Raw genomic sequence first — 144,179 nt, 5'->3', positions numbered from 1 at the left:
TTGCAGGTGCTTGCAGCAGGTGGACATTTCACATTTTGTAAAAGTGCACTGTAGAGACACAAAACTATGCTAGCACCCATTTTCAACTACCCCAAATTTGACTGGACTATTTATTTTCAGCAAAAAATACTGTTTTCTATCGTTCTTCTCCACTTTTACAAATATGCTCCTAGAAAGCTTTTAACAATACTTAAGGACACAAAGTACATTTATTAGGGCTAATAGTACACATCTGTAATGATTTCCAGTGTCAGTGCATCTTATTTTGGGGTACACACTGATTCCCCCATTCTATTCACTACTTTCCGCCTGGTATGCATTCGCCTATTTGTGTTTTTACCTGTTCTGTAATTGAATAGGGCAAATCGTGGGGATGCGCATGCCGCAAATTCGTGTCTCAAACGGGCGAATGCGGCGGAAAGTACAATGGGCGACAGTTGCGCCAGTGAAACTTTTATAATTACTGTATGAGCAGCTCCTATATCCATATTTGGTGGAGCTGCTGGAAGCTGGCATCAGGCCAACAAGACGCTTCCTCCTTCCTCTAAATATACTCTCTGTGACCTGTCCTCAAAACAGATTAATCAGACACATTATGTCTTCTGCCACCTGCCAAATTGCAGCTTCCTGGACACAACCTCTTGCCAGTTCCATCTTAATGTACAGGCACACTGGGCGGGTGCCTCCAAAGCCTCTTGGGAGGCAGGTAGGAAATACTGCCTGGCTGCTCTGATTATGTGTAAGCGACAATCAGAGCAGCTGGGAGCATCTTTCTCTGCCTGCCTCTCAGCCGGCTGCCCTATGCACAGAGCGAGCACAGAGCGAGCGGCTGCGTACTACATGTAGTGTGCGGCTGCTCATTCTGTGCATTCACTGTCTGCAGCCAAACAGTGATTGGTTGTTAGCATGCCAATCAGAGTGCTGACAGTCATTCACTGTATGGAAGCTGTGGAGATATGGCGCAGGACAGCAGTAAGTAAGTTATGATTTGTATTTTATTTGAGGGTCTGTTTTTTTTTTTAATTTGTGCTGGGGGTGTGAGATTGTCAGATCTGGGGTCTGCTATTATTAGTTGGGGGGGGGGCATTTGGGCATCCGATATGGGGTCTGATTTTATCAATTGGGGACAGGGGGCAGTAGGTGTCTGCCCTGGGGTATTATTTAATCAGTGGGGGGAGGAGTATTAGTGGGTTTCCGAACTTGGGTTTGATTTTATTAATGAGGGGAGGGGGTATCTGATCGTAGAGGCCCCAGTTCATTGCTTTGCCCAGGGCTTACAATGCTGTTAAGATGACCCTGCCTCTTGCACCAACGGTACACACATCAAAAACAGACTATGGCCCACCTTTAAAATGGAATACATCATAATTTCATTCACAACTCCTCTAAATCATTCAGGAAAGTTCGGGAACCTTGGGCCTTTCATAACCTTCACATTCCCTTTCTCTGACTTATGGTCATATCACCATTGAATTCCTCATCCCCTTCCTAAGTCGCCTTGTATCCTACTCTCTAATTCCTATTTTCTCCCTTCCTTCCCCACCCTGCCTATTGTAGTATGCCGCACCGGCACCTCCCCTCCTCAGAGTCCTTTAAAACCAAGTTAATTTCAGCTTTCTGTTTCAATTGGATATCTTTTATTGTCTTTGTTAATGGTTTGCTGAATATCTGTATTGAACAGTATGAATGCCGGTTAGGGATATATGATAGGCATCGAGATACGGACACCTATCAATAATCCCGACGCCGAAATCCAGGACAACGCAGGCCCGAACGAGGTAAATCCAGGACGCCCGTCCTCTTAGCCGCGGGTGGGAGGGCTTAGTTTTATAGCACCCTGGGGGGACTTAAGGTTAGGCACCCCCCGGGGAGGATTAGGCTAGGGGAAGGGGGGGTTAGGGTTAGGCACCACCGGGGGTAGGTTAGGGTTAGACACTCCCCCCGAGAGGGTTAGGTTTAGGGTGCGGGGAGGGGGGGTTAGGTTTAGGCACCCCTCGGGGGAGGTTAGGATTAGGCACTAGGGGGGGAGCTTAGGGTTAGGCACTCCTAAGGGAGGGTTAGGGTTTGGGGGGGAGAGGGGAGGGTTAGGTTACTTACCTGCCGCTATCGGGATTTCCACCCTTCGGCGAGATGCTGTCGGGATTTGAACAGCCGGCATTTCAATCCCATTCCGTATTGAACATACCCGCTATTTTGTATTTATTTTGTTTGTATGCATCTCCAATATATATTAATAAAAAAACTGCATCCAGCAACCAAACCAGGGGATTTCTCTAGTACTGGTTCAATTGTTCAGCATTTAAAAACAAAGTGCAACAGTTTCCAAGGACTAATCTTCAAAACCTTGGACCTTACCTGGAAATCAGAATCAGTTGCCTTTTCTATATTTGTTTTCCACCCCTATGTCTGTGTGCATACGTCTGTAGAATTCTCTGTCCGGTTAAGCATGAAACCATTCTGTAATCCCGTGCAGTGCTGTAGTGTATGGGCTGGTGCAACGTGTCACTGTGAGATTCGGGATAATGGTAACTTACAGCGGATGGTAAGAAGCCTGCTACACCATAAATATAATGCAACCCCATAGTAGAAACAATGAGATTACAAATACACCTACCACCTCCAATTATTGTAAGAGCAACAATTACAAGGTTGTACTCCTACAGTCGCCCTGCCGTGAAAATGAGGAAAGTGTTCCATTAGCTTAATGAAGAGAGCGTGAGGAAGCTCAAAGTAACATTTTATCTGTATTATCCCCTATGGAGTGCAAGATAAAGGGTAACAATTAAACTTCCCCACAATTAACCCCTATGATGTTTAAACCTGATGGGGAAATGAAAGAGAGCGACATTAAAAGTTTAACACCATTACTTGCTCTTACGGGAAAAGGGAATTAAGGAGAAGCTGTAAATACAGTTCTTTGATTTTCATTACAGAACTCGCAGTTCACATACAGTATAACAACGCATTGTGACATTTAGAAATGGATAGGCTATGATTAATGCCAGCCACATGGTGATCAGTGGTGGACTGTAAGATGGTAGTTTAGTATGGTAGCCCCTAGACTGGACACATTTAAATTTAGTGCTAAACAAATGACCTAAACAAAGACTAAAACTTGTGTGACAAGCTTGGTGTGTATTCTGATGACCTTGGGGAGATGGAGAAGCTTTTCCTGTTCCTTGCTAAAACACTGAGGGCCTGATTCAGAGTCGGACGCTATTTGCGCTCGCTCGTCCAGAAAAAGGGGCTGGCTATTTAAATTGACCGTTCGCTCTTTGCGGTCTGTTGACGCCTCTATGTCTGAACGAGCGAACAAAACATGCGGACGTTTTTTTTTAAAAAACGCCCCCCTGGCCGCTCGCATCATACGTCATCTCCGCTATTTATTAGATTAATCGAGTACATCGAAAGGCGAATGAACTGCTTGCTATTCTTGTGGTTGCATTTTCCTACCGCAATCATGCGAGCAGTTCTGGCTAAAAGACACCCAACTGACGTGGTCGATGACGCTGCTTTGTTAATTATGCACACCCTTAAAACGCCCGTTTTGACCTTTTGGCACGCCTGCGTTCTGATCTCCACTCCCCGTTTTCAAGCACCTTCCCCTGTTACCACCCACAAACGCCTCATCCTGTCACTCAAATTAGCAGGCATTCACTATTTTGCGAGCACACGATTTTCGGCCACACTGACTGGTTCGCGCATGCGTACTAAAACCCATACGCATCCGCAGATGTGCGAACATCGCTCGGAGCGAACGAGCGGCTCTGAATCAGGCCCTGAGATACTAAAGGTGGGTACCCACTATAGCGATATATCTGCAGATGATGGTCGTTCATATACACTGGACGTCAATCATCTGCAAGCTGTAGCTGGTCCGGCCGGCCTGGGGGCGGTTAGGAGGCAAGTCCCGCCACCCTCTCCACGGCTGCCACTGTGTGTGTACAGGCGACCGGCTGATCACCCACTCTTGCCAATGGACAGATATGTCTGCAGCACAGCCAATGCAATATGTCTGTGAACTACGTCATTCACAGACATATTGTCTGTACACACTGGCCAACGGCCAGCAGATATATTGGCCGATCAATTGATCGGGTGTGTACCCAGCATTAGGGGTCTATTTACTACGCCAGAGGTTCCAAAACTATTTTGAATCACGGTGCCCTAGTGCATCAGAATTGTTTTCACAGCTCCCCTAAGCCAAAAGTTTATTGAGAAATTCAGAAAAAAATGTAGTGAAGTAGTAAAGTGAAGTGAATTGTGCTTAGCTGTCATCCTTAGGGTCAGTTATGTGGTGGTGGAAGGTTTGTGCTTCTGTTTGTCCACATATTTACATTACATTGGCCATAAAGAATTTGATTTGGTGCTGGACCACCAACCCTTGGGCACCCCGGCAAGTGTCCCGAGGCACACAGTTTGAGAACCACTGTACTAAGCCTTGGATTGAGATAAAGTGGACTGAGATAAAGTACCAGCCAATAAGCTCCTAACTGTCATGTTACAGGCTGTGTTTGAAAAATTAGCTGATTGGTTGATACGTTATCTCCATTCACTTTATCTCTATCCAAGGCTTAGTAAATAGACCCATTAGGCTTATGTTCAGTGCACCTTGTGGGAAAAGTGTTATCATATAGGTAAAGTTCAATGAGTGAGTGTTAACGCAAATGTAGTCCATGCAAACCAGCCTGTAAATAAAATTATACCTGTTAGGAGGTGAAGCTTGTGCACCTAGTATAGGGCAGGTGCGAGTACACACTGATAATGATCCAGGGGCATATGCTGGCAACTCAGAAGCAAACAGCTCAGGGCTCTGTAGGTGGCACCATCGCTGCCCCGCGGCCCCTGCATCTGGCTAGCAGCATGACTGTAATGGCACCCTACAGCCAATATCGTGCTGCAGTGCAGGTCGGAGCATCCGTTGGATGCGCCCTGCAGCCTGTACAGCCCCTGGAGCATCCTGAGGACGCCTCGGGCAGTGCTGTACTTGCCGGTGCTGGTAGCTCTGCCCCCTCAGCGCGACATTGTCATGTCACACATTCAGGGAGCTGACCCACTCGCTGCTGCCCTTTTATGGCACTGGGGCACATTTCAGAATGCAAACAGTTCTGCATTGGGGTGAAATCACACAGGCCTGTTTCTTTTGAGTAATGTACTGTACGCTCTGCATTAGCCCCTATGTCATAAATGCCATGTGAAGTCAAAGGGAGTTCCAGCAATGTGGAAAGGCCCTGTTATATTCACGTTGTGGCCATTATCCCAGGATCATCATGTAAAAAATGTAATAAAAATATTTATCAACTTATTTTTACATATATTTTATTGTAAGCAGACAGGAATACTTATCTGCTTTTGTAGCTGTGCACATTACTACCAGAGATACTATTGAACATACCTTTGGGGTCCTTAGAATCCCCTTTTACTGCCCAGCTAAATGCTGCAGTATTGACCTTCTACATGTAGCAACAACATTGTCAGTGTTATGCCGGGTACACACAAAGTGATGTGAACCAGTACGATATGTCGGCCCGACGGGCCACCATATCGTACTGCGGTTGCACATTAGAATGATGTAATGAATGACAGCAGAATCCCTTATTCCATCCTTCATTACCTGCAATGGGGCCGCATGCAATATCATCTGGTTGGACGTGCAGCACGGCCGTACACATATTTACGGCCGTACACAATGAGTGATGCGGTCGATATGCCATTCCGATTCGGCCGGAAACTACATATCGTGCCAACATCGTCTCAGTGTGTACCCAGATTTAAAAAGGAGATGGAGTAGCACTAAACTTAGCAGAAATATGTAACAGAAACTGGTATGTTGAGACAATATATTAAAACATTCAGAATAATGAAAAAAAAACATTAGAAATGACTGCAGTCAACAATTGTGCATGCAATGATAATTGTATTGCCGCAATGAGTTCTTATTTGCTCTTAAATAACAAAAAAATCATTAAACAGTTAACTTAACAAAATTCCTTGCACATTTCTCCATATCAAAATGGTTTCATTCTTACTGTCACAGCACCCACATATATCTTTCATACATACATACTGTAACACGGGGTATAGAAATGAGGACCTTAGACAGGCAGGTACTTGGTAAAACAGTGTCTTTTAATGGTAGCAGACACTGCACCTTAGCATACGTGAGCATAGGCCTGGATACACACAGGCACATAACAGAAAATAAGCAAATAAACATAAAAGTAAATGTCCTAGCACTCCTTGTGCTTAACAGTCACCAGTCACAATATCTGTGGACCTATCAGGTCCTGGCACCCCAATGCTAAACACCACCCCCGGCCTATCGTCTGGCCAGTTTGTCTGGCATCAGGAGCAAGGAGCATCAGGTGTGTGGGAGTTTTAAACCCTTCCTATGCTCCAGTTATTATTCCAGCTGGGTCTGTGTAAATGTGAAAACCTGGAATTCCACACCTCCACTGCTAATGCAGAATGCACAGGTTCCACTCCAGCCTCCCTTGGAGGGAGCTGATTCCACCAGAATGATTCAGGTGAGAGAGAACCCCTCTCACCACAATACATTCATACATACATACAATATAAATGTTCTTGTACCGTACCTAGTTTTTTCTTATCTTCTGTTATTTGTATTGTTTTATTGCATTTTCAACAGTTTTATTGTTTTCTTTCATTCTTATTTTTAGATAGCTATTATTCATCTTTTTTGATTGATTTTGTATTTTTGGTTGATATGCACTAGATTTATCAAAACATTTAACTTAGATTTTTGGATCTATTTTAGTGTACTTGAATTTCCAAATATTTCATAGTTATTTGGTTAGTTGATTATCTCTAACTTCAGTTCAGATTAGTTGCAGTTAGTGATATTTATTTCTTTGTGCTTTAAATTTAAAATTATATTTTGCTATATAAGACACAATGGAAAGGGAGGGCAAGGATACCGTATTTTTGCAGGTCTTCAACAAAGAGGAGCTTGAAGAATATACCAGTAAGAGTGAAAAGTTTGCACCAGCCTTTGAAGCCTTTGTCTTCCTTTATGGGGATTATGGGGGAGATGTTTCAAGCCTTGGAGAGAGATAAAGAGAAGTCACCCAAAGCAACCAATCAGCTTCTATTTAGCATTTATAAATGCTCCACGTTATCTCTCTCCAAGACTAGATACATCTCTCCCATAATCCCCCTTAATTAAGCCAAAGTAGTCAACAAAGGACATCAAGGTGCAGAAATTGAGGCAAGCCTTGATGAAGATGGACCTTGAGAAAGAAGTAGAAGGCTGAGGTTTATAGATGAGGAAAGAGGAGAACAGCTACATGGTAATGGTGTTCAGTTTAAACTTTAAAGGTGTAAGTGAGACAAGCATGGGCGTAACTACCATAGGTGCAAGGGGTGCAGAGGCTATGGGGCCCAGAGCTTAGGGAGGCTCACCTTTCTTGTCAAAGATACATGTGTTATATACATTTTCCACAATTGGGTGGTACATAGGGGCCCTTACATACTTTTGCTATGGGGCCTTTAAATGCCTAGTTACACCCCTGGAGACGAGAACACAGAAAATGAAAAACATCTGAAGAGCACAACACAGATAAAAAGGTGAGATATGAGGGTGGTGGCATAATTGCTGCTGCCTGTCAGCGTCCTTTAACTGCAACTTTGGCACAGCAGTCATGGTGGTGTTATATAACTAAAATAAATATGTTATCTATATACAAATTAATTATGATAATTATTTTATTGTACAAACTTTTTAACCTTAACAAATTCCAACTAAAAAAACTTTATTAACTATATTTAACATTAACGAACACAAAAAATTTTTTAGGAAACAGCTTCCAGGTTGTGGAACAAGAGCTATGCAGACACACCTCCCCACATTCATGCAGATCACTTACATTGTAAATAAAGCCAAATTAACACTCACATGATGCGTCAACTGTACCAGGAGAAAGATCCTGAGCCTGAGGAATGACTTCACCCAAACCAACTTCCAAGTGATTTTGCAAGGGATTTTTAGTAAATCCCTTTGATATTGGTAATATCACACTACAATCTGCATTCAGTATGCAGATTGTAGTAAATAGAGCCCTAAAGCATTTGTTAGTACACATGCATAACATACGTGTCACATAAATGCATAGGTCAGAGGTTCCCAAATGCGGTCCTCAAGGAACCCCCAACAGTTCAGGTTTTAGAGATATCCATGGTTGAGCACAGGTGGTTAAATCAATTTGACTGAGGTAGTAAGTCACCTGTTGTCAAGCATGGATATCCTCAAAACCTTTTAGGACCGAGTTTGGGATCCTCTGGCATAGGTGTAGATACAGTATACTAAGCCTTGGAGAGAGATAGAGTGGAGAGAGAGGAAGTACAGTACCACTACCGACCAATCAGCTCCTAACTGTCATTTCTCAAACACAGCCTGTAAAGTAAAGGCCCCTACACACTAGACGATATCTTGTGCGATTTGGCAGATTCCAACGCATCGGAATGACAAATGGTTCATATCATCCAGTGTGTATGCACGATCCTGATGCGCGCCCCCACGGGTCGTCCGTCGCAACCTCAGATCTTTTGTACATGCATGAAGATCCGAGGATGTAGCTAGCGATGTCATGCTGCCGAATGCAGCATGGCTCCCGCTAACCCCCACCGACGCTCTGTCTCTGCCGGCATCAGCAAGTGTGCATGCACGTGCCGATGTTTGAACTCCCGCTGGGTCTGTCGCACGCGATAAATCGGCTGGGTACACATCGTCTAATGCATACCCAGCTTTAGAAGCTGATTGGTTGACACTTTTTCTCTCTCCACTGTATCTCTCTGCAAGGCTTAGTACATCTCCCCTATAATGTGGTCTTGTCATGCTTGGGAATGGGGATAGGGAGGGACTTGATGCAATGGGATGTAGTCAGGATGCCGACGGTCTAAATGCCGACTGCCGGCTTCCCGACTGTCTAATCCCGGCAAAATACTAATGACAGCCGTCGAAATCCCGACGCCTGTCATTAGACCAACGCCCGGCATATCAAATAAAGGTAAGCAGGGCGCCGGGTGCGGACAGCCGTAGGGGGGGAGGGTTAGGTTTTAGGGCTCCCAGGGGGACTTAGGGTTAGACAGCCCCCCGGGAGGGTTAGGTTTAGGCTGCGGGGACGGGGGGGTTAGGTCTAGGCACTTAGGGTTAGTATACTTCCCTTATTAGCGATCGGGATCTTCACCTCTGCGGGGCTTCCACTGCCGAGATTTTAACCGCCGGCCATGCGGCCGGTGGTATTACCTACTACACCCAATGCAATACAGCATCTGCTCAATTTGCCAATATCAGCTACAATATCACAGCCAGTCTCAGGGCTATAATAATAAACAAACCTGCTCAGGCAACAGAATTCTCTGAAGGTGGATTTCCCCTTTAAGTGTTCTATACTTTTCATTTATATCAGAGCGACCGGCTGAGAAGGGTGGTAAAATGTATGCCTTTATATTAAGCTGTAGAGAACGTGGCTTCCATGTCTGGATTTTGTATTATCTCAGTACTTCTGTCCAACAGGGTTGTCTGGCCCAAGTCCTCCAACCAGTAATTTCTTATTTTTTCTAATTGCAATGAATTTTCAACAGTATATTTCAGTTCTATCGCCATTCCTATATAAGTTAGAACATTATTATTATTATTATTATTACTGTAAAAAGGCACTGCAATTTATTTTTTACCTTACTGGTTAAATTAACATTAATTTGTAAGGGTTGCAGGGAAGTATACATTATTTTACCCGCTGTGCGTTCAAAGTAGTCTTGTCACAGCAACAGCATATCAGCGTGAAAAAGCTTTTTCACAAATAGGTAAATACTAGTCTTTTGTGAATTAAAAGGTGTAATTATATCAGCTTCAATACATCTGAGTAAGGAGCTAAAAATAAATGAACTGGAAATGTTAGAAAATATTGAAAATTAAAAAAGTACAAAATAACGTATCATTTAATTTCTGCATACACATAGACACAAAAGAAATAGAGTTTACAGTACTTAACATTGTTTCCTTTAATTCTTAGCGGCTATTAGTTTATTTTTATGAAGGACTCATAGATGAAGGATAATAGGTAAAAAGCTGACACTACATTGTCAGAGAAAACAGCAAAAAAGACTGCGAGCTAAATGTACTAAGTGGTGCTTTTCAAAGCAGAGGCATCTTCTTCAGTTGCAGATGCTGGATTTAAAGAGGCAATAGTTTTAAATACAAATCCAGGCATGTATTTTGTTTAAATCCAGCGGACAAAACTACTAAACACGTGGCAGCTTTGAAAAGTGCCGCTTAGTAAACTTAGCTTAAATGATCACACTGAGGGCCTAATTCAGACCCGCTCGCGAGCGCTGAGCGCTCGCAAGCGGGTCGATGGTGCCCTAATGCGCATGCACACGACGGAGGTAGCTCCATCGTGCGCATGCGCGAGACCCGCATAGCGACAGCCAAGCTGTCGCTATGGGTCTCGCACCAAAGGGGGCGTGCTGTCGATGGTGAGTGACAGCACGCCCCCTTTGGTGGGCGTGCCGGGGGTGTTGCTGCCCAGACGGAGGCGTTCCCATGGGAACGCCTACCGTCTGGGTCCGGCCCCACTGACATCACTAGTGATGTCAGTGGGAGTGCTTTTGGCTCTGATAGAGCCAAAAGCACTCCTGGGCTTGCGGCAGCGAGACCCTACCGCAGGGTCTCGTCGCAAGCCCGATGGTCGCGATGGTCATGACCATCGCGACCATCTTTTTGGCCGCTCGCATAAGCTGTGGGTGGTCACCCACAGCTATGCGAGCGGCCAGGAGGCCGCTCCATTTTTAGGTAGGAGGGCCCTGATTCAGAGCGAGCGCTCTGGTCAGAGCATCTGGGTCTGAATCAGGCCCTGAGGTCTAAAACTGGGTACACATTAGACAATATATTTCGCCCGATCCAACGGATCGGCCCGACATATCTTCAAAATCGCCTACTGTGTACCCATTATGTTGGCTCACATGTCTTGTTTTGTCGTCAGTCGCATCGTCAGGTCAGCCCTACATGCAGCTAAATCTGACAATGCGACTGACGACCGCATGCAGCGGGATGCGGCTGCCATATTAGGCAGTCGGGTACAGGATCGTGTAATGTGTACCATCTGCCCTCTGTCAGCCCGTCGGCGTTTTGATTGTCCGTTGCATCGCTGGGCACACACATCGTTAAGTGTGTACCCAGCTTAATATTGTAATATATATTTTGTATTTATTTTCTTGATGACTAAAACAAATATATATATCCCCATAGCTGAACTTATTACAATGTTCATCATGATTTAACCACAATATACAGTAAATACCTCTTTCGGGCCAATGTATATCTACATATTAATTATAATTAAGAAAATGCATGCTGTTTTGGGGGAGGGTTGCAATCAGGAACTGTGCTGTGTCCCCGGCGGCTTAGTTGCGAAGAACAATCTAAGCAACAGCAGCGTTGCTCAGAGGTCTGGGTTGCTCAGACAGGGTATAGGCATCTCCAACTTGTGGTACATCACCCTGTTCCCTATCCAGACCTGTCTAGTGTGGGAGAAGGGGTAGTGTTAAGGTCACCTCCTAAAATATTATTACCTTCGGCCCAATACTACTGTAAGTTGAAAATAAAGATGAGTAAAAAAATCAGCACTGGAACTAGTGGAAGCATATAAACATTACGTTAAGGTTTGCGCTATAGGGGTGTATATAGTACCTTTAGTTGCTAAACATAGGGAAGGTATCCCAACCTATCCAACACAAGTATTTACAGAAGATGGGGTATAGTGTAAGCGCTCTAAGGTCCTATTATGTCACTCCAGGTTGTGGTTAAAGTGATGGCAGGTATTGTATGTAATGAACGTGATTGTATAATATTATTATAGTATTATTATTGTATCGGTGTAGTCTTGGTGTGAACCACCTAACAAATCTGTGGGGTGGGTGTTCTTACACAAAGTCTCAAAGATCAATCACCAGTTTACAAAAACTCTAGGCTGTTACTTTCATCTGTGTCTCAATTATGAAGCAATAGTGAATCGTGCTGAACAGTCACTGGTAAATTGTATCATAGTGTAAAAAGTCCTCCCTTCTCCACATATATATATATATATATATATATATATATACACACCAGCATATAAGGAAGCTAGTGAACATTTTTCTACATCGATCAAAAGTTTCAGGTACAAGTAACACCCTTGAATGTCGACAAGTTCCTCCGAAATCTCATAATGCACAGATTTACTGAACAGATTCCCCACCCCTCCTTGTTTAGTGATAAATACACTTCTGTACTCTTTAATTCAATTGTGCCTTTAAGTGTTAGCATCTCCTTGCATCCACTGAGATTCCTGCATGAAAACTACATAAAGGCTAAGGCGTTTAAAACGGTCTACAATTTTTTAACATATCCCTTGTTTAAAGATAATGTGAAAGAAAACTATAAGCAAAAGCATCTCAGTCTTGTCCCAGCAAACAGGACCTACCTGAGAAGGGGGATGGGAACTGAAGAGGTGGGCATAACAAAGTATTACTGTGAAACAGAAAAGTAATTATCTTAAATGACAGGTGAATGACAATCAGACATTTTTTAAACATCTTTGAAACCAGGAATACAGTCAATGGGGCTGTAGAAAATATAACATAAAGCATGTACAGCGCAAAAAACATTGCCAAAGAGGCTGTAAACACTGTAATACAGCCAACAAATAATAACATTGATAAGGCAAGAATTAAACCTTGGTATGTTAGAACCAAAAACAATAAAAAGATATGCATAAAATAATAATAGTAGTTCACAGTGATGCAATGCACTAGTGAACAGAGCAGTATAAGTAAATTATACATATAAAGGTGCAATCTGTAGTTCAGATGTCCTTGCAGTTTTGCGATTGAGAGTTGTAAGAATTTCAAAAAGGTGAATGCAAAGATGGGGAGTAGAAGCAGTAGGGTTTGCTATTGTGGATGGTACAAAGTTTGGCAGGGTACAGAAGAGCAAAATGGATTCCTTTGGTAAAAAAGTTATTTTCAAATCGGAGAAAACTCTTTTTCTCAATGAGACTTGAAAGGAGAAATCTTGAAAAAGATTGTGCACTTTGCAGGAAAGGCCACTATGTTTACAGTAAGCATCCAGGATCCTGACCTTGTCAGCTTAGTTCAGTATGCGGAGGGATATTGTTGAGAGTCTGTGTACCCACTCCACCAAGATGTAAGTAACTAAATGTCAATGCTCAATGCGAATGGAAGCCAAGAAGAGACAAGCTGCATGAGATCTTTAGGTTTCACCAGCGCTGGCAGGCCAATGGTTCTCAGGTTGTTGCACCTGTTCCTATTCTCGATTCTCCAATTTATCTTATAAGGAGGTGAGTCATCCTTGAGCATGGAGATGCGACTTTTGGCTTCTGTAAGTTGTTGAGAATGATGGGAAAGTTGGGCAACAGCTGACTTATTTGTTTCTATTAAACCTGCCAGCTTCTTGTTGAGAGGGTGGTCAGATATATGAAATATATGTGGCCCTTTGAACAGAGTATTCTAAATATGGAGGAGTCTATAAGAGCATCCAAAAGGGTTTATTTACGAATTGTTGGGTTGTTTATGCCCGATATTTAAAAGGGCAGTGCTTTTACTAGCCATGTCTTGCTAGTGTCTAGCTAGTAAAAGCACTGCCCTGTTAAATATCGGGCATAACACGAACAGGTGTCGAGTTTTACAACCCAACACTTTGTAAATAAACACCAAAGACTCATCTCCAGTTGGAGCAGGTATACAGAGCCGTAAATCAGAGATCGAAGATGTTTTATCCCTGGGGACTTGCCCACCTCTGGTACCTCTTTGAGTTTTGACCACAAACAACTCCATGGTGATATCGGAGTAGGTCATAGGTCACTGAGAAGCAGAGGGAAACAGAGGTTGAGCAAAAGGAGGAAAGTCCTAGAATTAGGATTGTCCAGAATTTTAATGACCGTGACAGGGTCAAATAAAGAGCCATTGCAGCACATCAGAAATCACTCATCAATGGCACTTGGTCAACAGGAAGCTAGGAGAAGTAGAGTAGGTCCTGAAATAGGCAGTGGTAGGACAAGGCTCCGGTTCAGGATGTTGCCAGGCTTGTTGAGAAAAATGCACACAAGCCTGCAACATGTCGTACAAAAGTGGGATATAAACCACTCGCAAGAGAATGACAACTCGCTAATCAATGAGGTCATCAAAGGGAGAAAGACTAAAGTGTGCAGTGCAGGAAAGCACATCCAGCACTGATACTGTTGGGTAGTTAGGAGCCTCTAACTGCAGAGTGTGGCAGTGTTAGTGGATGGCTCCTGTAGTCTGTCTTATATACAGGAGCATACACAGTCCTGCAGGTAGGGTATGCAGCTGCAGGAGGTATGAGGCACCTCAAAAGGAGATGGGGAATGTCTCTAGTCTGACAGGCAGTCAGGTGTTGCAGTAAGTTAAGCCAAATGTGCTTATATTGAGCCACTGGAAAAGGAAGTGGACTGCATGGTGGAGGTTGCAGAGCATGTCTATTAATAGCAGCAACTTGGGAATGGCATGCTAAAGGGATAACCAAGTGAAGCTGTGGGGTGCCCAGATGGTCAGCATCCCAGCGGTGGAGTGAAGAGAGGGGTTGTGGTGACTGCAGATCAGCACTTGAGTAAGGCAATGCCACACTAAAGGTCAAAGATGGTGGTCATAGGAAGATCCCCCCCATCTTCAGGGCTGGATTCCAGTGCAGTGAGGTTTGCAGGGAGCCTTTGCACATGCATGCACCTATCTTTTCCGTGGAAGCCTCTCTCAACATCAGGAAACCCATTAGGTGTAAGTAAATGGAGAGGGCTTAGGAGTTTGATCAATAACGTTGCCATGGTGTAGAACTGCCCACTGGAACTTTACTACCCACTTTCATGTTAACCCTGCTATTATCTGCCCTAGCTCTTTGTTCCTTATTTCTATGCATACCAATCTGCACTGACCTGTACGTTCTTTAATACTATAAAGCCCTTTAAAATGCATTTTGTACAGCCCAATATGAAGCTATTACTTTTGCTGCTTAGTCTAACATGTGATATATATGATCCACTCAGTACACCTGGAGCGGCATGCCTACTCCCCTAAGACTATCTGTGCACCTAGGACTGCAAGAGGTGGAATAATCCCAAGAGACGCACATTGAAAAAGGGATAAAGTTATATAGAAAATCCAACCTCCATCTCCACTAGAAGAACATCAGCTGCAGGCACAGAATTCACCCATTTATACTCCAGCACCCAGCATAGGATCATCCTTTTATTTGAAATCCTAACATCTGTAAAAAATCCAGGCACATACAGTACATACCCACTTACTCAAGCAGAATAAAATCCATCGCAGAGTGAGTGACAGGCTGTGAGTGTTTCGGGGTGGTGACGTGGGAGTGGTCGGAGAAACACACATGCCATTGCATGGGCGTGCATAATTTAGCCACTGAGTTGGCATATGCAGCTTGAGTATTCACTGTGTACTCACTGCGTGCAACAAGACTTGCAGTTTCTGCGGCAGGTCAATCAATACATGCTGGTATTATGGATGAGAGATAGCGGTAGTTGGCATCTCTATGCTGGCAGTGTGATGGCTTTGTGATTGCATTCATTAGCATATTTCCCAGCAGACCTCCGTGTGAATACGGAGCTGCGATCGCAATAGCAGTCCATGCTGAATCAGGCCCTGAGATTATAACAATATAGACAATACTACAACATTTGGAGGTTTAGATTGCAAGTTCTGAACAGGATGCTGTTCTCCAGTTCAGTGCTGAATGACATGCTTTAATGCTAATTGGGCCACTCATCGTTAGCCTAATGGACGGTTTAGTGTGGTAGGCAGACAACTACATACGCAATCAGACAGTAACAGTGGTAGTACACATGATGCATACAATTTCAATCAAAACACTCACGAGACTGGGTCACACACACAGCAATATTCGTACATTGCCTATGTTACAGCAATATCCTGCACATAGAGACAACATTAAAGCATTCATGAAGGAAGTTGCTATCTTGAACACTAATCCAGTTATTGGTATAGTATATCCAATACACCATAAATTGGTAGACATTTATTACCTACAATTAATGACATGAGCATTTTATATGTGCTAGGCTCAATACAAAGACAAAATGCTGATAAGAAATAAATGAGTTAAATTGTCTAATGTAACAGGTGTGGGGGGGGGGAATGAATTGGCACTAATAGTATATCTTGAACACTTAAATAAATGAAACAGACTCTTGATCTTTATAACGAGCCTCTTGTTAACAGAAAGAAAAAAAAAACCCAAGAGTTTCCCTCACCCTCTGACTCTCAGCGGGGGACTCATGAAGCTGTCACAACGTGGTGCTGAAAGAATTTTTCAACAGCAATTTGCTCTCCGAGGCTTTGTGACCTGACTGTTACAGAGCCATGTAAAAGGAGATATTTCTTTTAATTTGACCAAGTAATTCTTCCTGTTGTAGTCATCTTTAGTTTCCCCGACAGCTTCGCAGAGGCAATTAACTGAGTCAGGACCGCGAGCAGCATCCTCCGTCCATGGTCTATAGTTCTGTAAACAGAGCCACCTGCAATGTGACATAAAAACTGATAGGAGGCTCCTGCTGCGGAGGCCATGAATTGATGGCATTAAAAAGGAAAAACTTCCACACTGTAATTGCTCGTAGTAAATGTGTACTTTCACCTCCTGCCATATTTTTATGATGGGTAGTAGCAGTCTTTCAATATTTAAATATAAAGCCACATGCTTGTATAAGAAAATACATTTTAATATTTATTTACCTTGACTTAAAGCTCATATTACATACAACCTAAAATTACATCTTAAGAAGTATAAACCATAAAAAAACCTGATTCGGAGCTCTACGCTATTGCTGCCGCAGCTGCGATTTGCATAGCTGTGGATGTGCGAATAGATGCTAATGCAGCAGCGGCCAGGACTTGTCCTGAGATGCCCACCTGAGCCAAAGCAGCTATCCGCAATTGCGTACTCATACACAGCATTGGACACAGATCAGGCAAACCTTGACTCTTTGAGTGAGTCTGTGGTGACTTATGGTACATATACACGTAACGATTTTTTGAACGATTTAACTATAACGACGTTGTTATCGTTTAATCGTTGAAAAAATCGTTCAGTTTCTGAGTTATAACGATGAACGATTATCATTCATGCGCGTTCCCGTTTGTAGTTCATTCTGACCGACCAACTGAATGATTTTCATTAAGGGATGTTACAAAAATCGTTTGTAGTTCAAAAAATCGTTCGTTACACATTAAAAAATCTGACAGAAAATCATTCATAAAATTGTTGGTAACAAAATCGTTGTGTGTGTGTGCAGCTTTAGAATGGCCGCAGCAACTGAGGTGCCGGAGTCCTGTTTCTTACGTGCGAGATCGTAGACACAGGATGTGACAAGCCCCTGAAGCGATCGAGACACGTCTGCGTTTTTTAGCCAACATTCCCTGTTGCCAATCACAGTGCGAATAAAGAATCGCAGTGTATGTCTACGGTAATGTACCTCGGCACATGCGCAGTGCGACTCAAAAGCATGCGCAGTGGCAAAAAACACTTCATATGCGAAAACATCGGTATAGCGTACAACTCTGAATCAAGCCCACAGTATGAATCAGTTGCACAACAATCATTTGTATAAAAATGCGATTTAGACAGGTCAGTTTATAGAAGGAAAGCTTTTTCCCTTTAGAACACTTCTTTTTTTGGTATTTGGATGGCAGCTTGTCCTTCAGCATATTGATTAGCTAAATCAGTCAGGAAAATCTGAAATGGTAGAGAAAGGACATGTGCCCAATAGCGTAATATTTTAGAATGTAATTTCTCTGTATACAAGTATAATTTGATGCCCTAGGCAAGATTTCAACTGGTGCTTCAAGTTCACATGAATATGCCCCCCGCCTCATCCTGGTGGCTGGAGCTGACGTGGTCATGCTCCTTGGAGAGGTCAAGTGGTCTACTGGCAACTCCTCCGTCCGCCTCCCTACTGGCACCGATATGGGTGAATGCAGTTACTCCTCCTTCAGTCAGTCTGAGCTACAGTATGTGGAGGTGGCCACTACGACTGCTGGGAGCCCAATGGACTAATGATGCCTTATTCATTTGCCTGTATGGCCTATGCCCAGGCTTGCTTTGTCTGTGTGACAGTGAAGTGGGTCAGCACCTGCCAACGGGAACAGGAGTACCTACTGGCTGCCCCCTGTACTCATCCCCTTAATCTGGCGCTTGCTACAAGTACAATCATGCCCTATTAACCAAAGGCTGGCAGGGCTTGCTGTAAATTACAGTTCAACAACAGCTAGAGGCCCATGAGTCTGTTGTAACAGATAGTAAGACACAGGGAGGTGGATCAGGTAACCCCAGATAGGATGCATTATAAATCATAATAAATCGAAATTAATAGTAGCTAGTTAGTCAAGTACTAATTAGCCCAGTTCAAATTGATCAATAGTAGTTAGTCATTTCGCACTAGTGTAAAGTAGACCTACATTAGACATAGTTTCATTGAGTCAAATTTCTGCAGATCATATTTGTTGGGAAAAAGAACATACCCAGGTAAGTTGAAAAGTAAATTGTTACCCTTCAACGTAATAAGAGAAATGTGGTGCCTTATTTATAAGAGTATATAAATAAAATGGCAATTTACAATAAGGATTAACAAATATATACATGGAAGGGTCTCCTTCTTTACTTTGCTAATATCAGTAGCCCCCATAAGTAATATAATAAAAATTACACACAATATGTAAATACATACATTATAGTTACCAACTACTTTCTTCTTGATTTCAAAAGCATAGAAGTGACAACTAAAATTGAAAATGTATTTCAATAAGTTAGCTCATAGTCTAATATACATTTTTAGTAGACAATTTTACAATAAAATGTTGTTAACTCTACTACAACACACTGGATGCATTCACAAAAGATATGTTTATATAAAATAAATCAATTTACTGAGAAGAATGGCCCCACTTTTATGATATCTGTCCGCTGACAGTAGTACATGTATATTGCCACCAGGGGGCAGAACATATACCACTGAAGCTAAGCACTGAACATGATTCCACCAGAAAACTTACTCTAATTATTGAAACAACATAGGTCATACAAAATATTTTCTGATTATTGCTTTTAAAGACCATCAATCATTATATTAAGTTTATATGTCTTAAAGGGAAACTACCCATATATGTTCGCTTCTACACGTAAAGCAGAATTATTGCTACATTAATGCCTAATTACATATTGTAGCTAAATCTAAACAAAATTTGTTAAATATGTGCCTCTTACCATGTTGTGAAAATACTAACAACTCTATTTTGTCTTCCCTATCCAGGCAGATTTCAGCGCTATAGCATCAAATCATTATATATGATACTGTCAACGGAAATCAAAAAGTGCAGTTTATTAATTCTCTATGTATGCTGTATGTGCCAGTGATGTCATTACTTCCTAGTGAACCGATAAGCAGGACAAAAGGTCAACAGGGTAGATTAGAAGGGTGACAAGGTTAAAAGGTCAACAGGTTCAAATGGTTGACACTTTTTTTTTTTTTCAACATTTTTAAGGTTAGGTATAGGGGCTAGGTACTTGGGGAAGGGTCAGGAAGCCAGAGGGGACGGTTAGGGTTAGGCTAGATTAGGCACTAGGGGGAGAGTTAGGGCTAGGCACAGGGGGAGGGTTAGGCACTAGGGGGAGGGTTAAGGTTAAATTACAGAAAAAAAGAAAAAAGTGTAGACCATTTTTGTGTCGACCATTTGTAAGTTGACTATTTTAACCTGTCGACCTTTTAACCCTGTCGACCGTTTGTCAGTTGATCCTTTGTTTCTGTCGACCCTTTGACCATTGTCTGTCGACCATCTGGTGTCGACCTATTAACCTATTATACCACACTCGGTTAACCACTAGAGGTATATTTACTAAACAGCAGGTTTTCAAAGTAGCTGACTCTCTGCTGCTTTGACCGCTGAATTTAAAATGGCAATAGTAGTAAATGCTAAATCATGCTTGTTTTGCATTCATTACTATTGCCGTCTTAAATCTGCAGGTCAAAGCTAAATAAAATAATCGGCGGATTTGAAATCCTGCTGTTTAGTAAATATACCCCCATGTCTGACTACTGAGTATAAGTGTAAGGGACTCTTTAAGTCAATATTTTGCCTTTTGTCTGGGTAGTAGGGCTGTCCTCATGTTCAATAGAATTAATATATTATGCAACGTATCTAATATTTTACCTCACATTCATTGTTTTGTCATTTTTTTTCTTGTATTCATTTTATACATTATTGACTAAAATAATAATATTTTAGTTATCTATCACCGTTAACATAATTTTGTTTAAAATAAAAATTGTGATGTGTATGTATCAGAGTCTACTTTGAGATCTCGTAAATTCCAAGGATTCTCACCCCCCCACCCTATTTTTTTCCCTGAGTAAGAAACAAACTTCATTAGATATTCCATTGACTTCCTAACTTAGCTGAAAAGATTTCGCCTGCCTTGAATGCTGAAAATAGATTACATTCCTGGCCCTTGCTTAAAAAGGTTATAGAGAATAGACGCACACCCTACTAGTATTCTAGTGATCTCCCTAATCTCAGATGCACTTTGTCAGAACGAGGTAACTGGTAGTTAAGAGAAATAGCCTAGATCAAAGAGGGGATTAATCACCAACTGAATCCGCGTTGAATAAACCTGTCATTCAAGAAAATTATTTCCACTGAACTTAGAGGAGGATTGAATGTATTTGCATAAGAGGGACCAACATACTCCAGCCAGGTTAAAAGGTTCCGAATTTATACCGTGTTTAGCTCTTGCCATCCTTTCTTTTCAGCAGCTATGTACAATGGCTCTTAATCTGATAATACTGCTAACTATCTAACTGATGTCAGAACAGGCAAGTATTGCAAAAGTTTGGATGCGGGATGGATCAATTTCACTTGCAGCATCTCCTAAATCAGATTTGCTCGAATTTAAAATGTAATCCTCCAAAAAAAAAGTCCTTTAAACCGAAGGATTGTTTATTAACACCCTTAGTGACCTTTTTGTCTTAAAACAGTGATTAACAGTTGCACATTTTTTCAGATTAAGGTCAAGTCCATTGCGGGATTTCAGTTTAGTGTTAAGCATCTGAAACCCCAGCGTACCTTACAGGCCCTCCACAGTTGAGTGCGACATAGACTTATGTTGTAAATGAAGCTTTACTTTCCATTTACCAGCATAATCCACATTAAACCAATCACAAAAAGCTAAATATATCACTATACTCGATGAGGCTTGCCTCCTCGCATTCTGATGCGGTAGAGCTAGTGTTAACTGTTCTCAATTTTTTTTAAAAACTTGAGACAATGTTGAAGACAGAATAATAATTAAAAAAAAATCTTAAAAAAAAAAAAAAGTCCAAAGAAGAGATTCACAAGAAAATAACAGAAAGGTTAATTAGAACATGATATTAAATAGAAATAAAATTATGCATTCAGCTGTAAAGTAGCATATTAGTTAGGTCCCTAAGCATAATTATAGTATGCTCCATGCACATGTATTATGCAGAAATTTACAATAGAGACTTGAAATTATCACTATTTTCCCTACATGCAAAGAAAAAAAAAGTATTTGAAGCCTTTAGATTGCAACATGGTTTGATCAAGGTGCAAATTGCTTCTTGCTTGCTCCTTTTTTTATTGTATTTACTCCTAACTCTGAATCAGGTCCATAATGTTTAACCAAAGTCACAATAAAAAAATAAATGAAGCCCTGACAGTCTTATCACATTAATGTATTTACAATTTGTATTGCAACTAAAATGTAAAACTACAAATAAACAGTTTATTACATACTGTATGTCTCCTGAGTATTCACAGACACATATGTACCATATATGCTGCCTCTCCCTCAATGGCCGGGGGGCTCTGTGGCACTCCCAGCCTCCTGCAATAGAGAGCATGTCTCCCGGACCTGACTGGCACCCCACACTACCCTCCACTTACCTGGCAAAAGAGGGCAGTCTGAAGGGGGCCTGGCGACGTAATTCATTCTGAATTGCATCATTGTAGCCCCATCCCATGTCTTACAATGCCGGAAATCTCAGCATTGTATAGAGGGGGGCAGGGCTGCAATGATGTGATTGCACCGTCACGCCCCTCACCATAGCCGCCGCCACGCACCCTGCAGCTCCGACCTGGTTGCCCCCTCCCGAAGGTTCGATCTTGCTAGTTGCTGCTCCTACAGCAACAGCACAGGCAGCAGGTCCCATGTGTGTGAGGGGGAAGAGCCAACAAAGGAGGCAAGAGCCATTTACTCCAGCCTCAGCCTCTTATGTACATTGGTGCGGTTTCCTTGATGGCGATCTATCCCTAGGCTGGGACTGGATTCCGAGGTGGGGGTCCTGCCAGAGGGAAGGCCGCAGCTTATGCTCCCTGAGCAATCTGCTTATTTCTATTCTGGGGCACATAAAGCAGTACCTGGAGCAATGGAGGTTATGGTGCCCCCTTCAGGGCTGGCACTTGGAGGTGACTGCCTCCATTGTCTCCTGTATTTCTTCCTTTGGTGCAGGCCTGATTTATAAAACGTTCCATTTGTAAGAACTATCGCTTCATTGCACTGTTCTGTAGTGATTTACCTGTAAATCAGGGGAATGTAACATCACAAAGAGTTGCATACGAAGGGGGGAAACACATATCGAGGGACTCTTGGCTATTATTCCATTATACCATATTATTAAGATACTTTGATAAAGGTGCTATGTTCTAACCACCCAATTGTTTGCTTTAGCTACCCTAAAATATAACATTTTTGTTCTACACTAAATATTACTAATTAGACATTGAGTTATAACATTTTTCAAACTCCTCTCAAGAAGCCTAATTCAGAGGTGGGTACAATGGAGCGTTTCTTTGCTACTGCTGGTTAGCGATGGCGGTCGCAGAGAGGATTTATTCGCAAAGTGAGTGACAGGTAGTCAGTGCTTGGGGAAGCAATGGGGAGTGGCTAGTAAAACGCAGGTGTGTCGGGACTGCTTTCTGAGCTTGTCCTAGTGAGCATTAGGGTCTTAGGTGGGAAGCTCATTCTGAGACAGCATAAGGCTTGCTCAGAGGTGCGATGTACGGCCGATCTGCGACCAACGCTCCCATTTTTGCACATAAGCAGCGGATGTGAGATGCCGGCAGTGGAACTCTGTACCTAGGACGATGGCTGACTCGTTAGCATATTTTCATAAGTCGGATGTGAACGAAATGGAAGCTACACGTGAAATTGCATGCACCTCTGATCAGACCCAAGGAGGTTTTTTAACAGCAGTAAGTTTTTAGCTGTAGTTAAATTCACACATAGAATGCCCTCCATGCTTATCTTCCTTATCCTTCTCTGTCGTGCAGAGCACCAAAATATAAATTCTACCTAAACTGCCCAAAGCAATTTCCTGTAAGTTAAAGATACTTATATTTGATTGAAGTCATTGGATTGAATTCCATACTGGATACATTTCAGCTACATTAATATAGGTTAGCTGAAGTCTAGTGCTATGAGAAGTTTTAGGAATACAAAATGTTTCTAACGGTTTAGAAATATCCTTAAATTATTGTTTTTAATAACTTAATTATTATTACATTAAAAACTTACAAAAAATGTAGAAGACTGGGGATTAAGTTTGTGATGAAAAAGCAAAGGTAAAATATTATTTGGTGTATGTTTGAAAGGATTTGTACAAGTTACTAGTGTGGGGCACCTCACCATAAATCAAAGGCCATTATCCCTGGTACTACAGAGATTCCCTCCTCATATCTATTCCAGTACTTAAGAGTGAGGTAGTACAGTCCTACTGAGTGACTGGCATGAATAAATATACAGAATGTAGAGACATTGATTTGTTTTGTGGAGTGATACTCAAAGGGCTTGTCATAATGTGGGCACATGTATGCTGAACGGTTACAGTAATCAAAGCAACGAGTAGAGGTGAGCGGTATGGTTTTGGCTTGGATCTTCCAGCCAAGTTCGGATCTTAGAACAAGGCAAAACTTTTTACAGAGACAAAGATGAAGTTTTGCTTCATTCTAAGATCCGAACTTGGCAGGAAGATCTGAGGAGCCACTCATCATTAATAATAAGGGAGTGAAGGAGAGTCTTGATTCCTTTCCAGTTGAGAAAAGGACAGATCATCTTCCCCCCTGGATCTGCAACTACGGAGACAGAGAAGCAGAAGAAGGTGAGATGGCTGTAAACAAAACACTTTAAATTTGTTTACAGCAAATTATTACTAACATTTACTTCTATTGCGCCAGCACATTCAGGACCAGATGTACTAAGCTCTGAAAAGTGATAAAGTGGAGAATGATAAACCACCAGCCACTCAGCTCCTAACTGTCATTTTCCAAACACAGCCTGTGACATGACAGCTGGGTGCTGAGTGGCTGGTCGTTTATCACTCTGCATGTCATCACTTTCCAGAGTTTAGTACATCTCCCCCTCAGTGAGAAGGGATTTGGGGCACTTGGAGAGCAGGAGAGAAAGGTGCTGACTTCATCGGCAGAAACCAAATGGTAGGAGAAGAGGGTGAACTGGCAAGAGGGGGAGGATGGCAGTGGAGTGAGAGGGGCTGAGATCCTGTCCCCAAAGGTACATGGGTGGTGGAATAGGGTGCATAGACAAAAGGAAGTAGTGACATAAGAGGAGAAAAATATGAAGAGATGACATAACATATAGACTTGATTTTGGAGGTGCAAAACGTCTCCTAACAGGCATGTATACCATTATGTGCTGGTTTGCATGGGCCACATAGATACATCAGGAATGTGTTCCACTCTGTATTCCCAGATCTGAGTGGGCAAATCTTTTGTGCATGCACCTAGAGATTTCATGTAAGATTCGGCATTAGCCCCATAGAGATGATCTTTCTATATAATGAAAGTATCACCCGGGGCCTGGTTCCACCTCCAGGGATGTGCAAATAAAGACCTTTAGGTGGGTGAATAAAGCTGTGTGGCTGTGAACAAACAATGTCTATCATTAAATCTAATTTTCAGGTACTGAAACACAAAACCTAATTTTATGCATGTTTGCTTAGGATAAAGTACATGAGTGCACCTTGCCCAAATGTATTGTAGTTGTCACTACGCCTGATCTGCTGAGTGCATGTCATTAGAACATGGGAAGCTTCGCTCTCCTACTGTCATTCTCACTAGCAAACTCTGAGCCTGATTCAGATACGTACGTATGTAAACCAGATGGTTTCCGTACGTATGCGACTGTTGTGGGTCTGCGCATGTGCAGAATGGGTCCTGCATGATCGATCGCAGTCCCCACTTAGTCACAGCATGATTGATACACTGTGGCATTTTCGGGGGCGGCGAGGAGCCCGCTGTATAAAGTAGGTGTGCCAAGCCCAGGGTCTGCATCGTCGGATCTGGTGGGTAAACTTTGGCTTACGCAGACCGGTCGAGGGCAGCGACCATCCAAATTCCTACAGACACCTCCTGCTGCATTTGCATTTTACTTGGACGGTATTGCACAGCCGTAGGGAAGACAACCGTCCACATTGGAATCAGGCCCTCTGAACCATCCAATTGAATAAACTTTTCAGATTTCTCATTAGATACTGCCGTTTTATTTTGTTCAATGGGATCAGGAAATCAGGCTTCAACTCATAAGATACGACCTTCCAATTCGACAGTTGCAGAAGCTTTTAAAGCCGTTTATCGGCTAACACTCATACATATATAATTGCATAAGTGTGTACTTAAATCATGAGACTGTGGGACAATCCAAACTGTTTTATTGCATGTGTCATGCCAATACTATTAATTTTACCTGTTCATCGAAATGACCAAATCCTCAATCAGTACCAGGGCTGGATGACCTTGGGCTAGTTTCTTTTAATAAGTAGACCACAAGCATTGGCTCGAACCGCTATAGTAAAAACCAACCTCATGCTGGTCAGCATTGGGCTGGTGCCTCTAGGGGATCCACAAAATACAATGCACTCTCCACTCTTAAGCTACCAGCCTGGCGCCTTTCACGAATTCCCCAGGGCTGTGAGCATTGCGGTAATTAATACAGTGACCAATTTTTCTGCCCCAGTCGAATAGTCCCTAAGATCCCCGCCCATTATTATAAAAGTTAATTGAATAAAAGATTACCAAAATAGACAACTTTATTAAATAATAAATAAAAAAAAGGAGCGTTATGGTAAAACTTACCTTTATTAACTCTCTTTCTTCGAAGTTCATAGAGCCCACAGGGGAGACAATGGGGTGTAAGTGGGACTTGGAGGACACCAACAGCAAAGCTTTTCAATCCCAGCATGCTCTGGTCCTTCCCCCTATACCCCACCCACAGCCTGAGGGCAACTCAGTTTTGTTAACAAGCCCAAGACAGGAGCAGGATAGGACAGAAGGAAGACTGATACGCTGCAGAATCACACTCTCACACAGAGAAGGAAACAAGTGACCAAGAACCAGAAACCCATAGAAGCTAGGTGCGTCAGGGCGGGTGCCCTGTGGACCCTTTGGATTTCGAAGAAAGAGAGTTAACAAAGGTAAGTTTTACCATAACTCTCCTTTTCTTTTTCAGGGTCCATAGGGCTCCACAAGGGAGACAATGGGGATGTCCCAAAACAGTTGTTCAAGGGCGGGGACGCTCCTCAGCTGAGAGGAGAACCCTGCTCCCAAAGGAAGTATCCTGAGAGGCAAATGTATCAAAGGCATAGAACCTAAGGTGTGGACAGAGGACCACGTAGCCGCCTTGCATAGATGTTCAGCAGAGGCGCCATACCGGGCTGCCCATGAGGCACCCACAGAGCGAGTAGAATGAGCAGATACTGTAGCGGGCACAGGAAGGCCCATCTGCGTGTAAGCCTGTGAGATAGTCATGCAAATCCATCTGGCCAGAGTCTGTTAGCTGGCCATCCCTTCTTATGGAATCCATATAAGATGAAGAGGGAGTCTGATTTCCTGTTAGAACTAGTACAGTCCACATAGATCTTCAGAGCACAGACCACATCCAAAGAGACCTCACCTGCCAAGAGGTCTGGTGATTGAAAGGACGGAACCACAATTTCCTCATTAATGTGGAAACGAGAAAACACTTTGGGAAGGAAGCCTGGGAGCATTCTAACAACAGCCCTGTCCTGATGAAGTATTAAAAAGGGAGAGTGACATGAAAGCGCCCCTAAATCCCATACTCTACGGGCTGATGCTATAGTCAGAAGAAACAGTCTTTGCAGTGAGCCACTTAACATCCACTGATTCCAAGGGTTTGAATGGAGGTTTCTGAAGTGTGTGGAGAACCACTGACAAATCCCACGGAGCCACAGGAGGGACAAAGAGAGGTTGAATACGTAGAACACCCTGTAGGAAGGTATGAACATCCAAGATCCAATCTGGCCTGAAGAAAGGCTAGTATTCTAGAAACCTTAAAAACTTGAGGTCATAGTTTCTGGGGGCACACCATTGGAAATATGTATGCCATACCCAGAAATAAATCCTGGCAGAGGCCGATTTACGAGCATTGATCATGGTCTGGGCCACAGAGCTAGAAAATCCCTTAGACGGGATGTCTCAAGAGCCAAGCCATTAAAGATATGGCGGGCCAGGTCTGGATGTAGACAGGGACCCTGAGACAACAGGTCTGGTCATAGAGGAAGTTGTAGAGGAATGTCTATGGAGAGACTTTTAAGGTCAGAGTACCAATGGTGTCTGGGCCAAGCCGGAGCTACCAACAGAACTGTGCCCCCTTCCTGTTTGAACTTCCAAAGAACTCGAGGAAGAAGGGATATTGGAGGGAAGAGGTACGCCAAATGGAAGCCTCCCAGATAATGCATCCACGAAGGCCGTGTTGGGGTCCCTTGTCCTGGCTCCATACACTGGAAGTTTGTGGGTGTGTCTTGAGGCTATGAGATCCACATCTGGTAGACCCCATTTGTCCACCAGAAGCTGAAAGACTTCTGGATGTAGATACCACTCTCCTGCATGCACGTCATGACTGCTTAGGAAATCCGCTTCCCAATTGAGAATTCCTGGGGTGAACACTGCGGAGATGGCGTTCGGTCAATGTGAGAATGCGAGAGACTTCTGCCATTGCTGCTCGACTTCGAGTGCCTCCCTGGTGATGGAGGTAGGCCACTGCCATGGTGTTGTCAGACTGTACCTGTACTGGCCTGCTCTGAAGGATATGCTGGGCCAGAGTGAGAGCTCTGTAGATGGCTTGGAGTTCTAGGGCGTTGATTGGTAAGACCGCCTTGTCTGGAGTCCAGTGACCTTGGAAGGAGTGCTGGCCGGTCACCGCGCCCCACCCGCAAAGGCTTGTGTCCGTGGTTAGGTGTACCCAGTCTGGGATCCAAAAGGGGCGTCCCTTGTTCAAGTGGGACATCTGTAGCCACCAGGCCAGAGACAGGCGAACCTCTGGGGAGAGGTTCATCATCTGTGATCTGAGCAGATGAGGCAGCCCATTCCACTTGGAGAGGATCAGGTGTTGTAGGTGCCTAGAGTGAAACTGAGCAAACTCCACCATGTCGAAGGTGGACACCTTGGATCCCAGGGTCTGCATTGCAGAGTGAATTGACACTGGCGACTGTGTAATAGTCTGCGCACCCGTTGCTGTAATACCGAGATTTTGTCTGCTGTTAGGAAGATTCTCTGAACCCTGAGCCGGGAACTTGACCGGCGTCTGTATTCTGGTGTCGGTAAGGTAACAGTCGGCATCCAGACCGTCGGGATGCCGAACGCATAGCCTTGGGGACGGAGCACACAATCAAATTTTTTTTTTTTTTTTTTTTAACAGTGCCACAGATTTCAATCCTTGTTAGCAGTGGAGAATGGCCATATATGCAAAGGAACAAAAGATGTGCACTCTCTATCCCCTTAAATGAATCTTGCACTCCATTTCCTCACTTTACCAGGAACGCCTCCACTCTAGCCCTCTGTCTGTGCAATTGCAGCCATCTTTCTCCGCAAACCTCTGAGACCCTAAGTAATTCCGGCTAAGTGAGCCACGCGGCATGTTGATTGATGTATTTGCGCATTGTAAATGACCTCCAGAGTACATTATTTGCAGAAAGTATAAATCTGTACATATTTCAGTCTGTGAATATATCTAGAAATATAAATGTTCATAAATAAAAAACAAAGTGAAACAAATAAATTGAACGCCACATCAAATGCTGAAAATTAATATTAGTACAGATATTAAAAGTTGTCTGTATTTTACATGGCATACTCCACCGAGCAGCTGTAAAACGAACTTACAAAGAAACGTGGCTATGCCAATGCACCTGCTTAAAGAGCGGCCTATTCTCCTTGCATTAAACACCAATATACAGGTTGCGCTATCAATATTTCCTGATACAAATGAAAGCCTGATACCATTCAGGCCTTCAAAGGAAACTCTTAGGCACTCTGAAGACTCAAAGCATCTTTCAAGTTAAATGTATGCAAAGAATCGTTATCAAAGAAAATTAATAAAATCCATATTGAGATAATTTTATGGAAAATGATTGAAGTTTTAACCCAAGAAAGGACTCTCTTATTTTCGTATAGCTTAGTATAAGAACTTGTCAATCACGATTAAGCGTCTGGAATCGGAATCCCTTTGAAATGCAGCTGTTTCTTCTTTAATTGTGGCAGTGGACTCCGAAGAAAAGAAAGGTCTGGTCTTAAAGATGAGCAAGGAATACAAACTAGCTTGGGATTAGCTGTGGAGTGCAAAGGTCGCTAATTACACTAAGGCGTTCCCAGACACAGGGAGAACATTAAACAGGTCATCTACCAAACTGGGGAAACAGACCTTGTCTTCAAAAATGTATCTTGAAGTGACAGATTTCGAGACAAAATCAAAAGCTTTTCAGCAGCGTGATCAGAACAATAGGTGTTTTTTAGCACCACAGACCCTGAAGAAGAGAAGTGGCTCCTGAAGATGGCACCAGACCATTGTTCTGTGTGCAGGAAAGCATATTGCCCCATGTGCGACAAGGATTGCTTTGTGCCATTAGAAATACTCATCACATTTTGATTAAAAAACGTGTGTGGGACCTATTGGGTTTGTTAGTAGTGAGGTCCAACGAACTGTGTTTTAAATTAACTCTGTGGCTGAGAAAAATCCATCAGATCCTTCAGTCGTAGTTGGCACATTTTACCAGAGGCACCATTGAGAACACTCTAGCAGGCTGCCATTATAAAAAAAAATTAAAATTGGAAAGACACCAAAGGCTAGAACAGAAAACTGCGGCTCAATACCTGTTGAATATCAAAATAAATAGAAAACAAACTTCACATAGGTCATTGTATTTTCTCTATTATAATATTATTATACAGTATATTATGCATGGTGACATTCATATAAAATGTAAGGGCCATAATAAATGACATAGGAAATGTATTTATTTTGAATAGAAATTGTGTGTCTGGCTCCCCTTGCCCATCTGTATTGCTGACTGTTATAAATTCTGTCCAGGTGGAAGCAAATCGCTGAATTAGCAATTCTCCAACTATGCCCAACCAATGTACTAGTGGACAGGACTAATACTTTTTGAAGTTGCTGTTCATCAGCATTGGGTTATCAATGCTACAGATTGTCATTATTTAGTCATTTAATCTCCCTTATCAATAGTTGATGATTACAGGCATATTACAAATTAAATGAGCCCTTTGATTCATCTGTATAGGTTGGCAAGTTAATGTAACCTTTAGATTAAGGTTTATTTTGTCTCCTAATGTTTAAGGGGGGGGGGGGGGGGATTCAATTAGCCCCAATACATTTTCAGGGGTGAAAAAATAGATTTTTTTGCATTTTTTAAGCTTCGGGCAATTCAATTACACCCCATTTTTTGTGCCCGAATAATTATCTGTTTTCGGGCGACATATGTATTTTCGCTGCTGACTTTCCAAAAACAGGCTAATTATCGGGGATTTTATTTTCGGAGCCTGGTAAATAAAATCCTCGATAAGTGCTGCTGGTGGGTGCGCTTCAGGGCTAATTGGATAGCCCCAGGGGGTCAAATTGCCCACGTTAAATTAACCTAACTCCCAGTGTGCAGCACACATGCTGTTTTGTTCCATAAAGTGTCGGTTTTAGTGTAAGTGCAACAAAGTATACAAGTTCTCATAAAGTTAATTGTGTCATGATAGTGACAATGCAGGGTTGTAAAATACTGGTATTGCAACTTTCCATGTTGAACACGGGCTACATTTGATCTTGTGAGTGCAGTATCAGTTAGAATAATGAGAGGTCTTCACCTACAGCAAGCTGCCTTTCCTGTAGAGCTCTATTTGCTCACAGTTCGCTAGACGCCCTGAGGGCTTCAAGCAGTAGAGCGTTATCTCTGGATTCTGCAGACTGGACGTGATGGATGGAACACAGAAAAGGTAGACAGACAGTAAAGTAGCACACAAGGTACAGATGAAGATGCACCAGGCACGGGATTCAGACAGGCATGGAAGGGACCCTAGCAGCAATTCAGAGCAACATCCTGAAGACTCATATAACAACTGAGCACAGTTATGGTTTATTTCACCCAGAAAGATTTCTGTCCAGACAGGAGAATGAAATAGGAGTCTCCAAGGAGATAATTGACAATTGAAACTCCTGCACCATAACTCGATCAATAAAGTTACCAGCGCCATGCTATCCACTAGAAGAAACCACTTAGAATGTCCCAGGGTTGATGAGTGCTTAAAATTAAAGCTGTATGCATTTGAGAACCTTTTTCAGTTGACCGAGGGAAATTCCCTGTCATCCCTTAGGCCTTGTCATTTCTGTTGGGACAGTTTTGGACGTGTTCCTGGTCTCTGCAGAACAATACAGCTTTGTTTGCTTCCAGTTGACAAGCCGAGGGGTTCTTATCTGCATGTGTTCAGGGGTTCAGGTATGTCCCGAGAGGACTGAGGCATAGTGTCATGAAACCCCCTTGCAGCTGAGACTTTCTCCTTTTGCCACTCCTTGAAGTGTTTATCAATGGTATAATAAGGTAGCCCATGGGGGGTACAGATGGAGATGCACCAGGCATGGAATTCAGACAGGCAGAGTACAGAAGATAGCAATGATTTAGAGCAAAGTCCGGTGAAAGCTGAGATCATGGACAGACAGCAGGAAGGAGCAGAGTCAAGTAAACAAAGACAGAAAGCGGTCAAGAGCAAAGTTCAGCAAATAGGTTAAGGGCAGGAAATTTGCAAAAACAGGGTACAGAAAACAGGGTGGTCAGGGCAGGCAGTGGGCAAGAGCAATGTCCAGTAATTGGGTTCTAGGTAAAGGAAGGAAATGGGCAGGACAAAAAGGCCCAGTTCAGGACAAGAGACAAAAACAAATTTCAAGATCATGGGGTATATTAACTAAAAATTGAGTTTGGTCGAGTAAGCATTCTCTGGAGAGTTTGGCCATTTTTTACAACTCGGAAATTTACTAATGTCAAGCTCAGGAGAGAATTCTTATTTGCTACAGGAAAATTAGGGAGAGTTAGCAAACACTCTTCAATTCACCATCGGCCAAACTCGAGTAACTATTTACTAGTAAAGATAGGTTTCAGGAATTTACCAATAATCAAGTTTCAAAATATTCACGAGAACGGACAAAACGCGCATCCAAATTCGTGAAATCAATTCACTTGTCCATGAGCTGAGATTTCAACAGAAACATACACAGATCAGTGTATATTTCTGCCTGTAAACACCTAAAAAAAAAAAAAAAAGGGTTACACTTTATTTTAAAAATGACAAGGGGTCCCCCGCCCCCAAACCATGACCGGTACCGAGCTCCAGAGCCAGTCCTGGTTCTAAAAATCCGGGGTACAAAACGTGTAGAGTTCCCTCGTATTTTATTAACCAGCACTGGGCTCTGTAAGCCAGTCCTGGCTTTAATACAGGGAAAAAATGGCATGGGGGTCCCCATATTTATAAAAACCAGCACTGGACTCAAACTAGCCGGGGTGTAATGCAACAGCCAGGGAACCCTTTCACCAGGTCACCCCCACCAAAGCATTTAACCCCAAGTTAGTCAGCCCAAGCCGGGGGTCTCCGAGGAGGTGGGCCCCCCTATAAAGGGGTCCATATAAGACAATGCCTACAAGATACTAGAAGCAAGGTGCATCAGCTCTGCCCCGGGAGTACCATTTTGCAACCCCTTTAGCAGATGCATCACCCAAGTTAAAGCTTCAAAGGCTAGCCTAATCCTTGAACCAGAGGTAGAAAGCAGACTCTGCAGTAGACCATTTTGCCTTGTCCAATTGGTTCTTGAAGGACATCACATTCAGAAAAGGAATCATAGTGCTTCTAGGCAGTTTGCTGCAGGATATCAAATATGTTAGAGCCCAAAGGTAGAAATTAGAGGGTGTGGATTAATAGATCGGCCGTGTCTAGATAGACAATAAATAGGTCGACCATGCTAGTTAGACAGGGAGTGTAGATAGACTTACCGTAGATCGACAGTAACATTAGACTGTAATATAGTTGAACGTGACAATAGATCGATATGAATTATATCGAATATCTAAGATATACAGGTATATAAGGGCGACAGTACTTAGATCGACAACTAATAGTTAGACAATGTAAAGTCTGACAGTAACAATAGATCGACGCTTCCTAGATCGACATATAAATAGGTTGACAGTTAATAGATCGACATATAAAATATCAACGAGTCCAAGTTCGACACCAAATAGTTTGACAGTTAATAGATCGACATATCTAAGATCGACTAGTCCTAGATCGAAACGAAATAGGTCGACAGTTAACAGATCGACAAATAAATGATCGGCATGTTACAGTTAAAAGGTATACATCCTAGATGCTGCCCCACTAATAGCACATCCCCCGCCGCTACTTTCAACCGTGGCGCTACAGGTCCCAGCCAGCCCTTACATCCCTGCAAGCGCTCCTGGCAATGCAAGCCCCAACATCCACCCTGCAGCCTTTGTCCCTAATTGCTGGGTACCCATATGCTTTGCAGTGCACCCCTTCATCAACCCCCCCCCCCTCCCAGTGCTCCCCACTATTCCTGGGCACCTGGACCTTGGGGCATCTTCACCCCGGCAATAACAAGCCGTCTAGCTTAAGACGCTGCCCCGGCAGTGTCTTAAGCTAGACGGCAGCCTGGACCTGGGGCATCTTCTCCCTGGCAATAACAAGCCGTCTAGATTAAGACGCTGCCCGTACCCCCAAATAGCCCTGCTAAAGGTATTTGGGGTTTTTAAATGGTCTCAATAGGTGCTATTTAGCGTCTTTGAGCAAGTGGTGAAGAATAGCATTTTGCAACTTTTTTGGGGAAAAATAAGTAGTCCCATCAAATTTTTCGGGAAATGGGTGCAAGCATAGTTCAAAATCACTAAAATCAAGCTTTAAAGTGCACCAAAAATAGCACCTTCAGCAAGCACCGGAATTCCCCCCAAAAAAACCTCCCCCATACCTACAGACCCCACCAAAGGCTATTTCGCTAGTTTTTGAAGTTGTACCCCCACATTTTCAAAGCTCTTTTTTTGGGGTGTCCTTTGTGGTGTTTTATCCTTTTACTGATGCAATTTGCGTCAAGGGGGGCGTACAAAGTGGTTTCCGCACCTCTGCACCCCAAAACCTGCAATTTTTGCCGCCGGGTATTCTTGGGCCATATTTGGAGCGAAAAGCCATTTTCAGCCGAACTTTTTCGACAATGATGTAATTTTCGCCGATTTCACTTATCCCCGTATTCAATTTGTCAGACTTTTCGCCGGTACGAAAAGTTTGTGCAATGTAACCAGCGGAAAAGTTTCGCTACTGGATACCCGGCGGAAAAAAGTGCAGAATCGGGGTTTTGGGGTGCAAAATTGCGGCAACCCCCCCTAAACCCTTTTTACAACCCCCTTGATGCTAATTGTGTCAAAAAACGCAAAAAAAAAAAACCCACAAAGGACACCCCAAAAAAGTGAGCAAAAAATTTCAAAGTGGGGGTACAACTTAAAAAACTAGCGAAATAGCCTTTGGGGGGGGTCTGCAAGTATGGGGGAGGTTTTTTATTTGGAATTCAGGTGCTTGCTGAAGGTGCTATTTTTGGTGCACTTTAAAGCATGATTTTAGTGATTTTGAACTATGCTTGCACCCATTTTCATGTACCGAAAAATTTGATGGGACTACTTATTTTTCCCCAAAAAAGTTGCAAAATGCTATTCTTCACCACTTGCTCAAAGATGCTAAATAGCACCTATTGAGACCATTTAAAAACCCCAAATACCTTTAGCAGGGCTATTTGGGGGTACGGGCAGCATATTAAGCTAGACGGCAGTATCTTAATCTAGACGGCTTGTTATTGCCAGGGAGAAGATGCCCCAGGTCAAGGCTGCCGACTAGCTTAAATTGCTGCCGAGGCAGGGTCTTAAGCTAGACTGCTTGTTATTGCCGGGGTGAAGAGGACCCCAGGTCCAGGTGCCCAGGAATAACGGGGAGCACAAGGGGGGGGGGGGTTGATGAAGGGGTGCACTGCAGAGCATGGGGGTGCCCAGCAATTAGGGACAAGGGCTGCAAGGTGGATGTTGAGGCTCGCATTGCCAGGAGTGCTTGCTGGGACCTGTAGTGCAACGGTTGAAAGTAGAGGTGGGGGATGTGCTATTAGCAGGGCAGCATCTAGGATGTATACCTTTTTGTATTGTCTAACTAATGTGCCGATCATTTATTTGTCGATCTGTTAACTGTCAACCTATTTAGTTTTGATCTAGGATTTGTCGATCTTAGATATGTCGATCTATTAACTGTCTAACTATTTGGTGTCGAACTTGAACTAGTCGATCTTTTATATGTCGATCTATTAACGGTCAACCTATTTATATGTCAATCTATTATTTGATGACCTATTTAGTTTCGATCTTTTATTATGTCTATCATGTGTGTTGTCGATCTTCAAATTGTCGGTATGCTACGTTTCGATCGTATATAGTGTCGATCTAATGTCCATGTTTATCTCGTGTTTGTCGATATAGAGGTGCAGTCGATCTATAGTTTGTTGACCTAGAGTACCTGTCGACATCGATGGAGTAGATGAACTGTATGTACTGTCGCTCTAACTGAGGTCGAATAGACAACCGGATACCGAAATTAGATTTTATGTAGTGGGACAAGATACATCTTCGAGAAAGAACTGCAGGTTTGAAGAAGCAGGCGGAGTCAGAGACTCTAACACTGCAAAAATGACCTATTTATTATTTATTTATTTATTAACAGTTTCTTATATAGCGCAGCATATTCCGTTGCGCTTTACAATTGGAGACATTGATAGAACAAAACAGGGTAATAACAGACAGACATAGAGGTAAGAGGGCCCTGCTTGCAAGCTTACAATCTATAGGGAAACAGGCATTGATACACAAGGATAGGTGCTATATATTGCAATTTGGTCTGGCCAGAATGCAGAGTTTCTTGGTGGGCTGCATGATCCAGTCACATAGGAATGTCGGCAAAATGTCAGGAGTATGTGAAAGAAAGACAATATGTGAGGTTATGTGTGGACTGTGAGAAGGGATGTAATAAGACATGGAAGCTATGAAGGTTATGTGGTCGGTTCTGGAATCTGATAAGCTTGTCTGAAGAGGTGAGTTTTCAGAGAACGCTTGAAGGATTGAAGAGTAGAGGTAAGTCTTATTGTGTGTGGTAAGGCATTCCATAGAGTGGGTGCAGCCCGAAGAAAGTCCTGTAACCGTAAATGGGAGCAAGTAATGCATGGGGATGAGAGACGCAGTTCTTGTGCTGAGCGGAGAGGTCGGGTTGGGAGATATTTTGAGATGAGTGAAGAGATGTATGTTGGTGTAATTCGGTTAATGGCCTTATGTGTAAGTAACAGTATTTTGTATTGAATACGGTAGAAAACCGGCAACCAATGGAGGGACTGACAGAGCGGGGCAGCAGACGATGAACGTTTGGCAAGGAAGATAAGCCTCGCAGCTGCATTCATAATGGATTGTAATGGCGATAGCCTGTTTTTGGGAAGACCAGTAAGGAGACTATTGCAATAGTCAATGCGGGAAATAATGAGTGCATGGATTCGAATTTTTGCAGTGTCTTGTGTGAGATATGGTCGAATTTTGTATATGTTTTTGAGATGTATGTAACATGATTTTGAGACAGATTGAATGTGGGGAACAAAGGACAATTCAGAATCAAGGATGACACCAAGGCAGCGAGCTTGTGGGGTGGGGTGGATTGTTGAGTTATCAACAGTGATAAAGAGATCAGATTGGTAACTGTTATTGGCCGGTGGAAATATAATTAATTCTGTTTTAGAAATATTAAGTTTCAGGTAGCGAGATGACATCCAAGATGAAATGGCAGACATACATTCAGTGACACGGACCAATACAGATGGTGATAAATCTGGAGAGGATAGGTAGATTTGAGTATCATCCGCATACAGATGGTACTGAAATCCAAAAGAGCGGATTAGTTTCCCAAGAGAGGTGGTATAGATTGAGAATAGCAAAGGACCTAAGACAGAGCCTTGCGGTACTCCAACTGATAGAGGTAGCGAAGAGGAGGCAGAATCAGAAAAAACGAACAGAAAAAGAGCGATCAGATAGGTAGGAAGAGAACCAAGAAAGGGCTGTGTCCTTAAGACCTAGGGATTGTAATGTTTGTACGAGAAGAGAGTGGTCAACAGTGTCAAAAGCAGCAGAGAGATCTAGAAGAATTAGAAGTGTGTAATGGCCTTTAGCCTTGGCAGTGACCAAATCATTTATTACCTTAGTCAGTGCTGTCTCTGTGGAGTGCTGGGAATGGAAGCCAGACTGAAGTGGGTCCAATAAGTTGTGGGTGTTAAGAAAGTGTGTGAGGCGGGTGTAGACAAGTCTCTCCAGTAGCTTGGAGGGGCATGGGAGCTGGGAGATAGGACGGTAATTAGAGAGAGTGTTAGGGTCAGAATTTTGTTTTTTTCAGAATGGGAGTAATCACTGCATGCTTGAACAGTGATGGAAAGATGCCAGTAGAAAGAGAGAGATTACAGATTTTAGTTAGGGTTGGGATGAGCACAGGAGACAGAGCTTTACTAATTTGTGAGGGTATAGGATCTAGAGGAGAGGTAATAGAGTAGGAGGATGAGAAGAGTGTAGATACTTCATCTTCATTTGTGGGATCAAATGAAGAGAATGCGCCAGAGGGTTCAGGTAGGGAATTGAGTAGGTCACTAGCTGAGGAAGAGAATAACATTTCATTTCGGATATTATCAATCTTGTCCCTGAAATAGGAAGCAAGATCTTGTGCACAGATAGTAGCAGGTGGCATGGGTGAGGGAGGGGTAAGAAGCAGTTTAAATGTATTAAAAAGTCGCTTGGGGTTAGAGGCTTGAGCAGAGATTTGAGATTGGAAATATATTTGCTTGGCAGTGTCCAGAGCAGTACGATAAGAGTTGTAGATAGACTTATATGTGAGGAAGTCACTTGGAGTGCGAGACTTTCGCCACTGACGTTCTACTTTACGTGAGAGTTTTTGTAGATGCCTTGTTAAGTTAGAATGCCACGGTTGACGTCTGAGTCTACGCGGAGTGTGATGGGTAGCTGGAGCTACTTCATCGAGGGCTTTTACTAGAATCTGGTTTAGCTGTGATGCAGCAGTCTCAGGAGAAGTGAGTGCAGAAATTGGTGAGAGTTGTTGTTGTAGAGAGGTAGATAGTTGTTGAAAGTTAATCACATTAATATTTCTGCGGGTTTTAGGAGGTTTGGTTGATTTCACTGACATTGAGGTTGATGTAATGGAGGAAAGTGTGCAGGTGATAAGATTGTGATCTGAGAGAGGGAAAGGAGCATTAGTGAAATCAGAAACTGAGCATAGTCTGGTAAATACAAGATCAAGGCAGTGGCCCTCCTTATGAGTAGAGGAGTCAGTCCATTGGGAGAGGCCAAGAGAGGAAGTTAGAGAGAATAGTTTGGAGGCATGAGGAGATTGTGGACTGTCAATGGGGATATTGAAATCACCCATAATGATGGTGGAGATGTCTGAGGATAGGAAGTGAGGGAGCCAGGCTGAAAAATGTTCCAGAAATTGGTGCGGTGGCCCAGGCGGGCGATAGATAACAGCAACTCGCAGAGAGAAAGGGGTGAAAGTCCTGATAGAATGTACTTCAAATGATGTAAATGTGAGTGAAGGTACCTGTGGGAGAACTGTGAATTTGAAAGATTGGGAGAGTAATATTCCTACCCCACCTCCTTTACAATTGCCAGGCCTGGAGGTGTGTGAGAAGTGTAGGTTACCATGTGAAAGTGCAGCAGGGGAGACAGTGTCTGATTGTGTTAGCCATGTTTCTGTTATTGCCAGAAGGATGAGGTTGGTTGAAATAAAGAGGTCATGGATGGATGTTAGTTTGTTGCAGACAGAGCGTGCATTCCATAATGCACATTTTAGTGACTTGGATGGTGAAGGGAGGCACGCAATATTTATGAGGTTAGCTGGATTTATAGTTCGTTGTGGGTGTGGCATGTGGGTTGGGCCTGGATTTGGAGATATGTCACCAGCTAATAGAAGCAACAGGAGCGAGATATAAATATATTTGTGGGATTTGACTGAATGTTTGTTATGGCGAGAGGTTGTGGATGTTATTGTCAATGTGTTTAGATAAGTTAAAAGCTCATATGTGTTTGTAAGAGAAGAGGAAAGTACTGAGGCAGCAATATGTACAAAAGGATGAGCTGCAGGGAGAGTAAAGGATGTAGTAGTCTTAGAGATGATTCCATGGAGTGAGATCATTAATAGAAGTTTCTGATACATTTTTGCAATACATTCAATAATGCACAACACACAAACTACTGGTAAGGAATGATATTGTAATTACCTTGTTGTAGATGTTGTTCATTGTTTGTTCAACTGTTTTTTTTAACTGTTATATAATTACACTTTGTGTTATAACACACTTAGTGCTTATAATACACGGCTGCCATCGACATCCACGGCTGCCTCTATACTGATTCTAAACTTAAAGAAAGTCTGATTGGGACATGCTACAGCTGACCACAAATGCTAACTAATCAATGAAGAAATTTGGCACTGGGTTTGTGTAAACACAAGCAGTATCCTACCATAAACTAGGCATCACTGAACAACATCCCCCACCCAGGTAATACAAAATACAATCAAGTCATTACATCTAAATCTTTGCTAACAGAAATAAATTCCATTATGCAGAAATGTAAGAACAATATGTTGCTTGCTAGATGGGAATGGGTAACATACTTTTTAAAATCCAAACAGCTGATCTGAGTGATTGCAAAGCACTAGTTAGACTATGCAGCTTGTAGAATGGGTAACATACTTTCTAACGTGCTCTGAGATGGTGGCATTTTTCTATCACTGAATGAATGAGGCTTTAACAATCAATATTTTAGAAGGAAAATATACATTTAAAGGGTGATTCTAAAATAATAGCATGCTGACACTTTTTTTTTCTTATAGTATGCACATCTCAGGGACAGCAATCCTGAAGCTCCTTCCACACAGTGAGTTTGCAAAGTGGAACTTTCAAAATCTTGAAGTAGGCACTCATTATGGGGTTTATAGCGTAGTCAACATATTCCTTGTTTGTGGAGCATATCTTCTATTTTTTTCACAATGTGCATGTTCCGGAACGAAGCAGGTGCTTGCCCTCCAGAGAAGAACATTTATGAGTCTGTGGATGGTCTTTCATATCATTTGGACTACAGTCTTAGATGGAAATTATTAATTAATTTTAACTCTTTCCATGTTCTCATTTACTACTCCTTGGAACCTCATGTATTTGTTAAATCATAAAAGTGAGCAAACATCTGGACAATTTGTACAATTACATGTTTTTATTTCAATGGCTATAAAAATAAAATTTACTATACATAAGGTGTGCCTAGATGGTGGAACAGTGTAGGACAATGTCCGATCTCTGCCACTTCTAAGCATATATAAAAATCAGATTACAGATGTGTCCGCATACATCTTACTTCCTTGCACGTTAAACAGCCCTTCTAGTTGCTCCATGGCCTGGTTTACATTTTAAGCTTATTAGTCGTTAGACCAGAGGTTCCCAATTACGGTCCTCAAGGCACCCCAACAGGTTTTAGAGATATCCATGGTTGAGCACAGGTAGTTAAATCAATTTGACTGAGGTGCTAATTAAGTCACCAGTGGTCAAGCAAGAATATCTTTAAAACCTTGGCTGTTAGGTTGCCTTGAGTACCGAGTTTGGGAATCTCTGCCTTAGACAACTCATTTATTCCGGTCTTAAATTAATGTAATGAGAAAATACCTTGAAGCATTGGTGAACATGTAACAGTTGAAATAAATTTAATGAAATGTATCTTCAAGAAACAGTGCAATTTATTGCTCAATTTTTTAGATTTGTTACAAATACAATATAGTCATTGGTGGAATTTAATCAAAGAATGATCTGCATACAATAGGTGCTGAAGCCTTGGAGTTCCATATATAGTAGTCAGCAGAGATGAGTTCCCGAGCTGTAATACAAAGAGGGTAAAAACAAATGCAACGGCACAAGGTGTAACTAAGCAGGAACAGAAAGCAAGAAACTTGGCACTGGTCAATTCTATATATAAATGTATAAGTAGGTAAAATAGCTGCACACACCTAAGGGTCTGTGAGGAACCCCAAAAAACTAGATTTAACTAGGTAGTCTCAGACAAGCAAAAGAAAAATGTTGGTGTTGCGCTTATAAATGACCAATTCAAATATTAAATTAATTAATAACTGGGCATGGCAGAAAATAGAGTCAAGATACCAAATATATGATTAAGAAATCTCTCTTTATATATTTTTTAGCATTTGCAACAATATTACAATCACAAATATTTAAAAATACTTCTCTAATACCCCTTTCAGATATATAACCCGTTAATTTCCTGCTCAGACCCTGGAATTTCTCCTGTGCAAATTCCCGAGTATTTGGTCGAGACTCCCCTTTCACACTACAGTGTCTACCCGGGAAATTCCCAGGTAGACCCCTTTCAGACAAGAGCAGGGTTTTCCTGCTTACCTACCTCTTCTCTGCCGTCTGCTCCTCCTAGCCTATCCCCTCTCTGGCTGATGATGATGATGTCATCATTCAGCTGCTGGAAGCCGGCCAATCATAATGCAGATTTTTTTTTTTTTATTATTTTTTTAAAATTTCTTTTAATTCCCTGGTGATCCAGCGGGAGTGCGGGTGTCCCACTATGGCTGGGACCAGTCGGCGGTCTCCAGCGCGGGTGTCCCCAGCATCCGGCTGGGGTCCTGTGTCGCTGACACAGCAACCGTCGTGGCAGGAGGCCCGCTGTGGCAGAGACCCGCCGGCGGGTGTCCACAGCCGGCCGGCGCTGGGGGTGGTGAGCAGCAGCGCTGAGCGTCCTATAGGATGCTCTGCACTGCCAACTCAAAGCAGCAGCGCTAAGTGTCCTATAGGACGCTCTCCGCTGTCAACTCCATCTCAAAGCTACTTGGTGCTGCCCGGGAATAGTAAATACCCGGGAAGCTCCATTCACACAGAAGCAGGGTAATTTCTCGGGACTTAAGTCCCGATAAAAACCCTGGTCGATTGAAGGGGCGGCTACCCGGGAACGTGGTCCAAATTCCCGGGAATCTCGAGATGTCTGAAAGGGGTATAAAAGTAGTCTATACAGACTAGTCTGAGTAATATGTAGAAAAAAACAACAGCTTTCGCGTTTCGCTTCCGGTCCAGGAAGCTTTATCAAGCTTTACACACACACACACACACACACACACTCAATTTTGTGGTCTTCCTTGCTCTCCATGTGGTGAATTCCCTTTGATGATTGTCCCGGAAAAGAGCCCAGGAGCAGTACTATTTGAATTTATACACCCATTATTGTCCGGGTCATAGATTGCCAATTTCAGATAAGCTGAACTTCTTTTGCACTTTTGTGAACATGTTTTATTCAGAAAATGTTAATGTATAGACATTTTATAGGGATAATTCACTAGTGAGTCACTTTCCTGTTCAGTTGCTTTGTGAAATGAGTATGAGGTCTTGACACGATTTGACTAGTGAATTAATGGAGCTGCATATGATAACATAATAAACTGAGATTAAGATCCTAAAGTTATACTTATAAATTGGGTGCCCAAATGATATGGGGCACTATTAGTGTCCCTTGTTATTGTATGTATACACCCCGAGTCGTCTCTCCTTAGCAGCTGAGTTAGTTACGTATGTGTCAGTGCATTTTGGTCCCAAAATGTCCATCGCTTGTATGACTGTCAGTAATAGAGACACAGGGGTATATGTAATAGCCTTGGGACTGCAGGCATCGGTGAGTCCTGAGCGAGACTGCCCGATGTTCTAAAGTAGCAGTCATTTAAGTCAAAATCAACCTGGTTTTGTGTTTTAAATGACTGCTACTTCAAAACATCAGGCAGTCTCGCACGACACTCACCAGTGCCTGCAGTGTGCAGGCTATTACATATACCCCGCACTATGAGAGTTAAATTGCAACTGATGTTCTGGTAAAAGTTTATTTCACTAAGCAGAATGGACAAACTTGGAGTTTTAATATGCCAAAGGCAGGTCCCTTTACTGACAGAGCCAGATTTCTGTATACTGGATGTTGTCAGTCTTTGTACAAAGTAGGTCTGTCAGTGTATGCCTCGTGTGTGACTGAGAGTCCTAGATGTGTCTCCTGTGTGTTTATGGCATGGAAAAAGTTTTGGATTTTATTTTGTTAAAAAGCATCTAAACTTAGGTCTTAAATTAATTTAAATCCCTGAAGCTTATGTGGCTCTGCGACCCCGGACATTCAGGTACATTTACCATACCACATACTATGTGTGCGCATGTGTTTGTGTACAGATACATATTAGAGCTAAACAATTTCCAGAACTGCTGGGCTTCCTAGGCATGGAACCCCAGGAGTTTCTACCACATGGAAGGGACCTTTAGGCAAGTGCAAAGGGTAAAAGGCTCTCCATAGTTGTAGAGGTTTCGCAAGCACAGTTAATTGAATCCTGTCCTAACTGGTATTTATAAGGAAATAATAACCAGTTTCTGATTTTTTCATAAATTATTAAACAACAGATTGTACCTGGAAGGGCTGCTGGAATTTGCAGTTCTAAAAGAGCAGAACAGCCACAAGTTACCTCTCTCTCCACTACGTCATCCTCTAGTCCTACAATATATGAATTACAGGAAAAAGTAGTCTAAATATTTGGACTGAAGTTTTACCATAAGCATCCAGTAATTATAAGGTTGCTTTGGAAGTGTGCCATGATATATGTCCCATGAGCCTTTAAAGTCTTTCCTCAAGCAGAAGTGAAGGAGTTGGGGAGGGGACTATGTTATAGTATAAAACATTTTGGTGCATACAATGGGTAAAATGTTAGATTAACATGGGCTGCACCACAGTTCTTATTACTGTAATCTTACTATAATCAGATGCCGCTGATCATTAGCAGAGCCATAACTAGACTTTTTGGTGCCCTGTGCCAGAGAGAGCATTTGTGCTCCCCCTCCCATTTTTAAATAGGAACATAAGATAGTGCATCTGAAAAAGGGCCATGGCCTCACAGGGTAGGGCAAGGGAAAAGATAGGGGAGGCCAGGAGATGCTGGAGATAGAAGAAGAGGAAGCTACAAGTGAGAATGGTAATAAACAGTAAAATTGACAGCCTGGCCCAAACAGCGCCCCCTGCCCTGCACAGGTTGCACCACCCTAGCTACGGCCCTGATCATTAGGCCACATGAGGATATGCTATCAGTTTTCCCATAGATCTAAGTAACGACCACTTGTTGTCTACTTGTGAGCTGGGACAAGCGACATGCTTAGAACAGCGCATGAGAGGGTCCCAAGTGAAAAAGGAGGATTTAAAAAAAAAAAAAACTATTTGGGTAACAAATTTAGATGTTGACAACAGCAACCAATCAGATATTTTCTTTAATTTTATAACCTGTGCTGGAAAAATATCAGTACGTTCTGACTGGCTGGCATAGCCAAAAACCTTATTTTCTATAGATGTAAGGATGAAACGTTTTCAGAAATGTCCCCCCTAAATAATATACACCAGTGATTTCACATGCCCCCAATTAAAAGTTCAGTAGGCAGCAAAGGTGCTAAAAAGAGTGGTGTCAGGAGAAAGTAACTTTTTCTGAGAGCAATTAGGCACATGTTAGATTTTGACAGCATCTACCATTTCAGCATGCACAAATACATAGCGACTGAAAGCGGACAGAAGAGGGCTCTTACATGTTAGAATTTTGTGCTTCGCTGATGAAAAGACCTGGACAGAATGCTGGTCTGTGTAACATCCAGTGAGGCTGTAGTCAGGGATTCTAAAGGAAAGCTGGGGACATAAAATGAACACACAAAGCTCTTTAACTGGACAGTACCCTGCTAAACACTATTACTACATTTATACTCCTATAATCTCTCTCAACTGGTGATATTATGAGGAGACAAAGACAACAATATTTGTCACTGTCATGTCCATTTTAGGACAATTCGCAACCATAAAATTATAATTCACATTAAAAAAGAAAAAAACCACTACGGCCCATGTGGGAGTGTGAATTTACAATGCATCAATTTTATTCTAAACATGCACCTGTTTTACAGGAAGTGCATAGATCTGGCACCAAGATGTGGCATTGGATGAAGTTTAATTTAATGAAGCGGCTGGTCCAAAAGTGAGAATAAGCAGAATTGTGAAATGATGTTTTTACACTTTACATTGCATGCATGTATACCCAGACCCGCAGCCGCACACCTGGGGCAGGAAATATGGGTGTGAACATATAAATGCAATAAGTGGGCATAGAGGCACATTAAGAAAGAGATTGCTGAGAATCAGCCACACACTAAAAAGAAAGCATTTCTGCCATTTTGTAAAGTCACCCTGAGTGTGGTTAAACAATACGTCGTTCCTCTCTTTCTCCATCTTAGTCACTGCAGTCAGAAATGACATCCAGGGATGGATCCAACAAGTATAATTACCACCTTCTCCCTGTACAAATCAGCTGGCTCCTGACACAGTCCTCTCACAAAACACAGCTGTGAGGCTGCTTTCATTTCTCTCATTAACAAAATACACAATGAAACAAAAAATACAGTTCATCAAAAATGCTAACAACAACACTGTAGTATTTCTCAAATATAAAAACACTTGTTATAAGAAATTTTGCATCACAAACAATTTAATAAATATTTTTTTTGTTTTAGTTATCCACTTACTTTAATATAAGCTGTATTTCCAACACAAATTTGATCCGTAGGGTTTGTGTGTTGTTCTAAGCTAAAGGTCACAGTCCCTGAAAGAGAAATTTCCAAAGATTTTGGAAACTTCTGTCCTGAAAATGATAGTATAATTAATGAATAAACAAGACACAATTTTATAAGCCTTTAACACAAATCACTAACAGGCTTGTCACTGTGAGTACCTGCAGGATCTCAGCTAACAAGAAACCTATCCAACTATTCTTTACCATTTCTAGTGCTCACTGATGAGCCTTTCCTTGGTGAGATCATCCGGAGACTTAAGGTGCAAACACACAACGATTTTTTGAACGACGTCGTTATCGTTAAATTGTTCAAAAAAACGTTCAGTTTATGAGTTATGATGAACGATAATCACAAATGCGCACTCCCGTTTGTAGTTATTGTTCATCGTCCATTTCAGACTGTCCAACATGACGATTTTCATTAAGGGAAGGAATATTATTCATTCATCGTTCAAAAAATCGTTCATTACAGTTCAAGAAATCGTTCAAATTTTCAAGGGAAACTCTGACAGAAAATCGTTGGTTACAAAATCGTTACGTGTGTATGCACCTTGAAAATGCTGATTAAAGCTTGCTTATCATTTGTGAAAGCTTTCTACAATTGATATGAAAAGAACTGGAAGCAAACAGAATTTCAAAAGTAGTGAGGTAGGGCTAAATACTGTATCATCAAATTGCTTTGTTACAGAACCAGAACTAGGCACCACTGGTATTCCAGCTGAGGTTTATTTTCTTCGCAAGAAATATAGCAGCCTGTGCTGTATATATGTATGTATATTGTTTGATAAAAGGTTACCCAATGGTCTAATACCTACGTTTGTGATAGAAAATTTCACTACGTACCTATCACCCAAACTACAAGACTCTTCTCTCTTGATAATTCAAGCTGCCCATGACTGACTTTGTATTCAAAATGCTTTATCTGACCTCTGGAATACAAAATAGTAATGATACATTATGGAGGCTAAACCACATTCCGCAGCACATTCATTTATCACTTTGGGAGGAATTCACTTCTCAGCAACGGGAGGTTGCCATATTCGGCTGCTCCCACCCCCCCTAAAGCTGGGTACACGTTATCTGACGATGCAATGTAACGATATATCTCGTCGCTATACACACTACACAATCCGGCCTATGTCTGTGCGATGATGTATCGTTACATGCGTATGTGACACCACCACGTCGCCCGTGGAATCGTCCCATCTGATGTGCAGCACAGCAGATGGGACGATTGAATGAACGACGGTTTAGGCATACACATTATATAATGTGTACCATATACACTGCACATGGGAAAATTGTCAATGTTGGTGTCTTCGTCAGCATACAAATGTTGCCATTTAGGCCTGACAGCTTTGTTTCAAAATTCGAACTCCATAGTTCATCCTAGCACAGTTCTCTGCACAGGTCTAATTTCAGGATTATTTATACCATACTATCATGTTCTAACTTTGCAGGCTTGGCTTCACTCCAAATAAAAGCTTATTTTAATGTATCATTAAAGAATTAGATTTTTTAATAGTACAATTTAAGAGAATAACAACAACCAGCACAATGATTTAGTTATTTTATTTTCTTTTAAGAGTGAAACAAAAATATTATTGCTTTAAATATTGTGCTGAGTCAGTGGTATTTTCTGTAGGTAATTTGCCAGAACATTTTTTTTTTTTTTTTTTTAGATGCATGTTTTTATACATCTCCAACTGTCTTAAGGTGCCCATACATCTGCGATGGATCGTCGCGATGCAGGGATGCAGTCGGAAATTTCCGATTGCCCATCGGAAACCTCCGATCGCCGACTGTTGATGTTCAGCGATCCGTCGCCGGATTGCTGACATTTGACATGTTAAATGTCCCCGATTTGACGATCGCTATCATTTTTTGATCGCAATCGTCAAATTTGGTTAATCCAACATGTTGGATTTCTGCGATCCTGTGATGCCGGGTTGCAGCATCGCAGGATCGCGGCAATCCATCGCTGATGTATGGGGCCCATTACATGGACTGCAAGTTTGAGAAAAAAATAAAATAAATTATGTTTAGCAATTGAGAAAGTAGTTAGCACTTAATTATAGTGGGCCTGATTCATAAATGGACACAATGTAGATATTAGACACAGTGGAGGAATTCTTTTGCCACTATGCATGCGCCCCCGCCTCGCTGTGTACTCGCGGTGATGGATTAGCGATGGTGGTCGCAGAGAGTATTTCTTCCAAAAGTGAGTGACAGGTAGTCAGAGTTTAGGGGAGGTTAGAAAACGCAGGCGTGTCAGGACCGTTTCCTGGGAATGTCCTAGTGAGCCTCTGCAAATTTGTTCACAGCTGGAGAGACCCCGGCGTTTTAGGAGAACCGTTCTGTCTGTGACAACACAGGCTTACTCAGAAAGTCGTTGGGCGACCGATGTTTCCGCTTTTGTACATTAAGTGGCGGATGCGAGACGCTGGAGGTGGCCACAAGATGGCGGTTGAGTCATTTGCATATTTTCGCAAGTCGGCTGCAAACGGAATCGCAATGGAATTTGCGTCCATCTCTGAATGAGGCCAGGTATGTAGAGCTTATTGAGAATAACAGAGTGTAACAGCAGCAGCAATGTGATGCAATCAATTACAGTAATGAAGATTTAGAACATTCTGAAGCATTGTGCAAGTGGTAATTGTATATATGTACTTTATATAGGCATATAATATCTTACTTGTTGAAGAAAGGTATGTGAGCTTCACAGTAATCAAATCCATTCTTAACGCTCTCATGAAGCTTCAGTTTAACGGATATCTGTACCTGGTGCCCATCTTCTGTCAACTGGTAAAAACCCAAAATTGGTGGCACTGGTACCTTCAAATTAAGGGACAATAAACTTGTTAATTCTAGAAAAAATTTTTTTTTTACTACAAGCCGATTGGCCATAGTACAGCTATAAATGTAGTAGATCCTATAGCTTTTTGTATTAAAATAAGTGTTATACATTTGGTACAACTATGATTTAAAATGATAAAAAACATACACTACACCTCTGGCCTCCTAATCCACCATTTACCTGTGATGTGTAATAACACAATTGGAACAAATCAAAAGGAGGAATGAAGGGAAATTTGTACGGCCCGTTGAAAGCAGAATCATCTGACACAGCCACGCTGCTTGAGATAAGCATGGACGAGTCAATGGACGTCACACAGGGATGGACCAGGATATCCTGAAGCGGGGAGCCATTCGCAGGAAGATTCAAGCCAACTATTACATTTTGGCTGATTGTTTCCAAATTACACTTCGAGAAGAAAAAAAAAATGATGACGTTAATTAGATCTGTCTAAATGCTCGAAGCAAAGGCTTTTAATCCACATGTCCACTTACTCAGCACAAGCTTCCAATGACCTCCCGTGGGGTTTGTGCATTAAATCAATCAAATGTACCTTTTGCATAATAAAAAATAATAATAATGATTTACATAGGTCCGTAGATGCTAATAAGTCCTTGAGCCACTTTAGGTTGACTGCAATCAAAGAGTCATTATTTTAGGTAGTGCTGAATAAGTTGGTCCCTTGGGGCTAATGTTGCTTGTACAAAGATAAACAAAGGGGAAAGCGGCAGGAGAAGAGCTGAAAATGGCTCCTACCATGTTCATTGACCACCACCTGCATAAACATTTCCCTGCCCTTCACCACATTCAGCCCACTGCACTGTTTTCTCAATGCGGTTAATACATTTCTACTATGGGCAAACTGTGTGAACAGGCTACTGCAAAAGATTCCTGGGAGCACTTGGAACATGCTGAAAAATTATTTAATTTCTTTTGATTTAATCTGTTATTTTCAAGCATCTCTGTATTGCCTTCTTAGAAGAAAACAAATTCATGCTTGGACACTCAATAATAAACTGAAGCCATGGACACAATCTGCGCAAAATGAAGATTGTATTAATATAATAAAGTGTTCTGAAAGTCATATATTGTATTAAAGTGAAATAAAAAAACAACATTTTATATTTTTTTTGTATTTAAGCTTCCAAGTGCACTGTGTTTAGGGAGCAATTGATGTTCCAGGGGTCAAAAAAACAACAATTTTGCTATTCAAATAAACATTTTCTTATAATTCTTTATAATAATCACAGATATTTATGCCATGTTATTTATTTATTCACATTAATTATATAGTGCCAGTATATTCTGTTGCACTGGGCAACACAGTAAAATGAGATGGGGTATTAGCAGACAGACAAAGATGTAGGGTCCTGCTCACAAGCTTACAATCTATGGAATAAAAGGAGTTTGATACATGGGTATAAATGCTACATATTGCATTTTACATGGTGGTCTATACAACCCAGTCACACTGCAACGTTCACCTGGGGTTAGAGGGTTGACTGACAATAGAAAGAGAACCTATGTAAGTTTTGTGCGAACTGTGTAGAGGGGAGGGAATTTGGTAGAATAGTTTAGGAAGGTTATTAAAACTCTACTGTATTTGCTGCCAGTGTCCATTGGTTATTGCCAAAGTTTGGTTGAACAGTACGTTTGAGCCATTACATCTAATGATGCGTACACACTGGGCGATTTTACTGAGCGACTGCACAATTACAACATCGTAATCGTGTAATCGCTCAGTAATCGTGCACTACATTGTCCATCGCCTGAACATGCAGCCCAATCTGCCGATAATGACAGATTGCCCATGTTCAGGAATGATGGAGGGTGCCTACACTGAACGACTGATCGTTCAGTGTAGGCACTACAGGGGATCAGGAACGACTGTACGATTATGATGTCGTAATAGTACTGTCTTTCCTAATCGCCAGGTGTGTACGCACCTTAAGAGAACGTAATGGAGAAGTGTTATCCAACTAATATTTGGAGTTAAGAAGAAATTAGTTCCTCATGTGTAACATGTAAATCTTTTTCATGAAGTTCCTTTTTACTTTATGTAAAGGTCGCCATCAAGGGCTAGGGTAAAATGACCAGTTGAAAATAATAAACCCAATTACAGATTTTATTACAATTATATTGAAGTGAATGTTGTTCTTATAGCAGATATTTTCGCCGGCATAGCTGTCTCTGGATAATGCTAGACATTTACTTTTTGCAATAACAGCACAAATGACACCTATAGGCTGTAAGAAGGTACTACATTCTGTCAGGGAAAGTGAACCTGTCATCAGGATGGGGAAGGGGGATCTATTCAATAACTGAAAACTGTATTTTTTTTATTAATATATGTTCTAAAATACAATCTATCCACTCCACCGTTCTCTGAGGAGATGGACCACACTGACAGACTCCGCTCTGCCGGTCCAACATATTAAGTTGAGAGGGCACAGCTGTCATTAAGGTGCCACCCTCTTGGACGTCAGCCCTCTGCCAAACAGTGGGTACTACTGCTATGTAAATAAACTCCCCTACTACCCGCATGACCAAATGTTTGGTGACGTTCTTGACCTTGCAACAGAAGCTAAATCCACAGCAGGTGCCCTTATTTTCTGGACCCACGGGCATTGGAGAACTAGAGCCACCGGGTTTGCGACTGCTGATTTGATCACTGTGCCAGTTTCATGGCACACAATTCATTCCCAACCTTTTAGACTCTGTGGCTCATCCCCTTTAGCCCTTATGGGCAAAAAAGAGTGAGGTTAGGGACAGGGCCCCAGGTAAAGATCTCCGCACTCATACTACTAGGAGAGGCTTCAATACGTGAACAATTATTTTGACATTCTAAATTTTGAATAATGTATCTTCAATGAAAGTAACCATGTTTTACTCAGCAAGGACCCTGCACTGTAGGGAAATAACTGATGAAGGATTTCACTGCTCTGCATATTATAATATCATAGTATTCAAACAGTGCCAACATATCCCGCATTCATGTGCAATCATCTAATACTGCAGACACATCAGTCCCTGCTTCAGGAAAAGCATACAATCTCATTTCCCCGCCATGAGCAGCAGTCTGTGCACAGGGCACACAGTGACACTAGTGTGAGTGGTGGGTGACCACCAGTCTGTATAGCGCTGCAGGTCACGCCCACACGAGGGCCCCTATGCAAAGCAATACACCTAGAACACATCAAATAAAAAAATGTTGGCAGAAGAAATTTCATTATGGGCGAAGCCGCCGGCATCAGTTTGTTCATTACAAACTTCATGAATATTAGTCAGTGACTCAATAATGTCACTGGTCTCTTGATAACTGATAGTCTGAATAATGCATCAGTCCTCAAAATGGATGACTACACTATGGGCAGGTGACCGATTCAAAATCATCAATGGTTTACGGCCGATGTCGAATACTTTTACCATTGATGGCAGAGAGTCAATGGTTCTCTGCCATCTATGGACGAATAGGAGCAGTTTTTTTTTCTAGACGGGACGGAGCTTAGCCTCCCCGCCTCCCCCTGGTGCTGGCTAAGCACGCCCCTGATTTTCATTGGCCCACGGCCCGCCGTTCCCCACCACAGCAGTGGCCATCAAGGGGTGCAAACCGTCGATGGTTCACGTGCCATTGATGGCAACCACCTATGGTCCCATTGATGGACACCCCTCCGATAGCCATCCCTAAGTGTAACTAAGGGCCAGAGGAGATGACCCAGTACCCAGTGCAAGTACTGTAAGCTGAGGTAACTGCAATTGTGAAGGAGCAGATAAGTGAGAGTAGTAGTAGTACCACTATGCAAGAATGTCAGCTCGGGTGTCATACAAATGTGCTGTCCGAAGTAACAAAGTAAACTGTGTTGGAGTGTTAAAATGAAAGAAGTACCTCTTAATGTCAGCAAGAGTAATTGTCTAGTGCTCATTTAATACAACTAGTAATCGTAAATTGCTGCAGCTATGCTACTTTGCTATTATTAAACCTGCATGTGCAGGGCCTCCTGCTTACTGATTCGCCCACAGAGGCATGAGGTGACAGAGACTGAACTAAAGCTAGATGGTGGAACCAGAGGTAAGTGTCATTGTAAGGCTACAAATAAACTGAGTAACACAAAACAGATTGTTCAGTAATCAGTGACATGAGAAATGCAATTTACAATGCTATTACACTACAGAGCATTCACACTTGTAAAAAAAAAAGTAAGACGATGAGGGTATTTCTGAAAACTGTTCCACAAGGGAACTGTGCAGAGAAAGTATTGTGGTCCCTAACAACCAATCAGATTCTAAAGCTGGCAAATGGTCCAATATAGGTGTTTGGCCACAATAATCTGAATGAATCGGTAATGGCATGTGTCATCTTCTGTCCTCACAAAGGACCTAATGCATTGTAGAATGAATACGTTTCAATTTGGCCTCCGGTATATAAATAACCCTTGTATTATGCAAAATATATGTAAATGACCCTTGTAGCTCGGATCTCTGGTCCATCAGAAACATTGCTATGTCATATAACTGATTTTTCTAGTAGAGATTAGAAAACAAAGCATAATGCCTGAATATGTACCATGGTCAACACTGCCTTCTCTACATGGGAACCTGCGGAATAGATTTCATAAATGTCCCATTTATTTTATAGTTACTTTTTCCTGGACCTGACTTCCAGTGATGGCGCAGGATAAATTTTACACCTGCATGGGTTGCTGTAATAGTGACTGACTACGATAGATTGAGCAGTTTTCTTGCTTTTATAGTGGCCCAGCCGTGGTTAGCAATGCTCAATTTGTGTCTAAAGCTGGGTAAACGCCCAAATGACCAGGCGCCCCAGCAATGGAATGATCCGCTGTATGACGGTACAATATATCGTTACATGTCTACTGTAAACTATAACGCATCGAACGTTGCATTTTCCCATCTGATGTGCAGCACATGAAGGGAAGATGCAACCATCCAATTCATCGTATGATGATTTGGATGGTTTCTAAGGTACAGTGCACACTATACGATGGTCGTTCCAATCTGTCGCGGACGATATCTCGGACGGTATATATTGTATAGTGCAGTGGTTCTCAAACTCGGTCCTCGGGACGCCACATAGTTCACGTTTTCTAGGTCACCCAGCAGGTGTACAGGTGTATTCATTACTGGCTGACACATTTTAAAAGATCCTCAGGTGGAGCTAATTACCTCACTTGTGATTCTGTAAGGAGATATGGAAAATATGCACTGTTTGGGGTCCTGAGGACCGAGTTTGAGAACCCGTGGTATAGTGTGTACCCAGATTTAGTTAGCCTCCATTGGGACTTTGTATAGGGAAAAAGGGGATGAGGATATCCTAAGCACTGGTGGGACTACTGACAGAGGGCCTGATTCAGAGCCGGACGCTATTTGCGAACGGTCGTTCAGAAAAAGGGTCCGGCTATTTAAATAGAGCGCTCGCTCTTTGCGGTCTGTTGACGCCTCTATGTCTGAGCGAGTGAACGAAACATGCGCTCGCTATTTTGTAAAGACGACCCCTGGACGTTCGCATCATACGTCATCTCTGCTATTTATTAGATTAATCGAGTACATCGAAAGTCGTCTGAACTGCTCGCAGTGCTTGTGGTAGGTTTTACTTCCCGCAATCACTGCGAGCAGTTCAGGCTAATCTAAAAGACAACCAAGTGACGTGGTCGATGACGCTGCTTTGTTAATTATGCACACCCATTAAATGCCCTTTTTACCGTTTGGCACGCCTGCGTTCGGATCTCCACTCCCCGTATTCAAGCATCTTACCCTGTTACCACCCACAAACGCCTCATCCTGTCACTCAAATTAGCAGGCCCTCGCTGTTTTGCGAGCGCACGATTTCCGACCGCAATGGCTGGTTGGCGCATGTGCATTACGACCCATACGCATGCACAGATGTGCGAACATCGCTCGGAGCGAACGAGTGGCCGCTTACGAGCGGCTCTGAATCAGGCCCAGAATCACTTGTATAGATGTATTCCAAAATAAGTATACAAAGTGGGTCAAAATCCCAAGAAGTCTCTCTATGGAGGTGCACCCTCGAGAGTTGTATTATATGAGAAGAAAAAGAAAGAGAGGGATACTCTCTTTTTGTGGTGCACTCAAACTACTATAATATATATAAAACTTAGCTTTTAATATGTATGCTATTAAAATAATGAAATAATGCGACAAACATCTATACGTGAATACTGAAAAAAAACAAAACAAACACAACATGTAATCTGGGCCCCAGTAGGTCCAGTTATGAGTGACTGATAAGAGATAGGAAAAAAGTTTAATATATATCCAATCTCTAAATCCCAATATGGGTCAGACACAAAAATTATGACACTGTGGTCAAAAAGGAGAAAATATGTATATATTGCAGGGGATTTATATAAGGAAATATAAAGGATATCGGGCCTCCAATGTAATAGTCGGTGACTACCTAGCTAACTCCCTGTAAATAGGGGTAGTTCCAAAATTGCTGTCTATACTGATAAATTTCATACATGAAGCATCATCATATGGGAACAAATGTATAATACCACAATAAATGATTTATCAAAAAAACATGCAATCAGAAAAATACATAGACCATATAAATTACAGTTGTTCTCCAAATTGCTATCTAAATTGATAAATTTCATACATGGAGCATTATCATATGGGTACAAGTGTATTATACCACAATAAATGAAATATAATGTGCGAGCAGAAAATTAAAAAAAATGACCACATGGATTGTAGTTATTCTTCTGGGCACAGTGTATGTATATACATATAAAAAACTACACATACACATATACACATGTGTATATAGATAGTACTTCCTGATATATAATATCCGTGATCTTAGGACAATTTCATTCCAAGTGTGATAGAAAGCAGGATAGTTTAAAGGTGGAAAGGCTCTCCATTATTGTATGGGAAAAATGGCTGCGGCGGAGTGTCTTGCATAAGCATAGGACACTGTGTGAGCGTATTCCACCCTGTACATGGGGATAGAAATAATAGGACACAGGTATCTGCTGTTGGACAGGGCGTTTAGAGGGCGAATCTGATGACAATGCAGTGCAGACTCGCTCTCCTGCGTCCCGCACAATGAGAGTACCTACAGCAGATAACAGTGTGAGGAATAGGACACAATAGTGTAAAAGACATAAAAAGAAAAAATGTGAGAAGGGTTAATATTCCTCAGAATGCTGCTTCCTATGGTATGTGTGTGATACACAGTGAACCATAGGTGAGCGGTTCTGGGGATTCCCTAGTCATCAGGAAGAGTACAGGAGAGAGGCACATCCATGCAGATAGCTAGCCGTGCTGTGCCCTGATGTAATGAAGAGTGCAGGGCAGGAGACAGGGTGCGCTCTGCACACTGTTCCCAGAGGAGATACCTGTTGTGGTTGCTGCTCGTGATAGTCTGCCGACAGGGAGTGGCCCCTGGTGGTTGTAAGGGGTTCCCTGAAGTGCCCAAACACGTGTTTCGCCGGAGGGGGCACAGCAGGGCTAGCTCTCTGCATGGATGTCACTCTCTCCTGTACTCTTCCTGATGACTAGGGAATCCCCAGAACCACTCACCTATAGGCCCTGATTCAGAGCCGGACGCTCTGACCAGAGCGCTCGCTCTGAATCAAGGCCCACCTCCATTAATATGGAGCGTCCTCCTGGAACGCTCGTATAGCTGTGGGTCACCACCCACAGCATATACGAGCGTGCAGGATGATGGTCGCGATGGTCTTGACCATCGCGACCATCGAAACTGCGAGCAGAAGCCTGCGGTTGAGTTTTTCAACCGCAAGGCCAGGAGTGGTTTTGGCTCTATCAGAGCCAAAATCACTCCCACTGATATCACTAGTGATGTCAGTGGGGCCGGCTTCAGACGGTAGACGTTCCCTTGGGAACGCCTCCGTCTGGCAGGCACGCCCCCGGCACGCCCACCAAAGGGGGCGTGCTGTCAGTCAACATCGACAGCACGCCTCCTTTGATGAGACACTCCTAGCGAAGGAAAGTCCTTCGCTCGTAGGGTCTCGCGCATGCGCACGACGGAGCTCCCTCCGTCGTGCGCATGCGCAGTGCAGACCATCGACCCACTTGCGAGCGGACAGCCGCTCGCGAGTGGGTCTGAATGAGGGCCATGGTTCACTGTGTATCACACACATACCATAGGAAGCAGCATTCTGAGGAATATTAACCCTTCTCACATTTTTTCTTTTTATTTCTTTTACACTATTGTGTCCTATTCCTCACACTGTTATCTGCTGTAGGTACTCTCATTGTGCGGGACGCAGGAGAGCGAGTCTGCACTGCATTGTCATCAGATTCGCCCTCTAAACGCCCTGTCCAACAGCAGATACCTGTGTCCTATTATTTCTATCCCCATGTACAGGGTGGAATCCGCTCACACAGTGTCCTATGCTTATGCAAGACACTCCGCCGCAGCCATTTTACTCATACAATAATGGAGAGCCTTTCCTCCTTTAAACTATCCTGCTTTCTATCACACTTGGAATGAAATTGTCATAAGATCACGGATATTATATATCAGGAAGTACTATCTATATACACATGTGTATATGTGTGTGTGTAGTTTTTTATATGTATATACATACACTGTGCCCAGGAGAATAACTACAATCCATGTGGTCAATGTTTTTATTTTTCTGCTCGCACATTATATTTCATTTATTGTGGTATAATACACTTGTACCCATATGATAATGCTCCATGTATGAAATTTATCAATTTAGATAGCAATTTGGAGAACAACTGTAATTTATATGGTCTATGTATTTTTCTGCTCGCATGTTTTTTTGATAAATCATTTATTGTGGTATTATACATTTGTTCCCATATGATGATGCTTCATGTATGAAATTTATCAGTATAGACAGCAATTTTGGAACTACCCCTATTTACAGGGAGTTAGCTAGGTAGTCACCGACTATTACATTGGAGGCCCGATATCCTTTATATTTCCTTATATAAATCCCCTGCAATATATACATATTTTGGCCTTTTTGACCACAGTGTCATAATTTTTGTGTCTGACCCATATTGGGATTTAGAGATCGGATATATATAAAACTTTTTTCCTATCTCTTATCAGTCACTCATAACTGGACCTACTGGGGCCCAGATTACATGTTGTGTTTGTTTTGTTTTTTCAGTGTTCACGTATAGATGTTTGTCACATTATTTCATTATTTTAATGGCATACATATTAATAGCTAAGTTTTATATATATTATAGCAGTTTGAGTGCCCCACAAAAAGAGAGTATCCTTCTCTTTCTTTTTCTGCCTCCATTGGGAGTAAGCAACTGTTTTAACTGACACAGGCTTGTTGTCCAGTTAGCAAATGCCCCAAAGGAAAACAGTTTGACCTCTATAGGAAAGTTTATGCAGTAGACCAGAATTATTCACCAGTGCAAGTTATGGACCTGTCCTAATGTAAGAGCTGTTCTTCTTTGTTCAGACTTGGTCCCAACTGTTTAGGATAACCAATCAGAGAAAGACGACAACAGGAACAGAGGCGAGACCTACAGCTACAGCCAGGGACCAAACTGCCAATACACTTGAAGAGACAGTTCTTCAGCTGCAATGCCAAATGAATGGACCTGTGTCCAAACTGGCCAGACATAGGAGTAGATTTAGTAAAGCTTCTAAAAATGAAAAGTGGTGGTGTTACCCATAGCAACTAATAAGATTCAGTTTATCATTTCCTCTATTGCATCCTAGAAAATGATAGACAGAATCTAAATGGTTATGTCCAACACCATGGGGTATTCAGTATGCAATAGGCTATGGACTTCAAGCATCGGCTAGTCCCGTGCAAGACTGCCAGATGTTTTAACCACTTGCCTGACATGGTCGTATCAGATACGACCATACCAGACTGGGCTTTCCCTGACATGGTCGTATGTGATACGACCAGTCAGGAAAGCTCTGTGGGCGGCTGCTGAAAAATAATTTTCTAGCAGCCGCCAATCACAGAGGGACCTTCTGGTCCCTCTGCATACTGTCCCTCCCCGTGGGCCAGCCGATCACTGCTAGCAGTGATCGGACAGCCCAACGAAGGCGCACCCACCCCCGGCAGCCCGGCGGCTGCTGACAGGGCAGAGAAGGCAGCGCTGATAGCGCTGTCCTTCTCTCCCACCTCCGGAGAGCAGCAGCCCAGCGGCTGCTGACAGGGCAGAGAAGGCAGCGCTGATAGCGCTGTCCTTCTCTCCCTCCCCCCTCCGGAGAGCAGCCGCCGACAGGGCAGAGAAGGCAGCGGTGATAGCGCTGTCCTTCTCTCCCTTCAACACCACTAGCAGCAGCCCAGCGGCTGCAAACTTGACAGAGCAGCCACTGGGCAAACAGAAGGTAGCGATATCAGCGCTGACCTTCTCTCTGCCCCCACCCCACCGTCCTGCCAGCGGCTGCAAATAGTAGAGGGAGCAGCCGCTGGCCAAAGAGCCAACCCCTCCTCTCCCTCCTCCATGTTTGCAAGCCCCACCCCACATATATAAACGCAAAGCCCTAGATGTATGTGCATGTATATTATATATATTTATATATGTATATACACACACACATACTGTGTGATCTATACACATGGATATATACATATACTGTGTATATACAGTGTGTGTGTATATATATATATATATATATATATATATATATATATATAATGTGTGTATGGGGAGCCCCCAACCGATGTTAGACAATCGATTGGTTCAACCATCGATAAAAACAATCGGCCATCGATGGTACAGCTGTCAATGACCAGAACTACAGTAAACCATAAAAATTTTAATTTTTATGGTATTTGGTGTTTAAAAAAAAAAAATTGCGTTGAAATAGTTTTAAAAGACTGTTCCTGACCTAATTCAATCATAAAAAAACCCGACAATTTCGGAGCGGTTTTTGGACAAAAAATTTGTCAGTTAAGTGGTTAAAGAAGTAATCATTTAAAAGGCAAAATAAACCTGGTTTTGCCTTTTAAATGACTTTTACTTTAAAACATAGTGCAGGCTCGCACAGGACTCGCCTATGCCTGAAGTCTACAGCCTATTACATATACCACCACCACTTTTCATTGCTAGAAGCTTTATTAAATCTACCCCATAATCAGACTGTCATTCACTGGTCACGCCAAACAACAGAATCATGAGGGACCCAAACACTGCACACCAATACAAATTACATTCCAGATGCTTTTTCTGGCATTCTCTAAAAAATCATGACTGATCTGGATATCTGGTTGTATTAATCCCATACTAGAAGCAAAGGGTGGACTATTTGGTGTAACTATGTCAAACTGCCTGTAAATATCAATCCGTGAGTCAGCCATAAGATACTATACAATATGGCCACACACATAGTGGCTGACTTGGATGAGGTACAGCCATTAGGTGTTCCAGCAGAATGAGTGGATTAATTTTTCCTCACTGTAACCTGTTAGTGCATAAGATCGTTATTGAGCATAAAAGTAATTTTAGGGCCACACAAATTGCATAATCTGGACAATTACCCATGATTGCTCCATTATTAGTTTGTATGAACATCATAAGTTATTAGTTATTAGGACACATAACATAGATGTGCAGGGGAACAGTTAAGCTGAGTACACACTAAAAGATATATCGTACAATATATCGTTCTGACAGGGATCGGACCAATACATTACCGTTTCCGCTAGGCTGTTTCAGCAGGGCGCCGCGCCATGCCCTATTTCTAAAGGGCAAAAAGCACCCTACCCTCCGGCGCCCTGCTGTAACAGCCTGCGGTTTCTGTCCCCTCCCATGGGCTAGTGTCCCGGGGTGGAGAAAATGGCGGTGCATCGGTCACCACCGGTGAATGCATACACCGTGACCGCAGCACTTGGGGGCTGCCTGGCATGTCCGTAAGTACCGGGCACGCCCCCAAGTGATGAAAAGGGGACGCGTCATAAAGACACACCCCTTTTCGGCCGCGCACAGAAGTGCCCATTCTCTAGGTCCTGCAAACTGCCCGGCGCTGGACCTAGAGTGAAAACGAATACATCATGCGGATCGCATAGTGTGTACGCACGAATGCGCATGCACGCCACATGGAACGATGCAATGAACAACGCTATGCAGCAAGAAATGATGTATTGCATCGTCATACACCGGAGCGAGTAGTGTGTATGGTACGCTATATATTGTTACATCGCGTTGTTCCATCTGCTGGGTCACACATTGTATAGTGTGTACCCAGCTTAAGTCATAGTTTATTTTCTCCATCCTCTGACTTGGAAGGATGACTGAGAACAAACCAATGGGGGCAGGGGAATACTAGTTGAAGCTGTGAGGAAATGACGACAGCAACATCCATTAGAAAAATAGTATAACTGGCAGTAGACAGATATAGGATAGCCACTCACTTTGCAGGAGACTGTCCCATATACCTGCCACATATCAATATCATCGCCTTTGTCATACTGAGTGGAATTCACTTTCTCTGTGATGTATACTTCAATCTGAGCTTTACCCTTCTGTTTGCTGGTCTTCCATGCTGGGGATTTATAACTTTGGTTCGCTGAGGTGCTGCTTACATTATCAGACAGGGAAAGCAAGTCTGTATTTACGGGCGAGCCCAGTGGACAAGCCTGACTTATCAGAAGAGGGAGCTGCGTGAACTTCGATGAAATATCTGCTTCTGTGTTGAGTCCGGAATTAATAAACAGCATCGTACCGGATAAAAGGGCAAATGCTTCAGAGATGCTGTTTATATTTATAAGTGGTGGAGGAGGAGTCAGTGACTGCTCTACTAGAGGAAGACACACATAGATGAGGTTGCCATTTTGAATGGCCAGGACAGGCCAGAGTTTCCCTTGAGAAACGGTCAAGGAGTACACATTTGTTTTATTGATTCTGGAACAATTATCTCTGTATTCCACAAACTTTTTATTCTCTTCCGTCAATCCCAGTTCGTGGAGCAAGGCTTTTAAGAGCTCTTCATTATCAGGGACGTTCACATAGCTTGACCTGTTAAACGCCTTGGCTCGTTTTTCTACTGTAGGGTAATGTCTGCAAGTTACAAAAATACAGCAATAAATAATATGCATTATTTCAATTCATTTGTGTGGTCAAAAATTAAAATGCAGTCTAATACGCTTGACTGCTGTCTAATAAATGTAATTAATGATTTTACGATAGACATAGTATATTCTGAAAGTTAACCTGATTGGGAGGAGCAGCACCAAATGTAGCTGAGGTGAGCTTCTACCAATGCATAGACCTTTCTTTAAGTGGACAAATCACATACAGGCACCAAAGGCAGCTATTGTGTGGACTGAGGGCCTGATTCAGCAAGGTACGCTAAGGAGAGAATGCACGCAATCTGTCGATTAATTCGCACTGCGCATGTGCGTACTAGCCAGTGTGATCGGGTTATGATACGCAGATTACACGCAGACCCTTCCAATATTGTTTGACAGGAAGTGCTGGTTGTGGGTGGTGACGAGGGGTGGTCGGGTGAACGCAGACGTGCCTGTGCGTTGGGACGCCATTATATGGGGTGTGCATAATTATGGCAGTGCGGTGGCATACGCAGCCATACCGTAAGCTGTACACAGGAAGCGGCAAAAATCCTGCAGCATGTCAGGTCAACCACTATTGTGTGTATGAGTCCGATGGTTCTCGATGTTACCGATGTTTATGCTATCTTGTGTACTGATCAGGCTGTGAGTAAAGGGTGATGGGCGGCTTAATATGGGGCTGGGCATCTGCATCTTGTGTTGCGGTCTCCGTGCGTATGCATTGATTAGCATATTCTCGCAGCAGACGGGTGCGTGCGTCTGCTAGCGTGCGTTCCTTGCTTAATCGGGCCCTGAATTAATATTCAAAACAACTTAGCCTATCAAGTCACACGGAACAGTACCTCAAGAATATAAGTCAAGTCCGATGATTTGTCACTCACTTTAAACGACAATGCAAGGCCTGTTGTTCTAGTGGATGTAATTTATATCTTCTTAGTTACACTGTATGGTTGTGAGGTTAATGAATACAAATTAATTGCTCATTGTGTGCAGCATTATGTTGTAAATACCAAAGTTGCAGGTCCCACAAAGCAAACTGGCATTTGTAAATGGGGATGTAGTCGGCATCCCGGCATACACATTGCTGACTGTCAGAATCCCAAAGCTGGAATCACGACAGCAATAAAAATACTGGCTCCAGAATCCCGACGGCTATGATCCTAAGGGCGAGTATTAGGTTTAGGCTCTAGGGGGGAGTTAGGGGTAGGCTGTTGGAGGGGCGGTTAGGGTTAGGCTGCGGGAGAGGCAGGTTAGGGGATTCTGAACGCCGGCATCATCAGTGCTGGGATCCCATACCGAGCCCTTATAAATGGTGTGTAGTAATGTTGTCCAGTAAAGAGGCCAGGGATAATTTCATTAAGTTATTGGCCACACAGTTGCAAACATTATTAACACAGCATGCATTAAAAAGCAAGATCAGTGTTCTTGAGGTACAAAACTTGCATAAAATCAATATGTAAAATAAAACCCTAATTTGTTCAGTATGTAATTGACAGAAAACGTCATTTGTGGTGTTTGCAGGCTAACTTGTGCTACTTTATTTGTGATCTACAATTTGGAATCCTCTACAGTAGGATCGTAAAGGTGTGTTACCACCCCAATGAGCAGCTCAGTAGGAAGCGAGGCGACACTAGACCGGATATAAGTTGAAAGAATATACAGATGTGTTCTCATTCACCTAGCGTTTTTGCGCCATATGGCACCAGATGCCTGGAGCGACTCAGATACTCAGCTACGGGTAGCATTTCCCATACTTTTTCCTGAATTTTGTGTCTTATTCGCATTGTAGACACATACAAATCCACTTATAGTGTCAGAAGCATTAAAAATGACTACTTTTGTCGCAAAGAAATGGGTACAACGTCGCAGATTAAGTGCGATGGCGTAAGGCAAGGCGCGGGTCATTGCTATCAGACCTCTGTCTTTTGCCTTTTTACCCAGATTAGCAGAGTCACACACAGCAGCTACATCAAATCCCAGCATTAGTATTCAGGTGCCCCATGCATTGTACCTATTGTGAAAGGTCTCTGGTGGGAAGCTTGGTGCAGCTAAGTCGCAAAGTCCGTGGCTATTTGGCATGATTTGAGGTTAGGTGCACGGTGACACATCTGTAGGTGGTCTGTTCCTAGAGAATTGGCTTAGTAACATAGTTCTGTGTTACAGAGATTTACGACTGGTGCATTAGACAGTTAGATATAGGAGGGTGTTCTGTCCCTGGACAGCTGGAACCAGGCAGAGGGATCAGCGACACTGGCTGAGGGGGATAAGCATTGCAAGGCGTTAATGATAATTTAGGTGTTGCACATTGGCAATCTTTTAATAAAAAAAAGTCTACTATTGCTGTAAACCTATTGTTAATCACTCAGAAGGTCGAGCAGTGTTCTAATAATAGTCATTTAAACAACGTCTTATAGATTTTGTCAGTATTCCGTTTTTCCATGGACATAGGACCTCATTCAGAGGCATACGTTAGGTGCAAGCGGTCGCACTGAATCAGGGCGGCCGCTTGCATCCTGAATGGCCGCCTCCTTGTCGATCGTTAAGCTGTGGGTTACAACCCACAGCTTAACGACCGACCAGGTTGATGGTCGCGATGGTGATCAAGGAGATACATCAAAAGTGATACATCATTTAGAGAGTCCAGATGTCTCCTTAATCTCATGAATTTGTTTATATACAAATAAGGCTAAATTAAAAACAGTATTTTAGAAGAAAAAGAGAAAAGTTTTATTTAATAAAAAAGGCTTGTATTTTCCTGCTTCTAGTTTACATATGCGTCTCTTGAGGGTGGAATGTAGGTCTAATCATTGAGGTGTTCTGTGGTGGACAAGTACAAAACCAAGATGTTTTGTGGTGCATAAGCAATGCACTTAGCAATACATCTACTCACGGAAAGATGTAAATAGTACAAAACACACGTGTAAGTATATATAAGCAAAATAATAAGGAATATTATTACCTTGAAAATTTTACCTCTCCACATTCCTCAAATCGATGATCTAAGATCCATAGTCCACGAACAGGCATTATTTTGCATGAGTAATAATCACATTTAACAGGAACCTACATAACAACACAGATTTTAGCAAACTGATTGTTTCATCGATATCGGAGATATAGCAACAAATAAGCAACTTGCATTCTACAATGTAAGTATAAAAGAGTGCATTTATTATGAAACAGATACGGAGAGATAAAGTACCAACCAATCAGTTCCTGTCACTTTACAGATTGTTTGACAAATGACAATTAGGAGTTGATTAGTTGGTACTTTATCTCTTTCTAAGCTTTGATTTGCTCCCCCCCAATATCATGTATGCAATTGTACTTACAGAACTTTGTACCCTATCAGAAATTAAAGTTTGTCACTAATATAACTAGTGTAAATGAACACGTAGAAATGGAAATGATTGGGAATTGCATTCAGAGCAACAGGCTCTGAGTGCCACTAGAACTGCATTCCGTCCCTATACCTTCGTCAATTTTCCCTCATGCACAGTAGAAGTGTGCAGGAAAATGAATGACATTTGTCTGCTGTATTTAACTACAGTATATGTGCAGCTATGTCAAGTAGCACATTGCTCAGAATTGAATTCCCCCTTAGTATATTTAATAAACAAATTCAGTTTCTTCACATAATTAAAATGCACTGCAATTTAAACAGCATTGTATTTATTAACATACAATGTAATAAAGAAAATCTCAATGAAGAGTCCTAGGTCTCTATTTCACCCCCCACACATCTGGGAAGTGTTTTTCGCAGAATATTTGAGTGGCGATTTGCGACAGTTTGCCATGACGGGGCCTAATGACATGTAAGCTCAGCCTCGCCCGCTGAAGTAGCCAGCTGCATCTCTTATCTGGGCTACTCCAGGAGGAGAAATAAAAAGTCAGCAAGTATGATTTACAGGCTGTGTTTGAAAAATGCAGTTAGGAGCGGATTGCCTGGAGGTTTCTCTCTCTCCAAGGCTTAGTACATCTACCCCATAATGTCTCTACCCACACAGTGCAGCCACACAGCCCTCCTTATGGCCCTGTAATAATCAGTAAACATAATATTTGGGGGACAGTATAAGGCCCCCCAGGTGATGTGACAGAGTGCACCGGCTCAGCAGTAAGGGTCCCTGGAACATATTTTAGATTGTTACCAGTTATAGTCTGTCAGGGCATGCTGGCACTTGTAGTTCCACAACAACTGGTCCGTTCTGCTAGGAATGAGGAACTGGGAAGCAGAGGTTTCACAACAACACTGAGCCGAACTTGTGCGTCTGCGGTTGCTGGTGGACTACAGCTCTCAGCATGCCCTAACGGCCATGTAGACTGCATGCCATCTGGCGATAACGGAAAGCTCCCGGTTGCGCCCCTCACCCGGGACAGTCACACTCCCTCCCGTCCTGCAGCCAGGGTGCACTACTGCTGACTTCCATCCACTTCCGGTTTCACCCGCCCGGGGGTCAGATGTCAACAGCTGTGCGCGCCCCGCTTCCGCTCCCTCCATCACTTCCGGTGAGGATGGCAGCGCTCTGATCCCCGCCCGGGAACTATATGGCGCTGTGAGCCTGAGCCTGGCCGGGACCCCATTCCCGCTCTACACACACACAGTGACATGGCCACCACCGCGGAGCTGTTCGAGGTACGTGCGGGGGCCTGAGCTTTGCTGCAAGGCTCCACCGTATACAAGGGGGACCGTGACAAGTATACACTGGTAGTGTCACAGTATACAGAGTTACAGTATTATACAGGGTGTAGTATACAGGAGATAGTATGTAGAGATAGTATACAGGAGGTAGTGTACAGTATGCTGAGAGTGTATAGTTATACTAGTATACTGGAGGTAGTGTACAGTATGCAGATATAGTGTACAGTATGCTGAGAGTGTATAGTTATACTAGTATACTAGAGATAGTGTACAGTATGCAGAGATAGTATACAGGAGGTAGTGTACAGTATGCTGAGAGTGTATAGTTATAATAGTATACTGGAGGTAGTGTACAGTATGCAGATATAGTATACAGGAGATAGTATACAGTATGCAGAGATAGTATACAGGAGGTAGTATACAGTATGCTGAGAGTGTATAGTTATAGTAGTATACTGGAGGTAGTGTATAGTATACAGGAGATAGTGTACAGTATGCAGAGATAGTATACAGGAGGTAGTGTACAGTATGCTGAGATAGTATATAGTTATAGTAGTATACTGGAAGTAGTGTACAGTATGCAGATATAGTATACAGGAGATAGTGTACAGTATGCAAAGATAGTATATAGTTATAGTAGTATACTGGAGGTAGTGTACAGTATGCAGAGATAGTATATAGTTATAGTAGTATACTGGAGGTAGTGTACAGTATGCAGAGATAGTATATAGTTATAGTAGTATACTGGAGGTAGTGTACAGTATGCAGAGATAGTATATAGTTATAGTAGTATACTGGAGGTAGTGTACAGTATGCAGAGATAGTATATAGTTATAGTAGTATACTGGAGGTAGTGTACAGTATGCAGAGATAGTATACAGGGGGTAGTGTGCAGTATGCAGATATAGTATACAGACTTACAGTAGTATACAGGGGGTAGTGTGCAGTATGCAGAGATAGTATACAGGAGGTAGTGTACAGTATGCAGAGATAGTATACTGGAGGTAGTGTACAATATGCAGAGTTAAGTTGGCCACACATCTAAAGATTATCTGTCCAACCAGCCAACTAGTTGATTGGTTGGAATGAAAATCTGGTAAGGTATACAATCAGCAATTTGCTCCCAAACGCTGGAAAATGGACAAAAACTGTTGTTTGAACAAATTGTTTAGATCAAACATTTAACAAACTTGTCTGAACGTCCATTTTCATCTGTTTTCTGGCATTTAGGAGCAAATTGCTGATCATCAGTTACTCCCATTCCTTACCAGATTTTCATTCCAACCAATCAACAAGTTGGCTGGTTGGATGTAAGTTGGTCTAGTGTGTGGCCAGCTTAAGTATATAGTTATAGTAGTATACTGGAGGTAGTGTACAGTATGCAGTGTTAGTATATAGTTATAGTAGTATACTGGAGGTAGTGTACAATATTTTGAGATAGTATACAGGGGGTAGTGTACAGTATGCAGAGGTAGTATACAGGGGGTAGTGTACAGTATGCAGATATAGTTTACAGAGTTACAGTAGTATACAGGGGGTAGTGTACAGTATGCAGAGGTAGTATACAGGGGGTAGTGTACAGTATGCAGATATAGTTTACAGAGTTACAGTAGTATACGGGGGTAGTGTACAGTATGCAGAGATGGTATACAGGGAGTAGTGTGAAGTATGCAGATATAGTATACAGGGGGTAGTGTGCAGTATGCAGATATAGTATACAGGGGGTGGTGTGCAGTATGCAGATATAGTATACAGGGGGTGGTGTACAGTATGCAGATATAGTATACAGGAAGTATTGTACAGTATGCTGAGATAGTATATAGTTATAGTAGTATACTGGAAGTAGTGTACAGTATGCAGATATAGTATACAGGAGGTAGTGTACAGTATGCAGAGATAGTATACAGGGGGTAGTGTGCAGTATGCAGAGATAGTATACAGAGTTACAGTAGTGTACAGTATGCAGATATAGTATACAGGAGGTAGTGTACAGTATGCAGAGATAGTATACAGGAGGTAGTGTACAATATGCAGAGTTAGTATATAGTTATAGTAGTATACTGGAGGTAGTGTACAATATGCAGTGTTAGTATATAGTTATAGTAGTATACTGGAGGTAGTGTACAGTATGCAGTGTTAGTATATAGTTATAGTAGTATACTGGAGGTACTGTACAGTATGCAGAGATAGTTTACAGGGGGTAGTGTACAGTATGCAGAGATAGTATACAGAGTTACAGTAGTATGCAGGGGGTAGTGTACAGTATGCAGAGATACTATACAGAGTTACAGTAGTATACAGGAGGTAGTGTACAGTATGCAGAGATAGTATACAGGAGGTAGTGTACAGCATGCAGAGTTAGTATATAGTTATAGTAGTGTACAGTATGCAGAGATAGTATATAATTATAGTATACAGGGGATAGTGTACAGTATGCAGATATGGCAGAGTTACAGTAGTATACAGGGGGTAGTGTACAGTATGCAGAGATAGTATACAGTTACAGTAGTATACTGGAGGTAGTATACAGTATGCAGAGATAGTATACAGTTACAGTATGCAGAGATAGTATATAGTTATAGTAGTATACTGGAAGTAGTGTACAGTATGCAGATATAGTATACAGGAGATAGTGTACAGTATGCAAAGATAGTATATAGTTATAGTAGTATACTGGAGGTAGTGTAGAGTATGCAGAGATAGTATATAGTTATAGTAGTATACTGGAGGTAGTGTACAGTATGCAGAGATAGTATATAGTTACAGTAGCATGCTGGAGGTAGTGTACAGTATGCAGAGATAGTATATAGTTACAATAGTATATAGGGGATAGTGTACAGTATGCAGACATAGTATACAGAGTTACAGTAGTATACAGGGGGTAGTGTAAAGTAGGCAGAGATAGTATACTGGAGGTAGTGTACAGTATGCAGAGAGAGTATATAGTTACAATAGTATACAGGGGGTAGTGTACAGTATGCATATATAGTATACAGAGTTACAGTTGTTTACAGGGGGTAGTGTACAGTATGCAGAGATAGTATAAAGGAGGTAGTGTACAGTATGCAGAGATAGTATACAGTTACAGTAGTATACGGGGTAGTGTACAGTATGCAGAGATAGTATACAGGGGGTAGTGTGCAGTATGCAGATATAGAGGGGTATTCAATATGAAATATAGACTTCGCTGTCGACGTTTACGTTTCATATCGGAGTTTTTACCTGCGTTAAAGTATCGGGCGCGCGCCCGCTTATCCGCGTATTCAATATGAAATAAACGAAAACGAGAGCCTGCGAAGTTGGATTTGCGTAAAGTTACGAATTTTCCTTAAAAAAATTGTAGGACCCCCCTAAAGTTGTAAAAACATGGGGGATCACTATGGGTACCCCAGTTTTAGCCTGTAATTGAAAGTCGGGGATTTAAATAGCCGCAGCAGGTGTTTTTTTCCCGACATTGAAGAAGTGATGCAGAAGAGCACTTAGGTTATTTTTTTCATTTTTTTAAGTGGTCCCATCAAATTTGGGGTACATGAAAATGGGTACTAGCATATTTTGATGTCCCTAAAGTAAGTTTTTAAAAATTCTGCAATTGTGCACCTGCCGCTATAATTCTATTCTAGAAAACACCTGCCGCATACTTGCAGAATAGCCCTGAACCTATTTCCCTATTGTTAAACAATTTTTTCACCCCAATTTTTAAATTAATTTTTTGGGGTGTCCCTATTTTTTTTTTTAAACTTTTTTTGACACAGTTCTTTTTTAAATGTCATTCCCAGGGGTGCAGGCTATTTTTTTTAAGCCTGCACCCCTAAACCCCAATTCTGCACTTTTTTTCGACACCTATTCAATGGTGAAAAGTTATCCCCGTTTTTTATCAAAGACTTTTCAAACCTGCGAAAAATCTTTGAAATTGAATACAGTGTAAAACTAAAACCTGCGATAATGACGTCATAAGTGCGATATTAACGCAAAAACGATGTTTTCGCTCCCATATTGAATACCCCTAATAGTATACGGAGTTACAGTAGTATACAGGGGGTAGTGTACAGTATATAGAGATAGTATACAGAGTTATAGTAGTACACAGGAGGCAGTGTACAGTATACAGCTATGCTGGCCATACGCAAGTACGATGCGATTCATCCTACGTTTTCCCTTGAACTCCCCAGCAGTCCCGACGGCACAATTTGGTGCTTTTTAACACACACAATCTGCATACGATTACGATAGATATGATGTGCTGCACATCTGATCACACGATACATTTTAAGAGCGGCGGGAGTGCGCATCGGATCGTATCCTACCTAAATACTACATGATTTCGACATGATTCATAGTACGACGCATCGCAAGTCGGGCAATCGGGCCGAAATCATGCTAGTGTATGGCCAGCATTAGAGTAGTATACAGGAGGTAGTGTACAGTATGCAGCGATAGTATAGTTACAGTAGTTTACAGGAGGTAGTGTACAGTATGCAGAGATAGTATAGAGTTACAGTAGTATACAGGAGGTAGTGTACAGTATGCAGATAGTATAGTTACAGTAGTATACAGGGGGTACAGTAGGCAGAGATATTATACAGTTATAGTAGTATACTGGAGGTAGTGTACAGTAGACAGATAGTATACAGTTACAGTAGTATACAGGGGGTAGTGTACAGTATGCAGAGATAGTATACAGGCGGTAGTGTACAGTATGCAGAGATAGTATACAGGCGGTAGTGTACAGTATGCAGAGATAGTATACAGGCGGTAGTGTACAGTATGCAGAGATAGTATACAGTTACAGTAGTATACAGGAGGTAGTGTACAGTATGCAGAGGTAGTATACAGTTACAATAGTATACGGGAGGTAGTGCACAGTACGCAGAGTTTCAGCAATCGGAATAGTGAGTTGTATACAGGGTCTTTGGCGCTATATATATAATATATGAATGACACTGGCAGTATACAGAGACAGACTGTAAAGGGGGGGGGGGGGTCACTCAGTGTACAGGGGGATGGACAGTGTGATAGTTTCATGTGACACCTGAGGCCATTCATGTGTGCGGTTTCTTCTCAGCCAAGGGAGTGGGATCACTCACAATTTTGCCTAAGAACACAGCCATGAATAAAGAATGGTACCAAAACATCCTCCAAGAGCAACTTCTCCCAACCATCCAAGACAGTTTGGTGATGAACAATGCCTTTTCCAGCTTGATGGAGCACCTTGCCATAAGGCAAAAGTGATAACTAAGTGGCTTTGGGAACAAAACATCGAAATTTTGAGTCCATGGCCAGGAAACGCCCTAGACCTTAATCCCATTGAGAACTTGTGGTCAATCATCAAGAGGCGGGTGGACAAACAAAAACCCACAAATTCTGACAAACACCAAGCATTGATTAGGCAAGAATGGGCGGCCATCAGTCAGTATGTGGCCCAGAAGTTGATTGACAGTATGCCAGGGCGAATTGCAGAGGTCTTGAAAAAGAAGGGTCAACACTGCAAATACTGAGTCTCTGCATAAACTTGATATAATTGTCAATAAAAGCCTTTGACACTTATGAAATGCTTGTAATTTTACTTCCGTATACCATAGTAACCTCTGACAAAAAGGTCTACAGAAGCAGCAAACTTTGTGAAAACCAATACTTGTGTCATTTTCAAAACTGTTGGCCATGGCTGTACATAGCAAAATTGTCCAAGGAAGGACAAATAGTGAACTAGCGACAGTCATGGGTGCCCAAGGCTCATTGATGCGCTTGAGGAGCAAAGACTAGCTCGTCTGGTCCTATCCCACAGAAAAGATACTGTAGCACAAATTGTTGAGAAATGTAATGCTGGCTATGGTAGAAAATTGTCAGAACACACCGTGCATCATAGCTTGCTGTGTAGCCACAGACCAGTCGGAGAAACCTATGCTGACCCCTGTCTACTGTTGAAAGCCCACGGGACACGCGAGTGTCAGAACTGGACCATTCAGGAACGGAAGAAGGTGGCCTGGTTTGATCAATCACTGTTTCTTTTACATCATGTAGATGGCCGGGTGCGTGTGCGTCATTTACCTGGTGACGAGATTGCACCAGGATGCACTATGGGATGAAGAAAAGCCAACGGAGGCAGTGTGATCCACTGGGCAATGTTCTGCTGGGAAACCTTAGGTCCTGTCATCCATGTGGATGTGGATGCTATTTGACACCCTTACCACCTGCCTAAAGATTGTTGCAGGTCAAGTACACCCATTGATGGCAGTGGCCTCTTTTCAGCAGGATAATGCTCCCTGCCACAATGCAAAAATGATTGAAGAATAATTTGAGGAACATGACAAAAAGTTCAAGGAATCGATTGTGTTCACTCTAGGTCCGGCGCCGGAACTAGAAAGGGCACTCCAACGCACTTGCACCTGAAAAGGGGTGTGGTCATGAGAAAAATGGGCGTGTATTTAAGACGTGCCCCTATTTCATCACTCGTGCTTGGAAAAAAAAGTACAAGCCATGGAGGCCCCACCTCGCAATTTACTGGATTGGAATGACCTGCTACTAATGTCTTGGTGCCATATACCACAGACCACCCTTAGGAGGTTTGTGGACTTCATGCCTTGACGGGTCAGAGCTGTTTTGGCGACACAAAGGGGACCTACCCAAGATTAGGCAGGTGGTTTTAAAGTTATGGCTGATAACTGTATAGCTGCACCTACATTGTGCTTGCAGCTCCTTTCTCTTGGCAAGGTACGATACCCCTTGTAAGATTCATCTAATTTTGATTGCACAGTTATTTTTCTTTTTTAAATACATTCGCTACATGGTATAATTTTAGCGCACGTTTTGGAGTTGGAGGAAGCGATGGTTGTATCTTTGCTCCGTATCCATCTACACACTAGTATTAAGTTTGCATGTAGCTTACTGCGTGCAAATCAAAATGGAGAAGTAGTAACGCGAGTATGCAGGCGTATCATTGATCATACACAAATAGGACTTCTTAACATCAACTTCTTGCCTATCTCTAGAAGCGACATAGATGTAATATTGCACCGTCAATTTCTGAGCTGGTTCCGGAAGAGCGTGACCATTTTTAGGTGTACAGTTGCTATAGATGCTAGCATTCACAGCATTAAGGGCTCTATCCTTTTAGGTGTGTGTTAGGTCCTGCAAGCCGTTCTCATGACAAACTCTCACTGAAAATTACATTTGCAATGCAATTCCAAAGTCGCATTGATTTTTCAAGGGAAGTTCCCTTTTTTTTTTTGCCAAAAACCAGGTGAAAAGGTAGGGGAAATATGCTAAGGTACAAATGTCGGGACACAGTGCAGAACCTCTGGTATACCTCTCCCCTGGATGGGGTTTAAATTGCATAATTTGGCCAATACAGACATGTCTGTTTTTAGGTGAATTTCTCCAAAAAGCTCAGTAATAGACTTACTGATGTGTGACTCGTATATTAGCGTTCCCTCTAGGCTGTTTTAGCATTGCCCGATTTCAAAAGGGCAGAATGTTCCCTGCCCATTTTGGCAGCACCCCGCTAAAACAGCCTGCCGGTTGCTGGCAACACCCATGGGCTGCAATGTCCCACGGGTGGGAAAAATAGTGGTGCATAGGTCACCGCCGGAGAATGCATGCCTCCGGCATCTGTTCACTGACCCAGGTGAACTTGGGGACTGCCCGGCATGTTCGTAAGTGCTGGACATGCCCGCATGTGGTAAAAAGGGGTAGCATCTTAAAGATGTGCCCCCTTTTCTTGCTCCTGCGCGAGTCAGAGTGTCTTTTCTCTAGGTACAGCCCCCTGCCCAGCACCAGACCTACAGTGAACACTAGGTATATGGAGATATTGTATTAATGGGAGAGGGGTTTTTTTTTTTTTTTTTTAATCACTGCCCCCCTAACCCGGCTTGGACACATCTTCCCGGGCATCAGACCTTGCTCTCCCATACTCTGCCTTACCTCTCAGCCTTGAGGTACGGCTAGGGGCTGGCGTGATGGTTTAGACCAGTGTTTGCTAACCTTGACACTCCAGCTGTTATGGAACTACATAACCCAGCATGTACTGCTACAGTTTTGCTATTAGGGTATGCTAAAACTGTGGCAGGGCATGCTGGGATATATAGTTCCACAACAGCTGGAGTGTCAAGGTTAGCAAACACTGGTTTAGACTCTCCATCATTCCCTCCCCGATACAGCCAACTTTGTCCCGCAGGAGGGGCACAAATGCTGCTTCTGCTGCCCCAGGCTGACAGTCCCACGTTACCTCCCCCTCTGCAATGCAGTGCCCCCTACTCATGGTCCGCCCCTGACATCAGAGCTGGACCTGGTACGCAGTTGTCCCTCTGCTGGCTATGGGGCACTGAGTCCTTCACTTCCAAAATACTGGCAGCAGCTTGGCGAATATGGGCGTCACCGTCCCACTGCAGGTGCCAGGGCGCCTCCAAAAGGGCGGGGACATTTTTGCATTTTAAAATAAGGCACGGTGCAGCACCCCATTAAACCAGCCTAGTGGGAATGCTAAATGTTACAGTTCTTTGAATTTAATAATTGTACGATACAGTTTAAGTGAGATTAATTTGAAGATTCACTATAGTGGCAGAGCTATAAAGCATTTTATTTTGCAAATGTTTAAGGCTGCTAGATTATTGCATCTCATTACAGGAGGAGTGATATCTCTATTCATTTAAGAGCTTGATAAACCTGTGCTGGTCCAGCAGTAGAGAAATGTATTATATAACGAAATAAGGCGAGGCCCCTCCCCTCACAGCTCTCACTGGTTGCCTGGACACGGCCTCTCCTTTCCCCTAGCGAACCGGCAGCCCCCACCCCACACACTGCAGAAGAAAAGTTCCCAGACACCTATCCACCCACCTACAGTAACAATACTTCACTTTCTCCTCCTTGCGAACTGTCATCTTCCGCCAGAGAAAAGGGTCCCTATCCCATGAACTGGCACACGCAGCAATACCATCACCGCCGGAGGAGAAGATGGAATAATTAGTACCCCCAACGAATCTGCACCTATAGCCTCTGGAGGAAAAGGTCCCGGTCCCACTATGCTCGAAACTGCATACTTTACACTTATTTAACACATACACACGTTCGTTTTTCTCTGTCAGCTTAGTGTAATGGTACTTTCTAATAAGCTTCAAAATAGATCTGTCTGTAGTCTGGCTATCTGGAGCTCAGTTACATGAATAACTGAGAACATCCTATAGTGAGAAGAACAGAGTACTAAAAACAATAAATCGGAGAAAAACATTAACTTGTAGTTATACTGTTCTTAAACTGATGCAAACCATTAACTATTTAAAAGCAGACAATCAAGGTTTCATGATCGCTTCTCTTTAAAAGCTGCTGTTGTGTATGGACCACACATTCTCTTGTTGCCATCATTTTTTTTTTTTTTTTTTTTTTTAAACTATGTTGGCCTCCTTTGTGTTCAACATTGAGGTTTTCATAGACTGTACTTTGTACAACTGTACAATAGATTTTAAAGAGGTGCGTTTTCTCCTGAGTAGTTCAGTGCTATGTAGATAAAACATATTAGACTACTGACTCCAGTGATAGAAAATCATTTATGATGACTTCCAGTGTACATATTGCTCCCAGTCCCTGTTGGGCAACCAATGCTGAATACGTTTTTGATTTTAGGAGCCGTTTGTTGCTGATGAATACATTGAGCGACTGGCATGGAGAACTCCAGGCGGAGGATCCAGAGGAGCAGCGGAAACATTTGATCCAAAAAGGTACTTAACTGTGGCATGATGGTTAATTGGTGTCCATTACATAGACTGTTTTATCATCCGTAAATTTTTCCCTGGCTAAGGGGCTTTGCACATAGCTAGATTATCAGGCTTGGTGGCAATAGTGATAGTCCATAACAGCCAGATATAGATTTAATCCTTATAGGACATGTTAGACTAATTAAAGTGAATGTATAATTTGTTGTAATGGATTTTACCTAGTGTTGGTTAAATGTGCGATGTTATTGATAATGTTTAGGGTTTTTCTCCCCTTGATGAGCAGACAAAATTGTCTGTCTGTTTTTCTTGTTGCCTCCTTTCACATATAGTGTATTCCGATGAAGTGAATGTTATACCCTCTTTTTTTGGTAGCATAGTAGAATAAATATTAATGTTATTGGCTTTATAGAAAACATCTAATATGGATACAAAGTACAATTTTCCATGATCATTCCTGTAGTTTCAAATTCATTCAAAGTATAACCGACTAGTTATCTCAGGGATATCCCGATTTCTGTACCATATACAAGATTTCACACCGTTAATAAAGCTCAAGAACTGAGGTGTAGATAATAGTTTTCAACAACCTCCTACCTGTGGTAAATTTACCACAGTCCACCTGTGGTAAATTCAGTTGTTTGGACATGATTTTGAAAGGCATACACCTGTCTATATAAGGTCCCACACTTGACAGTGCATGTCAGAGCACAAACCAAGCATGAAGTCCAAGGAATTGTCTGTAGACCTCCGAGACTGGGGAAGGGTACAGAAAAATATCTGCTGCTTTGAAGGTCCCAATGAGCACAGTGGCCTCCATCATCCGTAAATGGAAGAAGTTCGGAACCACCAGGACTCTTCCTAGAGTTGGCCGGCCGTCTAAACTGAGCGATTGGGGGAGAAGGGCCCTAGTCAGGGAGGTGACCAAGAACCCGATGGTCACTCTGTCAGAGCTACAGAATCAGAGCTATAGCATTCCTCTGTGGAGAGAGGAGAACCTTCCAGAAGGACAACCATCTCTGCAGCAATCCACCAATCAGGCCTGTATGGTAGAATGGCCAGACGGAAACCACTCCTTGGTAAAAAGCACATGGCAGCCCACCTGGAGTTTGCCAAAATGCACCTGAAGGACTCTCTGGTCTGATGAGTCAAAGATTGAACTCTTTGGCGTCAATGCCAGGCGTTATGTTTGGTGTAAACCAGGCACCGCTCATCAAGAGGCCAATACCATCCCTTCAGTGAAGCATGGTGGTGGCAGCATCATGCTGTGGGGATGTTTTTCAGCGGCAGGAACTGGGAGACTAGTCAGGATAGAGGGAAAGATGAATGCAGCAATGTACAGAGACATCCTGGATGAAAACCTGCTCCCGAGCGCTCTTGACCTAAGACTGGGGCGACGGTTCATCTTTCAGCAGGACAACGACCCTGAGCACACAGCCAAGATATCAATGGAGTGGCTTCAGGACAACTCTGTGAATGTCCTTGAGTGGCCCAGCTAGAGCCCAGACTTGAATCCAATAGAACATCTCTGGAGAGATCTGAAAATGGCTGTGCACCGACGCTTCCCATCCAACCTGATGGAGCTTGATAGGTGCTGCAAAGAGGAATGGGCAAAACTGCCCAAAGGTAGGTGTGCCAAGCTTGTGGCATCATATTCAAAAAGACTTGAGGCTGTAATTGCTGCCAAAAGTACATCAACAAAGTATTGAGCAAAGGTTGTGAATACTTATGTACGTGTGATTTCTTAGGTTTTTTTTTTCTTTAATAAAATTTGCAAACATCGCAAAAAAAAACTTTTTACCAGTTGTCATTATGGGGTATTGTGTGTAGAATTTTGAGGACAAAATTAATTTATTCCATTTTGGAATAAGGCTGTAACATAACAAAATGAGGAAAAAAGTGAAGCATTGTGAATACTTTCCGGATGCACTGTATGTATGTGTCTGTGTGACCCTGCCTGTATGTGTGTATGTATGTGATTTAGTTCAAAAGCAGAGCAACATGTTAACTTAAAATTTTATAGTTAAATTAAATAAAACGCCCACCAAGTCTTTCTATATGCTAAAACACGTGTGTTTCAGTGGAACAAAAGATTTAGTGACGGTCGTGGTGATGTCGAAGATGCAGGGGCAAAACTATGGGAGACAATGGAGGCGCCTGCCGCTGGATTCCAGCTCTGAAGGGGCACCTCCCCCATTGTCCACAATATATTCACCCCACTTAGGGCTGTAACTATGTACCCGGAATGTCACGGCCGCCCAATGCATGGTATTCCTTCCCGGCACCTGAGAAGCCACAATACACTAGTGCAGAGCTCCATGTCATACCATCAGCTGCTGCCTATCTATAGCCTGTCTGCATGCAGATTGCTACATTGCAGTGTCAGTGGCTGTGACGGGGAGGCACCAAATTATAACTTGCCTCCGGGCGTCTGGGGTTAAGTTACGCCACTGAGAGGATGATTAACGTCCCGGAAGGCCTTGCACATCAAAAATAAATAGAAATGTGGAAAGAAATTGAGAAAATTGTTCGAATTGACCATCGACTGCATCCGGATAATGAATCTACATTACTACAAACATGTTTTAACAACTTTGCGGGAAAGAATCAGGAGAAAAAGGCCAGAGTTGGTTAAAAATGGTTTCATCCTCCATCAGGACAGTGCACCAGCACACAGCTCTGTCTGTGAACCAGTTTTTGGCTGAGAAACAGATTGCAGTGCTAGAACACCCTCCATACTCGCCAGACCTAACACCGTGTGACTTATTTCTTTTCCCTAAAGTCAAATCTGCACTCAAGGGAGCCTGTTTTCAATCAGTTACTGAGGTAATGAAGAAAACAATGGAGCTGTTGAAACAGCTGATGGATAATGAGCTACAGCACGGCTTTGACCAATGGAAAATAAGAATGCAGCGGTGTGTGGATACAGAAGGGCAGTGCATAGAAGGGGAATGGTATTAAAGTGTACTTAAAATAATCATCAATTATTGCATCAGTATTGTTATTAGCCACACGTCGTATGTTTGTGTCTCTGTGTGTGTGTGTGTGTATGTCTCCATGTGGCCCTGCCTGTATGGGGATGCTGTCTTTTTTGCTAGTGTTACATTAGCCTGAGAAGTTCCAACATAACCTTAATGCTAATTGAATCTACCCCTTGGTTTAGGGGTGCTGCAAAATAATTACTTCCATGAACAGAGAAAGTTTGGGAACCACTGCCTTAAAATATAGGTTATTCCTACCTTTTTACCTGCTCAGGGGGCTGCCCACAAAAAAACTTGTTTCCTCTGAAAAATCAGTGCAAGATTGAATTGCAATTTGGAATATGATGTGCAAGTTCGCCTTGAGAACTGCTTGCAGGACCCTATAAGTTTCAAGTGTCTGATTGAGTGCACTGACCAACCAAATATATTGATTGTTGTATTCAAATACAGGAACTTTCTGTTTACTTCACACTTGGGGTGCCTGGGCCCATAACCTATTGATATATAGCCTATTGGGGTGGTGTCAGGCGGAATGTGAAAGTGACTGTTAAGCCACACAGAGAGTCCTTAATCAGGATGCTGGGTTTATTGATATCAACAGGGTAACTGGTAATACAGCATTATCAGCGGTATTGCAAGGTTTAACAGCGGTATTTAAGTGTCTCACCTCAGGAGCTAAGGGCCTGATTCAGAGCTGAACGCTCTGACCAGAGCGCTCGCTCTGAATCAGGGTCGTCCCAGCTAAATTTGGAGCGGCCTCCTGGCCGCTCGCATAGCTGTGGGTGACCACCCACAGCTTATGCGAGCGGCCAAAAAGATGGTCGCGATGGTCAAAGACCATCGCGACCATCAGGCTTGCGACGAGACCCTGCGGTAGGGTCTCGCTTCCGCAAGCCCAGGAGTGATTTTGGCTCTATCAGAGCCAAAATCACTCCCACTGACATCATTACTGATGTCAGTGGGGCCGGACTCAGACGGTAGGCGTTCCCATGGGAACGCCTCCGTCTGGCAGTCACGCCCCCGGCACGCCCACCAAAGGGGGCGTGCTGTCAATCAACATCGACAGCACGCCCCCTTTGGTGCGAGACCCGGAGCGACGGAGAGCCCGTCACTATCTGGGTCTCGCGCATGCGCACGACGGAGCTCCCTCCGTCGTGCGCATGCGCAGTGGGGCAACATCGTCCCGTTTGCTCACGAACGGGTCTGAATGACCCCCCTAAGTTCTGTGCATCTGCACAATACTGTGATACTTTACACAGTAAAGATGGCACCATTGGTACATGAGCAGTAGCCCAGTGGTGACATCATCAGGTCCAGAGGTCGCACCACCCTCTGACTCTGGGTCCTAGCACCCAGCATGTATAGTAAAGAGAGGAAACCTTGCCAGAGCACACTACTCTCTAACAGGGGCTTTCTACTTCAGGGTCCATAGGGGGTCCACAGGGTTGACCTTGGGGTATAGGTTGGGAACCAAATCCGGGCACCACGCAGTTAAAGCTTTTAGCTCCCAGGATGCACTTGGGTCCACTCTCCCTATAACCCCACCCCCAAGCCAGAGGCACCTCAGTTTAAGTTGGTGCCCAGCCGGAGCCGGGTCACCGTTTAGTGCAGTGGGGAGCTGATTAGCAGCCCCTAAACTTTATTTTTTCTAAAGGCCAACATTTTTTTTTATTTTTACTTTGGATTCTTCAGAGCGGCAGCGTCAGACTGTCCATAGGACGTCTAAGCTGCCGCTCCGTCACCCCGCTGGCGCTGAGACGCTAGTACAGATCTGGGGATCTCAGCGGGACCCCAGAGTCTGTACTAGCCGAACTCTGCGGGCGCCCTGGACTGCTGCCGGATCCACGGGGAGCAGGTAAGGCGTGGGTCACCGCTTGCGGTGATCCGCGCATTTGAAATGCAGTCCTGTGCCTCCGGTCTCTGGGGACAGACCGGAGGCGCCGGCAGTGGCGGCGGGCTCCCCATACCCCGTGTGTCCACTAGACCACCGGGGACTTAGTGTTCGGTGCAGGGAGCCGGCGTCCCGGGGGTTAATAGCCGGCCAGGGGAGGCAGCCTTCCCTGTTGCAGCGGCTCCTCCCCTCAGCTCAGCGCGCCTTTCAGTATCTATAGTCTGGCGTCGCTGAGCTGCTTCCTCCGCGGGCCACGCTTCTTCTGAGGTCTCCAGCGGCCATTTTCTTGTGGTGCAGCAGAAATCTCTGGAGATGGCAGTGAGTCCAGTCCCCCTGCGTACCTCACCATCAGGTCAGTGTACACAGCGCTGTAGCCTTCCCAGACACTGAATCTGGGTAAGTTGCATGCAGTGTAATAGTGCAGTATATTATGACATATTTATGTATATATGTGTATATCTGCATTGTATGTGACTTATGCTAGTGCTGACTGTCTACTTTATTCTCTCACCTGTCAGTGTATATATATCCCTTTTTCCTTATCTGCCCTAATACAGCTGTACTTGGGGTGGTTCTGAGACCTCACATTTATATACTTGTTAATATTTGTGAGGTTTGTCACATACGGTTGCGTGCTGCACGTTGCCATATTTTGAGTGGAACTGTGTGTTGCATACGCTGAAAATGGGTTCCTGCAGCTAATATTTAGTATCAGTCAGGACCAGTATAGCGCTGCTTGATCGCAAGGCTTGGTCAGATATGTCTGACCAGGAGATAGAGCGTTATACTGCACCCATTTTTACTATCCTGCAAGCCATGTGCTGCAGGTGTTAGTGCGGAGGATTTAACTCTTAAAGGGTTCTGTATGTGGCGTCATCGGGTGCCGGCCCCTTTCACGACCCCCTTGGGCGGTTTGTTTTCTCGGGATCCTCTTAATTGCGGATCGCCGGGCGGGCCCCATTGTTGTACCTCACTTGGGGTTACTTCACCATACTGCCCTTTTTCATCTCAGGGTATCTCGCAGTTTCTTGCACTCTTCCCCTGTGACACAGACTATCGCTCCCTGCAGGGGTTTTTCGAGTATATGAATTCTCCCTGGTGTCACAATAGTCTGTCATGCCCCTTGCAGGGATTACCACAACAGCCACCCTGGGTGGATGTCGTTTTTCTACGAAACGCAAATTGGCGTGGTTGACGCCCTGTGGTTACTTCCCAGTTGGCTCTGCCGTGAACTGGATACTGTTTTCGGCTCTTTCCCTCTTACACGGGGGGAAGCCTATTTCAAGTGTTATTATCCCTGCTCTAGGGCTGGTGGCAGGTCCATTCTGGTTAGAGTGAATGTTGACCTGCACCTGTATCATACACCCTCAGTATTACGTGCCTTCTGGTTCCCTGTTGCTGACTAGCGGGGGGATCGCATGGTGGGACTCTGGCTGTTGCCAGTTATGAGGTATTACAACAGTGTTTGGCCTCCTGTCCCAAATTCCCTGAGGGTCATCACGAGCCCCTCATGGGGTGGATGGGCGTGTTACTCGTCGGATTACAGACGTTACTACGCATCCCATTCCTGCGTGGTCGGATTCTTCTGATCCGTAGGTGGTAACTCTGCCTGAAATCAGTATACTCGCTTTCAGGGGTTGTTACCCATCCTACCATGGCTATAGCATGGTTGGTTAATACTATTGCATACGGAGCTGATGGATTTGTAATGTTTTTTCCCCACCAACACGTCTGGGGTTCAAATGTATTTGGTCGCTCACGTAATATATGCAGTTGTCATAGGTGGACATGCCTATATTGGATACCAGTCTCCTAACTTTCAGAGTTCCGGCTGCGACGGTATCCTCCGTAATACCCTATGGCTGCGCTCTGGGAATGCAGAGGTGCAGATACCATCTATAAGGTAGACCTTGTTGGGTCCTGACCTTGACAGTGGCAGTACAAATTTCCCGCCTTCAGCTATGCCCACTACAGGGCCTCAGACTAAGTCTATTAAGTCTCTTTGTCCTCTGGGTCAGCCTAAAGGTCTGTTTCTTCAACCGAGCAGGCCTGGACTGCCAGCCGATCCTGCTTCTGAACCTACGGATATATCGTCAGCATGACGAGACAGGCCTACCATTGGGAGATGGCGATTTTCTCAGTTCGCCCGGTACTAGTGTCTAGTTGCTGCGGTTACGTGGGTAGGAGGGTACGCCCTCTCTTTGCTCAGGCGGCCTATTTCCATGTGATGGTACGCAGGCCCTTATTCGGACCCGAACAGGGCCTTACGAATCCGGAAAGCTATACAGTTGTTGCGGTAAGCGGAGCTAATTGGGCCATCCCCACTTTCTCAGCGAGGGACTGGTTGTTCTGCTTTCTTTCTGGTGCAGTGGCTGAATGGTCCTCTTTGGCCTATTCTCTGTCTCAATTCCCTGAACCAGTTCCTAAAGCTACCTGGGCTCAGGAGGCAATCCCTATGCTCCATCATACTATGTTTGGAACCTGGGGACTTTATGGTATCACTGGATATACAGGACGCGTGCCTACGGGTACTTACAGAGACCTTGCCTCAGCATGGACTGAGGTTTGCTGTATCGGGCTCTGCCTGTTGGGACTGTTCTCAGCCCCACGGGGGTTTACCAGCGTTTTGGATTTTCTGACAGTTCTTCTATTCAGTATATCCCAATGCTCCTGTACCTGGATGGCCTCCTGCTCTTAGCAGGATCACCGGGGTACTTTACAGCCGGGTCAGGTTGACTGTGGCTTCTTCAGGGTGCAGACGTTTAATCAATGGGGAAAAAGTCCTCCCTGCATCCCTCTCTGGGTATTCTTCACCTAGGAGCCCTGCTGGATTCTCAGAATCTGAGAATTCTTCTGGCGTAAGACGGCATCTCCACTCTTCCATTAGGAGTACATGGATGTCTGCGCAGTCGACATATGTCTTTACACTCTGGGATGCATGGTCCACTATTCAGTGTCTGCCTTTGGAAGGGTGGAATGGGCTTAGTTCCATTCCAGGCCTTTCCATAATTGGCTTATCTCCAGATGGAACAAGTTTTTTCTGTCTGATCACTGTTCAAACGATGATGCTCTTCCCGGAGGCAAGTCGGTCCCTTTTCGGGTGACTATGACCATCTCGTCCAGGGTATTCTTTGCTAAGGACAGTGTCTGGTTCGCATCCATTTCAGTGCAGTTGGATGTCTGTCGATTCCACCCTGTCAATTAACTTGTTGGAACTTTAGCCTGTCTTGGGCTTTCACTCTGGCATAGCCCTTGTTTCCCGGTGAACCTGAAAAAGTTCAGTCCGACAGGGTCAGAACAGTGGCTTCCTTTTTAGCAATACTGTTCGTTGGGTGGCAATGTCAGGTATGTCATACATTCGGACATTGTCTGAGGGTCTCCTCCCGACCATCTCGACAGTGTTCATTTCAGGTGCTCTCCATTGGGAAGCGGGAGTCCTCAGCTGTCACGACGTGCATCCCGGGGACTAGTCTCTTCCCCAAGAGAGGTTTCATCTCCTGGTGAGCAGGGGGGGGGGCCCTCCTGAGGTGACACTCATGGCCTTCTGACTCTATCACACTATGGTGTTACAGTCCAACTCTGGGGATTCTGAAGCAACCTTCAGTGACTCTTTGTCGGTGAAGTGGTTCTTCCAATTTGCGTACCTGTGTTCTCCAGTCTCCATTCTTCCTCGAGGGAAGTGTTTCAATCGAGACAGAGATGCTTTCCTGCTGGTGGCTCCTGATTGCCCCAGATGTCAGGGGTACTTGGTTTTTCGGAGTCTCTCCATCGATACTCCATTCCTGATGCTTCACTGCCCAGACCTGTTGTCTCGGGGTCCGGGGTTTGCCTTGGACCTGGGTCGTTTGTCTTTGACTGCGTCCCTACAGTGGTCTTACGGCTTCCCTGGCTTTGTCATCGTTTGAATGATTAGAGCACATGGATCAGCTTTTGCTGGGACCTACCACAAACTGTGGCAGCCATAATTCTTATGGTATTATACCTATCGATACGATCCTCTGGTGTCCAGGATTTCCAGATATTCTGGCATTCCTTCCGGCTGGCTTGGGTTTCACCCTCGGCCTGGCCTTCCTGACAGTGCAGATCTCTACACTGTCAGTATGATTAAGATATGGAATTGCTCCGCTCTGATATCCAGTTCATCCTTTGGAGTATTTTCTGGATTATGCCTCCATCTGTCCTCCCTAGGGACTCCTTGGGAGTTAGTAGTGGTTCTTCGTTAACTCCGGGGAAAGTTAATGGAACCGCTGGTTGTGATAGCCATTACAGGGTCTATTGCTTTGGCTTTCTCTCTTTCTCTCAGGGAGTTTATATCAACCAGGTGAGTGTCGGAATTGGGAGCGTTCTCATGTGGCTCCCTCTTCTGGAGGGCATCTTGTCAGGGTGTGAGTTGCTCTCACCCTGTGTTTCTTCTTAGTGATTTTTAGGTTCCATATTATTCTGGAACTTATGGTGCGGCCATTCAGTCCCCAGTCCTCTCGGCTGGTGTGGCCTCATTGACTGTGGTCCGGCCTCTGTGGATTTATGTGATCCATTCAAGTTCCTGACGGAAATCGGACTCCTTATTGGTGGTCTGAGATTTCTGTTTTTAACAGGAAAGGATGGCCGGCCTATGGCCATATGTTGGCTGGACGGCCTCGTATGTCTTCTTCAGGGGCCTTCCCATGGATAGGCCTTTCTGTTGTTGCTGCTTGTTTTTTCTCGGGCCATGTAACCCTCGTGGGTGGCTCGCTGTGGCGCCTTGGCTGTTTTGCCTTGCTAGGTGGCCACGTGGTCTTCTGTCCACACCTTTTTAAGGTTCTAGGCATTGTTTTCCTTTGCCTCTCAGGATGCTTCCTTTTTGGCGGCGGATTCTCTTCTCAGCACAGGAGCGTCCCCTCCCTTGGTTGAACTGCTTTGGGACATCCCCAAGGTCAACCCTGTGGACCCCCTATGGACCCTGAAGTAGAAAACAAGAGATATGGTAAGAACTTACCTTTGTTATCTCTGTTTCTACGAAGTCCATAGGGTCCACAGGGCGCCCGCCCTGACGCACCTGGCTTCAAATGGGCTGTGTGACTGGTCACTGGTTTTCCGTCTCCCATTTCTGTGAGTATGGTTATCGAGTGTTCCAGTTTTCCCTCTCTTTTTCTCTCCTCCTCCGGCCTTTGGCTACTTACTAACTGAGGTGCCTCTGGCTTGGGGGTGGGGTTATAGGGAGAGTGGACCCAAGTGCATCCTGGGAGCTAAAAGCTTTAACTGCGTGGTGCCCGGATTTGGTTCCCAACCTATACCCCAAGGTCAACCCTGTGGACCCTATGGACTTCGTAGAAACAGAGATAACAAAGGTAAGTTCTTACCATATCTCTTGTTATTTGCGGGCTTACCACAGGCTTTAATTGAATAGCTAAAACCCCCTAGATTGAATTTTGATGTTTCATAACGAAACATTGTGTCACTTTGTATGCAGATTGTTGGAGGAGTTTGTAAATCACATTGAAGAACTGAAGTTGATGGATGAGCGGATTCAGAGAAAAGTAGAAAAATTAGAAAATCAGTGCCAGAAAGAAGCTAAAGAGTTTGCCAAAAAAGTCCAAGTACTTCAAAAAAACAACCAGGTGAGCAAGAAACCTGGATCTGTGTTTTTTTTTTTTATGTATCGTATGCTACTCAGATTTCTTTGTTTCCCCAGTAAAATCTATAAAACTCTAATCATTGCCGTTTATAACGAAAAATTAATTCTTCGTGATTACTGTAGAACTGCTAAACCACTTGTTTTCAGTTAAGCTCTCTGCTGTTTTTGCAATTTTTTTAACTATAAATTATTTTAGCTTTTTTTTTATACAGTTTTCTTTTAATTGTTTTACATCGTTAAATTGAAGAGCAGAAAAAAAACATTGCTTAGCAATGTTTAGAACACCGTAAATATACCTCCATATCATTATTTCAGTATAATGTAAATTTAAGGGAATTATTTATATAGGGCAAGCTACTATTTATAATCTGTGACCGGACGCCTTTCGCCTAGGCCGTCCCTGGTCACTGGTTAGCGCTTTCGAAATCCCAATCGCCGTCAGTGACCACCTGTCACTGACTCCGCCCACTGCGCCGTGGGCATGTAACGATGCTGCCACCACCAAACTCTACCATCGGCGTTTGGAACCGCTTTTTACGTACAGTCAGGCTCCTACGTCGGCGCCTGGAACCGCTTCTGCTGCGTATGCGTTTGACTAACTGCGGACACACCTCCTGTTTGGTGTCAGCTGTTCCCACCTTATCCCTCGCAATGGACCAGGTCTGCACGGTAGCTGGCAGAGGGCTTGAACTTGGAGACACGGAGCTCTTACCCAGAACAGCAGGAGAACGGAATAGCGTTTTGCGCAATTCTGTTGGTCGCAGGATTGAGATACCATTGAAGTCAGGCAAGGTGTTTATTGCTCAAAGTCTTAAAAAAGACCCTCCCTTCAGATTGAAGGGGAATATCAGCATACAAGATGTTACAGGAATCATACAGCAGGTCTCCTCCACACAGGATTTTCAAAGATGTACACATACAGGGCTCACGGGCCCTCTTTTTATGTCATTCTAATACACATTTCCGCAGGGTGTAAGCCCGCCCTGTGGTTTCCAACCAATCATCATAAGTGCATGACCTGTGCATGTGCTGGCCACATGCACATTTAACATTGTCCCCTATGGACAGTGGGGAGTGGTCACTCCCCTGAGCATGAGACTACCTGGGGTTTTGGTCGCCACCCAGGAGTCGGCTCGTCTAGGGCCGGGGGAAGATTTCCCTCCAAAACCCTACTTCCAGGAATCTGCTAAGGGACCAAGCTTCCTACTTCTGCCTGAATCTGAGCTTCAGAGGTGGGCAAGCAGGGTCCCCGGGCACGGTTTCCTGACCATGGAAGGGAAGCGATTTGAAGCTCCCTAAACCCACTTCGCTGGCTGCATTAGCCAGCTACCTATGCACCTCCTCATACCACTTCCAGGCATGAGGCTGCATAGGAGAACATTTTATTCCCCTAGGGAGGAGGCTGGGGGACCCAGCAGTCCACAGAGAGCTCCGGATCCCCCTGGACCTCCACAGACCACAGGTAAGTGCACTTTTCTTAAATTATACATTTAAAATACATACAACCACACTTGAAATACAGTTAACTGTTGTTATACACAGCAGCACTGCAGCTCAGGACTGCTCTTCCTGGCTCAGTGCTGCATACACCTTTTATATTACATTTTATAAATACTCTTGATTTGTCTATATACTTTACACTGCCCAGCTCTGGGCTCCCATAGCCCTGCAATCTCCGGAGGTGGCCCGGGGGCTGTAGCACAACACACAGCCCCCCCCCCCAGCGCCTACCACCTTGCCGGATAGCTGGGGCGGTGGGAGCTGCGCTCCCAGCAGTCAGCATCCAGCCCTGGTTCACGGCCTGGGAGCAGGCTTCCCCGGTCTCCCAGCGGCTGCTGCCTTTTCCCTGGACAGCCCAGCATTGCTACACTGGGAACCGACTTGCCCGGATCCCAGCGTGTGGCACTGTGCACAGCCTCTCCCTCCGCATGGGGTATCAGGAGCAAGTGCTCCCGATTCCCAGCGTGTGGCTACCTGGCCCCGTGCGGTGTTCAGCCCTGCAGTCCAGGACACTTGTCCTGGCTGCAGCGGCTTCCTGCTGCCCTGGGGTGCCGGGAGCTCTGCTCCCGGTCCCCAGCGGTCAGCTTCCCGCCCTGCCCTCCTGTCGCTCTGCCGCAGCCGGTGGAGATGATCCGGGGCTGCGGCACCAACATAAAGCCCCCACCCCCGGTGCAGTACACCGGGGGGTTAACACGTTGCCGTGGCAACATAAAACATTAAACACTCGGCGCCACATAATCTATTGTATATTTGTGTAGTTAGGTTATAGGCTAGTACAGTTTTATTTGGAGACCTATTAAAACACATTCTGTAAAACATAGTTTTTGACTGTTTTGCCATTTTCTGCTTTTTTTATTATTGACTATAAATAAAAGGTTTTATATATTGCTATACAAAAGCGGAATTTGAAATACTTTATATGCGTTCGCCACAGATGGAAACCATTACAAATGCTTCTAAGTGCTCTAGTTCCCAAAGGGGGAAAGTTTCATGTCCATAAACCAAAGGCTTGGTCTTGTGCTCTAAAACTTTTTATGAATGTCTACTTGGTGACAGTCAACAAAATACACAGAGCCCTTCAGAACATTGATTTGCTTTACAGTGTATAGATTGTATCAACTTGTATTTTATCCTGTACATATGAGGACATTTATTCCAAATAGTGTAGAGGAAATAGATGCCAGTCACTTGTAACACGTTTGACTACCCTCAACACAACATAGCAGTGCTTCCACAACATCTTATGCTAATCTGTGTAGTAACACATTCCATCCGCCCTTGGCTTGACGAAATATGTTCATTCTGAATGTTTTTTTTTTTTACCTATTCTATGAAAAGGAGGTTTCCAGGCAATGCCACACAAGATGAGACTTTAATTACGTTTTACTTGTTAGATACAGCATTACCATGATAGTCTGGCAGCGAATGGGCATGTAGAGCATTCAGTTTCAAGACCCTTCTGACAAATTATGTGGTCTCACTGCAGGAATGCAGATTCCCAGTCCCCACAGTGAGCCCAGACACAGTTAGGGCTCATATGCTGAAACAGAAATTCTAGTGTGGTATTCCTCATACTGTATATCCGATCTATGGGACAGTGCGGTGCTGACTCTCTGGGATAAAGGGACTGGCACAGGGCACTAAAGTGTTAACAAAACCAACTCCGGCCCCCTTCTAACCCTTCACGCTTTTTCAGAACCTCAGGGAACGCAGGCTTTACACTCGGTATAGGTAGTGAACTTAAGCTGAGCACCAAACTGTTAACTTTCTTCAGCAATTTATTTGTGGTGCTCTAACATTTAGTGCTCTACCCCTTACTACACACCACTATTTTTTATTAAACTTTTGGGTTTGGGGACATTCTTGCAATTATATTAATATGTCTTCCAAGGGCAGGGCACCCATGGAGGGGGGCGTTCCTGTGTTGTGCAACTGTAGGAATTGTACTGATGTACTTTCTCCTCAGGCTCCTGACCATGATGGTCTCTGTGCTTTGTGTTTCTCTGCTATGCAGAGAGAGGTCTATTTTGGCCACAGCTTCCAATCAGGAACCTGCATGGGCTTCTGCACTTTCACAGGTAATGTCGCAGTTAGTAAATCCGCTTGCAGCCCCCAGGCCTACCTCATCTGCTAGTTTCGCTACAGGTGTAGGCCAGGTTGCCATTGTTTTAGCTTCTCAGGGTGATTCACAACACGCTGCTGAACCTCCATGTGTCCAACCGTTATCTGTCGGTGCAAGGTTTGGCGCAGGTGTCCCCATCGCCAACAGATGCTGGATAAATATCGCCTGTTCAAGCACAAGTTGAACAGTCATCACAATTCTACATTCTGAGATTTCATCGGATCCTAAGGATAATTTCTCTATTGCCACTGATGTTGAAACCTCCACTATTCAGGGGGATTCCTTCTGCAGGTGGACGTTAAGACCCTGATCAAGGCAGTTAAATCTTAACTTTCAATCAAGGACTCTGACCAGACTTTAAAGTCTGATGCCCCAGTATTTAAATGTCAAAAGAAGGCGCCTGCTGAATTCCTTTCTTCTGCTCAGCTTGAAGACTGCCTAGCGGAGACATGGGCTCACCCAAAAAAGAGCTTCATAGTCTCTAAGCACATTGCTGCTTGTTATCTGCTCCCAGCGGTGGATGGGGCGAAATGGTAGTCCCCTCCTCTGGTGGATGCTCACATTGCCCAAGTAGTCAAATCTACTACTCTTCCTATCCCTAATTAAAACGACCTTCCAATAAGAAGCTAGAGCGCTTCCTTAAAGCAAGCTAGAGCGCTTCCTCTGTGGGAGCTATTGTCCACCCAGACCTGGTGTCTGCTTGGGAAACTTGAGATGATCGGATACTGGGCTGATGCCCTGGAGGATGGTCTCAGTGCTGGTACTCGCAGAACTGAGTTGTTATCGTTGGTTGATCATCTGTGGGATGCAGGCTCCTATCTTGGTGACACTGGTGTTCTCTACTCTAAAGTGTCGGCTTCTGCTGTGGCAGCTAGGAGAGCCCTCTGCCTTTTAACCTGGCACGCCGCTGCAGACTCTAATAAAGCCCTTGAAATTCCCTTCGCAGGGAAGGTTCTTTTTGGTCCTGAATTGTACAAGATCGTGGCCAGGACTGCCTTCCTTCCTTCTGCTGCAGCCCCCAGGTCACAAATTTTTAATTTCCGCTCCTTTCGCCCACAGTTTAAGACCAAAGGTCAGTCTTTCTCCAGGTTTATAATACCAAGGGGTCAGAATATTGTGCTATCTGGACCATCTACTTCTGGCCCAGTCACCGGATGTGCTAAGGGATCACATCCGTTTCATGGTGGACTTACTACAGTCTCACGGGTGGATCATTAATTGACATAAAATCCACCTTGATGCTACATTTAGGAGCCTTTCTGGACTCCAGCAGGTATTCCTTACAAAGGACAAGCTTCTGTCCATTCAGGCCAAAGTTCGCTTCTTCTTGGATCGCTGTCATGTGTCTATCCACTCTTGCATGCAGGTCCTGGGGCTCTCTGGTCGAGATCTTCGAGATGACCGAGTATGCACAGTTTCACTCCTGTGCATATCAAGTATCAGGCAATCCCTCTCCCTTGGGAAGTCAGTCACTCCCTCTTGTGGTGGCTCCACCGGTCCAAACCTGTACAAGGGCCGCCCTTTTTGGATCCAGGTTAGGGTCCTGCTCACCACCGATGCAAGCTCTTTGACTAGCACAGCCTCTTCTCCAACGTCGGCCGGTCAAGGTTCAGTCTGACAACGCTACAACCTACATAAACCATCAGAGCAGTACCCACAGTCGCGGAACCATAAAGGTGTGTTGCATTTTTCAGTGGGCAGAGCATCATCTACCTGCTCTGTCAGCAATCTACATCCCCGGAGCCCAAACCTGGGAGGCGGACTTTCTAAGCCGCCAGGACGTTCACTCTGAGTAGATGCTGCACCCAAACGTCTTTCAGCTCCTAGTTCTGCGCTGGGGCCTGCAAGACATCGACAAGATGGCATCTCGACATAACCACAAGCTGCCGCAATACTGTTCGCGCACCGGGATGCCTGAGCTATTTTATTTTATGCCCTAGCGGTTCGGTGGACCTTTCCTTCAATTTCAATGATTCCGCTGGTTTTTCCGTAAATTGAAGTTGAAAGACTGCACTGTGGTTCTCGTGGCTCTGGATTGGACAAGCAGGGCTTGAGACGAGGACCTTCTGGTTCTCCATCTAGCCTCTGCTGCATCTTCCTCTCAGGCTGTGTCTGCTGTCTCAGGGCCTGTGCCTCCATTTGGACCTGGACCTAGGCTGTCTTGCTTTGATGTGGTGGATCTTGAAACATTCGTCCTAAGAGCTAAGGCTTTCTCCCGCTCTGTCATTCGTACCACGCTTCTCGCCAGGAAGCTTTCCTTGGCCAGGACTTGCCACAGTGTTTTTGGGAAAACATACTTTGATTGGTGTTCGACTCTAGGTTTCAACCCCAGATCCTTCAGTCTGTCGAGAGTACTGTCTTTCTTGCAGGTGGTTCTGGATTTGGACCTCCACCTTTTCTCTTTAAAGGTACAGTTTTCAGCCCTTTCTGTCCTCTTCCAGAGACAGATTGCACTATTGCCAGATATACAGACTTTACTATAGGGTGTCCTTCAGCTAAAACAGTTTGTTCCTCAGGTGGCTCTTTTCTTTGGTTTTTCAGGTAAAAAACCCTGCAAGCCGCCCTGACGCGCCTGGCTTGCGGGGTGTTTTTTGCACTGTTATCTGTTTCCCTTTTCACCTCGTGTGTGTGTGTGTGTGTGTGTGTGTGCGCCGTCATCCTTCTTTTTCCTCTTCCTCTATGCCTTGGGCTTGTTAACTTAAGTGGACCTCTAGGCTGTCTAGGGGGTGGAATAGGGGAGAGCCTGGGCTGCTAGGAAAAGAGTTAATCATGTGGTGCCAAGCTCACCACCTATACCCAGTGTAAAGCCTGTGTCCCCATGGACTCAAAGCAAGGTATTTAACAGGAAAGAACATAAATCTCCTCTTTCTTTAGTAGCTATGGAGTAAGACACGATTTTACTGTAGCTTTATATATTTTAATCTTATTTTTACTTCTATGCTTCAGACCGTGTTTACAGGGCTCAGGCAATCTCAGAGCGGGAGTCTCTTCATTAAATAGTCTGATCCCACTGCCCAGCTTTCCGCAACAGGGATGAGTCTGACCACATTGGGCTCAGAGGACCGGAGTCTCATTAGCGCGTCAGGTACCACTGTGGATACTTTTTAAGCTGTGGGAGATCTCTCCGTTCAAGTGAGGCAGCCACAGCCTTCCCAGAAGTAGCGCTGGGGTACTCTACGGATGTCCCTTGTGGTAAGGTAGCCACATCCTCCTTAGTAGTAGTGGTGGGCTGCATCACTGAAGTTCCGACTGCAGAACTTTTGACCGTGTAATTAGTCAGTCTATATTGTCCTTCACATCCCGGGAAAGGTTTAGGTGGCAGAATCCCCTTTCCTCCCAGTGCTGCTTTGCATGTCGCTCCTCTTCTTTCCTCCTTGGCAGTCTTTTCAGGGCTGAAGCAAGACGATGAGACACCCTTACACAGAGGGGTTCAAATCCTGTACAGCGGAGTGTTTGCAGAAGGGTTTGACACTGGCTCTGCTAGGTTTTGGTTTCTGAGCTCAGCGCTTGGATGTAACTTTGCTTACATACTTTGGTTACCTTGTATTTCTCCTTAGTTAATGGCAACTTAAATCCACTTTCTAGCCTTATGCCTTTGTTTATATGGGTCTTTAAGCAGAATAGTCTGCTGTAACTGTTACTACGCAGCATTTTTAGGCAAGTTTTATCATTTGTCTGTAATATATATATATATGTATATATATATATATATATATATATATATATATATATATATATATATATACACATATATATAATGTGTGTGTGTGTGATATATATATATGTGTGTGTGTATATAATATATATATATATATATATATATATATATATACATATATATATATATAGACAAGCTTTATCATTTGTCTGTAATAAATATATATACACACACACATATATATATATATATATATATATATATATATATATATATATATATATATATATATATATATATAATGTGTGTGTGTGTGTGTGTGTGTATATATATATGCATGCATACACAGCTTCTTAGTGGACTAGTTATTTAATACCTGCACTTTTTCCTTGGTAACTTAGGGCCTGATTCACTACGGATTGCTATTGCGATCACAGCTGCGATTACACACGCAGATCTGCTGCGAAAATATGCTAATGTTTGCAATCGCAAAGCCAGCATAGAGACGCCCACTACCGCTTTCCCAAATCCGTAAGGCCTCGCAGACCTGCGTGTACATTGAGTAACATCGGCCCCTCACACACAATTACAACAGGTCTGACCTTACTCAGAAATCGCAACTGTCGTCGCATGCAGTGAGTGCTCAAGCTGCGTATGCCGTCGCAGTGGCTAATTTATGCACGCCCAGGAAACGGCGGTCAAACAGACAGGCACGCTTGCATTTCTCCAAGCACTCCGATGTCCCCACCCCCAAACGCTGATGTCCCGTCCCTCGATCTGCGATGGCTTTGTATCTGCATAAGTGATCGCAATGCTAACTCACGCATATGCATGCGCAGTAAGCACCGTCGGACGATCTGCGTACGCTGTTGCAGTTGCGATCTGTGGTGAATTGGGCCCTTAGGCAGGTTCTTTATTGTGCACAAATCTATCCATTGTATTTGTCTCTTATACAACATGATGGTAAAGGGAGAGAAAGCTTCCAAAGGCAAAACAGGGGTCTTCCTCTGCTTTTTTTTTTAAATGTATATTCCAAATGTGGTGCAAAATCATCCAAAGGTTCCACAGAACCTGTGGCCCTTTGCACACTTTGTGAACCTGAGGTCCTTGGCAAGCCATCCAGGGACCTGACACGTGAGTCGGCAATTCCGGAATGGCCTAAGTCCATGGCGCACGTCATTGCGGACCTTACAGGACGAGTGGATTGCCAATCGGAGGTCAGTGATTCTTCCAGGAGCTCAGCAGGATCCTCTTCCTTCTTATGATTTTTCAGGAGAGCCATTGTTGGCCCGTAATATTGAGAGATGTCTCTCTATGGTCCCGGCTTCCATGGATAAGATAACCTCTGCTTGAGCTTTCGTAGCTAGGAAGCGTTCCCGGCCGCATAGTCCTGTTTTTTTAAGGCAAATCTGAATCGGCGGATTCTTCTCAAGAGGAGGGGGAAATAGTGAACCTGACTGGGAGGATCAAACTGGTTGGAAGAAGAATCTCGATTAAGTTTGGACATTCAAGATTTAATTGCTGCAGTTCACTAGACCCTAAATATTCAAGAAGAATAGGTTTCTGAGGCAAGACCATCTTATTCCTTATTTAAACGTAAAAAGAAACCGGTTCTAACTTTTCTGGCCTTTTCACATTTTTTGGATGTTTTGAGATAGGCTTGGTTTAAACTTGATAGGAAATTCCAGGTTCTACATTTCAGGTCTGCTTATTCTTTTATGGAGAAAGACCATACTATTTGGTATGTTTCACCTTGGGTAGATACTCCTATTGCCAGACTAGTCAAGTCTACAATTATCCCTACGGCACAAGCAGTGACCTTATGGGATCAGGCTGATAGTGAGGCCTTGCTCAGATCAATTTTTTGCTTTGCAGCGGCCTCTCTTTGCCCAGTTTTAGGTATGACATGGGTCAACAAGGCTCTGGAATCTTAGATAGAGCAATTAGCTTTGGGTTTACAGTCTGAGGGAGATTACCCAGAGCTGCTCACTTTGTTTGACCAAATACACAAGCTTCCACCTAAATGAATGATGCAGCACTAGATGTGGCCTCACAATCACAATCAAGAATCTCTGTTCTGTCTATGGAAGCGCTTTGGCTCAGATCTTGGGAGGAAGATTTAGAATCAAAGCATACCTTGTAAGCGGTTTCATTTGTAGGAGACTCTGTTTTTGGGCCAGAACTTGAGCCCATATCTGCCAGTTTTGACCCCCCAAGTCGTTAGACCCCCCTAGTTTTCAATCTTTTAGCATGTCAAGTGCGGTGTAGATTTCCCTCTTTCAGGGGTCTAATTTACTTATTTTCACAGGAGTTAAATTCATGTCTGTTGCTCCTCGTAAACCCAGCACTAAGCTGGGGGAAAAACAATCCGCCTGACACTCAGGGAGCCCAATTCCACCCCTTCGGTGTTACGGGCCCTGTTTACTCTAATTCCGGGATGTCTGGTTTGAGTCTGCATCGGATTGTTGGGTGTGGGCATTTTGGACTGAGATTACATTCTAGATTTGGAAGGCCCCAGTCCCAGATGATTCTTCTCCAATCCTATACCATCAAGACCCAATAAAACAGACGACTATGGGGTACGGTTCATTCTCTATTAAATTCAGGCGTTATTGTTCCAGTTCCCGTACACCAACAGAAGTTGGCTTTTTACTCAAATCTCTTCCTAGTGGACAAGCCAAACTTCTTTCAGTCCAATGCTGAACTTGAAACCGCTATATCCACACCTCGAGTTGACATGTTTCAAGATGGAGTCTCTGCTGTCAGTAATCAGCGCAATGGGGGAAGGGTAATTCTCTGCGTCTTTATACAGCAAGGATGCCTATCTCCACATTCCTATGTGGGAGGTCCATCAGAAGATGCTTCGCTTTATGGTCGGCTAACTACATTTTCAGTTCCGAGCCTTGCTCTTTGGTCTATCCACAGCCCCCATAGTGTTCACAAAGGTCATGGACTCTTTTCTAAGGCGCATCTGCAGGTGGTGGTGGACACTCTGGGTGGATCGTAAATTATCCAAAATCCAACCTCATACCCGTTTGCCTCCTAAACGACACATAGAAGGTCCACAGGGTGACCTTGGAGTATAGGTGATGCAGAGTCATCCGGGCACCTTACGCAGTAAATTTGTCTCCCAGGATGCAATGGGTCTCCCTCTATACCCCGGCCCCGGGCCGGACGCTTCTCAGTTTCGTTGGGTGCCCAGGTCACTGAACAAGTAGTGGGGCTGTTGCTAAACAGCCCCTGAAGTTTGAAGATTCTTCTAGTGTGGCAGCGCGGATAGTACAGTGGTATTCGCACTGCCGTGTCATTACCCCGCTGCGCCGAGACACCGGTACTGATTCGGAGATCTCGGCGGGCCTCTGGGGTCTTGGCTAGCAGAGATCCCTAGACTGTGGCCGGATGCTACGGGCAGAAGGTAAGCGACACATGCCACGGTGGTGCGTGCCAAATCGCAGGCTTTTTTCCTCCAGTGCTGGGGACTCCCTGGGGTTGACAGTGTGTGGAACCAGGCACTGAGTCCTGTGCTTCCACAAAGCTGCCTGGAGTTGGCGGGAACGCTCCAGCGTCCTAGGGGTTCATCGCTGGCCAGGGGAGGCCCCTCCCTGCTGCACAGCGCACCTTTCCACCGCTACCTGGCTGAACTGTGACAGCTTCCTTCTTCCTGCTCCACCCCCCATGATTTCTTCGCTGTCCATCTCTCCTGGCTGGGTGTTCCCCATCCATACCTCTCCTCCTGATGGTGGTCTCAGTATGTAGCACTTTGTTCTACTAGACACTAAGGCCCTAATTCAGAGGCGGTCGGAGGATGCAAGCGGTCGTTCAGAAACTGGGCGGCCGCTTGCATCCTGACCGGCCGCCTCTGTTTCGGTCGTTAGGCTGTGGGTTTACACCCACAGCTCTAACGACCGCTAGGGTGATGGCCGCGATGGTCATAGACCATCGCGACCATCGGGGCTTACGACGAGACCCTAGGGTAGGTTCTCACTTGTCGTAACTCCGGAGAGCTTCTGGCTCTGTCAGAGCCGGAAGCTCTTCACTGACATCACTAGTGATGTCAGTGGGGCCTCCCCCAAACGGCAGGCGTTCCCATGGGAACGCCTCCGTTTGGGCTGCCACCCCCCCGGCCCGCCTTCCAAACGGGGCGAGCTGTCAATCAACATCGACAGCTCGCCCCCTTTGGAAAGAGACCCGCTACGACCGGCGCTGTCGGTCGTAGCGGGTCTCACGCATGCGCACGAAGGAGCCGGCTCCCTCGTGCGCATGCGCACTGGACAAACATAGTTGACCAAAAAGTGCCATTAAGTGCAGGTGGTGGTGGTCTGCATTTGTCTGTGACTGTATGCTGGCGCTGTCTGTCTCTTTCTATAACTGTCAGTCATTTTTTTGCTATCCCTGTACTTATTCTGCTATTCTGAGCCATAGCACTGGTGGTGTGCGGGTGTGGCTAAAGCCGCAGGCTGTGACCTTGGGTATCCTCTTCACTTTGACTGGCAGTGAGAATGATATGCCTAATTTGGCTACTAGTAAACTGCTTTGTAAGAAATGTACAGCAATATTAGGGGCGGGGGACATAGCCTCTGAGGAGTTATGTTTGCGGTATTATACCTCTCCAGGTCCCTCTGCCGCCCAGCAAGAGCCGCCATGGGAGTGCTTTGCAAAAGCACTGACAACCATTGCGGGGCGTTTGGCAGGCGCTCCTGTGTTTCCACAGTTCGGTTTTCAACAGCAGCATCTTTTGCCAGCGCATAACTTGCTGCAACCATCTGCACCCACACAGGTGTTGCTCCCCCAGTGGGTTAATACAGTTCCCGCTGTATTGCAAGGTGCGACTGAGGTCAGCAGACCAGCTAAAAGGGTCTTGCTGTTGTCACAATCTACTTTGTGGGATGAAGATGATGTATCATCTGATGATGGACTTTCTCCTGGATGAGTCTGACTCTTAGACCCCTGCTCAAGAGGCAGGGGTGAAGTCAAAAATATATATTCCAGGTTTGATACAGGCTGTGAAGGCAGCCCTGATCATTGAGGAGGATGAGCCTCCTGCGCCTAAGTCTTCGCATGCATGTTTCATGGAAGAAAGGGTGACTGAGGCTATATTTCCATTGTCTGACCAACTTGTGGATCACTTGGAGATAGCATGGAAAACGCCAGGGAAGGCGTTATCAGTCGCAGAAGTGTCTAGTCTCTGCTTATCCTTTTGCTGAGAATTATTTTACCAAGTGGGAGACTCCACCGGTGGTGGATTCCCATGTCACACACTTGGTAAAAAGCGCAATGCTACCAATGTCGTCTCTGAAGGATTCTACAGATAGGAAGGTAGAGGTCTGTCTTAAATTTGTTTATTCCCTTTCGGGGGCTGCGTGCAGACCAGCTATGGCCATTTGCTGGGTGGCTCGGGCCATGGAATGTTTGGCTAATAGCCTAGAAACAACTTTAGTCCCAAATGCTATCAGAGAACAGCTGACTCTTGTGGGAAGCCTCCGAGATTCTTCAGGGGCTCGGACTCCGTCCTTTCGGACCTATCGGGCCCCAGGTAGGGCTAGAACTCAGGTTTTGGCTATTCAAGAGGTGCTACAATTCATGCTGCAGGCAGGGGTCATTGTACCGGTCCCGTTGTGGGAATGGGTTATTATTCCAGCCTTTTTCTAGTCCAGAGACCAAACCGTTCTTATCGTCCTATTCTCAAACTCTGGTCCCTGAACAAATTCCTCAGGGTACCCAGGTTCAGAATGGAAACCCTAGCTCCGTTGTATTGGCTATGGAACCCGGGGATTTTATGGTATCCCTGGATATTCAAGATGCATACCTGCATATTCTGATTATTTCAGCTCACCAATGTTTTCTCAGGTTCGCTGTGTCACAACAGCATTTCCAGTTCCAGGCTCTGCCATTTGGCCTTGCCACTGCATCTCTGCTGTTTTCAAAGGTCATGGTGGTAATGGCAGTCCATTTGCGGCTGTAGGGTATCCGCCTGTTACCTTACCTGAACGATCTCTTGCTACTAGCAGAGTCCCCAGAGGAGCTTCACCACCACCTGCAGATAACGATATTTGTGCTCCAGGTACACTGGGTGGTTGATAAATTGGAAGAAGTCCTCACTGATTCCTTCTCAAAGGATGCTCCATCTGGGAGCCCTGTTGCTCTCTGACTTGGTGGCTACAGACAATCCATCTCACCAGGGGGCGTCCCTTTTGGATCTCAGACTGGGTCCTTCTGACGATGCATGCCAGTCTTCGAGGTTGGGGCACAGTGACAGGTTCACCCTCCTTTCAGGGAAGGCGGACCGCAAAGGAATCTGCGCTACCAATCAACATATTGGAACTTTGGGCAGTTTTCAGGGCCCTACAACAAGCCAGGCTGCTGCTTCACGGAATGCCCGTGCAAGTGCAGTCAGACAACGCCATGACAGTGGCTTACCTAAACCATCAAGGAGGAACTCTAAGTCAGGCGACAATGACCAAGGTGTCACGCATTCTGACATGGGGGGAAGGCCATCTACCAGCCATATCGGCGGTGGTCATTCCAGGAGTGCTGAATTGGGAAGCGGACTTCCTCAGCTGTCACGACGTGCATCCCGGGGAATGGTCTCTTCACCAAGAAGTGTTTCAGCTCCTAGTGGACAAGTGGGGGCCTTCCAGACGTGTACCGCATGGTCTCTCGACTAAATCACAAGCTGCCTCAGTACGTGTCCAGGACAAGAGATGCCAGAGCTCTCTTGGTAGACTCTGTCAGTCAAGTGGACCTTCCAGTTTGTGTACCTGTTTCCTCCAATCTCCCTCCTTCCTCGAGTAATTCGGAAGTTCAAACAAGAGGGTGGCACGGTCCTGCTGGTGCCTCCAGCGTGGCCCCGACGTCCATTGTAATCTTCGGAGTCTCTCCATCGACACTCCGTGGCTGTTGCCTCAACGTCCGGACCTGTTGTCTCAAGGTCCTTGCCTCTACCCAGATCTCAGTCGTCTGTCTTTGATGGCTTGGGTCTTGAGACATCCCTCTCTAAAAGTCCAAGGGTTTTTCTGGCTCTGTGGTTAACACCATGCTCAGAGCACGTAAACCTGCTTCTGCCAGAATTTACCACAGGGTATGGCATACGTATATTGAATGGTGTCATTCAAAAAGTTATGACCCCCAGGTGTTAAGGATATCCAGAGTGTTGGCTTTCCTGCAGGCGGGTTGGGACCTTGGTCTCCGCCTTGCTACACTGAAGGTCCATATCTCGGCCCTTTCAGTGTGGTTCCAGTGAAGGATTGCTCCTCTTCCTGACATCCGCACTTTTGTGCAGGGGGTCCTTCGTATCAAGCCTCCCTTTGTCCTTCCTGCAGCGCCTTGGGGTTTGGTTGTTGTCCTTAGGGCCCTCCCTTTGAACCACTGGGCTCAGTGGACCTCAAATGGCTTACTGCCAAGACTGTTTTTCTTCTGGCCATTGCTTCTTCCAGAAGAGTTCCTGGGTTCTTTCCTAAGGTGGTCTCTAGTTTCCACATTAATGCGGAAATGATTGTGCTGCTCTTTAACTCCCCAGACCTCTTGGCAGGGGAAGCCTCATTGGATGTGGTACGTGCCCTCAATATTTATCTGGATCATACCAGTTCTCTCTGGAAATCAGACTCCTTGTTTGTACTTTATGGTTTCCACAAGAGAGGACTGCTCATTCTACTCGGTCTGCGGGCCCGTCGTGGGCAGCTAGTCATGGTGCCTCGGCTGTACAGCTTTGTAGGGCGGCCACGTGGTGTTCTATCCAGACCTTTTTGAGGTATTACTCTTTTGATACCTTTGCCACTCAGGATGCTTTCTTCAGGTGGCAGATTCTCCTTTCTGCACAGGAAAGTCCCCGCCCTTGAGGGTACTGCTTTGGGAATCCCCAAGGTCACCCTGTGGACCTTCTATGGATCCTGAAGTAGAAAATTAGAGATATGGTAAGAACTTACCCTCGTTTTCTCTTTTTATACGAAGTCCACAGGGCACCCGCCCTGACGCACCTGTGCTCCAGTTGGGCTTTCCTCCTGTCACCGGTTTTCCGGGCTCCTTCTGTGTGAGAATGTGATTCTAGTGTGTTCCAGACTTTCTGCTCTCTTTTATCCTCCTTTGGCTTGCTACGTAACTGAGAAGCCTCCAGCCCGGGGGCAGGTTATAGAGGGAGACCCTTTGCATCCTGGGAGAAAAATTTACTGTGTAAGGCACTTGGATGACTCTGCATCACCTACACCCCAAGGTCATCCTGTGGACCCTATGGACCTCGTAGAAAAAGAGATAACAAGGGTAAGTTCTTACCATATGTCTACTTTTTCCTCTGCGGAAGATTCAGAACCTCCAGACTTTGGTAAGATCGCTTCTTCACCAACCCCAGATCTTGATTCTCAGGTGTATGCAACTCCTGGAAAAGATGGTGGCGTCATTAGAAGTGATCCCTTATGTCAGGTTCCATGCTCTACAGAGCCCTGCTTGTACAGACAGTTCTTCCGACTGGCTCTTCAGACTCGCCAGTCACTGCAGTGGTGGCTTCAGTCCCAGAATCTAGCCAAGGGGCCCCTCATCTCGATTTGGTATTGGACCTTATTCCCCACAGATGCCAGCCTAGTTGGCTATGGTGCTTTGAGTCAGGACATGCATCCCCAGGGCTGCTGTCCAAGTCTGATGCAGTTCTTTCCATTTCCAGCGATGGAGGAGGTAGCTCACAACCTCACTTGGGCGGAACTCTGGGTTCCTGCCATTTCGGCTGTCTACATTCCAATAGTAGTCAACTGGGAGACGGGCTTTCTCAGTTGCCACACTGTCCATCCCGGGGAATGGGATCTCCAGGATGTTTTTCGAAGGATCTCTGATCATTGTAGGATGCCCGATATAGACCTCAAGGCTTCCCGACTCAAAAAGAAGTTGCCCTTGGTGGATGTTTTAATGGCACCCTGGTCCTTCCAGTTGGTAATCTGTTTTCCTCTCTGTCCATGCTGGCCAAGATGATTCAAAATATTCGGCAGGAGAGTTTCATGTATGTACACAAACTTTGAGTTTGTATTTGAGCAACAAAGGTACTAGTTACATTAATGCAACATGAAACTATTTCAACAGAGCAAGCTATATGATATAAGCATGCCGGCTTTATTCAATGACTACTGGATATTTCTTTAGGGACTATAAGTAAAGATGATTTAGCTGTTTCTTACATAAGATAAATGCAATTTTAAAGACTCTTCCCATTGCTAATTATACATTTTGCTTTGGGTAGAGGTAAGTAACCTAGTGCTTTATTTATGACTCCTCATGCCTATAAAAGGGCCAAGCATTATATCAAAAGTAAAATTAGGAATCCATTTATTACTAATTGTACACTGTGTGTGCATAATAAACTGAACAGTGCTCATCATTTTTTCAGGTTGCCTTTCAGCATTTCCAAGAGCTTGACGAGCACATCAGCTATGTGGCAACAAAGGTGTGCCATCTTGGTGACCAGCTGGAGGGGGTAAACACGCCACGGCAGCGAGCGGTAGAGGCGCAAAAACTGATGACCTATTTTAATGAGTTTCTGGATGGAAATCTGCAGTCTGATTTGTTTAACAACTCTGAAAAGGTAATGGCTACCAACAGGGCGTGAAGTGATTGCAAGCGACAAGCAGCGTTGCCCAAATTGCTTCAACTTGTGCTGGTCACACTTACAGCCGTTGAAAGACTGACTCGTTAAAGTTTAATTGTTCACAAGTGTGCATTTACAATGTAATCCTGCTGAGCTTTTCCCTATTTATTTATACTTTCAAATGTTGTTAGCTGGTCTTTTTTTATGATAGATTTTCTGCCTAGCTGATTTATGTTCTTTTCAGCAAACATACAGGCGCGTGTTTTTTTTTCTCTCCCTTATAGAGGTTTTATAACAATGTGTTAAAACACATTTTAAAGGTAATACAATGTTTTTAATAGCTTAATATAGGAAATGATTGATGACACTTAAGACCCATTTGTCTTGCAGATAAATTAATCTAAGAGGATGTACAATATATACTGAAATTCAAATGCTGAATTGAGCTATTACCTTCAAATTACTCTTATTATATCTATTTGTTGTAGTAACCTGGTTATCTCTCATTTATTTCATGATTAACCAAAAACAACTTTGCATTTTATTCCTATTGTGAGGAATAATGTTTGGCTCTTTTTGCCCAGCCAGAATGCCTGTAGGTCCTCCTTATGCGTCGTGGTACCTTGTTATGTGAAAACACAAAAGAAGCATAAATGCGACAAAAACAGGTTTCCCCACATTACAAGTTACATAGACTCCTGTACCTCGTGATTGCCTTTGTCTTAGTTACTACTTCTCATCTACTAAGCCACACTTTTCACTGCCCTACCCATGTGGCAGAAACTAAACTCATTGTAAATAGCAAAGTCCACAGAGGCTATTACTACCTGTGCCCAATCCCTGCCATTCTGCGTCTTCCTTACAGCTGATTCTGCATCAGAACTGACCAGATAACATCCAACAGCACCACCACCAGCATTGCAAAGAGTGTTTAGACCTTGCGATAATGCACACCACCTTGTTTGTCCTGATGACCTGTTCCAGTCCCTTCTTCATCTTGGTCACCATGTGCAACCTGGCTCCAGCATGTCTGCCAAGACCAGATAAGACCCAGTGGAACACTCACTGGGTTCATAATGACACATCTCCTAAAGAACAAAGCCACACAATAGCACCGTGGTTCTACATGTGTAGTTGTACATGAAAACAAAATGTTGTGGTTTTTTTTAACTTTTTGAATGAAAAACATAAAATGTGTAGGAATTATGTTATCCCAACAATAATACCAATTGAAAAACAGACAACCTACCCCATCAAATAACTAGCCTTAATATTTGCAGTACAGATGTGTTTTCTGATCATGCTTGTTCACCAGAGAATAACATCTCTGTGGTCATATAATTTGAAACGGGACTCAGTGTCTGTGTGTGTCCGAATGGGGGAAGTTTCTTCTTCAGGTTTCATAGGGTTCACAGGAACTACCTTTGGGTATGTAGTTGGAGTAATCCATTGCACCAAACAGCTACAGCTTTTCAAGCTCCCAGCATGCACAGGACCTCCTCCCTATATACTATGCTGCCAGCCGCAGTTTTTCTGTTTGGTGCTTGGCAAGTATCCAGAGGCACCTGTTATAACAGCGGGACTGCTTAGGCAGTCCTAGGCTTTTTTTATATTTTTGATTTACCTTAGTTCTTTTATATACTGAGTGGTGTTAGTACTAAGCGTCCAAAAGGACGCATGTGCTACGACTCCTACTACCTGCGCTGATGCCGAAACGCCAGCTCCTGAACGGGCCTTGGGGATTTCGGCGGGTCTCAGCGAATCTTAGCTAGCAGCGATGCTGGGGCCCAGAATGCAATCTGATCCAAGGAGATGACAAGGTACGGTGATTTCTCGCTTGTCCGGGAATCGTGCGCTGCAGTCCTGGCTTCCAGTGTAGGAGACGGCATCGGAGGCTGCTTCTTGTGAGGGCCCGCGGGCCGAGTCCTCACTACGACCGGGGCCGTATCGTCTGACGCCGGGGATGGGTAGTAGATACACTAGTAAGCGTCTACTACTGGGAGGCCAGCGTACCCATGCCATTAATGCAGCTTAGGGGAGATAGGTGCTCCCCCGGCCGCTCCTCCCCCAACCCAGAGGCAACTTCCTGTGTTGGTTTCCGCGTCGGATTTGTTATTTATGACCACCTCGTGTATTGAAACACTCGCAGTTCACCGATGGTGTGCTGCTGAAAGCTGTTGGTTCTCAGAGGTGTGGGTCAGTCCCCCTGTAGGCGTCTCCCTTGGGTTAGGCTATATCCTACTAAGTCCCTGGGGGTTTGGTCAGTTGATTCAGAGCCCATTTACATATTCATTTACATATGAATTTTTAGATTTGCATTGTATATGACTTTAATGCTACCTGCTGTATTGACACTGTATTTTATTTTCTAAACTGTCAGATATAGCTATCACTGTGTTTCTCCTCATCCCTCTGTACAGGTGTGTGGGGGTTTTCCATTTGTCTGTTCACATTTACTTGTGAAGACTGTCACATTGCATTTATACTAGGGATGTGCAGGCTCGGATAGGTTCGAGTTTGCACGTTGAGTTCGGATTTTTCCCTCCAAAAAAACGGAACTCAGAAAGAGGCTAAACGTCATCTTACATGGACGAACATCATCATTCCTGGACTTTTGTCCAGGAATGATGATGTTCGTCCATGTAAGATGACGTTTAGCCTCTTCCTGGGTTCCGTTTTTTTGGAGGGAAAAATCCGAACTCAACGTGCAAACTCGAACCTATCCGAGCCTGCACATCCCTAATTTATACCTTATACCTGTGATACATTTGTTATGTCTAAGAGCATGGGGAAGAAGGAGGTTGAGCCTCCTATGCTGGTATCATGTAAATCCTGTTTGGCTGGCCTGTCAGAGCAGGATTTTGTGGTGTCTGTTGTAAACATTCACCTCTCCAATCCATACACCAGCACCTCCGCAAGAACCACCTTGGGTAGCCTCTTGGTCTCAGGATTTGTCGAATTTAGTGGACTTTTTGGTTTGATGCTTATGCTCACTCTAGTCAGAGTATGCTGCCATCTATAGCTTCTCAGCAGGTAATGCAAGCGAATAGTCCAGTTGTAGTCAAGCGAAAGCATTAGAGAGTATCCCCTCAGGCGTTGCCTCAGGATCCTCACAAAGCGTTGTCATCAGACTCTGATACTCAGAGTTCTGGTTCTTTCTCGGTTGAGGAAGACCACCAATCCTCGGTAGATGTCCCCTCTCTGGTGAGAGCAGGTAGAACTGTCCTGAGTATAGAGGAAGAGGAGGTTCTGCCTAAACCTAAGACTCCGGTCTTTAGGCGTCAGAAGGTGGTCCCTCAGTCTGAACAACTGACTGATCTCATGTCTGAAGCATGGAATACTCCAGATAAACGTTTCCATGCGACAAAGAATTTAACTTCCCGGTACCCATTTTTACCTGGTGAGTGTAGCAAATGGGAAGTTCCTCCAACGGTAGATGCTCGTTTGACTAGATTGATCCGGAGCTCTACATTACCTATTCCTTCCACATCCTCACTTAAGGAGATTACAGATGGAAAACTATTTGAAATCAGTTTTTTCATTGTCTGGAGTTATTACCACGCCGGCTATGGCCGTAGCCTGGGTGGCCAAGGCCATGGAAGAATGGACGACGTCTCTGGAAGATAGTATGTCAGATGCTACCAGAGAATAGCTGTCTTATCTCTGCCAATTGCGAGAAGCAGCTGCGTATGTTGGAGAAGCAGTTGTTGATGTAGGTATTTTGGCTTCTAAAGTATCTGCAACCTTGGTACTTGAAGGACCCTGTGGCTAAGAACCTGGAAGGTGGAGGTCCAAGAGAGCCCTTGAGTCCTTGCCTTTTGTAGGGAAGGTTCTGTTTGAGCCGGAATTGGATAATATAGTGACTGCTCTGGCAGCATCTAAATCTGCTGGTTTGCCATCTACGTCTACCCCTAAGTCTAGGCAGTCGTTCTTTCGGTCCTTTCCGCTTGCAAGGAAAGGCAAAGGGCCAGTCTTTCTCCAGACAGGATATTTCCCGCAAGAAAAGGCAGACCAGGAAATCTTGGTCAGTCAAACGTCCAGCCTCCAAGATGGACGGTAAGCCAGCTGCCTGATGGAACGGGCTTCCCCCTGGGGGATCTCTGCGTAGGAGGCTGACTTCTCCAGTTTTCTAGCCCCTGGCATCAGACAACTACGGATGCTTGGGTTCGAGAAGTGGTCTCATGGATACACCCTCATGTTCCTGAGGCACCCCTCTCTGAAGTTTTTTAGTACAACTCTTCCTTCAGACCCAGTCAAGGCCTTGGCCATCCAAGAAGCTATTGGTGCCCTCCTGAGGTCAGGAGTTATAATCCCCGTTCCTGTGATGCAACAGGGAAGGGGTGGTTATTCAAAATTGTTTATGATTCTGAAACCGAATTGGTCTCATCGCCCTATTCTGAATCTGAAGTCTCTCAACAAATTCATCCATGTGCCCAAATTCCGTATGGAACCCAAACGGTCAATGATGATGGCAACGGAGCCTGGAAATTTCATGGTTTCCCTAGACATACAGGATGTGTATCTGCATGTACCTATTGCACGATCTCACCAAAAGTTTCTGAGGTTTGTGGTGTGTCAGCAACATTACAAATTTCAGGCTCTGCCCTTCGGTCTGTCCACACCCCTTTGGGTATTCACCAAAATAATGGCAGTCATGGCAGCTTATCTCAGGCGACAAGGAGTCAGGATACTACCATACTTGGACGATGATCTGATATTGGCACAATCTCCGGAAGGGTAAAACACCATCTCCAAATGACCATTGCCTGTCTGCAAGAGCATGGCTTCATAATCAATTGGAAGAAGTCTTAGCTTTCTCCAACTCAGCAGATAGTACATTTGGTGGCGCAGCTGAATTCCCTGGGGCAAAGGATTATGTTACCAGTGGACAAGATTGCTGCCCTACAATTATTGGTACGCAAACTGCTCCGCAATCAGAAAGTGTCAGTTCACTTAGCAATGCAGGTACTGGGGTCCATGGTATCCACCTTTGACATGGTGGCTTATGCCCAGTTCCATTCCAGGACCCTGCAACGTTGGATTCTTTCTCATTGGGATGTGTATCAACTGATTAGTCTCAAATGGTCCGCATCTCACCAGAGTTTTGCGCCTTTCTTGCATGGTGGCTGCAGACGACTCATTTAGACAAGGATCGCCCCTTATGGATCCCAGATTGGGGACTCCTCACTACTGATGCAAGTCTGCGAGGATGGGCCGCGGTGACAGGTCATCACACCTTTCAGGGAAGATGGACAGCTCAGGAAAGTCACCTGGCCCTAAATATTTTGGAGCCTCGTGTGGTTCACAGAGCCGCTCATTCTGCCACAGGGCCTCCTTCAGGGCAGGCCTGTCCAGATTCAGTCCGACAACGCAACCGCAGTGGCCTACATTAACTATCAGGGAGGTACACGAAGTCCGGCAGCCATGAGGGAAGTGGCAAACATTCTGGTTTGGGCAGAATGTCATCTTCCAGCAATCTCGGCAATATTCATACCAGGAATCCTCAACTGGGAAGCGGACTTTCTAAGTCGTCAGGACATACATGCTGGAGAATGGGCTCTTCATCCGGACGTGTCTCAGCTCCTGGTGGACAAGTGGGGACTACCCGACGTAGACTTCATAGCATCACGTCACAACCACAAGGTCCCCAGGTAAGGGTCCAGGACAAGGGACCCCTCAGCTGCCCTTGTGGACGCTCTGGCAGTGAGGTAGGGCTTCAGGTTGGCATACCTGTTTCCTCCAATCTCCCTCCTCCCAAGGGCGGTTAGAAAATTCAAGCAAGAGGGCGGCAGGATGATACTAATGGCTCCTGCCTGGCCTGGGACACATTGATTCACCGATCTGACAGGGCTATCCATAGACAGTCCACTTCCTCTACGGCCGGATCTGCTAGTGTAGGGTCCCTGCCTATATCCGGATCTACCCTGGCTGGCTTTGACTGCATGGCTCTTGAGTCTTCAGTCTTAAAAGCCAAAGGTTTTTCTACTTCCGTGATTCAGACAATGCTTAGGGCAAGGAAGCCTGCTTCGGCCCGCATCTGTCACGTTATTTGGCATTCATTTTTTCTTTGGTGTTCCCACAGAAAATATGACCCTAAGGTTTTCAGGGTCTCCTGAGTTCCTGCTTTTCTTCAGGTTGCACTAGACTTAAATCTTCATCTGGCTACTTTGAGAGTTCAGGTTTCTGCTTTGTCAGTTTGGTTCCAGTGCAGAATTGCCACTCTGCCAGATGTTAGAACATTTTTTCAGTGTGTTCTCCATCTGCAACCTCCGATGACACCGATTGGTATCCGTGGTTCTCGGGGCACTGCAGGCTCCCCCTTTTGAACCCTTGGACCCCCGTGGATCTCAAATGGATGACAGCGAAGATGCTTTTTCTCCTCGCTATCTCCTCAGCTCGCAGAGTTTCTGATTTGGCAGCACTTTCATGTCGCTGTTCATTTTTGATTTTTTTCCCCAGAATAGAGCTGTCCTCTGTACAATGGCGTGTTACCTTCAAAGGTCGTATCCCGTTTTAATATGAATGAAGAAATTGTAGTCCCAGTCTTTTGTCTTCTGGCCTTTCTGTAGGTGAAGCTTCACTGGATGTGGTTCGAGCTCTTCATATCTTCGTGGATCGTACCAATTTCATCAGAAAATCGGATGCATTTTTTGTGTTATATGGCTTTCATAAGCGAGGCTGGCCAGCTAACAAGCAGACTCTGGCTCGGTGGCTGCGTATGACTTTTTCTCATGTGCATACTAAGACTGATCTCCCTGTTCCAAACACGGTGACAGCACATTCTACTCGGCCTGTGGGACCATCATGGGCGTTTAGACATGGTTCCTCTGTAGAACAGTTGTGCAAGGCGGCGACTTGGTCTTCGGTCCACACTTTCATCAAATTCTATGCATTTGATACTTTTTCCTCCCAGGATGCTTCATTTGGGCAGCGGATTCTCCTCTCTGCTGAGGAGCGTCCACACCCTTAAAGGAACTGCTTTAAGACATGCCCAAGGTAGTTCCTGTGAACCCTATGAAACCTGAAGAAGAAAATAAGAGTTATGGTATAACATACCTTTTAGTTAACTCTTTCTTCTAGGTTGATAGGGTCCACAGGACACCAACCCTGACGCACCTGGCCTCAGTTGGGATCTGTTTCTTTCTTTTTGTGTCACTGATTCCCTGTTCGGTTTTTGAGAGTGTTTCTTGTGTACATTGTACTTCCTTCTCCACTTTCTGTCTCTTGCCCTTAGGCTTGTTTACAAACTGCCTGTGGCTTGGTGCAGGGTATATAGGCAAGAGGTTCTGTGCATGCTGGGAGCTTGAAAAGCTGTAGCTGTTTGGTGCAATGGATTATTCCAACTACATACCCCAAGGTGGTAGTTCCTGTGGACCCTATGAACCTCGAAAAAAAGAGTTAACAAAGGTATGTTACACCATAACTCTTATTTTTTAATACTTTCTCTCCTTTTTCCTGACGTTTAAATGTTTAGTCTGGAAGGCTGTGATTGTCATCAAGCCACTCCCCTCTGCGATCTGAGGGACAGCCACTATAAAGGGTGATAACGCGATGTATAATGGATTACTTATAAACCTTACCCGTCACAAAGAGAAATGAAATAATTCACACATACAGATTCTAAAATAAATGACAATGCATTTACTTAAAGACAGCTTAATTATACATGTATTTTGCCAGTGCAGACTCACAACAAAAACATAGGTTATATTAACAGCAGTAGGGAATACTTGTAAAATAATTTGTGACACCCAGTGTAGCATACCAGTCAGCCAATTTTATACATAGAGTATGTACGGCAATGGCACCAGCACCCCCAGACCCTCGTTGTGTGTCCTCTCTCCTTTGTCCTCCGACTGCTTCCCCCTCCCTCTCTCTCTGCTGAGTTTTATACTTTCATTTTGGCTATACTCCCAGTTAACTCAATGGGGAATATTAATTTATTTAATATTTGTACGTGCTAGGCCTTAATTGGTTATGGGTGTCTTAACCATAATATTGACACTATTCGGTGTTATGTTTCTGTTCCCATGTAGTCTTTAGCTCCTGCTTCTTGCAGACCAAGGCTATCTTGATTTAACTCTTCTTTTTTTTTTTTTTTTTTATTTAGAAAATCTGAGACTTGCTGTCTACTAGTCTGTACACTCTAAAACTTACATTTTAAACCTACAATTCTTATTGCTAAAACATTAAATAGGATGGCTGCTGCATCAGACACAGATTTTCTTACTTTAAAGAGAAAAGGGTAGGCCTCATCCTCTCTAGGCCTGAGGCCATTCGACAAATATGGCCTTCTGCAACTCGCACAACTAATTTATATATTTTCAATTATTTCTATATACTCTAAATGCAATAAAAGTAATAATAAAATACATAAACATGCATATATTCGCGAATTGCTGACGAGATGTGTACAGTCCACATATTCCTGTGTTATCAAGGGGAAATCATAATTATTATTTTTTTTTTTTTTTGAACCCCTGCAATGTTTAGGGCGATTCCCCCTTATCCTTGCCAGTTAGGGGCCAGAAACTGGACCTCCATTTAGGCATTCAAAGAATTAATTTCCCTGCATTGCAGCTGCTGCTATTAGGTTCAATACCCAAGCAGTTAAATTCACTCCTGAATTGGGGTAACTTCAACTTGCAATATTATATTCTTGATGCCAAATTCGGCTTCAGCTAAAGCGGCCACACCCATTTTGTTTTATGAAAGTAATTCCAAGAACTCCATCCTGCTGCTCTGATGTAGCCTGAGCCTTCTCTGCCTACAAAGCTATGTCCCTGGAGGCTTTCCCTTTGATTTTATATGCTTTATCAATCACTAAGGCATTTTGCTGGTGTGCCCATACCTGGAGCTGTTCCTTTCTATCTTCTGAAAAAAATAGAGACCTGTTTATTCTACCTCACTCCCCCTCCACACAGTATGCCGAAGTTCCTTTAGCTGACCCCCTCCACACAGTATGCCGAAGTTCCTTTAGCTGACCCCCTCCACACAGTATGCCGAAGTTCCTTTAGCTGACCCCCTCCACACAGTATGCCGAAGTTCCTTTAGCTGACCCCCTCCACACAGTATGCCGAAGTTCCTTTAGCTGACCCCCTCCACACAGTATGCCGAAGTTCCTTTAGCTGACCCCCTCCACACAGTATGCCGAAGTTCCTTTAGCTGACCCCCTCCACACAGTATGCCGAAGTTCCTTTAGCTGATCCCGTCCACACAGTATGCCAAAGTTCCTTTAGCTGATCCCCTCCACACAGTATGCCAAAGTTTCTTTAGCTGACTTAAAAGATATTAATAATTTCTACTTCAGGGTCCATAGGAGGTCCACAGGGTTGACCTTGGGGTATAGCTGGATCTGGATCCACGGGCACCACGCAGTTAAAGCTTTGCTGCTCCCAGGATGCACTTGGGTCCGTCCTCATCTATACCCCGCCCCCGACCACAGGCACCTCAGTTTTAGTTGGTGCCCGGCCGGAGTCGGGTCACCCTGTCGCAGTGGGGCTGCAGGAGCAGCCCCATAGCTTTATTTTAAAAGAGAATTTTTTTTATTTTTTTCTACTTTTTATACATTTTTAGAGCGGCAGCATCAGACTGTCCTTTAGGACGTCCACGCTGCCGCTCCTTCTCCCCGCTGGCGCCGCGACGCCAGTACAGCTCTGGGGATCGCGGCGGGACCCCAGAGCCTGTACTAGCCGGGCTCTGGGGACTCCCTTGACTGCTGCCGGACGCGACGGGGATCAGGTAAGCCGCGGGTCGCTGCGTGCGGCGGCCCGCGAATACTTTGTATGCAGTCAGTAGCCTCCGGTCTCTGGGGACAGACCGGAGGCGCTTGCGGCGGCGGCGGGCTCCCCCTCTATTGAGGAATACCCCGCGTGTCCGCTAGACCACCAGGGTAACAGGCTGGTAGCGGGACCGGCAACCCGGGGGTTAATTGCTAGCCAGGGGAGGCAGCCTTCCCTGTCTAGCGGCTCCTCCCCTCAGCTCAGCGCGCCTTTCAACTAGCAGTCTGGCGTCGCTGAGCTGCTCTTATCTTACGGCCACTCCTCCTCTGAGGTCTCCGGCGGCCATCTTTACTGGCAGGCATCGCAGACTCCCAGGCGGTATCAAGTGGACCGGTCCCCCTGTGTACCTCTCCCCTTCTAAAGGACAGTGTACACAGCGCTATAGCCCTCCCAGACACTGAATCTGGGCGGTTGATTGTTGCGGAAGGTGCAGTGATTACTAACTTTTCTGCATTGTATGTGACTATTGCTAGTGCTGCCTGTCTGTGACTTATTCTCCTTGCTGTCAGCTTATAACTATCCCTTTCCTTCTCCTACGGCCCGGCAGGTGTGTGGGGGAAGGGCGTTTTTCTGAGACCCTCACTTATATAAATCACGTATTTGTGGGGTCAGTCACATACTGTTGTGTGCTACACGGTACCATATCTGGGCTGTTGTGTCGTATACTGGTGAGTGCGCGGGTGTTAAAACCGTAATTCCTCTGGTGATACGTATTTCTTGTGTATTTACGGTATCATGTCTGATGAGGAGACTGAGCGCTCTGTGGCTCCTGTGCTATTTTCCTGCAGACGCTGTGCTGCTGGAGTTGATGGGGAGGACTTATCTCAGGATGGTCTGTGCGGGCGGTGCCAGCTGGTACCGGGCCCCTCCAACCCCCCTGTGTCACAGGACCCTCCTTGGGCAATGTATTCACAGGTGCTGGCGTCTATTGCGGACCGGTTATCGGTCCCATCAGCGGTCCCTTCTAGGGCGTTGCCTCAGCCCACCATCCCCCATTCCCCGGGTGTTCCACAAATATTGCGGTCTCCCCCCGGGGCCCAGACTGTGGGTCCTTACTCGGGACTGCCTGTGTATGTGCAGTCTCCCCCAGTGACGCGTCAGTCTGTAGTGCCTTTGCAGAGTTTTGCTCTGACGGCTCCTCCGCCTTGGGTGGATGTTCTCTCCAGCTTCGTACAGAGTCTGGCGGCTTCATCCTCGGCGTTTCAGTCGATGTTGCAAAGTGATGTGCCACCAAGGGCGTCTAAACGTCCGGTTGTGAGTTCACTAGCTGCACAGTTGTCAGACTCGGAAGTGTCCTCAGATGATGGAGAAATCCATGAGGACTCTGACTCTGATGCCATGGGGCAGGAGGTGGAAGCTAAGTCCTCCATTAATGTTCCAGCCTTAGTTAGGGCGGTGCGGGCTATCCTACATGTTGAGGATGATGCGCCGGCTCCTAGGTCGAAGTTTCCTAATTTTAAAAAGGCCAAGGTGACTTCAACTGTGTTCCCCCTGTCTGATCAATTAACGGATCATATGGCGGCGGCCTGGCAATTACCCAGTAAGAGGTTCCATCCACAGAAGAGGTTGGCGGCGAACTATCCTTTTCCTGAAGCTCATTGCAGGAAATGGGAGACTCCGCCGGCGGTGGATTCCCACGTTACCCGCTTGATCAAAAGCGCGACGCTGCCATTGCCGTCTATCTCCTCTTTGAAGGATCCCACGGACAGGAAGGTGGAGACTTGTTTAAAGTCCATTTATTCTCTTTCCGGGGCGGTGGCTCGCCCGTCCATGGCTATCTCCTGGGTGGCTAAAGCCATTGAGGCCTGGGCCAATGCCTTGGAGGATACCTTTCCTGATGAGGCTCCGGATATCCAGAGAGCGTTAGTGGGACAGATGCGGGATGCAGCTTCCTATATTGGGGAAGCGTCTTTGGATGCCAGCCTGCTCACTTCTAGGGTGTCGGCTGCAGCGGTGTCTGCTCGGCGCTCCCTGTGGCTGAGGTACTGGAGGGCTGATGCAGATTCAAAAAAGGGTCTGGAGGCCTTGCCTTTTAATGGTGATTTACTATTTGGTCCGGATTTGGACAAAATAGTGGATACTTTGGCTAAGTCCAAGTCGGCTTTCCTCCCTTCGGCCTCTGCGCCGGCTAAAGTGAGGAGCTCTGCCTTTCGGTCCTTTCGGGTTCAGGGTAAGGCCAAGGGCCAGTCCTTCCCGAGACATTCGGCGACCAAGGCCGCACCCAAGCCCAAGAAGCAGGCATGGAGTGCTCGGCGCCCTTCTTCCAAGCAGGAGGATAAGCCTGCTGCCTGATGGGACGGGCCTCTCTCTGGGGGACCCCAGAGTGGGAGGCCGACTTCTCCAATTTGCCCAGTGTTGGCACAATACCACCACGGATGCCTGGGTTCGAGAAGTAGTCTCTCAGGGGTACGCCCTGTCTTTTCGGTTCAGGCCGCCCCACCAGTTTTTCTGCCCGAGTCTTTCTCTGGACAAGACCAAAGCTGGCCAGATTCAGGTAGCTATAGAATCCTTGCTACAAGCAGGGGTCATTGTTCCCGTTCCGCAGTCTCAGCGCGGGACGGGGTACTATTCTACTCTGTTTCTGGTACAGAAACCCAATGGTTCTCATCGCCCTATCCTGAATTTGAAGTCTCTGAACAGATACCTCAGAGTTCCCAAGTTCAGGATGAAAACGTTACGTTCCATCATTCTGGCGATGGAACCCGGGGATTATATGGTCTCCCTCGATATCCAGGACGCCTATCTCCATGTGCCCATAGCACCGGCACATCAGCGGTATCTGAGGTTTGCTATCCTGAACCATCACTACCAATTTCGGGCGTTGCCTTTCGGCCTTTCCACGGCTCCGAGGGTGTTCACCAAGGTGATGGCAGTTATGGCTGCCCACCTTCGGGGTCAGGGTCTACGTCTGTTGCCGTACCTGGACGATCTTCTGCTGCTGGCGAGCTCCCCGGAGGTGCTTCTTCGACAACTCCACCTGACCATTGCTTGTCTTCATGCACACGGGTGGTTGATAAATTGGAAGAAGTCCTCCCTGATTCCATCACAGCGGATGGTTCATTTGGGAGCCCTGCTGGATTCTCGTCAGCAACGGATTTTCCTGACTCCGGAGAAGGTCTCCTCCCTGCAGCTGCGGATACACCGTTGCCTGAGCAGTTGCCGCCTGTCGGTCCATTCGGCTATGAGAGTTCTGGGGTCCATGGTGTCGACATTCGACATGGTGGAATTTGCCCAGTTCCATTCCCGGCCCCTGCAGGGGCTGATTCTATCGGAATGGAACGGGTTACTTCACCGGATCCGCTCTCAGATGCTGGTGTTGTCCCCGGAGGTTCGGCAGTCTTTGGCTTGGTGGCTTCAGACAGCGCATCTGGTCGAGGGGCGCCCCTTTTGGATCCCGGACTGGGTCCTTCTCACGACGGATGCCAGTCTCCGGGGTTGGGGGGGCAGTGACCGGCTCATTATCGCTTTAGGGTCGTTGGTCCGCGGAAGAAGCACTTCTCCCCATCAACATCCTGGAACTGCGGGCGGTATACAGGGCCCTGCACTCGTCCGGCCCCGCTCTTCACGGAAGGGCGGTTCAGGTGCAGTCCGACAACACCACCACGGTGGCGTACATCAACCACCAAGGGGGAACTCTCAGTCGGGCAGCAATGTCGGAGGTGTCTCGCATTCTTGCTTGGGCGGAGTGTCACGTTCCAGCGATCTCGGCAGTCTTCATTCCCGGAGTCCTCAATTGGGAGGCGGACTTCCTCAGCCGTCACGACGTGCATCCCGGGGAATGGTCGCTTCACCCAGAGGTGTTTCAGCTACTCGTGGACAGGTGGGGGCTGCCGGAGCTGGACTTGATGGCCTCCCGTCACAATCACAAGTTGCCCGTTTACGGGTCAAGGACAAGAGACGCAGGCGCCTGTCTGGTAGACGCTCTGTCGGTGAAATGGACGTTTCACCTGGCGTATCTGTTTCCTCCGATATCCCTGCTTCCTCGGGTTCTGCGGAAATTCAAGCAGGACGGCGGCACGCTCGTGCTGGTGGCTCCGGCGTGGCCCAGACGTCCTTGGTACTCCGTTCTGAGGTGCCTCTCCATCGACGCGTCGTACCTTCTCCCTCAGCGTCGGGACCTGTTGTCTCAAGGGCCCTGCCTTTACCCGGATCTGGGTCAGCTGTCTTTAACGGCGTGGCTCTTGAGACAGCCGTCTTGAGGTCTAGGGGTTTCTCCAGTTCGGTCATTGGTACCATGCTTAGGGCACGCAAGCCTGCTTCCGCGTGGATTTACCACAGGGTGTGGCGCACTTTTTTCAGTGGTGTGAATCCAGAAACTATGATCCGCAGGTGTTCCGGGTTTCCAGAATCTTGGTGTTTCTTCAATCGGGTTTGGACCTCGGCTTACGCCTGGCCTCTCTGAAGGTTCATGTGTCTGCTTTGTCCGTGTGGTTTCAGCGACGGATTGCTACACTGCCAGATGTTCACACCTTTTTTCCAAGGTGTTCTCAGGATCCAGCCTCCCTTTGTGCCTCCGGTGGCTCCTTGGGACTTGGCGGTGGTACTGCGGGTCTTGCAGGGTCCTCCTTTTGAGCCGCTTGAGTCGGTGGAGCTCAAGTGGCTGACGTTTAAGACCATTTTTCTCCTGGCAATTGCTTCTGCCAGGAGGGTTTCAGAATTGGGGGCGCTTTCCTGTCGCCCTCCTTTTCTGATTATTCACCAGGACAGGGCGGTGCTCCGCACGCGTCCTGAGTTTTTGCCCAAAGTGGTCTCAAAGTTCCACATTAATCAGGAACTTGTTGTGCCAGCTTTTCAGTCACCCGATCTTTCTGCTGGTGAGGCTTCCTTAGATGTAGTCTGGGCACTTAGAATCTATGTGGACCGGACTGCTTCGGTTAGGAAGTCGGATTCTTTGTTTGTCCTCTTCGGTTTTTACAAGAGGGGTTGGCCTGCCAACAAGCAAACGTTAGCCCGTTGGCTTCGTTCCGTTATTTGTGAGGCTTATGCACAGGAGGGTTTACCTGTGCCAGCCTCTGTTAAGGCTCATTCCACTCGTTCTGTGGGTCCCTCTTGGGTTGCTAGACGTGGCGCCTCCGCTGTTCAGCTGTGTAAGGCGGCTACTTGGTCTTCAATGCAGACGTTTTTGAGGTTCTATGCGTTTGACACCTTCGCCTCTCAGGATGCATCCTTTGGGCGCCGGGTACTCCTTTCAGCACAGGAGCGTCCCCGCCCTTAGTTGAACTGCTTTGGGACATCCCCAAGGTCAACCCTGTGGGGACCCCCTATGGACCCTGAAGTAGAAAACAAGAGATATGGTAAGAACTTACCTTTATCTCTGTTTCTACGAAGTCCATAGGGTCCACAGGGCGCCCGCCCTGACGCACCTGGCTTCAAATGGGCTGTGTGGCTGGTCACCGGTTTTCCGTCTCCCATTTCTGTGAGTATGGTTTCTTGTGTGTTCCAGTCTAACTTCTCTCTGTTTAGTCTCCTCCTCCGGCCTTAGCTGCTTACCAACTGAGGTGCCTGTGGTCGGGGGCGGGGTATAGAGGAGGACGGACCCAAGTGCATCCTGGGAGCAGCAAAGCTTTAACTGCGTGGTGCCCGTGGATCCAGATCCAGCTATACCCCAAGGTCAACCCTGTGGACCCTATGGACTTCGTAGAAACCGAGATAACAAAGGTAAGTTCTTACCATATCTCTTGTTGTAATCCTGGTGAAGATGTCAGACTTCCATCTTTGCTCCTCCATGGGACTGTGGGCCTGATTCAGCAAGGAACGCACAGGAGAGAACGCACGCACTTTGCCGATGTTTTCGCACTGCGCATGCATCGCAATGTGCGTGCGCGAATTAGCCAGTGCGATCACGTTATGGTATGCAGACTAAATGGAGTGTGTACGCAGACCCTTCCAATATTGATTGACCAGAAGTGCCGTTTGTGGGTGGTAACGGGGGGGGGGTGGTCAGGGGTGTGCATAATTAAGGCAGTTCAGCAGCATATGTAGCTATACCGTAAGCTGTACACAGGAAGCAGGCAAACTCCTGCGGCAGGTCACGTCAACCACTATTATGCTAATGGGTCTGATGGTTCTCGATGTTACCGATGTTTACATTATCTTGCGTGCTGATCATGTTGTGCGTAAAGGGAGATGGGCGGCTTGGTATGGGGCTGGGCGTCTGCAACTTGTGTTGCGGTCTCCGTGCGTATGCACTGATTTGCAGATTCTCGCAGCGGACTGGTGTGTGCGTCTGCACACGTGCGTTCCTTGTTGAATCAGGCCCTGTGTTGGCTGGTGAACTGGAGCCGGCTAACATTCTGCTTCTGAGGGATTCTCACCTCTGGATATGCTCTCTAGAATAAAGAAAAATACTTAATTCTAGCCATGGACTACCTGTCCTCAGCTAGACATGACAAGGCAACACCAGATGGACGATTGGGGGCAGCCTAAAGGCCCCCATACATCAGAGATTGATTGCAGCAATCGTGCAATTTGCAATCAATTGTGTATAAAGAATCTTTCCCTTTTTCAATCGATTGTGGCAATTCTGCAATCTGCAATCGATTGAAAAAGGGAAAGATTTTTATACACAACTGATTGCAAATTGCACGATTGCTGCAATCAATCTCTGATGTATGGGGGCCTTAATGCTGGGCACACACTGGCCGATATACTGGCCGATCAATTGATCGGCCGATATATCGTATGCCCATTCGGCCAGTGTGTGCCAGCGATATGTCTGTGAACGACGTCGTTCACAGACATATCGCGTCGGCTGTGCTGCACAGCCGATGGCAGATATCTGTTAATTGTACTGTGTGTTGGGGCCATCACCCGATCGCCCGTTCACTTGCAGCGGCAGATATATCTGCAGATCACTTGATCTGCATTAGATCTGCTAAGTGTGTACCCAGCTTTACATATTTCCTGTGCAGACTTTTTTCCTGTTGAGTCTGCTCTATTGATGGCTGCCTTGGAAATTTCAAGTTAAGATGTTCATTCGTTTTGCAGGATCCATATTAAAATTCATGTGCCTGGACCTGCTTCACCACTATAATGGGTCGCAGAGGTCCAGACATTTACTGCTCGTTAACCACCAGTTAATACATTTCTCCCATTGTGTGTCAGTGCTGTGACCATGTATATTAATGTAAGGCAAATGCAAATTAAGAATTAGTGCGATTGTAGTTCATACTGTTTACATATTTCCTGAAATGAGCTTTTCACAATATACATACTTAAAATCTATCATGCATTGTAAATGAAACCCGTTTTGTTTGTCACATTCCCTTTTCTAGTTTGTTCATAATTGTCATCTCTTTTCATTTGTACCTACTTGTATACTTAAAAATACCAGAATTATAGGTAAACGTTTCTGAACCTATGACATCACCAGAGATTTGGTTTATATATTTCTTTGACGGAATTGATACACAATACATATTTAATAACAAACTTATTTATTAAATATTATTATTGTATTCACAGATCAAAGAGGCAGCTGATATCATTCAGAAGTTGCATTTAATTGCTCAAGAGCTGCCATTTGATAGGTAAGTAATTTGGTGGGTGTGAATACAGCCCCATATCTTATTGTGGTGTAGCTCTTAATTTTCCAATGCCCATCATGCTTTACCAGCTGGCTTCTACAATGGCTTGCCTACAGTGTGGTGGGGGACACACATGCAAGATAGGTGGACTGTGATTGCTACTGTACAGAACATGTAACCAACATGGTCTTGCATAAGCTCTGGGTTATTGAAATGTCAGAAACCAACATATAGAAATACAAAGAAGCACAATCTTTATATTCTAATGTTCAAAACAGTAGATTAATCCTGTCCCTTCCCCATGAAGAATTTACAGACTAAAACTTGCCTTACCTGATCTGTTCCCGGTCACTGGCAGTGGTGCTTCGGTCACTGCTTTTGTCTCCTCCCCCACATCTCAGTCGGGTCCAGGACAGCGACAACTTCTTTTTGAATCCAAGATAACCAATGTGAAACTGCTCTATCCAGGTGGATAGCATCCATCCTGGAGTCAAAGCAAAAAGTGTGTGTGTGGGGGGGGGGGGGCGGGTGTTTTCGGAGAAGTTGGCTTGTCTGACTAAAAAGTTAGTTCAGTGTGTGGTCGGTGTGTGGCCACCTTTACTCCGCTAATTAAATCCTCTTTATTTTCAGTGCTTCAGAAAACCTGGTTCACTGAAGCACTTACTCCGTACTTTGCTAGAAACCCCCTCCTCTCATCTTGCGGCATTCACCTATGCAGTGTGATAGAAACTTCGGGAAACTCAACCTCCAGAGAGGGTTTTGTACTTATATTGAGACCCAGCATGCGTGTATATACGATTTCTGATTTTTAACATTTGACCAACCCAGTATAAAGGTGCTCTCTCACTGTTGTGTGTTGCTGGGTATGGGTGAATATTTAGAAATGTCCACCCCTCTCACTGCCACTTGCTTTTCTATGCTGGCCTCCTGTCACTGGTTTCAAGTTCTCAAGCAGCATTCGGGTTGCTATAGAGCACCTTGCACAGCAACCATATGAATGTTCCAGAAGACAGCTTTACAGAGCAATCCCAGGATTGACTGTTATCAAAGTTACTGTATGTCAACCTATACAATATGGTAAATGACTTGCATTGATAAGCAGGTGCCTTTCTTGCAAAATATATATTAAAAAAAAATAGTGGGATGGGGGTTCTATAATGTATCAGAAATTGCACCCTCAACAAATGCTTTAAGGCCCCCATACAAAAGTTGAGAAGAGCAACATTGAAGCTACTGCATATAGCAAGACCTTTTCTTTAAAGATTTATATTATCGACAAAATGAACTGTGCAATAAGTTTCCATTATAAAGTGTTCCCTTTCCTTTATTTAATTTACAGTCATTATTTTCTCCTTGCAGGTTTGCTGAAGTGAAGTCAAAAATTGCTAGTGAGTTCTGTATTTTTATTATTATTATTCTTGTTGATTTGCAAGGTGCTCTGCAGTGCCAGACATAGGTGGAAGTAATAGGAAGCTCTGTAATAAAGAGATGGGTTTTCTGTTCCTAGATTTGAAGGCCGTGGGAGTCTCTGATTGGGCATGGCAGGTATTCCATAAGTGGGTAGCGGCACAGGAGACATTGCCACATATGTGTTTCCATTTTTATTATTTTTTTTCGAAATTGTGTGGTCTGAATGCTGAACTGACTAGCTTTTGACTTCTCGTAGGTAAATACCATGATCTAGAACACCAGTTAATTCAGGAATTTACAAGTGCCCAGAGAAGAGGAGAGAGCTCTCGTATGAGAGAAGTGGCTGCAGTATTGCTTCACTTCAAGGTACTTGAACTATTTGAACTGCACCTGTCATCAATTTTGTGGTTGAGCCGATAAACAGAAGAATGCAGCATCTTCATTTTCTGTGAATAGTGACGTCATTTCGGCTCTGCATTTTTGTGACTATTACTTTAGCCCACAAAATGGGATTTTTTTATTACATGTAGTTGATGTGTCCACAAACTTAAAGAGAAATATTTCATTTGGTTTTTATTCTCCTTGCATATCTTATTAATTAGAGACATCTTGCATATGATTACATATTTATAAACTCCAATGGAAACTTTGCCTTAGTGGCCAAAATAACATGGTAGATTGCTTGGTATTACCAATTAGTAACTTGAGGATCTCACAGCAAGAAGAGCAGGACATATAATGTAGTGTTTACATGAATAAAGTGTGAATGTAAGTTATCTTTCTGATTTATGTTACAATATTTTCTCCACAGGGCTACTCCCACTGTGTTGATGTGTACATAAATCAGTGTCAAGAGGTAATATGAACTATATAACACCTGAAGTGTGTTTTAGGTCTGTTATTCATAATACATCATGTATGATGGTGATGTTTTGTATTGTCCCCTTTTATGTTTTAGGGAGCCTATTTGAGAAATGACATATTTGAAGACTCGGCTATCTTGTGCCAGCGTGTAAACAAAGAAGTTGGAGATATTTTCAGTAATCCAGAAATAATTTTGGCCAAACTTATACAAAACATTTTTGAGGTCAAAATTCAGGTACGCCATTTAAAGTGGGCATGTCGCTTGCAAGCCATGGAAGCAGCCATTTTGTAGCGTGGACTAATTTAATATCTGTGACAATGTGTGTAAGCTATTTATTCACCGTCATCCATTACCTCATGAATGTAGGTTTGACCTCGTGCTGAAGCAATAATCAATATTCATCAAATCAGTAACTTAATGACATTTTTGAAAGCTGATGTAGAGTAAAGGCAGAAATGTTTAACAGCAGGAGAACATACAAATGCCACACAGATGGGGCCCTGGTCAGAAGTGAATGACCCTAGCACTGCTACTGTGCTGCCCAAAATAGTACATCAACCAATCTAAACTAGAGGTATCAATTAGAAAAATCTGTCCCAGGACATCAGACTTCTGCTCTGTTGTTGTCTTGTATTTTCAGTGTACACCGTACCATCCATTCTTCTCCAACATAGGACGGCCCCACAACTACAAAGATGCTTATAGCTGCTCGTATATTAAGCATGATACATTTAAAGGTTATACTCACTGTTGTCCTAACACCATTTTGCTGTACTTTGCACATTTCAGCTATCTGTTGATTGGCAGCATTGAACAATAGTTTTTAAACTTGAAAGGAACAAGATTATAAATATAGCAAGATGATGGATTTTAAGGTATAAATAATTAATAGTAGTAGTAACCCATGGGAATATCTTAAATATGGGCACCGATTCCTGTTGCGACTATCTGGTATTTAGGTTGTCTAGTATGGCTTTTTGAATAGGTGCAAAAACTCCCCCAAAGAATCAGATGTGGATTTAAGCAATGTGACCTCTCTTCCATGAGATTGGAAAAAGTGTGGCCGCTTCATATAGTCAGAATGGTCCATTCAAAATCTTTCACCTGAGACCTTTAATAAAGACCTCACTGTATCCTTCACCTACTGTATTTTAAAATGTTTATCATTGCTGATAGGTATCATCTCTAATGGCGTATCTCTGGGAGCCTGATAAGTGTGAGACTGTGACTAGCGTATTTACATCCAGATGAAAGAAAACCTAACCATTCCTAATTTTGTTTACATAGGCTGTGGCTAATTGTACAGGACACGGTTAACATACCATTTCCCGAAGTCAGCTAAGATTGTGCCTTTTTCTCCAATTTAGAGTTTTGTGAAAGAGCAGTTGGAAGAATGTAGAAAATCGGATGCTGAGCAATATCTGAACAATCTCTATGATCTGTACACAAGGTAAAACTTGATTAATGTGGCAAATTTATTTTGAGTAATGTTGTGCAGCTTTAGTAGAGGGGGGGGGGGGGGGAAGGAGTGTGTTTATCAAGGTGTTGGCTGCAGGCAGAAACAACTGAAGTTATCTTGCATATATTTATTGCTGAATTGTTGCTTTGAAAGTATAAGTTCTGTGTGTTGTCTTAAAGTGCACCTGTCATCTGTATGGCGTGGGAGGGGTCATTGGTAGAGCTGCTCCAGCATTCATGACAGTGTTGCCGATCCATTGATAGGATGCAGTACCATATGGATAGTGATTCTGGGACTAAAGAGTCTATGTACTAAAGGCCCCCATACATCAGCAATCGATTGTGGCAATTCTGCAATTTGCAATCTATTTGTGTATAAACAAATCTGCAGTGTATGGGCTTCACAGATTGCAACCAAAAAAGTGATTGGAATTGTTAAATGAGATTGTCCAACATGTTGGATTTCACAGATGGATTGGGGCTGTAGATTGCTAGTGTATGGACATGATCAGCTGATTTGCAGACATAGTGTTATGATTGACAGATCTGTGTTTGCTGAAAATGATCTGCAAATCACTGGAAAAGATCTGTTAAGGTCCCCATACATCAGCAATCTGAAAACCACAATTGAATAAATTTAAGATTTATTGCCCGATTTTGGGATTTCCCAATCTGCGCCCATACAGATGGACGCAGGGTTCTGGTGAGTACATTGGCCCTAAACCCTGCCAGTGTCGGCAGTTCACATGTCGATGTGAACATGTCGACGTAATAACTGTCAACATTGTTATTGCCGACCAAATGACTGCATCCCTTCAGGGGATATCCCACAGATATTATTGATAAAAAGGCCGCTAGAGTTTTGTTTGCACTTTGTGATGAAATTGAATAAAATAATTCAAAAATGTTTACAAATGGCTATATTCATTGAAACCTGAACCTAATATCTTCATTATATTTCCTTTCTAAGAATTGTGTTCAATCTTTTCTTTTTAAAAGATGTCTGTTGGGCATAGCAGAGGACTTTTCTGTTGGACCATGCAGATGGGTCTCGTGGCATGCACTAATTTTTGGTATATGTGTTTTATATCTTCTACAGAACTACTACTCTCTCTAGTAAGCTTATGGAATTCAATTTGGGAACAGACAAGCAAACTTTTTTGTCCAAGTTGATCAAGTCCATTTTCATTTCTTACTTGGAGAACTATATTGATGTAGAAACTGCTTATTTAAGAAGTCGGAGTTCAGTGATCTTACAACGATATTATGATTCTAAGAACCATCAGAAGAGGCCGATTGGAACTGGAGGGTAAGTGGTATATATGCAAAAGTGTTTGCGTTACTCTGATAAAGTGTCTATTCTAAATCAATACCACAGTGTTATCTGACTCTTATCCCTTTGCTTACAGTTACCAATTTAAATGACTTCCTTAAATGAGAAAGGTTCACTTGAAAACATTGTAAAGGGGGTACACACTAGACGATATGTCGTTCGGTCCCACGGATCGGAGCAACATATCGGGTACATCGTCTAGTGTGTACCCACGATATGCGCATTCCCGCAGTTCTTTAACGATATCGCCCGTCGGCCCTACTGTAGAATGCAGCATAACACGTCCCTGCCCCCCCCCTCTCCTGTCTGACTCTGCATCGGCAAGTATGTCTGCCATCGCAGAGTGAGTGAATGGAGGTTAGCATTTGGGGGTGGGCAAAGAAACGAAGGCATGCCTGTCCGTTTGAACGCCGTTGCATAGGCGTGCATAAAATAGCCACTGCGACGGCAACGCAGCTGGGGTACTCGCTGCATACAGCGAGGTTAGCAATTTCTGAGTAAGGTCAGATCAGTTGTAATTCTGCGCGAAGGACCGATGTATACGCAGGACTGGAAGGTATTACAGATGTGAGATGGCGGTAGTGAGCGCGTCTATACTGGCTGTGCGACGGCCTTGTGCGTAATCGCAGCTGCAATCACAATAGTGATCCATAGTCCAATGTTTTGTCTATTCTTGTCACCATAACATTAAAACCTATGAATGACATGATAGGTTTTTCAGTTTGAACTTTCTCCCCTTCAAACTGCAGCCTTCTCAGCAGCAACTTTTTATTAATTCTGTCTGATATGTTTGGCATTTTTTAACTGAGAAGGGAGGTAGAACGTGTCTGACTCTATTATGCGTGGAAATTACTGACCCCACATTTCCAGTTGTATTGATAGATTTTCTGTAAAACATTGCTAAAAGCTTTTTGAATCCCAAATGAATCTGGAATGCCAGAGATACAAAGGAAATTATAATACTGATAATGCGGAGTTGTCTTTGTGTATTCTGTAACAGAATTCAAGACCTAAAAGAAAGGATTAGGCAGCGCACAAACTTGCATCTGGGACCAAGTATAGAAACTCACGGTGAGACGTTTTTGGCCCAAGAAGTGGTGGTAAATCTCTTGCAGGAAACCAAACGTGCTTTTGAAAGATGTCACAAGGTAAGGCGCAGCAGGACCTGTATATTGTCACTTTCCATTGTTTTACAATGATTGTGTTTATGTATTCATCCACTGGGAGGTGACGTTCTCCTATCCCATTTGCAGCTTTTATTGCTACTGATGTGATCATGTCTGCTAGATTGCCCAGTTTCTGGGGTTTGAGGCATGCTGAGGTGGCATCTGGGAGAACACGTTATGGGTGCTCAACCTGATGTGTCTGCTGTGCTTTTAACCATCTTCCAGAACAGTGGGTTAGATAGATCAGGCCTTGTAAAGAGTGGACAAATGGAGAAGTTGCCCATAGTTAACCATGCAGCTTCTACCTATCATTTTATAGACTGTATTTGATAAATGCTGGCTAGAATTGGCTGCTATGGGAAACATCTCCACATGACCACTTCTACACTCTTTAAAAGGCTTGATACAGTATGTTGTAGAAGTGGAGGAGTGGATGTAAGTTTAATGTAATAAACATCAATGCCACATACTGTATGTCATTTTGACCTGTAGCCACATGTTGCATGATTCATCCTGTATCAGGTGTAATTTCCCCTCCATTAAGGCTGTAGGGGACACTGGAGCATGGGGTTGTAGATGGGACTGCAAGGAGCTGGCACTTAACAAACTTAACAAACTCTGTAACTTTTAACCCAAGCTCCTCCCCTCTGCAACCCCATGACTGCAGTGTAGTTTAGTGCCTGAGGAGTTAGCCCTTTTCTAGCTAGGGCTTCTTTTATTTTATTTATAGTTTTTTTCTTTTACATTTTACTTGGGTTACTGTGTACAGCAGCGCACAGTTGGAGTGCAGCGGCTGCAGGAGCCCCGTCAAGATGCTGCTTGATGGGGCTGGACTTGGATACCCAAGCAGCAGTGGTGGGACCATTCAAGCGTAGGCGTCAGAGGATTATTTGTTTCCGGGCTTCTTCGGACCTCTCAGATCTCATCGAGAATGCGTGGAAGGTGCCGGATAAGAAGTTTGCCATCCCTCGCAAGTTTGTGGCCCTTTATATGCTCTTGTCAGCCATGTCGCCAATTGGGAACAGCCTCCCAAGGTTGATGTGGCAGTGGCACGTTTGGCCAAGCACACTGCGCTTCTGGTTCAGGGTTAGGCGTCCTTCAAGGATCCGCTGGATAAAAAATTGGAAGGCTGCCTTTGGTCCATTTTTATTTGCTCAGAGGTTGTTATTCGCCCTTTGCTGGCCTCCGCGTGGGTCACTCGGGCCATGGAGACATGGGCCGACAGACTGGTTGCTGGACTTCAGGGTAACTTATCCAGAGATGCTTTACTGGTTTTAGCTGAACAACTTCGTGGGGCAGCGGAATATGTGTGCGAGATCGTCCAGGGCGGTGCTCAGGTTTGTGCGAGGCTACGGCCGTCTCGGCTTGGAGACCACTCTGGCTCCATGCCTGGGAGTCTGACGCTGAATCCAAGCGTTCTTTAGAATCTCTCCCTTTTTGCTAGGGGGTTGTTTGGATCTGAATTGGAAACCATCATTGCCCAAGCAACTGGAGGGAAAAGCACCTTCCTGCCCGTAGTGGCCCAAAAACAGCTTGGCCCATGGTTCCGTGCTTGACGTTCCTCATTCTCGAGGGGGAGCATCGGTTAGAGGTCAGGCTGCCCGGGGATGGTTTTTCCCCAGCAGGGGTACGGCTCCATGGGGCAGGTTTTCTGGTGCCTACAGGTACCCGGAAGCCAAAGGCTCATGAGAAGCCTAGCGCCTGATGGGGTCCCAGTCCAGTCGGGGGTAGGCAATGCGTCCTCCAATTCACTTCCTGCCCGAGTCCAAAGCCCGGGCCCTCCAGAATTTGGTCACGAAGGTACTGTCAGTGCCTCGCCTTGCCATCTTGCTGTACATGAAGTTGCTCTACCTTCGAGACCATCCAGTACGCCTGCTTCCACTCACAAAACTTCCAGTGGGAGATTCTCCAAAATTGGTCGGGTCGCACAGAGGACCTCTCCTCTCAGCTTCTGGTTCTGTCGGACAGCGTTTGGCAATCTCTTCGATGGTGGCTGGTTTCCGATCACCTGCTCCAAGGTCGCTCCTTGGTCGCTCCAAGCTTGGGTCATTGGGACTATAGACGCCAGTCTCAGCGTTTGGGAACAGTGACGTCGAGTCTTTGTCTTCAGGGTCTTTGGTCGTCATCGGAGACTGTTTTACCGATCAATGTTCTTAAGCTTTGGGCCATCTATCTGGCTCTTTTGGGAGTCCAGTCTATCCTGATCGGCTGCCCAGTGAGGATTCAGTCAGATCACGCCATGGCTGTGGCATATGTGAACCATCAGGGCAGCACCCATGGCAGAGGCGTGCCGCATTCAGAGGCTTTTGTTCCTGCACTCTCGGCGGTGTTCATTCCGGGTGTGGAAAATTGGGAGACGGTCTTCCTCAGCAGGACCACCTTCCTGCCGGGGAAGTGGTCTATCCATCCGGAGGTCTTCCAGCAATTGGTATGGAAGTGGGGCCTTCCGGAGGTGGACCTGATGGCTTCTCGGCACAACTACAAGGTTCCCCGATTTTGTGCGAGATCCAGGGATCCAATGGCCTTCACAGTAGATGCTATGACCGTTCTGCAGAACTTCCGTTTGGCATATATTTTTTCCTCCGATTCCCATGTTACCTCAGGTACTCCGGCGGTTCAAGGAGCAACAAGTTCCGGTGATCCTCGTGGCTCCATGCTGGCCGCACAGGTCGTGGTGCGCCGCTGTCCTCAAGCTGGCTGTAGGTCTCGGTTGGTGCTTTCCGCAGCAACCTGTTCTGCTCCTGCAGGGTCCGTTCCGGCACGAGGACCTTCCTCCATTGGCTTTAACGGCCTGGTTGTTGAGACCGAGCTATTAAAAGCTAAGGGGTTTTCCCCTTCTGTTGTCCGTATTATGTGGTGAGCTCGGAAACTGGTTTCGTTACGCAACTATAAAAGGGTCTGGAAGACCTACATCTTGTGGTGTGAACTGCGCGGCGTTCATACCTCCCAGTTTAGCCTTCCGAGGCTGTTTGCTTTCCTTCAGGGAGGTCTGGAAGCCGGCATGTGGCTTTGTTCATTGAAAGTACAGATTTCGGCTCTGTCAATTTATTTTCAGCGACGTTTGGCCCTCTTGCCAGAGGTTCGGACTTTTTTGCAAGGAGTGAGGGTTCAACCTCCGTTTCAGCCGCCAGTGGCTCAGTGGAATCTGACCTTGGTCCTCTCTGCTCTTAAGCAGGCTTCCTTTGAGCCTTTGGATTCCGTGGACGTTAGATTTGTCAAGTGGACATTGGTTTTCTTTATGGCCATTGCCTCAGCTCGGCGGGTCTCTGCAAATCACCACTCCTCATATTCCATGACGATCGGGCTGTTCTCCGAACAGTTCCTTAGTTCCAACTGAATGTTGTCTTGGCTTTCCACTTAAACCAAGAAATTGTCTTTACTGTGTTTTCCCCATCGGAGACTTACCGGCGCGATCTGACACTGTTGGACGTCGTCCAGGCCCTGCAGATCTACTTGGACAGAACTTCTGCCCTACATCGTACGGACTCAGTACTGGTTCTCTACGACACTCAGAAACGTGACTGGCTGGGCCACAAAGCAGACCATTGCAAGATGGATCCGCTCTGTCATCTCTCGGGCCTATTCTAATGCAGGGCGACTGGCACCTGCCAAGGTGTTGGCTCATTCTACTAGGGCGTTGGCGACCACCTGCTCAGCGTGCAATGGGGCCTCGGCTGAACAGGTCTGTCGAGCAGCTACCTGGTCCTCTGTCCACACGTTTGCTCGTTTTTACAGGTTTCGTGTTTTTGCCTTCGGCGATGCCCACTTTGGGCATACAGTTCTCTGGTCAGGCAGCCTGAGCGTTCCCTCCCCTGGGGGCGGCTTTTGAACGTCCCATGGTCCTGTGTCCCCCAGCATTGATGAAGGAGAAAATGGGATTTTTGCTTATTTACCATTGAATCCTTTTCTCTGAATCAGGCTGGGGGACACTGCGTTCCCTCCCTCAGTCGTGTTGCGTGGTATTTTTTACAGCATTAATTATTAATTTGGTTATTGTTATAACGGTTTCACTGAGTTACTGTTTCTCCTTACCGGGCACTTTTGAAGTTGTACTGCAGTCATGGGGTTGCAGAGGGGAGGAGCTTGGGTTAAAAGTTACATAGTTTAAGTGCCAGCTCCTTGCAGTCCCATCTACAACTAAGCGTTCCCGCTAGGCTGTTTTAGTGGGGTGCTGTGCCCTGCCCTCTTCTGGAGGGCAAAAAGCACCCTGCACTCACAGCCTGCGGGTGCCGTCTTCACCCGCGGGTCGCAGTGTCCCGCGGGTGGGCAAATGTGCGGTGACCCGGGCACCGCTGGTGAATAGACGCTAAGCGCATGCGCCCGGCCTCTATGCTCCCTGTCTGCAGTGCTTGGGGGCTGCCTGGCATGTCCGTAAGTGCTGGGCACGCCCCCAAGAATGGCGAAAAGGTGCCGTCTTATAGACACATCCTCTTTTCAATGGCCACGCCCCCTTTTCCTGTGCTGCGCGCGCTTAAGTACCTTCTCTAGCTCTGACGCCCTGCCTGCCGCCGGAGCTAGAGTGAACACTAACAACCACATGGTCCAGTGTCCCCCCCCAGCCTGATTCAGAGAAAAGGATTCAATGGTAAGTAACCAAAAATCCCCTTTTCTAAGCTGCTGGTGCAGTAATTTGATGTCTTTGAAAAATATTACTATTGGGACTGGCTTTCCTCAGTGGCGAAATATAAGTAGACTAATAACTAACCATCCGTCAGTCCTATGACTCTGTGACATTGTGACATGTTCTTTGTAGTTTTAGTATGTTTTATTATTGCTGCATCTTCTATTAATTCATTTACAATGTTTTCTCCAAGCCCTACATAAATATTATGCAATGACTGCAAATGTTTCCTTTTCCTGTTCTCAGCTTTCAGATCTGTCAGATCTCCCAAAGAATGCATTTAGAATATTTTCAATACTTGTTGACTACTTATGTATTGAACACATTGATTATGCCTTGGAAATAGGATTAGTCGGTAAGATCCATTATTCTTCTAATTTTATAGAATGTCGGAATAGGGAAGAGTATCCTGTGGTTTTAGCAGTTGAACTACAAATCCCAGCATGCCCAGCCAATTAGAAGCTTTATACCTCAATATACTTTTAGTAACGGCTAGAGGCTGAAAGGTGCCTTGGGCATTGCAGTGTGTGTTTGTGACCAGTAATCTACTTCTACTGTATAGACCAGTGGTTCCCAAACTTTTATGAATCACGTCACCCTAGAGTATTGGCATTGTTTTCATGGCACCCCTAAGCCAAATGTTTGTTGTTGAGAAATTCAGAAAAAATAAATGATTAAGTAACTTGTGCTTACCTGTCATCCTTAGGTTCAGCTATGTGGTAGTGGACAGGTTTGCCCTTCTTTGTGTCCACATATTAACATTACATTGACTAAATAATTTGATTGGGTGCTAGACCACCAACCTGAGGCACCCCTGGCACACAGTTTGGGAACCACTGGTATATATTAGAATCATATTAGTACTGATCTCAATTGTGACATATGTTTGAGAGTTATTCAATTGCTAACCAACACTCATCTGGTTGTCATTTATTTGACTTAGTAAATATCTCTGTTACAGTCAGCAGCAAATCAGAAAATGCAAAGTTCATCCTAGTTTAAAGTAGAGATGTGCGCGGACCCCGATGTTTTGGCAAAACCACCCTCAAGTGTGTTGGTTCTTTTCTGTTTTGGATTTCTTCAAAATTGATTAAAAACAGCTAAAGTCATATATTTTGAACCTGCTTACAAGCAATACAAAACCAGAGATTTGTTTTTTAAATCCTAGTTCTGAACGTACAGTAGACTAGAGCCGGGAATCTGCTCCACTCTTAACCCCAAAAGTGATCCAAGCCAGCACTCGATTAGACTCAGAACCCCAAAGTTTGGTTGTGTGTGGTTTCAGCAAAACCTAACTGCACATCTCTAGGTTAAAGAGATGTATGTATGAGATGTGGGAAAGTTAATTTCCATATAATATATTTTTTGAAAACGACGTTGCAATACTATAAACCAAATATACAAAAAATGGGTTGGGTATGATATCCCGGCTGTCAGGATGCCGCTGTTCAGAATATCGTCAGCGGCAGGCCGACAGCCAGAATACAGACACACATTGGAACGCAAGGTGTTTTTTTTTTTTTTTTTTCCCCTACCCTAATTAACCCTCCCCCGTGCCTAAACCTAACCCCCTCTTCCAAGTGCCTAAACCTAACCTCCCCCTCCCCACACCCTAATCCTAACCCTCCCTCCTGGTGCCTAACCCCCCCTAATGCCTAAACCTAACCCCATACTTACCATTCGGGATGCCGATGGTCAGGATACTGGTGCCAGGATCCCGACATGTCAGGATTTCGGCGCCGGTATTTAGACCGTCAGCATCCCGCACGCCAGGATGCCTACTACATCCCCAAAAAATACCTCTGTAAACATTTGAGGTATGCTTAATTTAGCTTCTTACAATGCAATTGTGTCTTTCAAAATACTACTTAATGATCAGTATAATAATACAACTTACTAAAAAGGGGCAGTATTATGTTGTATGGAAATTTTTGAAAATGACTGACTTATTTTTAAAATTAATTTAAACTGAAAATATTTGGTGTTGCCAAAAAAGAACATGTAGAACTACCAAGGGCTGTGGGGTCTGTACACTGGAAATGTCTTTTTAGATTGGATCTGTATCACTGCCTGAATATCTGCTGATCTTGGCATCACAGCGTTTGCCTTTACCAGGGTACACTGGGGACCCAAAAAGTTAGGCTGAAATATTCAAATACAGCTGGCTTCGTGGGAAGCTTCTTTGACAAATTGTTTTAAATAGAAATTTACAATGTCAATAAAAATTCTAAGTACTTTTCCTGATTTATAAAATGATTAAAATACAAGTCTAAAATTATATATTTGCCATATATTATTTATGGTCTATACATAATGGTAAGCTTTTATTTTGATGCTTCAGTTGGTACATTTCTTTGATTCCACCCAAAAGTAATGCCGACTCTACAGCCCTGGAGGTACCTGATGTCCCACGCAACTCTGTGCACAAGTCCCTAATCTGAACTGTATTACTAATATGGCACTAAAAGCTCCTTTATTCTAATAGCAAATTTATATTACTATGACTTTATGTTGATAGTATCAACTAAGTGGACAATGTATATTACATATGTTAGGAATACAGAATTTAGCAAATATTTAGGCCTCGTTTATAATATGGGAGATATATTTTTTCTAAAGGATACTTTTTTGTCTTTCCAGCAATCCCTTCCCCTGACTCTAAGAATGCCAACCTCTATTTCTTTGATGTTGTACATCAGGCAAACACTATTTTCCATTTATTTGATAAACAATTCAATGATCATCTCATGCCTTTAATTAGGTGAGTGCCCTTTCTTCCTGTCATGTGGTGTGAGATATATTGATGTCATCTAGTTGGAACGCTATCATCTTTTCCCCCCTTTCTCTGCAGTTCTTCTCCGAAACTGACAGAATGTCTGCAGAAAAAGAAAGAGATCATCGAACAAATGGAAGTGAAGCTGGACACTGGTATAGACAGGTTAGAGAACACAGTGCAGTACTGTGCAGATTGTATAACTGAGGCAGGTGACCTGTGGTACCCCAAGTGCTCCAGAACTGCTGCCTCCTACATATCAGCGCATAGAACAGCTGGAGAGCTTAAGGGACGGTTTGCATGTGTAGAAATGTCTTTTCCTTTTTCATTTTGAGTGTTAGAGCCATATAGTGTTTACTTACAGGTCCTTTCATTGTGTACCAGATTGCAAGTTTGTCAAACTACTGTGTGTTGAGTGATTCAGGGCATATAATGTACTGTCATTGTGCCATATCATTTACATAAATAAGAAATAAGGAGGGACCAGGAACTCTGGAAACCAATGAATGCACAAAGTTTATTTCTGTCCTTATTTATAGAGCTGTTTATGTCTTTATGATCCACAGTAAATGGTGTGCATTATTCTAATATCACTTATATATTATAATGCTGATGTACATGTCATTTATAGGGCCGATCTTGCAGTGAAATTCTGTGGTGTGTAAGGTAGCTAGGTTGATAGAATGACCCTTTTGTGTGTGAAGTTTGCCCACTTGCACAATGCATGAAGTGATGATGATCGGTTTACACCTTTCTAATTCTTGACTTTGTTTTATGAAAGGCATTTACCGACCTATCCAGTAGTCCAGTGTTTCCCGAATGATGCCCGTAAAGCACCCTAACAGTCCAGGTTTTAATCATATCCAAGCTTTAGCACCGATGGTTAAATCGAAATGATTGAGACACCAAATAAGCCACCTGTGCTTAAACATGAACATACTTAAAACCTGGACTGTTACGGTCCACTGCAAAGTCCGTCCTCTATGCACCCCGTCGGTTTGAGTCTGTTTTATAAATTCCAGCCCTAGTAGTTACCGCTGCACCCTCATTCTGTACTCTCCATGCAAGAGAGCACTGGGCTGTTACAGAGTCTCTCTTCCCGCATTCTTTAACAGGAGCAATGACTCTTATAGCAGGGTGACATATCTAAGGAAAGCTGCTGATCTTAGAAGCCCAACCACTGTCCTGCTATTTGGACAGAGGAGTTTTTACTCCGTGATTTCAGATTAGAGAGATGAGAGAGAACCTGTTTGAGTTCCGCCAGCTCTATATCAAATAGGTTGCTATAATGGGAAGTCCTCAACCTCACCTGATCACTTCAGTCATAACTTGGCCGTGAAGTTATAGAATACTATAAAAGTTGGATAGAAAGAAATGTGTAGGTTTTTAGGTTTCTATGTTACTCTTGTGGAACACTCATTTTTGTTAAAAACAATCAAAAAAATACCTATTTTTCTGATGTACCTACAGGACACTAAATTGTATGGTTGGTCAGATGAAGCAGATTTTGACTGCTGAGCAGAAAAAGACGGATTTCAAACCTGAGGATGAAAATAATGTATTAATTCAGTACACTAGTGTAAGTAACATTATGGTCGTCTTTTCTCTTGGTTCCAGGTAATTACTGTGATACTAAATCAGGGCAGTTCCAGTAAAGAGTTATTTATAGCAACAAACAAGCCATTTTAAAGGAGCGTTTCAGTTATTTACAGGAAGACAAAAAATATGAAAACATTAATATATAGATAGCTAGCTATATATAGATGAGTATATATTTAGTTGTGTTGTTAGATTCATGTGTTAGTTTATGGGTTAGTTAGAAAACTATTCATGCTATTGCTCCTTTACCTATAACTTCCTGGTCTTGCAAAAGGAGCATTCTTTTCCTACTGCAGTAGGTGGACGGTCAGTGGGAAATCCTCCATCGGTAGGTGTTCCATTGCTCAGCTCTTGCCTGCGGTTCATGTCTCCTTTTCTGATGAACCCGTCCTCGACCATTGGTTACTGAATAGATTGTGGGACTATGGTCTCCGAACTCTAGACTGTCCCCTGTGTTGCTGTTCAGGTTCTGTCCTTGACTCTGATTGTCTGACATGGCCTTAACACACCAATCTAGTCGTTACAGCGTCTTCCTCTTTGACCAGTTCTCTTGTCTTATGGCTCAGTCTTTTCACTTTTGTTTTTCATTTTATAGTCCTTAGAATGACCTAATCAAAAAGCATACTTTTACTATGTTAGTGAGTGCACCAATATGACTTCCCTTAGTCAGACTTAGATATAATAATACAATAAAAATTTCCCAGCAAAGCTAGAATAGCTCAACATAACAAAAATAGTTTCTGCCGCTGTAGCGCCAACTACCTGCGTTCATGAAGCCATCAAGTATGCTTAACACATGCTACTACATTGATTTCTGTATGTGATGAATTAGGCAGAGCATTGTGTTTGTTGTGTTTTCTTCTGCTTGTGCAGTTGAAGGGGAGACTATCTTTGTCCTACTCATCCTACTCAAGATATATATTCTTCTACTGCTCTGCCCCTTCCATTTGGATAGGATATTAGGAGAATAAATAATGAGAAATCCTACAAAATATACACACATATATATTTGTGTATGACTTAAATGCAAGCGATGGGTACAAATGCAGAATTTGTGAATCTTAGACCGTTCACCTTTCTAACATAAATGATTACATTGTGACTAACCCACTTATTTACACACAGGCGTGCTCCAAAGTTTGTCTTTATGTGCGAAAACAAGTGGAAAAGATCCGTAATTCAATGGATGGGAAGAATGTGGACACCGTTCTTATGGAGCTGGGATTGCGCTTCCATCGTCTTATATACGAGCATCTGCAGCAGTTTTCATACAGCTCAATGGGAGGCATGCTCGCCATCTGCGATGTGGCGGAGTACAGAAAGTGCGCCAAGGAATTCAAGGTTTGTATTTAGCCGAAGACCACTGCCCTTATTTCTTCCACCACACGTTACAGCTTTCTGTCTGATTAGTTTATACTGATTGAGTATTTTGAGTTTAAAAAGACAACTTTAAAGTTTTTTTTATTATGACTGGTTTATAATAGTTTTCATTATTGCCAATTTCTATCTACTGCTATTATTAATGTACTGTATGAATCTTTATTTGGACACAAATCAAACGCAGGCACTTGGATAATGTGGAAACAGGAGTGCATACCATAAAGGTGTGTGTGACCTCAGCTGTTATTGTGCCATGCAGTGTGTGCGGAACTGTACCAAGTAATGAATCCTGGCAGGCACCAACACAAGATGATTTATTACAATAGATGATATCCCCTTGATAGCTTGTTATCCCACTTAGCAATAGCATTGTGTAACAGGCATCCTACTGATTATTACTGACACAGCCATTTACAGATTCCATATTAATGTTACTTCAGTCATTCCAATGTTGCTCTATAGGCTATAAAGGGTGTTTACTAAAATGAGTGAAAACATTTCTATATTTGCAAATATATTTTTTTCATTTCTTCACACTGTTACAAGCTGGCAGTGATGAAGACGTTGCCACACAGCTTGAGCACAGAGCTGCTGCAGTGGTGTCCAATATGGCCACACACACACATGACCAAATTTGGACGAGGTCCACCTCCTCGGCCAGAGCTGCTGCATCACTTCTATCATGTCTATGGTTCCTTGTTGTGGTTGGAAGGGGCTTGCACAGATGCCAATAGCTTTTAACTTCCAACTTCATTTATCAATAATGATCCAATTGATTTTAATAGATTTTTATTGGGCATCACACTGGTATCAGGCTGCAATATTAATAGCAATATCATAGTGTGTTGTCTACAATAGACCTAATAATAACATAGTGTTTTCAGGCTCGAGCTTTAACCTCTGCTGGGATACTTGGTACCGAGTACTGAGACCTTATTCATTCATAATAGGAAGTGAAAAAAGAACTATTGCCATGAATATAATTTACTTGTTCCCTGTTGCAAAATAATACTGGTTTAATGATTAAATAAACAAATACACAGTGCTTAATAAAAGGTCTGTTTACCATTTCTAAGAATGTTTAATTGCCACACGTAAGAAGCAGCTTTATTAGGTTTCAAAAAGAGGTCGTACATTTACTTCTGTCCTCAAACATTTGAAGACCTGATCTTCTGCCTGCACCTGGTTTTAACCTTTAAAGTATCCGACTGATTCGCTGTTTTATTGTCACGTTGCAGATTCCTCTCGTGCTGCAGCTTTTCGATACCCTTCACTCCCTCTGTAACCTTCTGGTTGTGGCCCCGGATAACTTAAAGCAGGTTTGCTCTGGAGAGCAGCTGGCCAGCCTGGACAAGAACATCTTACACTCTTTTGTACAGCTAAGAGCGGACTACAGATCCTCACGCCTTGCCCGACACTTTAGCTGAAGAGCTTACCACCAAGACGAATGTGTATCCGCCTATGCCAAGCCGTGGCTAGAAAATAGCACAGGAGCCCACTCCTTCGTACATAAAGGTTGCTTTATTCTCTACAGCGCAGTTACTCTGGCTTTAAACAGTAGCGCAGCCATATATAACTTCTCCTTCTGCCTCTGTCATCATAAGAGCATTTGTTAGGATGCGAAGATACAGTTAGGTGTGTTCTTAAAGTAGAGACAACACTCCTTTCATGTCTGTACTTTGAAAAGAGATTATTATTATTATTACAGTGGGTCATACTACTTATTGCCTGGTTGGCTAGCAAGTTATTTTTTAAAGGGACTAAAGTACTGCTTTTATGTAGGGGAGGTGTTTTGCTTTCTTATTGTGTATTGTGATGCCATGACAGGTGATTTAATACCAAACCATAGTTAGTGTTTCAAGAGTTATACGTGAGCATTGTGGATACAAAATGTGTTATTCCTAGCTGGGCCTGGGAAAGGCATTCCACGAATGTTCTACCTTCAATACAATTACAATATATAACTTTTCTAATGACCATTGTTGACTTGCACTGATCTCTGAGATGTCCGTTTTGTTACATTTGGTGAACTGTGTCTCCTGTAAAAGAAAACAAACAAAAAAAAACCCCTTAACCTTGTGATTTTTCCCTCCTGACCCTTAAGAAAGCCAATTTAAATCTTACATATTCAGAACTGTGTTTTATCCAAAATTAAATTTAACTTATTTGTACAGAGCATAAAGCTAGATTAGTTCATCTAAATGATTAAGCGTTGGTCATTTTATATATGTATGTGTTTTGTTTGTTTACTGGTGATCTCCCAGCATTGACACATGATACAAATCTATTTTGATCAGTTGATTATTAAATCTCGGAATAGTGGTGTTGGTGTTCTTTCATCAAGGGTTTGTTATTGGAACTGTACAGTATTTTAATTTTCAGATTTAATACAAGACTTTTTCCTTTAAATATTTTGCAAATAAACCGGTTGTTTCTCTATACAACTTGGGGGGATTGTAACTTCTGTGCACCTGTATTTTATGCTAACATATTTTCCCATGTTATCTACAGGTCAGAATCCAGATAGGGAGCACAATTCTCCATCTGTGTAGAGCTCTAAAAGAGATGTACAATGAGAGACTCTATTTTCCTACGTTGGTCACGCGAGCATATGCACGTAAAGCTCTGTCATTACTAACTGGCTAAGGATGATGAGAGTAGGTTCACAAAACGGCAGTAAATATTTTATGCTGCAATGTGATTTTTTTTGTTTTCCCTGGCAATAAAAATGTCCAGGATTACAATCGCCCTAGCCATTCAATTAATGAATTTTATCATCATGAGCCAAAAGCAAAATAGTGGCAATTGTTTTTTTTGAATAACTAATTGACCTATACACACAAAAGATTGGTAATCATCTATGCCATTCCCTGTTTGCCATACTAGCATGAGGTTACTTTTTGTTTTTCATCATACAATAATGACTGGGGGGGAGGGGTTTTCTGTCCCCTATTCGTTTGTATACATTGCCAGTAGCATTAACCACAGATGAAACAGATAAAATATAAGCAACTGTTTAAAATCTGTGTAGCTAAACCCCACACTCCAAATTTGGTGGAGAGTGTGGGTTCGAAAGTTTAGAACTAGATGATAAAGTTGCTGGTACAGCTTTGTTTCATATATGGACACTTGCATTATTCAGAAAGAAATGTTGTGAAATTAAATATATAGAGTGCAGGAATCGAATGCTGTAATGCGTCCACAGGTCTGTGTCATACTACTTGGATTAAATATCCTTTTTATTGGCTTTAGTCCACAAAGCACTTAGCACAGTATTAGCTCTTATAATATGTATCTGAAGTACAGATAGCGACCACTGCCAGAACACGCTGTTTTGAGATGACGTTCGAGTATTTGTACCAAAAATAAACGGATTGGTTAAACCACACAAAAAATGGTTAAAAGAGAACTCCACCTATATTATTTTTCCTCAATAACATTGCCTTCACCAATTAATAAGAAAGAGGGGGTTCCATGATTGGAAGTCACAACGTGAAGCAGATATTCTCTCACAGGCAGCAGACATTGAAACCTGTTTCTTGCATAAGCAGCCGGGAGAAGTCTGAATGTACCCTGCAGCGTTCCATTATTTACTGTCCGCATTCAGATGCTTCCCATGCTACAAATCACGATTGATGTGACTGACTAGCGGCGTCTCCCAAGCCACAGGACTCCTTGGGATTGAAGGTGGTGGCTAGAAAATACTTTAAGGGTGAGTTTATAATGCTAAACCAATAATCTAAATTCTAAGCTTACCTATCATGCATTGTGCCTTTCTCTCAGAGCAATGTGCAAGCCTATATAGATATATATATATAGATATATATAGATATAGAGATATAGATATATATTCCCTTCCAACTTGGCTTTAATACTCTACTGAAATATAAGTTTTCGTTGCTCTTCAAGCATTGGCCAGAGGCAGATTATCTTCAAGTTAATGATTTTCCCCATGATACAGCCATTGCATTGTTACAATATCAGTTTAAAGATGGTGGCACACTGCAATGCACTTGTATGGCACGGCTCCCTATTTGGTTGCAAATGAGAACTTTGATCATTATACCAGGCAGTGTTGCCTGTCAGTCAATGACCCATTGGCCGATGAGGGCTCAACCCAATAACATCCTTTCTCGTCCATGGATAATTTTGTATGCAAATTCTTACCGGTTTTGTCCAAGATGACCACTTTGGCTATTAGAATTGCTGTGTGTGGTCACTTTGAGATGAATAAGTTTTGCTTTAATAACCATAAGACCTCTGCTGTGCCAATAATGTATAATACATACCACTACTTTGAAAATTAATGCTGCAACACTGACTACTATAAGGCTTGGGGACAGTGCTATTTGTGGTTATGGTTTAATTTTGGTTATATGATCTCATTAGTTCCATCACTCCTTCGTTATTAGAGGGCTTCTAAATGATGGAATTGTTTTTTTTTAGCATCCTAAATTGAATCATTATTTCCCAAGGTACATATTATCCTCACACTCATCTCATCACTGGCTTCCTTCAGCTAATGTCAGATGCACTATTTTATCTCCTAACAGATGGGAGAGTGGTAGTATAGCAGGGGCCTACCATCATGCAGCAACCCATCCAGTCTAGAGATATTGCCTCATAAACCCTGTTCTAGCAAAATTCAGACAAGAATCTCCATGCGTCTATTACAGAAAAAAAAACTAAATTTGAATCAAACTGCAACAAAACATGATGGCATCACATTGAAGTTAGTCTTCCTAATCAAGGTGATCTGTTGCTATGGTGATTGGAATACAAACCTAAGCTAAACCTACAGTACATTATACAATTATCCAGTATTATGCACATTTGGAATGCAGAAATCAATGCTGTTAATTGATATTTCTTCTTCCTCCATAGAGGACACAGGCTTTACGCTGGATATAGGTTGGAGTCTGGGCACCACATAGTTAATGCTTGTTCACCACAGCCCAGGTTCCTCCTATACCCCGCTCCCAGCCACAGACACTTCAGTTTGCCATAGCTTCTGCCCGACAGGTGTCGGACTTGAGCGCATTGTCCTGTCGCACTCCATTTCTACTCTCATAAGGACAGAGCTGTCCTTTGAACACGACTAGGCTATCTTCCTAAAGTTGTTTGCAGGTTCCACAAGAATCAAGAGATTGTGGTTCTTTCTTTCCAGATTCCGGATTCTTCACCGGAGGAGACCACCTTGGATGTTGTGCCAGCTCTCCGGATTTATGTGGACAGGACAAAGGATTTTAAAATAGTCTTTGGTAGAATTTCCAATATTAACATTCAAATAGAGTCCAGGATCAAAAATTTGGAAAAAATGGATATGTACTAGTAACACATTACAGGAAATAAGGTCCTGACTTAAATCCGAATGGGAACAACTGCATACCTCCAAACAAGTCCAGGTCTCTTTAATTGTCCTTATGGATACCCACTAGTCACAGCACCTGTGACTAGTGGGTATCCATAAGGACGACTACAGAGACCTGGACTTGGTAGGAGGTATGTAGTTGTTCCCATTCGGATTTGTCCGGACCTTATTTCCTGTAATGTGTTACTAGTACATATTATCCATTTTTTCCACATTTTTGATCCTGGACTCTATTTGAATTTTAATATTGGAAATTCTACCAAAGACTATTTTAATATATATTTTTACATTCTTAAGTCGGTAGTAAAAATATTGTTGATTTTTGATGAATCTCCATGTGTGACATGTGACAAAGTGTTTACAAGTATAAAGAAACCTTGATGTGTGGATCCCAACCATCTGAGATGTGAGTTTAAGTACGCCTCATATTGTTTACTTTGTGTGACTTGAAGTGGTGAACCTTTTCCAAAGAAACCATTATGTGTTTTGTCATCGTACCACTTATATGAGTTTTTGGTACGCCAAAAATTTGGAGGACATTGGTGGCAAGGCCCTTTCCTTTCTGTTTGGTATATACAGGGGACTATATAAGCACTGTTCCCACCATCAACTCAAGGGGACATATTCATTTGATTTATCAGTACTTCACATTTTGAGGGTTTTTTTCTCAGTTTTTTTGCATATCCATTTCCACAACATGGCGTCACTTTAAAATGAGAGGAAGGAGTTGCTTAGACTGATTGTAGAAAACATCTCCTTGGTTTTGGACCATTTTTTTTTTTTGTTAGTATCCACCTGTTAGATTCACCTGTGTGTATCACCTTTGATCCTCTCCTTATTGTATTACAGGTTGAGTCTCCCATATCCGTAATTCTATTATCTGAAATATTCCAAAAACCGAAGTATTTTGTGGCAGCGATGACGTGACCTGACGTTATGATGTCACAGATCAATGACACCCGCAGGACCCACTCCTGCCGCACATGCCAGGCCTCTCATGATACCTGCCGGACTCCATCCGACGGATCCCTCGCGACACTCACCGGACACCCCCGCAGCACACGCCAAGCCTCCTGTAACACCTGCCGGACCCCTCCGCTGCACACGCCAGGCCTCCTGTGACA

General features: G+C 44.2%; 2 protein-coding genes across 5 annotated transcripts; one reads left to right on the top strand and one right to left on the bottom strand.

Annotated features, from left to right (window-relative positions):
- Positions 1-41,251: 41,251 nt before the first annotated feature.
- Positions 41,252-66,572, bottom strand: LOC148477430 (AP-5 complex subunit mu-1-like). Of its 3 annotated transcripts, XR_015872512.1 has the most exons (10): positions 66,472-66,572; positions 65,063-65,166; positions 61,447-62,092; positions 49,247-49,474; positions 48,905-49,044; positions 47,053-47,138; positions 46,163-46,278; positions 45,179-45,275; positions 44,022-44,105; positions 41,364-41,444 (listed from the first exon to the last, which is right to left on the bottom strand). XR_015872512.1 is itself a non-coding variant. In XM_088456764.1 (9 exons), the coding sequence occupies exons 2-9, from the start codon at positions 65,128-65,130 to the stop codon at positions 41,362-41,364; spliced, it is 1,464 nt and encodes a 487-aa protein (XP_088312890.1). In that variant the 5' UTR covers positions 65,131-65,166; positions 66,472-66,572; the 3' UTR covers positions 41,252-41,361. The 3 variants fall into 3 exon arrangements, 2 of the variants coding, with proteins under 2 accessions (XP_088312890.1, XP_088312891.1); XM_088456764.1 differs by lacking the exon at positions 44,022-44,105 and having other exon boundaries at positions 41,252-41,444; XM_088456765.1 differs by lacking the exons at positions 44,022-44,105; positions 66,472-66,572 and adding an exon at positions 66,252-66,457 and having other exon boundaries at positions 41,252-41,444.
- A 5-nt stretch (positions 66,573-66,577) lies between these two features.
- Positions 66,578-140,011, top strand: LOC148477429 (exocyst complex component 5-like). 2 transcript variants are annotated; one of them, XM_088456762.1, is made up of 19 exons: positions 66,578-66,736; positions 76,355-76,449; positions 86,765-86,912; positions 103,574-103,768; positions 119,017-119,211; positions 121,018-121,082; positions 122,439-122,467; positions 122,746-122,855; positions 123,301-123,345; positions 123,448-123,588; positions 124,722-124,804; positions 125,912-126,121; positions 127,146-127,293; positions 132,179-132,287; positions 134,573-134,693; positions 134,784-134,870; positions 136,176-136,284; positions 137,430-137,645; positions 138,923-140,011. In XM_088456762.1, the coding sequence occupies exons 1-19, from the start codon at positions 66,710-66,712 to the stop codon at positions 139,109-139,111; spliced, it is 2,322 nt and encodes a 773-aa protein (XP_088312888.1). In that variant the 5' UTR covers positions 66,578-66,709; the 3' UTR covers positions 139,112-140,011. The 2 variants fall into 2 exon arrangements, with proteins under 2 accessions (XP_088312888.1, XP_088312889.1); XM_088456763.1 differs by lacking the exon at positions 119,017-119,211.
- The last annotated feature ends 4,168 nt before the right edge of the window (positions 140,012-144,179 follow it).

The sequence above is a fragment of the Taudactylus pleione genome, unplaced genomic scaffold (genome assembly GCF_031769625.1).
Source record: "Taudactylus pleione unplaced genomic scaffold, aTauple2 ptg000712l, whole genome shotgun sequence".
Taxonomy (NCBI): domain Eukaryota; kingdom Metazoa; phylum Chordata; class Amphibia; order Anura; family Myobatrachidae; genus Taudactylus; species Taudactylus pleione.
The sequence above is the reverse complement of the archived record's forward strand: the minus strand, read 5'-3'. Positions and strand labels throughout refer to the sequence as shown.

Coding starts and splice junctions, on each gene's coding strand:
- LOC148477430 (XM_088456764.1), bottom strand. CDS start 65,130: ATGCCTGTTCGTGGACTATGGATCTTAGATCATCGATTTGAGGAATGT. Junction 62,093..65,062: donor GGAGAGGTAAAATTTTCAAG/GTAATAATATTC, acceptor TGTAACTTGCAG/ACATTACCCTACAGTAGAAA. Junction 47,139..48,904: donor CACATACCTTTCTTCAACAA/GTAAGATATTAT, acceptor TTTGTATTCCAG/AGGTCAGATAAAGCATTTTG.
- LOC148477429 (XM_088456762.1), top strand. CDS start 66,710: ATGGCCACCACCGCGGAGCTGTTCGAG. Junction 122,856..123,300: donor CAGTATTGCTTCACTTCAAG/GTACTTGAACTA, acceptor TTTTCTCCACAG/GGCTACTCCCACTGTGTTGA. Junction 132,288..134,572: donor CTTGGAAATAGGATTAGTCG/GTAAGATCCATT, acceptor TTGTCTTTCCAG/CAATCCCTTCCCCTGACTCT.